Raw genomic sequence first — 124,487 nt, 5'->3', positions numbered from 1 at the left:
CACACACACACCACTTCACCTGATACACACGCACACAGGCCACTGTGGCCAGGTGTCTGTCTCTCTGAGTTTGGAGCTTTCTTGCACCTGTTTGGTCGACCGTTTCTGTGAACACTGCAGAGGTTTTTCTCCTTCTGCCATCCTGCTGTCAGCCAAGCTGCCATCAAAGGACACGTCCACCCCGGAGGAGGGGGAGCTCTCAAGAGGATGGGTTTTAGGAAGGATGAATATCGAGCACTCTGACCTAGAAAGTGATGTGAAGGACTTTGTGTCTGTGATGGTGAAACAGAGGCTTTTATTATCCCGTGAGGGACACAGCACTAAAGTCTCTCCTGGTGATCAGAGAGCATGGAGAGGGGGAAACCATCTCTTGGTCTCTTTCTCGTTCTCTCCTTCTCTCTGATTCTCTCTCTCTTCTCACTCATTCTTTGACTCTCTCTCTCCTTCTATCTCTCCTCTCTCTCTCTGTTTTCTCTCTCTCTTCTCACAGAGAAGGATTGCACGGTTAGAGACAGATAAACCTTCTCTATGGAAACAACTCTCATTCCACCTGGAGATTGACCATGGCTTACCGTACAATTCATTCCATTGCTTCTTAAGGCTCCAAACAAGACCATCACCAATCATCCAGTGGACAAAGACGTGATTAGTAAGAATACATAACAGGCATGAATATTTACATTTCCATGGCACTAAAAGAACAGCATATGTTAAGCAGGTATATGCTTAACAAATGTGTCTAGCTCACTGCTCCTCACTCGTCTCCCCCATGACAGATTTTTCAGCACTAGACAGCTCTGCAGTTGCCCTTGTAAGCATGAGGTAGACAGAGAGAGAAGAGGGCTATGTGTGTGTGTGTGTGTGTGTGTGTGGTTGTGTGTGACTGTGTGGGGTTTGTTGTTTATGTTGAATTAACAGATAGCAGGCATGTGTGTTTCTGTGTGGTAGGGTGGTCCATGCCAAGTGTTTCTCATTTTGTGCAGCCTCTCAAAAAACCCTCTACAAGATGGGGGCTTGCAAGGGGTAGATGTGGAGACCACTGTGTGTGTGTGTGTGAGGGGGGGTCTCTACCTAAAGTATAGGCGTTAGGACTCCTTTTGTTCTCTTGGCTGTCAGTGCAGGTTGCCTGTGGAGACACAGAAACATTGAAAATCTCATTACAAAGTGAGAAAAGAGAGAAAGTGGGGAGGGGGTGAAGTGAGGGGGGCGACAACGCTGGGGTTGTAGCATGTTAAATTCATACACACTGATGTGAGTCTTACTAATTCAGACATCCCATCGTAAAGTGTACACCAGGGCAGGAACACACGGATGTGCACTCATGAAAACACACACACACACTTCTTTTTATTCTTCATTGATTTCCTGTTGTTGCTTCTCCTCTTCCACTGATTTCATTAGGCACAGTGAGGACATGAAATCCCTAAATGAGAGAGATTTGAGATGAGGAGAGAAGTAGAGCAGGAAAGGAAGAGAAGGTAAAACGGTTGCGCAGACACTATGATTCACCACCGTCTTGATGGAGAGATCTGAGGGAAGGAGAGAAGGAGAGAGGGGATGAAACAGAGACACTATCACTGGCCGCCATCTTGTTCAGGGTCACATCTGAAGAGACCCACTGTAGAGTCATGAATCATGTTGTCATTACCCCAGTGAGAGCTAATAGACATATTGTGTGGTCACTATTGTGATTTAACTGTCTAATGGCAGGGTGGTTCAACGCTGACTGTGGTTAGAATGAGTGCGAGCAGTGGTTATCCCATGAATGGAGATGTGACGACCCTGTAATTTAACTGATTGCGAGATTATAGCTGCTTCTTCCCTGAGTGGTAATCACCTGACACACACACACACACACATCTCTCTCTGTGTCTCCTAGTTTCCAGTGAATCTTTGTTGTCTGGTTCCTAACAGACACATGCAAAGAAGATCTATTTAATTTGGTATGTAAAATTGTTGTTTAAGACCAGTTCCATTGAGATAAAAATGTAGTGGATACATTGGTTCATCTTTCATCTGCAACAGTCTTGCACTCATCTAAGTCTCAAGATCTGCTTGATCTCTGCTTCCTTTACTCACATCCTCAGCCGCCATCTTGCTTTTCGCTGCTTTGCAGCACAAAGTCTTTCTAATTACTGTTAGGCTATGTCGTGATGGATCATCAGGGGGACTGCGTCTTTAAGGGAGGATCGTGCAAGAGCAGACACCTTTGGATGAGTGGGAGGGGGAACTCACAGACAATAAACACCTACAGGAGCGCAAACACACAGGGCTCTGCCCTTGACATTTACTGCAGGCTGCAGGGAGAAGTGTGTGTGGCTCTGACTCTCTCCCACACAAAGACCTGAGCAGGATAGCTAGCTGTGACGTCCAGGAGACAGAGGCGCTCCATGCAGACGCTAGATAAGGTTATTGTCAGAGGACTGTCTGTCAAGGAGGGAGCAGAGTCACAATAAAGACACAATGAGAGGTGGATTGAAATGATGAGATAACATAACTACTGACACTTTCATTCTTTTATTGCATTCACTGCATATCTGGTTTATCTGCAATCTCTATTGCCGCACGACATCCACTCGGTCTCGGCCTCTCTCCCTCTTTGTCTCTTTATTCCTCTCACATGCTGTCTTTCTATCTCTCTCTCTCTTCCTCGCTCTGTTTCCCTCTCTCTTCCTCTCCATCTCTCTCTTCCTCTCCCTCTCTCTTCCTCTCCCTCTCTCTCTTCCTCTCTCTCTTCTTCTCTCTCACGCACTTCCTCGCTCTCCAAAGCTTTCTCTCTTTTTATTTGTCACTGCATGGTGACTCAGACATTGCAGATATCCTAGATCTAAAAGATAAATCAAGTGAGTCACACTGCAACCAGACATTATCTGTCTTTCTCCCTCTCCCTGTCAGAACACACATACAGACACACAAATACAAATACACACACAGACACACACACATAGACACACAGCCTAAGTGGGATACTCACTGCCTACCTTCTACTCCAACTGGATGCAGACAGGGAGCTGCCATTCGTACACATAGACATCTTTCCAAGGCTTGCTCCTTCACACCCAGACAGCTGAATAAACAAAGAAGCCAAACCAACAAACAGGTTTTAAAGCCGCTAGCTCTTTTCACAGCATCCTGACCATCCACGTGTGAGTGGTTGACTGTACGCACAGGATGAAGCTGTCAATCAACAGAGAGAGAGAGAGAGAGAACTAGTGAGAGACTAAATGTGTTCCTCTCTCTCCCTGTCCATCTCTCTCTGTCTTTCTCTCTCCACGCCCGCCCGCTCTCACAAATTGAAAGTCAGCCCTTCCGCCTGCCGTGTCAACAGTGAAGAAACACACTTTCTACTCCAAACTCTCGTTTCTCCTGAGCATCAGCCAGTCACTCAAGCAGAGGCCTTGAGACTGTGGATCAAGGTGCCCTGGTAGGCCTGACGCTGTAGTGGCACGCACCCTGCGGAGCGAAGGGAGCAGCCTGACAGGCAGCTTGGCGCTCCACGCTCCTCTCTAATTGCTTTGATTTGTTCGCCCAGTTCAGGGAGATAACGAGAGCACTGGGACAGGTGATGTGGTTTTAACAGCCACAAGTACACAAGCTGTGGGTCATGTCTGGCTTCTCCAATCCTTTCCTCTCTTCCTCTCAGGTCAGCTTCTCCTGACATGACCGGGAAGGAAGAGATTGGTGCTCTCTCCATCTTGATTGTACAGGGTGCTCTTTCAGAGCAGATTTCCATTCCCTGGAATTACGGGGAGGGAAGGAGGAGAAGGAGAGTAAAGGAGGGAAGAAAGAGGGAAAGGAGGGAAGAGGATGAGAGGAAAGGAGGGATGGGTTGATGTGGAGAAGCCTGGTTCGTCAGCGAGATCCAAGATACCGCCCTGCAGCTTTTTAGAATCAACATCGAGGGAGGGAGGGAGGGAGGGAGGGAGGGAGGGAGGGAGGGAGGGAGGGAGGGAGGGAGGGAGGGAGGGAGGGAGGGAGGGAGGGAGGGAGGGAGGGAGGGAGGGAGGGAGGGAGGGAGGGAGGGAGGGAGGGAGGGAGGGAGGGAGGGAGGGAGGGAGGGAGGAAACAGGTACAGGAAGTGGAGATGGACCGATGTGTGGTCGTGGAGAGAACACTCGGCCAGTCTGTGGGATTCCCAAGATCCTACCCTGCTGGGCGTGGCTCCACACCACCAAGTCACATGACCCCTGGAGTCTAGCCAGCCAATCAACGCTCTGGGAGCCAGGAGCACTGAGGGGAAGACACAGGAGGCCAGAGACAACAGATGGAGTGGTTGTGGTATGAGAGACAGAGAAAGAACACATTACTGAGATAGTGAGGGAGTGAGAAGGAGGGAAGGGTAAGAGACAGACAGGGAAGGTTGGAAAATAAAAAGAGGAGAAAACAGGCAATTCATAGATGACCAGTAATTCTGCAGGATTCACCAGAAGTATGTTACAGAGAGCCAATGGGCGTGGCACTGCATTAACGGAAAGACAATAGGCAGAGGAAAATTCTCTCTCTCATTGGCTACGCTGAAGAAGGCAGTGTGATGTCACAGACATACACCCATTTCTCTGTGACAGTGTGGGTACACATGTCTGTGTAAGCGCCTGTGTGTGTGTCTGTGTGCATGTGTGTGTTTGTGTGTCTGTTTGTGTGTGCATGTGTGGTGTCATACAGACTTGTGTGTTTGTCCTTGGCAATATTTCTCTTTTTCTAAACACCTTTTGTGGATCTTTCTAAAGGGGATATGGGTTTCCATGGAGACCGGGACACTTAGGAACAAGCGAGAACTCTGGTCGTGAGGAGATACTCTGGTACTGTGAGTCTGGGGTGAGGAACAAGGGAGAGAAAGGGAGAGGGGGAAAAGAGAGAGAAGGTGGGTGGGTGGGAGGGGGGAGAGAATGAGCAGAGATATCCTTGAGTCTTTCCGTACAGTGTACATGTATAGAAACACAGTATCTGCATGTCGTGGACAGCCCGTACTGGTCTGAGTCATTAGATGAGAGCAGCAGTCTAATCTCTCACCTGACGACAGGGTTAAGAGACTGCAGGCTGATAACACAGCCATCAGAAGCACTCCGTCACATGATAATGACATTATCCTGACACTCCATTACATCCACGCTTTCACTGTAATCTTGTTAAAGGCCCAGTGACAGAGAGAGCGACGCTCGCACACACACATACAAGCACACACTGACAATGCACGAGGACCCACACACACAGAAATGTCTGAATGAATGGAGATGGATAAAATGGATGAGGAGGAGGAGGAGGAAGACCAAAATGATACTTTTGTAAGGTAACCTTGCTGCTAGAGAGGAACTGGAAAACAGAAATAAAATGGAAAACAGTCATTGTTTCCAGCGACTGTTTCAGTCCTATGTAGCCTAGCTTGTCATGCACCTTCACTCCTCTTCTTTGCCCTCCCCTCTCCCCAATACCCCATGTGGTGAGCATGGAGCTGCTTTTTCTAAAGAAGTTAATAGTCATAGAGCCCCCTGGTGGATGTTTGAAACAACAACAGGGTTGCAATTTTGAACCTCATTTACATGTAGTCATTTAACAGACGCTATTGTCCAGAGCGACTTACAGTAAATACAGGGACATTCTCCCCGAGGCAAGTAGGGTGAAGTGCCTTGCCCAAGGACACAACGTAATTTCTCACGGCCGGGAATCGAACCAACAACCTTCTGATTATTAGCCTGACTCCCTAACCTCTAAGCCATCTGAACCAAGAGCAGCTGTATACCTCCAGTGTATATTAGAAAACATCAATGAATAATAACAATAACACAATGTATTATAACAATGACTTCATGCACAATAACTATATAAATATCAATCAGCAGAATACATTACAACACAGATGTGGGTACAATAATTTGGTTTCCTTATTTTGTCACACTGGAATGTTTTTAGAGTGATTCCCAGTACGGGGTTTTTCCAGTCTGGCTATACAGTATGGCTCAGTGCTGTATGACAAAGCAGACACCTAGTGTAATTACTGATGTTGGCTAGCCTACGGCACTGACCTGCTAGCCTGCCACACAGCTACTGCAGCTCAGCTTTCATTACTCTGCTGCCTCTGACACACACACCATTAGGCACCCTTATGAATGAGCCACAATCGCAAGCTAGGGTGCCTTGTTCTCCTTGCTTCCCTCACTCCCTCCCTCAATCCTTCCCGCCTCCCTCCCCCCTTCCACCTCTTCATCCCTCCCTCCCTCGCTGACTGCACTCCCTCCCCTCCTCGCTCCTTGCCTCCCTCTCTAACCAGGAAGTGTATTACAAACAGATTAAGTTCATATAAGACCATGGGCCACAAGGAGCATGAATATCATACTTACTACAATAGAAACTACTTGCTGACACAAGTCTCCCATGTGTCTAGTGTGTTTGGAGTATGAACCTCAAATGTCTACATAAATATAACTCTCTATTACTCTTCTAAAGAGGATTCAATTACACACTGAAGCCTGATGTGACTAGATAATGGAACACTGGTCTTCCCCTAATCAGAACCCATCTGACAGGTCACACGTCCTCATGGCCCAAGGGAACAATTTGGGTGTTGCATAGCACATGGTTCCTGCTTTTCTGTCACTCCCCTGCTCCCTCCCCATCTCCTCCCTTTCCCTCCCACCAGCACCTTATTTGGGGGGCGGTTGTCGCGGGGGACACACTAATGGTTTAGGTTGTCTAGGCAACGTGTGATGCCATCTGTCAGGGTCTGGCTCGCTGATCCTTGTCGTGTAGCAGAGACACATGGGTCCAGGAGTGTGCTTTAGAACTATACTCTCTGCTTCTCTAACAGCTTCTAGAAAAACACACACATGCACACACACACATGATGCACACAAACACAACACAAACAGTGGTCTGGATAAAGACAGCCAGGCTCCAGAAAATTTAAAACAATAAGAGCCGCCAGTCTCATCAGTCATACCGATTGCATGCATACCTCTTGTGAAATAATCAAGAGCATAAAAAACTGTACTAAAATGTGAACAAAATGATTCCCCTTACAGTGTCTAATCACAATTTACAGTAACGGTGCAGTTCTATACAGGATGTAAACAGTGAGCAATGCTTGTAAAAGGGATGCTGGTTTTGTTTAAAAATCTAAGCTGGGGTCCAGATGCCATGCAACGATTAATTAACTCTGTAGGTTTTTCTGAGTCACTGTTAAATTGGTTTAACATGCTGTAAGACAACAGCATGATGTTCACTACCCAAACAAACATTGATTCCTGAGGTCAAACGATGAAACCTCCAACCTGTCAATCATGTGCTTAATCACATAGAAACAGACTGGGATAAAGTTTATTTCGATTTTAATTCATTTTCCCACAAAGTAAAAACAATTTTACACAAAAATGTTTTGGATATGGGATATCAAAACACACAAACATGCATTAGCATGTATACACTGTATGGTGACATGATGGGATGAATGTTAACCAGTGCAAATTAGAAAAAGGGGCTTGGAGAAAGGGGGTGTGTTTGAGAAGGTGTAGAGGGAGACTGGGGGCGTGTCTGGAAGGCACTGTGGACATGGGGATCTAATCCCTGGGGAAGGAAAGAGGGGGAGGGGGGGTCAACTCCACCTGGGACTATAGCACCAGACATGCACACTGGCATGAGGATTAGAATGTCATCGCCTCAGCGACCACTAGATTGATAGCATCCCCCTTTAACTCCAACCCTTGCTCCCCTCTGAATCCCTTCCTCTCTGGGCCAAAAATGTGCAATTATACCTCCCCACCTCCCCCCCATTACTCCCCCGCACAAGCCTGAGCACCAATAAACAGGACATTAACGAGTGTTGAGCAGGGGCCGGGGCCTGGAGGGCTCCTTTACCAGGCGAGGTCATCAGGAAGGAAGCTGAGAGGAGGGTGACGCGGTAACGCTGCATGCTGGGCTGCAAAGATGATTCAGAGTGGTGGAACTGTTGCCATTAAAACTACGGCTGTGTCGCCGTATGAGAATGAGAATGGCCGTCTATTCTAGTCCGTCAGTTGAGGGTGCTCAGTCACTGGTCCGGTTGACCATGTGAAACAGCGCCATCTGTTGATACAGGTAAAAAATCACAACCCAGACTCATGTTTTCAAGCATTCAGATAGTGAAAGTCTTTAAGCACAAGCTCTATTTCAAATCGAGTTCTTATCAACATGAAAAATATTTGCTGCAGTAGTTTATGGGCTGTTTATGATGTTTTGCACCTGGTTTCCCCTACATCCTATAATGAGTAGTCTAATCGCTGCGGCTGGTCGTCCCATGTTGAGATTATAAAACATTTCCGCTTTGAAAACTCAACATCACAGTTTCCTCAGTCCCAGCAAGTTGCCCCCCGTAAATTCATAGGAAACTATCTCTAACATTGACTCACTTTCGAGATGATTTAGGTGAGCGGTTTTTAAAGTAGGCTAGGAAGGTTCCTGTAGTCTACTTTAAAGCAACTGTTCAGATACTGCCTTGCTTTAGAAAGCGTTTTTATATTTCCTCTACCGTTTTGTTCATTCTAGTTGTGACAGGCAACTAAGAAGGCGTGAAACACTTACACAATTTGACGACTTTGCTAAATAGCCAGTGGACAACCGAGAACCAATACTGGTCCAGCGGTATGCGGAGCATCATGTAAGATGACACCATAGGCTTTGAAAGGCGCAGGGATGTTCCTTTGACATGTGGAATTTACCTATAGTAGCCTATAGCTAGTCATTATTGTGCAGTCATCATTTCCCATAGTGGACCAAGGGGACGAGAGTAACGTCGCTGGGGATGGTCGATCTTGAGCCTTTTCATACAGGGTCTGTGTTGGGCAATTCTGGATGTACTTTCTAAAGTATTCAACTTCGCTTTTGACTTTAAAAACAATTGTGTAAGTATTGATTAATTATTGTTTTAATTAAGACATAATCATTTTGTAGATGATTAGGCTGTTATTACAATAAGTATTTACAAAACGACATTAGCCAATTTCTTTTCTGAGCGTTTGTCTTGAGTGTTTCAGTAGTATAAACTTTGTAATTTGTTCCGACTTAATCTCTACTCATTACTCATGTGGCCTCATCAGTTTAAATTGTTAGATTGTTAACTTTGCGAGATAGATTGTTGTTACCAATCATATGATAATTCAGAATCATAATTCTGAGTTCTGAATGATTTAAAAAAGCAAACTCTAATCCAAATTGCCATATGGTAACCTCTAGAAATTGAAGTGATTACAACTGGATGTGATTGAATCTGAAAAACAATGCAAAGATTGAAATGGGTGTTTAGGTCAAAGATGGATCTCTCTCCAAAACCTAGCTATGTTAGTTTGGGCCAACTACAAGTTTTCACATGGGAGCTCCAGAGGCCCAACATTAGGCCACAAGAACATCAGGTCTATGTGTTTTACTGCTTTGGGGTGCATGCCAAGACTCAAATCAATGAACAGATTGTGCTGTGGCCACTATTTATTATTTTAAAACGTCATCTTAAATCTGTTCAGGATAAGGTATAGAATTCTTTCACTAGGATTTCAGTTGCCAAGCATTTTTGATTTTCGTGTTACTGTTTCGAGCCAGTGCAGCTGTACAATGCAAGGCCTCCATGTTGGGGGTGTATAAACAGAGGGGAGCGATGGACCCTACCATCCTCTTGGCCTTTGGCTCGCTGTTTTATTTAGTCTGGAACCACAAGAGGGAACACCATGTGTAGTGGAGCTAAGACTGCTGCCCGCTGCTCACCAGGACCAAATACTAGACTTCCATCTCAGGGAATTCACTTTTAGGTCCAGCGGTTCTGGAGAAATTTGGGTTCTGTATAGAATGGTCTAAGGTTCAAAAGCCACCTGTTGCACATGCATGGGGTCAATGTCTAGCAAACCAAAAAAAACCCTCTCCTCCTTTCCCAACCACCTTCAATTCATGAAACCCTTTCTGTATTTAGTGTTCATGAAACCCCTTCTGTATATAGTGTTCATTAAATCCCTTCTGTATATAGTGTTGTATTACTTCAGATAAGCTGTTTCAACTTGGAAGGTGATACCAGTAAAGACTGATCTTGGTTTCACTGAAGGTTTAGATTGCTGCTGCTGTTGGGTGGGCTGTTGGCCATCAATATGACCTCACATAAGTCATTTTTTTGTGAATAGTTTATTCAGACAGTTTTGTAAACTAATAGTTAAGCCTGAAGCATGCAGGGAACAAGTGAAGATGCAGTATTGGATTACTCTGTGTCTGTATGAAAGAATCCAGCTGGTTTTCTGGTCTGGGATTGACTTACAAAGTCATCACAGCTTGATTTTCACTACAATACAGTTGTCAGGTAAACTTGTGACAGTCTTCTAGTTCAGTTACAAAGCACTATAGCCCACCCAGGCAACTCCAGGACAAGGAAACTTGAAAAGAGGGTCTGTGTTGTAGCGTACAGGAGAGAGAATTCTGTCAGCTAGTTGAGAAGTTGATTGTTTACTAGCTGTATGGGGCTGCAGATCGGTCCTCTGGAGAGCTCAGGGTCGGGCACAGTCAGGCCACGGGCAGCTAACCCATCAGTCATCCTGTCAGCTTCGGTAGTCCAGGTATTTGCATGAACGGTTTTTACCCTGCAGAAAGCTCATGTTTGCGCAATACCTAATGTCATTTCGCTCAACCGAAAGGGAGGTTCTCGTCTGAAGATGTTCCCTGTCATTAAGATACACACCAGGCAGCCCAAGGAGGGGACGATTAGAGGCTGCAGAATTTCGTCGAAGCATATCGAGGGGAACATTGTAGGTAGGGCAAAGTAAATGAGCTGGAATACCCAGCACAAGCAGGTATGGGCCTGTGTATGTGTGTGTACAGTAGGCAGTGTATGTATGTATGGTTGTGTTAGTACAGCAACACCTATTATTACCACATTTTTATAGTTTTACTCTGTGATAAGGATGCCTGATAAGAAAGTCGTGTCAGCAGCAAAATGAAACCAAAATGATGTCCTAAGAGTCAAAATAGTAACTACTAGGTCCAGGTGTAACACCTGGTTGGCCCTAATATGTGTGTGTCTGTGTGTGTAAGTGTGTCTGTTCATGCATGTGTATGTGTGTGTGTGTGTTAGTGTGCGCAAGAATAAAGGAGGCTTTTGTTGAAAAGGGAGGCCAACCAGTGACCTTTGTCTCCATTTCCCAGCAGAATCCGTCCTCTAGTGGAGGTGTGAATGTGGCACCTGTGTGTTTAGTTTGAGTCTCAGACTCCCATGGCCCTGCCGGTCAGCATCTCGACAGCCCCCACCCAAGACCCCTGTCTCCTGGCTGAGTCTGGTTAGTTCAGCAGCTGCAGTAGTTTAGCAGCTCCCCAGTCCATCCCCTCCTCTAGGCCGTCTGCACATCATTGCTGGAACTACACAGAAGCAGATCTAACTATACTCCCAGGGCCCACAGAATCTGAAAACGGTTTTATTGGATTGTTTTAATATGACAATACTACATTTCTGCCAAGTGCATCATGCCCTGGTTTCCTTCCATACATTATTTTATTGACCCTCATTTATTCAGGCAAACAACCCTATTATAAGAACACATTCTTAACATCATTTTAAATGATGGATACGTATCAAATATGTTGTATGTCACCAAGGCCTGCAGCATGGCCCGGAACAGTGTCTAGCATGGCCCAGAGCAGCGTCTAGCATGGCCCAGAGCAGCGTCTAGCATGGCCCAGAGCAGTGTCTAGCATGGCCCAGAATAGTGTCTAGCATGGCCCAGAGCAGTGTCTAGCATGGCCCAGAGCAGCGTCTAGCATGGCCCAGAGTAGTGTCTAGCATGGCCCAGAGCAGCGTCTAGCATGGCCCAGAGCAGTGTCTAGCATGGCCCAGAGCAGCGTCTAGCATGGCCCAGAGCAGCGTCTAGCATGGCCCAGAGTAGTGTCTAGCATGGCCCGGAGTAGTGTCTAGCATGGCCCAGAGCAGTGTCTAGCATGGCCCAGAGTAGTGTCTAGCATGGCCCAGAGCAGCGTCTAGCATGGCCCAGAGCAGCGTCTAGCATGGCCCAGAGCAGCGTCTAGCATGGCCCAGAGTAGTGTCTAGCATGGCCCGGAGTAGTGTCTAGCATGGCCCAGAGTAGTGTCTAGCATGGCCCAGAGTAGTGTCTAGCATGGCCCAGAGCAGCGTCTAGCATGGCCCAGAGTAGTGTCTAGCATGGCCCAGAGCAGCATCTAGCATGGCCCAGAGCAGCGTCTAGCATGGCCCAGAGCAGCGTCTAGCATGGCCCAGAGTAGTGTCTAGCATGGCCCAGAGCAGTGTCTAGCATGGCCCAGAGCAGCGTCTAGCATGGCCCAGAGCAGCGTCTAGCATGGCCCAGAGTAGTGTCTAGCATGGCCCAGAGCAGTGTCTAGCATGGCCCAGAGTAGTGTCTAGCATGGCCCAGAGCAGTGTCTAGCATGGCCCAGAGCAGCGTCTAGCATGGCCTTTCAAGCAGGACACAGTCAGGACAGGGGGACAAGACAGCTGTCGTCGGTCTGACCACCTGTCTGAGTCTTCCCTCGTACAAGTGTCATCCAGGTGTGGCCCTTAGCTCTACAGCCCTGCCTGGATGGGAGATGACATCATCACACTTCCTGTGTGAAGGAGCCATAGTTTCTCGACAGAAAGAGCAACTCCCAAAATGTTGATCTATCAACTGATATCTATCCTTTTGTTGTTCTGCATTCATATCTGGCATGTATTCTTATCTGATCTGTTCATCCAGTGCAGGTGTTGTTTTTTTGCAGAGGATCAGATTAACAGTGAAGCTGGTGTTGTCCTAGAACCGCAGAGTCCTGAGTCTGGAAGGGTTAGGCAGTCTGGGAGGCTTACTGGCAGGTAAAAACACAAGCCACATTGGTTTGTGGGTGTCAATCAGCAGATATACCAGGGAAATCAAAACACAAAGCTTAACAGAAACATCCCAGGATTTGAAAGTACCGAGGCTAACAGCATCGAGACTGACAAACAACCTGACTTCACAATACACATAACACATGCAACCCTTCCCATTCATGCTCTACCAACAGGTTCTGAGTGTCTAAACCATTGTGGAGGAGAGGAGGGAACAGTCAGTCATGATGAATCCAGAGTGCCCCCAGAGTGCCCCCCAGGCCCTCCCCAGCCCTGAGAGCCCCCGCCACCAAACAGGCCTGGGGATGCTCTGTCCCCTGAGCCCCAAACACCGCCCTGGGCCTGGTCTGGCAAGCCCTCAGGAGTACAGCCAATGGCTGCCCTGCCGCCACGAGTCCAGCCTACTGCCCATGAAAGAGGATCTGGCCATCTGGCTCAACTGCATTTTGGGTAATGTAGTATTTCAACAAAGAAGAAACTGTGCTTTAAACGACTCGTGTCTTGTACAATAGAGGAGCAGGGGTGCATATATAAAAACTTAATTCTGGCTATTTTTGCTGTTGATAATTTGTTCTCACACACCTGTGTTCAGATTTCACCCCGCAAATGCTCAAATGAGGTGTTTATTCGTTATGTATTTAATTTGACTCCTACATATTTTATTCGTTTCTAGATACAGGATGTTATTTATAAAACACCACTCACAGTCCTTCCTACTGCTTTGAGCAGGATATTGGATCATAAAGAAGGAGCTACAGCACTGTGAAAGATAAAGCCCTGACCCTAATCCCTGTCATGGCACTGCATGCCCTGTCACTGAGAGGAACCCTGTTCACATTCCAGCTGAAGGGCTGTTTCTTCACAACAGTCTGAAAGGAGGATGTAAAGAGACCAAACGTGTCACAGCGTGCCAGTGTATGACTAGACAGTTAAACACACAAACACACACACACAAAGACAGGCGTCTGCTGTGTCAACAATGTGAAGACACGCATAAGTAATTTGTAATTCTTAGAATCAAAAGCGTGCGTGATACCTTTGACGTTTGATTTATGTAGTAGATGTAACAGGACAAAGACATTAAATTAAGTGGCTTTGAAATACTTTTTCATTTTTATACTTCAAAAATCCCTTTCATATGTTTATGGAACTTTTGTTGAATAAGTAGCTCTGTCCGCTTCCAGAAAACCACCAGTGTAGTCCCGGACATTGGTTCATTTCTAGATGTTCGGACTTCCATGCAAATCTGAGGTTGGAATTTCACCTGTGACATGTAAGAGTTGGGGTAAGGGTCAGGGCTACGTTGGCGTAGGGGTCAGGGTTGTGGTTGTGGTTGTGGTCAGACTAGGGTCAGGGTTGTGGTTGTGGTTGTGGTCAGACTAGGGTCATGGTTGTGGTTGTGGTAACAGTCTCTCTCCTGTCTTCAGGTGAAGACCTGACTGCACACAGTCTGATGGACCGGCTGGACAACGGGGTTCTGCTCTGTGAGCTGGCCCAGGAACTGCAAGACAGGATGATATTAGCCAGCAATGAGAAGGTACCACACAGAGAGAGAGAAAGAGAGAGAGAGAGAGAGAGAGAGAGAGAGAGAGAGAGAGAGAGAGAGAGAGAGAGAGAGAGAGAGAGAGTGGATTGGCTCTGGTATAACCAGACAACAAAGGGTGAGATTCTCTGTTGCTGAAAAATGTACCTGGGTCTTCTTTTTACTCTGACCAACTGGGTCCATTTGAACTGAGTTTACAGACAACATGATTTTCCCACAACCACTTTCTAAAATTAAGTGTATGTGTGTATTTGTGTGTCTGTGTGTGTGTATCTGTGCGTGTATGTGTATGTGTTTTACCCAGCCCTTCATCCGCAGAGTTATCCACTGGCGTGCTGATGCTTCTTCCGGATCCTTCTTTGCCCGTGACAACACCGCTAACTTCCTGTATTGGTGTCGAAAGATTGGCGTGGACAAGGCTTATCTGTTTGAGTCTGAGGATTTGGGTGAGTGTTCTCTCTCTCTCTCTCTCTCTCTCTCTCTCTCTCTCTCTCTCTCTCTCTCTCTCTCTCTCTCTCTCTCTCTCTCACTCTCTCTCGCCGTCATACTGTAGGGGAGGGGCTGCTGAAGGTGAAATTAGAACAGCCTTCAAGGTAGATCAATCGCTCCCACGGTCCAGAGACTGGACTGTAGAGAGTCAGGATGAAAGCCTGAACTACAGCCTCCTCTAAAGAGAGCCTCTGGATCATGTTTCAGTCCTCTGCCGTTGGGTCCCTGCAGGATCCCAGGCGCAGGACACCAGAGACAGTCAGCACGCTGACCTGCTTCTGTCACACACTGGATGCTAGCCCTACCTGTACTGTCACAGACTGGATGCTAGCCCTACCTGTACAGTCACATGGGCGTGTGTGAGGGTGCTTGGCGTCGGTCACTACACATGCTTTTATGTGAACATTTACTGTTGTATGTATTAACAATTGTTTCCCTACTTTCTCTCTCTTTCCTCCTTGTGCTGCACCCTTCATGTAACGGACAGTGTGGGGAGGGAGACATAGAACATGCCAAAGACTAAAGGTCAAAGGTTGACTAACATTCTGCTCAGCAATTTTCTCTCTTGGGGATCAGTGGTTTAAGTATAAACAGAATCTCTCATTTATGCACTGAATTGGGATTGATTCCCTTTACTGAATCCTCTACTGAATCAGGATTGATTCACTTCTATGAATTATCTGCTGTATCTCCAAGAACTTCACAGAGGACAGGCAAGTGAAAACAAGGCACTCAAGGTTCTTGTCCTCCACTGATCCACTTCAAACACTGCGTGTTGTGTCTCCCAGCATGCTGTGTCTATCTCTTCTGTGTTTCCTCTCCGTCTACTATGGAATCAGTTGCATTTGATCTGGTGATACATTTGGATTTGCAACCCTCATCTGTGGTCACAATTCATGTTGTCATAAACAAACCCCAAACATATTTGAGTGTATTTTTCATAATCTCCATGAGAAAGATGCGTTTCTTTATAACAAGCCAATATTTAACTTGATCAACTCTAAGATCTAAGCCTTTGAAGGTTTGATTACAGACTGTGTGTTGTACCATGCTAAGTTGTGCGGCCTTGTGTTGTGCTGTGTTGTGTGGTCCTGTACTATGCTGTGCTGTTGTCCCTCTGACAGTCTGATCCACGGTTCTAGAATCATTCAAAGTTGTCCTTCCTGTCTCCAACGTGTTGTGGTTTATCTCTCAAGGCATCTGTCATCTCCTGTTACAAATGAATAACCCCTATTGTTATATTGTGTGTCTGTGTGTGTGTATGGCTGTGTGCATATGTTTGTGTGTGTGTTCAGTACTCCACAAACAACCTCGGGAGGTCTGCGTCTGCCTGATGGAGCTGGGGAGGATTGGGGTCAGGTGAGTTACAATGACCAGGTGAAAAGAGGGCAAAAACGCTCTTTCTGCCTCTTGTCTTTCTCTCTTACTGTTTCTTTCTCACCTTTCTCTTTCTCTCTTACTCTCCTTCTCTCTCTCTCTCTCTCTCTCTCTCTCTCTCTCTCTGTCTCTCTCTCTCTCTCTCTTTCTCTTTCTCTCTCTCTCTCTCTCTCTCTCTCTCTCTCTCTCTCTCTCTCTCTCTCTCTCTCTCTCTCTCTCTCTCTCTCTCTCTCTCTCTCTCTCTCTCTCTCTCTAAGGTATGGAGTAGAGCCCCCAGGGTTGGTGAAGCTGGAGAGAGAGATCGAGAGGGAGGAGGAGGCCAGGTCTCTAACCCCGTCATCCCCTCTCCCCTTCCCCTTCTTCCCTCCTCCACCTCTCCCTCTCTCCCCACCTCTCACCCCTGACCCCACCACCCCAGTCTCAGAGACCCCTCCCCGGCCTTCGTCCCCCACGGCGGTCACAGCTGCCTCTCCCCCCTCCACGCCTACGCCCCCCACCACCTCCTCGTCCACCCAGACCTCCCTCTCAGGCAGCCACACGAGCACCTCCTCCGTCTCCACCCAGACTCCCCTCTCCGCCTTCTCCAGCACCCACGTCCCCCCCTCCCCCTCCACAGCCACACTGCTGCCCCCCCCGAACCTCACTGCCACCTCTGCCTCCACCCCCCCTGACAAACCACTGCCTCCACCCTCACCGCCTCCCCCTGCCTCCCCTCCGTCACCCTTGCCACTGCCCTCGCCCTCTCATACTCACCCCAGCAAGTCCTCTGGCAAGAAGGTCTCCACAGGAACTGGAAACCTGCTCGATGACATTGTAAGTACCTAAACCATAGCCTTGAAGTCTTACTGACTTTGTCAGTCCTAATGCTGTCGACGGGCAGAGTACCATTGACTTTCTTAGTACGACTTACTGTAATAAGACTTAGTCAAGACAATAGTGAGGAAAGAGGCTACCTAAGAGGCTTTGGTGGTTCTAGGTGAGGAATATCATTGAGGACCCTCCTTGTAGCTGCGCTGCCAGATTCCCTGTGGAGAAGCAGCCTAAAGGACGCTACCGTCTGGGGGAGAAGGTCCTGTATGTACGGGTACGTCCACACACACGTTCACCCACTCTCCTCCACCATCTAACACCGTCTTCCATCCTTCTCCATCCTCCCAGGACTGACCTCCAATACAAAAGCATGTTGATCAGTTGATATTTCTGATGATACTCACAGACTGTGTTTGAATCATAAGTCGTTGACAACATCATTAGAGCGGTTAGGGCTTTTCACAAGTAAATATAAAACAACGTAAAACAACTAAATATTGAGAACCAGCTTCCCATGGAGAAGAATGATATGTTGGAGTGTTGATTGGCATGGAGCTGTGAGTGTGTGTCTGATGTATGACGCGGGGCTGTGTGGGAAATGTGAGTGTGTGTAAGTGTGTCTGTGTGTGTGAGTGTGTCTGTGTGTGAGTGTGTCTGTGTGTGTGTGTGAGTGTGTCTGTGTGTGTGAATGTGCGAGTTCTGGGTATGTTTGCTTTCGTTTGTATGCTTGTGTGTGTGTGTGTGCACCATATGAGGCTCTGTGTGGAAGGAGTGAGGATCTGTAGAAGGACGCCTCAACGCCTCATGGGAGCCAAGGTTGCTTGGCAACCGGTAGACTGAGTTCACACCTTCCAAAGGAAATGAAAAAAGGATCTCAGTCATACTGACGACACGCCCTGGTTTGTATTAGCTGATTTGGCATAATATGGCCTGAGTTGACACTGGTATGATCACAAAAACAATGTTGTATGTAACACACCTACACAATTGTCAGCACACATTTGGTGTGTGTATTCATGGTTGGTGTATGTGTGTGTATGACATGTTAGTGTCCTCGCTCCGCAGTGACCAGTAAGTCACACTAGGCACGGCTGTTTCTCTCGCTGGCTCATCGGTTGCCAACACAAAGCCATATAACGCTCAGTTAAGCCCATTGAAACCCAGCGACTCTCACTCTGCCAGCCCAGCAGTCTGAGTGACGAGCCTGATGGAGCTGTCTGTGGCAGTCTGCTGCTGGAGGTTCACTTACAACAGCATTCCTGCTCCTGCTCCCCGAGCAGCCTGCAGCAGGGTTTACTGCTGTTTGGACATAATGGCTGACTGGAGGGAACACCTGTTTCTGTGCTCCTCTCTCCTGTCTGGCGGCGGAGAACAAGCCCCGACGCCACATCAAAGGAAGAGGCCTCCATAAAGCAGAGCGGATGGGCTGTGCTGATGGTTCACAGCCAGACTGATTCAGGAGGGGAGTACACTACAGTATGCTGACTGAAAAACAGAGGGGGAAATGGCATGGCCCGGAGGGTTCTTTAATCTGATCATAAACAATCTTCTACTCTAAGTCCCTCAGCAACAGCATGTGTGTCTGTTCAGTGTGGGTTATATGCAGTGTGTATATGTTGTGTTTGGACCGTATGCAGTGTTCAGTGGTTTTACCCAAATCAATAATGTAATAGACGGCCAATAAGGTAATTATTTTGCATTATTGACGATAGCTGTTTTATGGTTTTGGTCATTATTACATTATTGGCTGCTACACACTCCTCGGTGATGTAAAAGATCCACTAAAGAACTACAGCCCCTATCGGTCCTGAATGCGTTGTGTGTGTTTCAAGAGGGAGGCTTGGTAAATAGCCATCAGAGATAAGCCTGTAAGATAACCTTTACAGCCATCCCTGCCACAGTAGGTTGTTTGTACGGCCAAGTGTGTGTAAGTATGTGTGTGTGTGTATAAGTGTGTGTGCTCGTCTTTTTAAAGAGCCACAGTCTATTGATCATAGAAGGCAAGTCATTAGTGGTGTGATTTAATCAGACTGCAGCTCGTTAAACAGTGCCCTGGTGCGACAGCCTCCCTCCCTCCCTGCCCTCCATCCATCCATCCATCCCCTTCTTCTCGTCCTCGCTCCACCCCCTCCCTCGCTTTCTCCCCTCTTCTCGTTTTGAGGTTTTTCAATCAGGGCCCCCACAGCCTCCTCTTCTATTGAAGGAGAAGGGCTTTCTGCTTTCTTCTCCAGGCATAATGAAGAGCTTGGCTGTATAGCAGGAATGATCTCTGCCTCAATAGAAGGCTGGCCATTACAGCCTCTGTGAGAATCAGCTCCCTGCCTCTGCTATCCATTACCATCAACTCACACTGGAATATATGATGAAAAGACAACATCTCACCATTTAGCATTCATTGTGGATGTGAGATAATAGATATTTTGTGTATATATGATCCTTTTTTTCAACCAAACCTTTGAAAAATACTAACATATGATTATTAGAACTGTTGCTACTATCTCATCCTAGGTTTTGTCTTGATTTTGTCTTTTGCTAATCCTTGCCGTTTTTAACAAGACATCGGGCAAAATATATTTTACGACAGCAATTTTTTCAGCTTTTCCTGTTCTGTTCATACAATGACACATTTGTCTGGATGAATGGAGTGTCATTTACCTCATCCATCAAACCTTGGTAAACAAACAAACCGGTCCACGTTCCGTCCCTCGGTGGAGATGGCTGAAGCCTGACTCCTACTGGCGGACAGGACAAATGCAGGTCCACATCATGTGTGTCCTCATGAATCTTTCATAGAGGCAGGAGGGGAGAGAATCAATGAAGCTGCCTGGAAGCTCCCGAGGGAGACTAGCAGTCAGCGTATGGGCCGTAGACAAGATGTGTGTGTGTGTGTGTGTGTGTGTAAGTGTGAAGGGAAGAGGGACGTCTGGGATGAGGAATCTAATTATAGCAAGAGGAGCTAGATTTTAAATGTCAAAGATGCACAGTGTGTGGAGAGCTGATGATATGGATCAAATAGAACAGAGAGCCATGGGCTTTTCCACTGCATTGCACTGTACTGCTGGGATTCATGTTTAGCATTTGGAATGTGCAGTTACCTCCCCTGTTTTGTAGTGACAGCTGTAAGGTTGCTGTGAGGAAACCTCAGCTCCTGTGTGTCTGTGTCCCCGCCCCTCCCTCTTTCCCCCTCACCTCTTGTGTTTGTTTGGCATGTCAGACTTGACCCCCCTGTCAGCCTGAACATTTTAATCTCCTAGCCGACAGCTGAGCCATATCCCTTTTGAGAGGGTCTTGGGTAATTGAGATAACCAACCATGGGGTGTGTGTGTGTGTGTTCCAATCTCCATTAGTACGCGTGGCGGGGGGATAGAGGGGCGGAGAGATGAGGTGTACAGGTGCTTGTAGGATCAGACTTGTAATGACTCAGTAATGAAGGTTTTATGGGCGATAAGGACAGGGGGGGCGTGGCAGTGTGACAGGAGGACGGATGGTCTGGCGCTGGTCTCTAGGGAGAGATGCTCCCTGGAGGGAACAGCCCGTCTTTCTCTCCTCTCACTCGGTTCCTTTTTTGCCGTCCTTTTTAATATCAGAGCCGTTGCCATAGCAGCCCAAGGTTTTCAGGCCAGGCGTCAGCAGAACACCTGCTATCTCTCACTGTCTCCTCCAAACACTCGACACATTGGAACACTTAACACGGATGTTGTTGTTTTCACAGCCTTCAGAATAAGTTCTGAATATCTGCAATCAATTTTTTAGTGTGTGTGTGTGTGTGTGTTAACCCTGGGTGTGAGCTCAGCTGGCAGTACAAGGCAGGGGTTTCTTGAGTCTTAATGAGATTTTGACAAAGCTGTCTCAGAGATCATTTGCCTTTCATGGCCTTGGTTATAAAGGCTGAGAGAGAGTGCGTAAATATTTGATTAGGAAGGGGGCGGGGGGTATGGAGGGGGGTCGTTTCCTTGCTTCAGGGAGGCAGGAGGTAGCAGCCATACAGTGTGCACGTGTGCACGTGTGTAGGTGTGTACAGTATGTGCATGTGTGTATGTGTGTGTTGGATGGTAGTCCTCTAATCAACACTCAGGTTGGGTCTGGTATCATCCCTATGAGGTCGAAGGTTGTGTGTTTGTGTCTGTAAGTCTCTCTGCACACCAGCATCTGCATCACCAGGTCCCAGGTGCTAAAGGGAGTTTCTCTGTCTGTGACCTCGTCTGTCAGATGCTGAACGAACGTCATGTGATGGTGCGTGTTGGAGGGGGCTGGGAGACCTTCAAGGGTTACCTGCAGAAGCACGACCCCTGCCGTGCCCACGGCCTCATACGAACCGAGGTCAAAGCTGGTCGAGCCAAGGCGAAAGTCAAAACCCCCAACATGAAGGACGACTCCCCTGACAGCTACATGGTGGTCGGAGCCCACCGGAGCAAAAAGGGATTCAAATGGTCATGATTCAAACATGGAGCTTCTTGGTGGGATTCAAACATCTACATGGAGATACTGAGTGAGATTCAAACATTTACACAGAGATACTGGGTGGGATTTGTTAAGTTTACCATTACGACAAGGTCCACAAACTTGGGGGATGAATCAGACTCACCCCAAAGATTACTAACACAGGTTCAATAGTGACATGGTGTCAAAGCTGGTTAACAGCACACATCCAGGCAACTGCAGGTCAGCTTGGATGGAAACCTTATTTGTAGATTAGGTTGAAAGATTATTTGGTCATAAGTATACCCCAGAATGGTGATGAATTAGTGTGTGTCAGGTGCGAAAAGGGCAATATGTATGCTGTTACTTATGACTGTGGTCAATGGTCTATCTTTTACGACTTTAAGATTTTGATAAGATATTAACTGTTTTTCCATAACATGGTAGAGTAAAAATACATGTATGAAGTGTATAGTCTAGAAGCAGGATGGTTGAAGGGATCTAGTTAAAGCATGTGTAGCCTGCCAGGCCTAACTTTATCCCCATTAGATCTATCTGTCTCTTTCCAAATATTAGATTTTACAAAAAGATATTTTTATATAATGTAGGACCTTGAGAATATACAGTTGTTCTTGGAATAAACAAGTTGAGTAATCCTAAATGTGTTCAAATATATTTGAATTGATTATCATGAAATAAATTATGATTCCTTCTCTTTTATTTTGAAATGCTTGTCTTTTCTTCTACCAGGGGTGAAGTGGGGGGGTACTATCAAACTGTCATCCTTCCACAGGATGGAAAAATCAAAATGGTCTACACTGGAAAACTAAACCCCACAGTACTGGTTTCTTCCTCTAGGTGGCATTGTGTGTCAAGCAATATAAAGCCATTGACAATGTCTCTGCAATCCTTCTGTTCATGACTGAGATACTGCAGGCTTAGCACCCAGTGTTCAGGTCAAGGCTAAGCACACACTGATTATGGGTAGGAGGTGGACATGGAGTGGACCACACATTCATACTGTGTCAGCAAATACCACACCAGGATTTGTTCTTCACAAGGCCAACATCCGTCATGAATTGTTAATCAAGCAAACTTGAATGATAATGAAGCATTGAGCTCCTACTATAACATTATTATGTTTGTTGTGGAGGTACAATGATAGAGACAGTGACACAGTAATAGTCAACATCCCAGTAGAATAGTAATTACATTTTATTTCATTAAAATAAATTAGATTTAAAAATGGACACGTCTTAATACATTGAAAGAAAAGAAACTGTTATGATCTCATGCGAGACTATAATGTCTTTTTAACGCTTTCCCTACTCTCTCCACTCTCCACAGATGTAATAACCAGTAGAAATGACTAGTAGAAAAACACAGCAGTGCTACTTGGAGAAGTGCCACTTGGAAACTGTGGCGTTGGTTGACAGCATGTCTCGTTGCCCAGGCAGCACTCTGTCCCTGGTTTGCCTCTGGAGATCTCCCATTTAGACTGTCTCTGTCGCTTGTGCATTGTTCTACATTGTGCTTCCCTCTTCACTCTCTCTCTCTCTACATGCCTTTTGATAGTTCAGCAGTGTTGCTATGCTACAGTTGACAGATAGTACACTATCACATGATCATGTTATCATCCAATTGAATGAGGGGAACAAAGCAGTAGTGCCAGTTCATTGGCCAGTGGTATTACTTTCCTAAGCAAACCTGGGATGAACGGGAGTGCTTCTGGTGCTCTCAAGCTAGTTTATTATTCCCATTCATCCTAGGCAGCCAGAACAGGTGCACCTGGGCTGTTTGAGAAATATTGTATTTCAAGATACTTTCTTCCCATGTTTGCTTTTTGGAGAGGACACAGTCAGAAGAAACACTGGTGAATTGTAGAAGTGTTTGACACACGCACAGTGCTTCTACAGTGTACAGTTGTGCTTTTGTCATGAATAATGTCTCAAACCCCCCTCACATGATGTCTTCAACCACATAGAATACTGCACTGATTCTAAATCAATGTCGGAAGTACACACAAACAACTCTTCAACCCCTCATCAATTCACCTTTAAACACTTTTGAGGAACTCGTGTAAATGACAACAGCACTGTACCAAGCAATGTACAATCCTCCTCTGTACAGAACACATGTGATCCATGGACCCACCCCTTCTCATACTCCTGTTTCTAACTCCCACTCTAACTGTTCATGAAGTACTGTAAAACTCCAGTGCGCCTAGACCCTGTCAGTTACTGGCCTGTCCCACTGCACTCCTTAGAGGTGTCAAGAGACCATAAAACCAATCCTCAGTCACAGAGGCCAGAGGACAATCAATGAAAAAATCATAAAACCGTCTCCTTAATTGTTTCCCTCACTTGGTAGATGGTGGTGGTCGATCCAATAGGACTGATCCAGACCAATGTGATTAAATTGGTCCCCTCTTACAGCTATGACCAGGGCTGAGTAGGAGGTGAGATCTACTTCAATCTCAACGGAGAGTGTTTGCATCAAGTCCCTATCATATCTCTGTTGACGGAAACATAATAATGAATCAGGACTCACCTTCTTCATCCCATCATCCTTTTATTTACTGTGCTGAATTGGATGGGTGGGACATTCTTCAACTCTTTTTATTTTTTACCGGAAGTTTAAATCTAGCATTCCTTTTCATTCAAATGAACCCTTGAACAAGCTGTGCTTCTTAATGACTTGAATGGCCAGGATGCACACGCATCCTCATTGACGCATGTGCTTTACTCAGCTGATACAAACCCCGCAACCACAGTATGTGGTCCCAAAACCTTCATGTTAGCCCCCAAAACAAATGGAAAACACATTCTTATTCAAGAGCTACTTTATACAAACAATGACCTGAATCTACGTCTAGATGCGTTTGTACATACAGAATCTGCAGATCCGCCGTGATAGAGAACAGAAGGGTTTGCTCACCAGAGCTTGGCCGGTCATTGGATTCTTCTGTGTGTTTTGTCGACTTCCACCACGTCCTCACCTGCTGTTTCTGTGTTGAGCTCTTAGTCCACAGGTGAAGAAGCAGGGTTCTGCTGGTCCTTCTTAAGGATGTTGTTCAGTGTCTCACTGTTGTGGTCTAAACAACGGACAGTTTATGCCAGCATAATGTTTCTGTTTTTTCATTTTTTTCATTGTGAACAATAACAAACACGTACACACCACCTGACTACACGAGACACGGTCACAGGAAGTTCCTGTCCTGTTGTCTGGTTTGTTTGTTTGTTCTGTCTTATTTGTTCTGTCTTGAGTATAATGCTCCTCTCTTGAAGCTTCTGGAATGTGTGTGTTTGTGTGTGTTTGTGTGTGTGTGTGAGTGGATGTTTGTGTGTGAATTTTTGTGTGTGTAAAAGAGAGCACCATATTAAGACAACTCCTCTTGAAAGAAAGCAGTCACCTTCAGGCCACCACACAGTCAGTAAATACAGTCCAAGGTTGTAAAAATATGTGGCCTGGATTGTGCTGTAAGAGCCTGTACCCCAGCCAGCCTCATGTGTCTGTGCTTTCAATGGTCCTCCAACTACCTCAGCAAAGGTACATGAAGATGGGATGGGATCTGTCTTGATTTCTTTTCTCCCGCCCCTGCTCACTGAGCTGGAGGGGACAAGAGGACGTCGTGGGACGGTGGTGGTGGTGATTGGGGGGAGGAATGGTGTTGGTAGTGATGTAACAAAGACAATGTTGGGGGGGGGGGGTGGTGGCCTCTTCTTCTTCTTGTGGGTTCCGTGGGCTGGGCCAGTTTCCCCGGTCTGATCAGACGGTCCCGTTCTCCTGCCGCGGCTTGTGCACGGTGGTGCGTGAGGGGGTGCTGAGGGAGGGGGCCAGGGTACAGAGGAAGCCGGCCAGCAGGGTGAGGCCCAGACCCCCCCAGGCGCAGAACATGGACCAGCCGTAGCCGTGGCTGATGTCCTCGGGGAGGCCGTACATGTAGCGCGGGTAACGCGACAGCTCGAAGTTGATGCCCGCCACGCACGTGCACAGAGAGATGATGCAGCACGTCCCTGTGAGGAGACAAGGAGACGGGTGGAGGAGCTGCTGCCACTACCCAATCAGTCCCCCCTACCCACTACACTCTCCTGGGAGTAAGGGGTGCTTTCTGTTTAGCTGCATACACGTCACTATGGGCCAGGACAGAAAAGAACCCCCGTTGCTTCCAAGAGGATGAATCAGGGTAGGGAGAGGCACCACTGGCTGCTCTGTGGGTAATGTTATTCCTCAGAGAGAGGATCTGGTTGGCTCGTCAGTCTGCCTGAGTTAGATGTCCTCAAGACTGCACAGTGTTCTTCCTGTAAACACTGCATTCCATTGTGCACCCTTAGCTCACCGCACGTCTTACAGTAAATCTGTGTGTGTAGGTGTGCGTGAGTCACAATGAAACCTGATAGGAACCTTGTTCTTCTTTTTTATCTTTTACACGCACATACACACACACACAAACACACACTGTGGCGTGCTCTTACCTCCCATGAGGAACAGTAGTCCAGCTACATACTGCATGAGGTCATGCTGCTGACAGCATCCCAGCACACCTATGATCCAACCAAAGAGGATGATGGACACAGCCATGCCCACGAAGCCTGCCGTCATCCTGCGTAGGTCTGCACACACGCACACACACACACACACACACACATAATGTTCATGTAACGTGTGTTGTATGTAGATGTGTGTGTGTGTGTGTGTGTGTGTGAGAGAGAGAGAGAGAGAGAGAGAGAGAGAGAGAGAGAGAGAGAGAGAGAGAGAGAGAGAGAGGGAGGGAGGTCCCAGTAGACTTACGGAGCGCGTGCCATTCATCCTGGCGTATGGTCTTGGTGATGTTGACGGGGAGATTACGAGGGAGGATGGACGAGGAGTAGTGGTACTTGACGGGGGTGCAGCGCTGTATCAACCCTGAGAGACAGAGAAAACATAACACAAACAATACATAAACACAGGGTTATCTATCTAAATCATGGTATCAAATCAAACTTTATTTGTCTATTTCTTCACAAGCAATGTCATAAAGATCAGCACCAGTAACCATATGAGCAACCCTGACCACACTGATGAAACAAGTAAAATCTCTGGAAGAAAGAGGAAGAAACCTTGAAATGTCTGTCCATGCAGGACTTAAAGAGACTGCTGTACAAGTTACATTTGCTGTGTGGACAGGAGCTATCTGCAATTATGCAAATCCCTTTGTGTGTACCAGATAAACACTTCACCGAAAAGATGATAACAGACCAGTCGAGCAATCAGCCACAAACTCACTATCAGACTGTGATTCATTCTTTAAAAAAGTCCATCCTTTGTCTCTGTGAATGACGTTGGTGTGTCATCTGTCTTGGCTAACTGCTGTATGTGTGAGACAGCCCCTCTCAGAGGACAAGCAGTCATAGTGATCAGTCTGTAATCACTGTTCTCTGTGGAGGGTGGCTATATGAACTCCAAATAGACCTCACCCAGATACAACACCACAGGGGGGGTCTCTGGATTCAGTGATAACATAATAACGTTGGTGGGGAGAGATCCTCCATACCTTCTCCTAGACACGGTTTGAACCCCAGAATTAAACCGCACAGATTTAAATCCAATCAGAATATGCTCCTGAGTTCAGGAAATTGAAGAGAAATCCAAAGAAAAGCAAGCCAATGCAGGTCACGGGACAGAGTTACATTCCAAAATAGGTGACAAACATATACACTGCCCGTATTTTGGCTGGATAGGACCACAAAACATCACAGTTTCCGTGAACATCCCATCTACCCCTCCTGCATGCCTGTATGGGACCTGACCCCAAATCTACCTCTACTGTCTGCCCCATATCTACCCCTCCTCTATGCCAGTGGCGACCCAGAGCTGTAACAGTACATTCAGGTGGAAGGTGCTTCGAGGAATGCCGATGGAAACATACTTGGAGCACACACTCCATATATCTCCTGTTATCCTGAACAGCAGGGCTGTGCGGGCCTAATGAAACGCCATGGTGTATGACACACCATCAGGGACTGTGATGCCTATTCATGCCACACTCACCCCCACCTCCGAGCGCCAGCTGCAATCTGCTCCAATAGATAACAACCTTACAGAACGCTCAACTCAGCGGGTTTGTTTACATTGTGATGGACGCAGTAGCAGTGGACTGACGAAGGGTAGACAGATTACCATCTTTTAGTAAATGCAGTAAGTGTGCACCTGCGCATTGTTTTATTTTGTTGGGTTGAGAGCTCGTAAGAAAGCTATGGTTGAACACCCATAACATGACAGACTGACGATACGTTGGTCTGAGTTGTGAGGTTATCTGGTGACCAAAACAAACAGGGAAACCAAAGCTTGACTGTGGTTGACTGTTATTTGTTCATTCACAGCTGAGTGATTCGAAGAAGATTGTTTGTGTACAGTCATCGGGAATTGCTGTAAACCCCTTTGTTAGAATTGCATAGTAAACAAATCTGCTATGCTTTCTAATATGCTGTAGCAAGATTGTTTGTTCATGGTCTGAAATGATATGAATAATACTGCTTTGCTGTGTCTCAAGTCTGGGGAGGATACCGCACACAGTGGTCCATCCATGTTCCGTGATCTCCCCCGCAGCTCAAAATTCCCACGAACCCGGATGTGTATTAATAATTTAGCTACTCTTTGCTCTTCTCTCGGTCTCTCCGGAGGCACTATAGTGCTATTAACCACGAAATTTCTGTATCATATCATTATGCAAAACACCTACACTTTTCAAAACCAACAGAACCAAATAGATCCTTAGATAATATGTTACCGTAACGTCCCATCAAACAAGAGCACCATCCTCTCTAATTGTTAAATCTGAATCTTTAGGACGGACGCCCCATAATTCAGCACCACGGACAGCGATACACGCAAGATGCCAGAGGCGTAAAAAGCGTCCACATCCCAATAACTTGTGCCTGTTCAGTGGAGGCCTTATTTACATTACAGCAAATATCCATGAGTAAATAACAGTCTTTGAGTTTTTAGTTATTAGCCTATAGATAGTTCGAAGGAGCCAAAGCCTCTTGCATCGGTTCTTGTCTTATGACTTGCAAATGTAGAACTCTGGTAACATTTTAGGTTATTATTTCCGAACGTTGGGTAATGATAGGGAAACAACAAAGGCTGGTTGTGTATCTTACCTGAGTTCACCAGTTAGCGTCATCACGGCCTGCTATGGGCTTGTGAGCCAGACACATTCTTCCCCTACCTTTATAAATGAGGTCCTCTGTCTCCAGGTCGAATCCCTCACGATGACACTTTCTCCAAAGCCCAGAGATGGTGGAGTTGAACTGGCGGCTGCAGTGGGACTCCATCGCGGAGGCAGCGGCCAGAAAGTGCCGTTTTTCCCTGACGAGAGGAAGCGCTTCAGCACTAGGGCCGTTACCTTTCCATTCTATGCCATTTGGAGGCATTTGCAGGGGGAGGTTGTGATTGGAGATGTAGATGTAACCGGGATCGTTTCGCTTGTTTGCGTAGTTTTTACACCTTTCCCGATGTCTCCGTGCGTCTGTCTCGTACCAGTAGTCGGTGCATATCGCCATGGCAAGCAAACCCAAAGCACAGAACGCTAAGAACAGCCCCGTGCTGGTTAAAATTTTCATGGCGGCCATCTTTCCCGTTCGATGGAGAGCCCAGACAGTCGCGAGAAGGTTCCTCGGCCGCCGTGGTGGTACCCCGTGTCTAAAATCACTACAGCGCTCACAGCCTCGCGGATCCGCGGGAAACAGTGGACATGACGGACGCCCCGTTTCTCTCGGGCTAGATGCTGTCTATTGTTGTGGTGCACCCCCGCAGTAGTGTTGTTTTCCCCACCATCTGTTATGGTACTGGAGAGGGGAGAGGAGAGGGGATGGATGGCGACCGACGCTTGCAAAGAGTGGGGAGGGATGCAGTTGCTCTCTCTCTCCTCTCGGGTATCAGCGGGATGGTGAGCGCCAGCGTCCAACAGCTCGCTCAATTACAATGAATATCTGAGGCTATTCAGCAACAAATACCTATTTATTTTAATAAATAGAATTTATTAAATTGAATAGTATAGATACAACAGTACATTATATTGCCTACAAAAGCATAAATTACCACAGTAGGTTACATTGAAACAATAATCACAAAATCAAAACCCTTTTGAAAATTAAACCTTCCTTAGACAAACATTAAATACATATTTATTCAACAAGCACATACACAAAGACAAGGACATAGATAGGTTGGCAATGACAATTAAACAGTATCCAAAAATAACAAACAGAATCCAGTAAATAAACAAACTAAAGAATAGCACAACTCCAACCACTTCATATCTAGCCCAAAATATATTCAATGTGCAATGTTAAAAAAAAAAAATGCTTGAAGCATTCCTCAGACATCCTTCAGTAGAGAACTCTGTAGCCTTGAACATCTTATTCAGCACATACGCAAACACCTCAACTAAAACATGAACAGAAACAGCACAGACAAATCCAACACAATGAATCAAACATGAAGTTGTAATGCTATCCTACTGTCACATTTCAGTGAGCTTGATGAGGTCCAATAGGGACGTGTACACAGTAAAGGTCATAGGTCAGCTGATTTGGGCGGATAAAGTCCTCAAACAGCAGGCAGACCACGAAGGAACAGAACCCACAGGGGAGTCGTTATGGCAACTGCATGTGCCAAACAGACTGTGTATAAACTAGGCGAGTGTGAACACACAATCGATGAGCACCCCTACGCCACCCCAGATCCTTTCTCTCACATGACATTTAGGGCTCACACTGTTCCTGCAAATGTGCTTAGAGTCAAGCAATGAAAGCAGGGAACTGAAGGAGCAGGAAATTCACAATGACACTACTGACAAATAATTGAGGATGTACAATGGTAAAATGAACTAAATTACCATAGTACTCCTACAGCATGGTATGGATAGCAGATTCTTTTTAGATGTGATTAATAAATGACACCTTACATTTAAAACGTTTAGAAAAAAAACACTAAAGACCAACTTTGCTTTTAAGAAATGTTTTATTAAATTATTTTCAAAATCACATCCTTTTATAATTTACAAACCAAGCCGATCACAATGTAACATTTATGAGAGTCACGACATGGGAAATAGACATAAGAGGGATGTGTAAGGTAGTGTTCAAAAAGTGTTTGACTACAAACACTCGTGTAACAAATAATCCCTCAAACAAAATCTATGTGTTTGGCATCAATTAATAATTTACAAACCAAGCCGATCACACTGTAACCTTTATGAGAGTCACAACATGGGCAATAGACATAAGAGGAATGTGTAAGGTAGTATACAAAAAGTGTTTGCCCACAAATAATCGTGTAACAATTCCTCAAACAAATCAATGTTTTTGGCATCGATTAAAGAGCCAGTCTGAGTAACAGACATGTAACATTTTCTGATATGGTTCAATAAATAGAATAGCAACATAAGCAGACAGAGGCTCACTGGAGACAGTGAAACGGTCCATAGTACAAAGCAAGAATGAACACAAAATACCCAACACACAGGCTGCTCATTTGACATTGTTTGTGTTTGACTAAATACCTTTATGTGATCATGTGTATACTGCATGTTTGTGCAAAGCAAAACATCAATGATTGTCTGACTGCAAGATTGCCATAAGCTTACAATAAATGTATCATCCCATGTGAAGACTCTCCCCATCCCTCTTCCTTGCTGTTCCACTCTGAATCATGTTTTAAGTGTCCACATAAAAGGGAGTGGATGACTGACATGGTACTGTCAGCCTTTCGTCCGTCTGTCCGTTCATATCTGAGGTCCAGACTGAAGCAGGAACTCCTGATCAAAGGCATTGCTCAAAGTGCATTTCTGATTGATCTCCTTTGTTCCTCTGACAACGCTGATAATGCTAGTGGTAGAGATGGTGATACAGGTGGAATATCTTTGTGGTCTGGTTTACCTCCATGGGGGCGAGGCAGGGGTTCTCAGGGGTTGGGTTCTGGGTTAGGAGGAGGAGAGGGAGAGAACAGCAGCTAGTCTGGAGTGTTAGCTTGTAGACATCAACTCAGTTCCTGGATACAGTCATCCTAGTTCTATGATAAACACATCAGTGACATCATCATCCGCAGAACCCTCTCTGTCTCTCTCTGGGGAGCGGGCCTGGCAGTGGGCGGGGCACGAGGCTCCTCCCCCAGGGTCAGTCCACGATGGCGGACATCAAGGCCATGACAGCGATGCCACAGCACAGGAGCAGGATTTGCACAACAGATTGTCTAGGAAAACAGAGACACACAGATTTTAAACGGCCCTGTGGGTCAAAAAGCAGTAGAGTGATATGAGCAGTGATGTCAGCAGTGTTGTGACATGGGCTGGCTGGCTGCTTACCGTAAGTTGTTCTCCTGAAGCAGGTCGGGCACAACGTTCACCAGGGCAATGTACAGGAAGCCCCCCGAGGTGAAGGGCAGGATCCACGATGTGGTGTTCTCTACACAGTAGGAGAAAACCCCCATTATACCAGAACCATTAAACCTTTAAACGTTGACCAGAATGCGTAGGTCCAAACTCACAATCTGATGCTGCTGTGATATACTTCTCCTAACGCATTTATTATGGTTCATATACGTCATATATTTGTATATGGGGGAGTAAGGTCATTTCTGTTGAAGACAGACTCTGAATTAAATCACGTATTAAAATGTTATTATTTATTGAAGCAAACATGTAATGTTTTGTTTGCCCTCTTGTGATGAACAGTATTGCTGTATTATACATAAGGGCTCTATCAGAATCTGACTTAAATAATACACTATTGTCACTATCCAATGTTTTCCTTGGGTGGGATATCACACCATTTCTACCCTTATAGGATCTAGAGTACTAGATTTAGGGTTACATTCTGGGTTCCACCCAGAACAATGCTGTTTGACTGTGCAGATGAGCTGTGGTACCTGTGCCCCTGGGGGACTGGGCACAGAGGGCGAAACAGGCCCCCAGCACCCCTCCCAGGGCGGTGGAAAGCTGCATGCGGGCAGCGCTCCAGCGGTCGAAGCCCGCACGCAGCAGGATGGCAAAGTCCCCCACCTACAGACAGGACGACAGGTTAGAGCAACACGACACTTCCGATGGACCAGGTGGGACTCGAACCACTGACGCTAGCCTTGCTTCACGCCTGGACTGACACTAAACGCATGCCTGTAATAAATTGGTAAAACTAGCAAATATATTTATGACATAAATCAATGCCAGCTGGTTTCAATCAACCAGAATTAGTCACTAGCATTTCTGCCAGTAACGCGTATCGGTGTCAACATGTGTCACATCAACATGTTATATAAAGGATGTATCATGTTGCAATGAAAGATTTCTGCAAACGAGTCTAATGCCGAGTGCTGAGTCAGTGAAGGTACCTCGTGGGGAATCTCGTGGAGCAGGATGGCAAAGGTGGTGAGGAAGCCAACCTGGTGGAAGACAGACCAGGTTACAGAAGTGGTACGTCCAGAAGGCAGAGCTAGCAGGTGTGTGACTTACAAGCACACGTACAGTAACTACACACAGTGCAACATTGTTTGTTCCAATCCTAGCTGGAAGGATTGAGTGCATCTTTCATTTCCTGCAGTGGAGTGGCAAGAAACCATGTCTTTAGACATCTTTGCAGATGGGGGGACTATTGCAGCTAGATAGAATTATACTTGTCAATAGAAGAGAATGGGAGGCCTCTGTGTGTGCGTGTGTGTTTCTTCGATATATCAGACTTCCTCTCTGGCATGCTGCTACTTGTCTCGTGCTGCTAGCCTTATGCCTCTCCAGCTGGATATCCTCTCTCCCAGCACCACAGTGCTGTGGTCATGCTGCAGCTACACGACCACTGCTATGCTAACTCTCCACCTCCCACAAGCTATACCCCTATCTCCTGATGCCCAATTGTAAAAGCACCATGATAATAAGACCATTAACTGCACATCTGAAGGCAGGGTTGAGTGTGAGAGCAGAGCCAGTGTGCATGGCATGGTGAGCCAAGCAGAGAATCGTGTTCGTTTGGTGGCTAAAGGAGGTGCTAAGGTAGCTAGTCTGCCAAGGGATTGGAACTTCTGCCAAACATAATAGTCACAGGATGGGCACACTCCTAGCCAAATCCTAAACAGCACCAGCTACCAATATTTCTAGTCCGTTCTAAATCCAGCAAATGCAAATAAGGTAGCGCATTTAATTAGAACTGTTAATTAACAACAACAACAAATTATTGCTATTGAGCTTTCTTTTTAATACCTTTATCTTTATTGTGTGGAAATACAGTTACCATAAGCATTTAGTATCACATCCACTGCTTTTGTCTACATAAGGTTTAATCCATGTGTTATCTTTGGGTCATTGTGACCCTTCAGTCATTGTGACCCCCCTCACGCGTTGTGCAAACTTGACCTCATACAAAAATAAAGTGATCGTTAATCGTCGGGCTGCCTCACCCCCCCCCCCCCCCCACCCGCCCCCACCCCCAGGGAGGAGCTTCTGAGGGAGGGCTAACTCACCTTCCTGCTGACCAGAAAGCTTCCTGCCACAGCCAGACCGTGGGTGAAGTTGTCTATACAGTTGGCCAGGAGGTTTAAGTATCCACTTGTCTGTAAAAACCCACACATACACACGTGTGCAAACACAAAAACCCACAGCACAGTCAGCACAGACACAAACAAGCTTTTCAGTGTGCTGTCTACATTAGTGTAACTACAATGCCATCAAGATGACATGTTAACAGGATCCATGCCAGGCTGTCTACAGTAAACAGGACCATTATCAGCTTAAACAAAAGGTTTAACCACGTTAAAACGTTTCGCTAACAAGGTTGTGAACTGTAAGCTTGCTGGCCTGAAGAACAGGCACTCATGGCTGCTGACCTTGATGTTGTCAGGTCTGTCCTGCTGGCTGGTCTTGGGCCTGGAGGAAGAGGGCCACGTGTCGGAGCAGTGGCCGTTCTTGAGTGACTGCCCGGCTTCTCCGCTGGTCTCCACGCTGTGGGAGGACTGGTCCAGGGGACAACGGGTTACTACTGACCACAACGCCTGTCCAACATGCTAGGGGAGCTTTTGAAGGTTTGAAAATCACCCTTTATGTACCACTAAGTATGTTATAAAAATGTATATCTTTATAGATCTAGATGTTTTTGCAGAAAAGCCATCCCACTTTAAGAAAAAATCTGAATGGAGACAAACAAATGTGTTTTTGTGTATTTAATACCATTCTTAGCTTACTTCTGATGTTCGTTGTTGAGACTCACTGTCATCACAAAGGTCCTATGCCCAACTCTTTCTCCCATGCTAAGTGGTTTCTCTAACCACTTAGCATGGGTCAGAGAACATTTGCATATTTTGACTACAAAAACTAAATATTCCCTAAAGGGCTATTTTGTTTTTACGAGAAGAGACAACTTCCCTTTCCCTCACTGCAAAAGCCTAATAGTCAAATGAAGAAAAGAGGAAAGCATGCTGCTTTAGTCTGGAAATCTGGCCTCTATTTCTGGTGACAGCTGACTAAGGAAGTCATAAAATCTGATGTTTGTCAGGAATTTAAATACCAATCTCCTATAGATAGACAGGCAGTTGAGTGGGAACACATGGCCAGGTGAATTTGTTAATCAGATTTACAAGTTCAAGTGAGGCACCGACATTTAAACATGGATATAAGCAGCGACTTTCTGAATGCTGAAGCCATCTATCCACCCCTGTGTCTGTACACACATTCCTCTGGCTCTTCACTGTGTGTGTGTGTGTGTGTGTGTGTGTGTGTGCGTATGTGCGTGTGTGTGTGTGTGTGTGTGTGTACACAGTCCTGTGGTCTGCCTGAAGAGGCTGCACCAGCTGCTTCCTCCCCTGTCCTAAAAATAGCTCATGTGAATCAGCCTAGATGTGGACCCCAGTCTTCCCCAGCAGGAGGAGGAGGAGAGGATACTGGGAGCAGAGGACACTTCATCACCTCCATCAGGTGCACAAACACACACACACACACACACCCAAAGGTGGGCACAAACAGAAATTTGCAGACAGGTGCAGGGGTGTGTGCCAAACACACCACGGCTTGAACAACCTAGTCTTTCAGGGCCTCCACTGCCTACCACTGAGGGAACGGCACACTGTCATAGGAGACATTTACCCAACGCAACAAGCCCCTCCACACAACTACAGAGTGGAGAGCTTCTGAAACATGAAGCAGCCTCTCCTGATACTCAGCCCTAATACCCTCCATCAAACCCCTCTCTGGCGCTAGGCTACACAGCAGGAAAGACTGAGGGAGACAGCAGTGCCACAATTCCCTCCACAGGGCTGTGTGTGTGTGTGACATTAGTCTGACTCACCATCTGAAAATAAAAATCCCCAAAAGTCCAGGAGATTTCCATATGAGCAATCCACCCACACAAGACATTGACCCATCTTTAGACTGATCTTGTGATGGAGCCAATGACATGGTTGGTCATTTGTTCAAATGCTACATTGGAGTATTTCAGGCCCGTTTGTAGACGTTCTATTCTGACGGACACAGCAACAGCTGGGAGACGGACCGGAAGATATTCGGATAGGGTCAGTATGCCGATCAATACCATTGCATGCGACGTCACTGGGCTGTGAATGAAAGTGTACAACAGAAACAGCCTGAGGGCCTCTTCAGTCATAACACCACCATTCAAGACCCTCCACTGTGTGTTGGCTCTGTCTGAATCAGGTCACATAGTACAAAAAAGACCAGCCTCAAAGAAGATGTAATCTCCCAGACTAACAGGCTAACGGCTACTGTAGGTTGCACTTCAGCACCATACAGGGAGAGTCTACTGCTACTGCTGGAGTGAGACTATAGGGATATTGCAGAGCTACCACATGCATTACTAAGTCTACTGCCCCAGAGCTACAGTGTACAGTAGACCGCTGCTCCTGCTGTAGCCCCACCTCGTGGGCGAGCCGAGTCACTACTGAAATCTGACACAGACACAAACCCACAAAACACATTCACCAAACTGGGCCTAGAACTGCACATCACAAAAAAGGGGAAAAAGAGCTTGAGAGAGAGCTTGAGAGAGAGCGAGTGCGAGAGAGAGAACTGCAGGCAAACTGCACTACGGCCAGAAGGGGAGGACTGAGGACACATGTAGTTTTATATCCTGCCTGTTGTGCCTGCAGTGTTCCTCTGTCCACAACCATCAACAACAGTCACATTTCACACTTGTTTTACACACCAGCACGTGGATTTCATGGGTCGGATGCTATGTCGAGTCATTTATTGAAAATTCCAGAGACTAAAGATCAGAAGATTAGAGATGAAGAGGGGCAGAGTATTTAAATTATGTATGTGTCGGCTTTAGTTAGCCCTTAGTCAGCTTTGCCTTTTTTTCTACGATAAATCCAAGTTCTTTTACCTGTTCCTCCTGGCTGCCCTGGTCTGGGAACATCTTCTCCAGGAGCAGGAAAGAGAGAAGCCCCAGGATCACCCACAGGCCCTGGCTTTGGTAGTGATGGCGCCTCCCTCCTGGACAAGGAAGAGGAGAGACTTGAGAAGAGAACATGAGGGGGGGGGGGGGGGGGGGGTGTTGGTAGGGGTGTGTGTGTGTGAAAGGGGAATCCTTATTGCATTCCTAGTCCCGCCTCCCGAGTTCAGACGCTAAATCGGCGGAGGATCCACATGTACTGAGAAGGAGGCACGGCAAGGACAAGGCAGTGTGAAAGCCTCTGCCACAGAGAGGGGGGCCTCGTACAAAGAGAACAATACCATAGACCTAATTGGAACTCTATCTCTGGCACATCAACCCCCTGCTTCTGACCCTGTCAGCAGAGTTGGCATTGTGGTAAACAACACTGAGACAAAATGTCACCCTGGGGGAATAACTGCACCAAGGGATAATAAAGAGAGAGAGAGATACAAAGAGAGATAAAGAGAAAAATTAAGGAGTGTAAGAGACAAGGAGGGAGAAAGAGACAAAAAGAGAGAGACTAAAAGAGAGAGACTGAGGAGAGATACAGAGGATGGCTGTCCCACCTGAGCTGCAGGAGTGGGCCCAGGCCTCAGGAAGCAGGTGGAGGAATACGTCTCCAAGGAGTCCACCGATGGCAAAGCTCAGGAGCTGTTTTAGCTTCCGACAGCCAGCTGGAGACACAAAACAGAGGCAGTAGAACTCAGGAGGCAGTAGAACTCAGGAGGCAGTAGAACTCAGGAGGCAGTAGAACTCAGGAGGCAGTAGAACTCAGGAGGCAGTAGAACTCAGGAGGCAGTAGAACTCAGGAGGCAGTAGAACTCAGGAGGCAGTAGAACTCCGGAGGAAGTAGAACTCCGGAGGCAGTAGAACTCCGGAGGCAGTAGAACTCCGGAGGCAGTAGAACTCCGGAGGCAGTAGAACACAGGAGGCAATAGAACACAGGAGGCAATAGAACACAGGAGGCAGTAGAACACAGGAGGCAGTAGAACACAGGAGGCAGTAGAACACAGTAGAAACTGACAGCTTTAAACGCTAAACATTTTATTTTCTTCTTTTACTTATTTATTGTTGTTGAACAGTGACTGATCTACTCTGTAACCTTGTTATTTGTAATGTATCTTCCTGCTAAAACCCGATTTGGCTGCCAATGACCCGTCTCCTCTTTCAGTCTGCAATATTGAAATATGGGAGTGAGGACACACCCTGATCTATACAAGTGACCTTTTCAAAGTCCTTATTATTACAGAATTCTGCCACTGAAACTCCACCAGTAGAAGGTCTACACACCACTAATGGCTGCAAACCCCCAGCTCTGGTCACGCCTGCTCTGGAAAACACACACTGGTATGCTGTTCACCAGGATGGGGTGTCAGCCACTATGGAGTTTCCAACAAGAATCTTTAAGTTCTAAAATAAAATCCTTAAAGTTAAATTAAAAATGATTTGAAAGTGTAGATTAAAACAGAAGTGTTCCATGTTAACTGTTTATCTGTTATGGCCCAGTATGCTCTCAAATGCATTTCTACTAACCCCAAAATAGGAGAGATTAAAATACATTAGGTAAACTGGATGTAGACTACACAGCACAAGCATACAATGTGTAAATTAAGTAAATATAAAAGTTGCACTGCAGACTGTTTTTGTCGACATGTCAACAAAGAAATCAGTGGTGACATCTCAGCACACTCAGGCCTATATCTTGCCCTTCTAAATACCTGCCCTTTAAAAAACAGTGAGATTTATTTTGGCTTGCTTAATGCAAAAATAAAGCAGAAATCAGATATGGCACCTTAACAAATGGCAAAGGAGCTCAAAAGCAAGTTGGTTAGGCTATAGCATAATTTGCATATAATGCTCAGTGTTTGCTTGTGTCCCCAAGCTAAAGTTTGAATGTCAAACTTTGAACCTTTCCTCACCTTCTGTCTTGAGGGCAGCTCCGGCCTCAAGGGGGATGACGAGCAGGGGGAAGATCCCACTGAGGCCCACGGCCACAGACCCCACCAGGGAGCAGAACCACACGTCGGCCCTCTCACTGGAGAACAGCTCTGCTAGGGCATGGAAGCCGAGCAGGTCTTCTGCCAGCCAAGGACCAGATCCGGCCGCAGTGGCGGTGGCCTGAGCCATGGTGGTCTGGGACATCTTCTGGCTGCTGGACGTTCTTCTGGAGGCCACTACCACCAGCAGGGTGGCCCCTGTGAGCAGTGCAGCTAATGCCCAACCGGGCCCTCTACCTTCTGCATTCATCCGTCCCACGGCCCAAAGACCACTTGCAAACAGCGAGGAAGATGCTGTAGAGATGAAAATACACTTATGATAATAATAATTACAGCCCCGAGTTAAAGAGTCTATACTTTTGCCCTAAGATGAAAGCTTCAGCTTGGATGGCATGTGCGGCTGAAAGCTCATGAGTTGATATCTCTTTCGTGAGTTTGAGTTTTACAATGTATTGAATACGTTTTAATTAAGGTGAGCGTATATGGGATATTCATGGGTGAGGTGATTTTGTATCAGATCCATGGTGGCCAAATAGTTGGATAGCTAGCGAGCCAACAGCTATGCACAAACTATGCAATGCAAAAACGGATACCTAATCATTAGTTACCTAGCTGTACAGTAGCATAACTAGATTATGAATTTCCAGATTCACAGACCACTGCAAAGACAAGGGGCTAAAGTTAGCCTAGCTAACCTATGCTCGTCTGGGCGTTACGCCTAGAAAGATGTGGTCGTGGCGAATCAGACAGTTCACCCAGCCAGGACTGCTGACCTGTAAACAAAAGTTAGCGATCTGCTAAATAACGCTAAAGAACAGTTAAACGCATGCAGGATCAACAAACTTTTCCTTAACAAACTCAAAAATTAAGTAATGCGACAAAAAACGAAGACAATAGTGTACTTTGATTGTAACTACCTTGCTGCAAACTTGGCTGATTTCGCACCAGTCTGTCCCTGCCATCCAGCTAGTGAGGCAGGCTAGAGCTGTAGATACACGCAGCTGATGCGGCAGCTGCAGGGATCTGCTTTGAGTACGTTCACTTTTTTTTACAAGCTACGGTGGCTTAACAGTTCTAGCTGCCACGGATTTTACCGAGCAGCCACGTCTCATAATCCGGAAGTATATCTATTTTTCTCCGTTTGTTTATGACATCATGTCCCAAGGAAGGAATCCTGAATGGAAACGATTTATTAAAGCCCGCCATAACGTTTAGCCCAAAAAAGGAGTTTACCAATACAGTCGAACTTTTTGTTCAACATAACAGTTTATCACAATTTCACACACCAAAACAGTGATGTTGTCCTCAGAGCCCCCCGAAATCAAAGCATAATTTGTTAAAATAAAATAGTTTGCTCATTCCCATCGGTTCAAGGGAATAGAGGACGAAGGAACCAAGACTGGGTTTGGAAAGCTGAGACCAGAGACCAGTCTGCTCCAGGCTCAGCTACTGTGCCTCTATTTGGCCCTGCCTCTGAAGTTACTCAAGTTGAGTGAGTGTTGACCACCAGGTGGTGTATGTGATAGTGGAATGTGACCATGTAGGTTAAACAATGAGTAGGTTAAGGTCCTTTAACCAGTGTTTCTCAACTGGTGGGTCGCGAACCAAAAGTGGGTCGCCAGCTGGTGTGGAGCATTGTTGAAATTACCGAACTTCCGACGGTGCTGTTTTATGTTAAACGGTGCTCAAGTTTCACTGTGAGACACCGAGTAGACACGGAGGACGTCGTGTATGCCACCTACCAGCCAAACAGACCTCCCCCCACAAGGTCGTGACTTATTGACCAGTTGAGAAACACTCTAAACTGTGGGTTGCTGGCTATTGTTTTACAAAGTCCTCAATGTGGACACAATTATCACTGCATGTTTAACACAGATGCTACTAAAAAGCTTGGTCCTGGGTGATGACCTGTCTATAAGTCAGGCTACTGTTAGTCCAACTGTAAAATCTGTTGGTTGAAGTTCTCCCATGAGTGCAGCAATCACGGAAGACTTTCTCTTGGTCAGTCATTCCTTGACTCTCAACCACCTCAGCTGTCGCCCACCTCTGACAACTCAATTAATATAAACAAGATCTATTACCTGCCAACTATATCCTATCCTATTAACTTATAATTGAAATGGTGCAATAGACGCGAGGGACATATAAACTTGTGGAGTAAACATAGACACACGTCTACACAGTGACATGAGTCATTCTTGTCTTGACTTGAGCAACACATATAGAAAGAGGAACTTGAGTTGGTGGGACGAAAGCTTTTCAAAGAAGAAAACGTGTGTGTGTGTGTGTGTGTGTGCGTGTGGGTGTGTGTGAGTGTGTGTGTGTGTGTGTGTGTGTGTGTGCATGTGTTTTGGTGTGCGTGTGAAGGCAGAGACTGTCCTGCTGAAATACACCTCTGTTGTAAACTACCACAACAAATTATTTTGGTGACGCTAAATAACTGACTTCCTTCACAACTTGATATCTGTGGTTGTTTTTGTGCGATGTGATAAACATAACACACATACACATATATATATATTTTTATATATATATATATGTGTGTGTACACAGTATTTATGCATGAATATTTGTGTTTGTATGTGTGTGGGGGAGTGGGTATTTAATTAATTTGCCATGTGAGTCAACCTTGTCTATTAATATCCACCATGAGCCTGGCTTGATGGCTGTGCTACTGGAGTCCAGTAATGTTGAGAGGAAAATGAGGAATGAGGAATAAGAAGTGAGAGACTGGATGTCCCCTCTCACACGCCAGCTAGGGGCCAATCCATTTAATTGCGAAAGAGAAGGATGGCCACTGAAACCTCTTCCGAGAGCCAGAGAGGAAACTAAGGTTGATTATTTTCACTCGGGCTGTGTTCTAAAACAAAGTTTACCAACAGCCATATGTTTTAATAGACATTAAATCATTTGGGAATTCTAAGATCTTGAATCTGTGACACGAGTTCTCTGGTTAATGAGGGGATGGTGCCTTATTAACACTACAATCCACCAAAACCTCTCTTGCCTGCATTCTAGTTTGGATTGTCATTGAAAGGTCATATTTCAGGGGTGATACAGGCTCACTGTGATTGTGCTAATACTGCTAACTTTTAATGGATATCAAATACAATTTTTAAACTTCTTTGTGAAACACTTTTAATTTTATGTATTACCTATCTCAGGTAAACTACTAGAACAATCACATTGTTCTAGATCATTTACTTCCATGTCTGACCGAGGTCAAATTAAAACTGCAACCCTTTTTTGGCTTTGCTATTTGATGCAGAGTCACTTTCTTGTTTTAATAGGGAAGAAAGAGAAGGAGAAGGAGAAAAAAATGTTGAGTACTAGCTTAAATTTGTAAAATTAAGGAAGTTTTTAGTTCCCCTGTTAATTCAGAGTCACAGAAAGCCCTGATTTTAGTAGTTGGCAACTTGCTTCCACTACACAGAGTCAATGAGGTTGTCTGGATTCAGAAGAAAGCAGGCTCCTTAACTGCCAGATGCCAACTGCCAGATACCTGTACTGTAGTGATGGACACCACGGTAAGGACCAGGGCAATGTTGTAGAGTCGGTTGTGAGAAGGGCTGGAGGCATTTCCTGTTCTAACTGATCATTGTTGGGTGTGAAGTTAGTTGTTAGGTAACACTTTAAGATGCATACTTGTATTTTTTGAACATTCTTCATGTAAGCATGTTAGTTGTTAGGTTGCATCTGTACCCTAAGTAATTAGTTTTAGTTTCACAGTTTTTATCTGTGAATATGTTTCTAATTCCATTGTTTCTGACTAAACTGTAAATTGAACTGAACTCTACACTGAAGAAAACAGAATACATATTTATATGTAATACAGTTATACATGTATATATATATATATATATATATATATATATATATATATATATATATATATATATATATATATATATATATATATATATATATATATATATATATATACATTTACTGTGTATGTATCATTTAACTTAACTATGTATACATATGTATTTTTTCTTCTTCTAGAGTCTTTACAAACAGCATATCATATTAATTTTTATGTTTTATTATTATATAATCATTATTGACCATGGGCTAAGGAAATGCTAATTCATTTCGACTTTCCACAGATGAAGGACCGTAATAAAAGGTCATTGATTGTATCGATAAGCCCTACAGTATCCTACTGGATGGATAGCACCACTACATATTTAAGTATAAAAATGTCATTGTGTTGTCACAAGTTGCCTGAATGGGATAGGTCTGTGTGTATAATCAGATCAACTAAGCATGTGTTTTAGGCTGGGAAATGTTTTGGGCTTGTTTGTGTTTTAGGCTGTAAAATGTTTCAAAACTTTAAACCTTGATAGGATGCAATTTCTCAAGTTTGCTTTGTCAGAGCAGGCATATGTGGACAGAGGACTGTAGTAATTCTGGTCAAACAGATAGCTGTGCTGCTGGGGAAGAGTGCAACATTTCCTGTTGCAACGCCCTGTATCCTGTTTTCCACCAGTGCCCATGCATGTCCTTTGCTTGTGAGAGGTTTTGTGCTTCCTCGTGACAGCCTTGTTGTGAGAGGTATATAAGCCCTGCTTTGAGAGGTACATAATCCTGCTTTGAGAGGTACATAACCCTGCTGTGACAGGTCTCGGAACCCTGCAGTGAGAGGTCTCTAAACCCTGCAGTGAGAGGTCTCTAAACCCTGCAGTGAGAGGTCTCTAAACCCTGCAGTGAGAGGTCTCTAAACCCTGCAGTGAGAGGTCTCTAAACCCTGCAGTGAGAGGTCTATAAACCCTGCAGTGAGAGGTCTATAAACCTTGAAGTGAGAGGTCTATAAACCCTGCAGTGAGAGGTCTATAAACCCTGCAGTGAGAGGTCTATAAACCCTGCAGTGAGAGGTCTATAAACCCTGCAGTGAGAGGTCTATAAACCCTGCAGTGAGAGGTCTCTAAACCCTGCAGTGAGAGGTCTATAAACCCTGCAGTGAGAGGTCTATAAACCCTGCAGTGAGAGGTCTATAAACCCTGCAGTGAGAGGTCTATAATCCCTGCAGTGAGAGGTCTATAATCCCTGCAGTGAGAGGTCTATAAACCCTGCAGTGAGAGGTCTATAAACCCTGCAGTGAGAGGTTTATAAACCCTGCAGTGAGATGTCTCTAAACCCTGCAGTGAGAGGTCTACAAACCTTGCAGTGAGAGGTCTATAAACCCTGCAGTGAGAGGTCTCTAAACCCTGCAGTGAGAGGTCTACAAACCCTGCATTGAGAGTTCTGTAAACCCTGCAGTGAGAGGTCTATAATCCCTGCAGTGAGAAGTCTATAAGCTCTTGTGAATATGTCTGCAATCAGGCACACAAAGCTGTGAAGGACTCAATCAACCCTTCCATGCAGCAACTCAGTGACCTACACATTTTAAAAGCATTTTGCCATACAAAAATAAGTACAATGTAGGTCAGCGGTATTAGTCTAAGCAAACTTCATGCAGATTTGAGTCCATAGGTCCAGAACCATTGAACACTCTTATACAAGCCAGTAACCTTTAGAAGCATTCTATTGAGCACTGTGTTTCTTTTTTGTGACACTTACAGAAAGAACATTGGTCAAAACCAGACACATGAATCTGTGTCAGGCATATGAAATATCATATTCAACACATGACAGGATCTGGTGGGATGTTTTGTCCGGTATAATGTTTCTAAATGGTCACTTGGATCCAAGCTCAACATCACATGACAACTTGAGGCCTGTAGTTGAAATCGTTCAGAGGCACCCTATAAGGAACTGAATCTAAAAGAGAATTTCCCAGTTCCTCTTTAACAAAGCATGTCATTGTACGTGTGTGTGAGTCTATGTGTGAGTGTGTGTAGTGTGAGTGTGTGCAGGAGTGTGTATGATTGCTTGCTCGTTTTTTGTTAAGGTTGATGATTAAAGACTGTCAGATAGAAATATCAAATTTCCTTTTCGACTCTTTCATGAAGAATTGTAATTTTGTGTTAAATTGATGAGCAGAATAAAAATAAAATAATTGCTAACGGAAAATATGACTCAACTTATGTTGAACTGAACACAAACAGTATAATTGACATCAAAATAAGATCTTCTTCTGACCTCATCCATGAGGTCTTCTTCTGACCTCATCCATGTTTATATTGTATGTCAACCTACCCCAGGTTTTTTTCCATTGTGTAAAATAGCCCCTTTTATGTATTGAGCCATTCATATAAACCCAGAAGTGAAAGTATTTTTTCATGTATTTGTCAGTGGGGAGCAGCACAATGCTGACACTATGGGCTTCATCTTCATGTTCTAGGAACCAAGATCCAAACATGTGACCCGCTTTAAAGAGGTGGGTTGTGGTACGTATGATAAGACAGCTCTGTAGCTCTGCATGCACACTACATGTCAGCTCATGGTACATTTGATTCATTATGTGATTCAATACCAGTAATGTACAAATCCACAGATACTGAAGAACAAAAGCAACCAAAAGAAGTGTGCACAATGGATACAAATGAAATAGTCATGGTAATGTGCTGGGACTGATGTGACATGCACAGTGTAATAAGACACTCGGAAAATATTATAAAACACATGAGTTTTGCTCAGATATCTGTGAGAATATCTGAGGCTGAGGCCGGGGCCTGGGCCTCGGGCTGAGGCCAGGGCTGGGGCTGTGTGGTTTCAGAAGACAGAAGCACCCAGACCAAGCAGAGGACTCAGCATGTATAGCCTCAGCACAGCATGCTATGCGAGAAACTGAAAGGATGTTCCAAAAAATCTGTTAAACTGTACTAATAAAAACTTTAAATCCAATTTAGAATACCAGTAGCATGCAGATATAAAACCACGACCAATAAGAAATGACACTTTAAAATGGTTGTAGTTCTGTGCTCTTTGCTTTTAAAACCCCCAAAAAACTGTCAAATTGCATTTCATTTTTGACAGTTGAAATGTGTTAAAGCAATAATCAAGCAATGGATCTGGGGGTCTTTACTGAATAAAAGGGCAGGTTTTACCTACTTTAGCCTATATCAATATGTAAGGCTATATTAAGGTTGGCCTAACTTTTAGGACAACAATTTCCACAGGGGTTTGGGGGTCTCCTTAGTAAATACATGTATTTCTAAAATGTCTTTATGTCTTTAACTATATTTAATAATCGGAAATGTTGCCAGAAAAAAATCTCATGATCTTACAATGAGTGGGTTTCTAGGGTTCAGTTTAACGGTGTGACATCTTTGTACAAATCTGGAAAAGCATCATCGTTCAGTTAACCTCAACATGGTTTTAGTTTTGCTGCGAATAGTATCCACAGCACAGTCTTTATCTGCCTGGTGCACGCTCTTCCTCTGCCAAAAACACACCTTCCTCAGAGATCAGACTAGACTACCACTACTTCCCAATATTTTCTGTTGTCTGAAGGAAGCTATTGAAAGCATCATGATTTGTCTTTGTATTTGTCTGTCTGGTGTTATAGCAGGCAACAAAGATTAAGAGGAACGATTATGAGTAACACCAACCCTCCTGTCAAACCTTTGTCTTCTTGATTCTCCTACCTCAGAACCAAGGGTTAGGGGGTCTGTGTCTACACCAGGCCTAGGGTTTCTCCTCTTCCTGACAGTGGCAATCTCCATTATCTGTAGGGTTACACAAGACAAGTGAAGAGATCTAACCCCCAACCTAATCTAATCTCCCTGGCCTTCATTTCACAACAAAAGCACACACACTAACATACATCACACAAACATGGTCAGATGCATATGTATAAGCTTATATCTACAAGCAATGTGTAAAGGAAATTAATGGAAATGTTTGCAGTTCTGTTTGTTTTGCTGTTGAAATTGATAAAGAAATAAGCAAAATGTTGACACATAGCACAAAGTTGGTTACAATGGGATTCCAAACTTTAAAGTGAAAACTGACAAAGACGATGGAACAAACCTGATTGGCTGTCATGGATGTTGTCACAAATTGAAACTAGATAAATGTCAGAGACTGAAATTTTCTCATGACAAATCACCAATGCCCAGGAACACGGACAAAACCATCTCTGATCCACCCCCACACAAAGATTTACAGAAGTCAAAATAAGTTCCTTTTTTCTGTTTTATAGACACACAGTGGGGCTTACTTGATACATTCAGTTAAGTTTAATTGTATTTTAGGGCCTGAAGAAAGGGGGCTCTCAAGGGAAGCAAAAACTGGGTAGACGGAGACATCTTGGTGAGAAGAAATTTAGAAACATTGTAAAATGGCGAGGGACGAGTTTTAAAAGTTTGGGGAACAGAACTACTGCTAGCAAAGTGCCAGTGAGTCAGTTGGTTTGGACAAGAAGTCTCCATGTTGCATTACAGAATGGAGGGATACCTCATCAGTACTGTAAGTACATCTCCACCTTGTTGCTGTTCAGCTACATATTTTTATCTGTTTTTATCTTAAATTGATATACTTCAATTTGTCCAATATATTGTGTGCCTTACTTTTTTTGAATTTGAATTTTGAATATAAAGTTAAACGCTATCAGTAGGTTGATGGAAACTGTATGTAAAAGGTCTTCAGAACCTATTTAAATAGCATCAAATGATTACATTTCAGTTATTTTTTTTATCTTGGGTCAGCAAATAACAGACATTAGTTTTTGTCTATTGTTTTCACTATTAAATGTTCTTTTGAAACTTTTTCTGCCATAATCAGAAATATATTAGAAGAGACAAGAGAGCAACCATAATATATCATAAGTCTAGCTAAAATAATCATATAATTATAACAAAAATGGGGACTATGGTGTCTTACAAATTCATTTAATTTTGATCACAGAGGAAATGAATGTTATTCACAAGGGCTTTGTTGCATGTTTGTCTGAAAAGATTGTTCTGTATTTTAATCAACTTGTGATGTTTTTATAATGGATACAGAGTCGTACATGCATTTGTATTTTTGTTGAATTCCTTTGTGCTCTTCTTCAAGCCATCGGAGGAGATGTACGACCCAGAGATCTACAGGCAGCAGCTCTCAGAGTACACATACAACCCTTACATCAATGGAGAAAACCAAACAGGTGAATTCACAGTCTCTTTAAAACACAACATATTTAACCTTGATGATCGTTAAACTCAGTGTTGGAGTAGTAACAGTGTATTGAAACCATTAAGGTATTATAGGGACCAAGCAGTGTGTTATTTGGCAGATCGAAAGAATTCAGAACAAAAGAAATTCAGTTGTTTGTGAGGTTGAGTTTTGTTATAATGGTACAGAACATGACATTCAGTTGCAATTGATTGCAAGAGTCTCCAAGTTTACCAAACCTAAGGGGAAAAGTTGTTCTATGTCTGTCGTCTGAGCGGTGGACAGAAAAGGCATCTGTTTCCTGTGCTTCATTGGGCAGACATGGTTAGAGATCCAGCTGCACTATCTCTTTATATATCTGTATGCACCCTCAGCTTTTTATATATCTGTAGATCAGGGCATTACAACAGACATTTACCAAAAGCTGGTCAGGGCCAACCAGCTGGACCCCCCCCCCCCCTCCCCCTTTGTATGAGAGAACTCAGCGATCCTGCCAGTAACATATACCCATTTATGTTGAAACAGCATGTAAAACAAAGCTTAATCTTGATCTGAAAAATCAATCCCTCCACTGAAATGTCTGGTATTTTGGTGAAAATGATTGGCTTATGTACACAATGACTTATCAATATGGTTTATACAAATAATATATTTACATTTCAGTAAATTGTATGTAGTTAAGCAAAAAGAAACCAAACACAAATGTGAATCCCTTCAGACAAAAACAACATCAACTATGTAAACAAAGTGTACAAACAGGAAGCTTCGGCCTTGAGAATTTTGCAAGACAAGCTGTTTAAACTGCAGATGTGAAATAAAAAACCTAACCCCCCCCCAAAAACATATATTTACATGACAGTAGCACAATATGGCTGGTTGGTGTTTGAAAGAATTTAACCATCTCCGCTATCCTTACATTTCATATAACCTTTTAGTACAATTACCATCCAAGATGCACCCCCTCATGGGTTTTCAGATCACTATAACTACAACTAATGACTTCAAATGGTAGTGCTTTCAGACACAGTGCACATTCTCAGATACCTGTTTTGTTGAAATCCCATTGAGCCCCCCTCTGCTCTCCCCTGGTTTCAGATCAATGGGACTACGCTTCCCACGTCCACTCTGTTGAATATGAGAACCTCCAGGACAGCCACTTCACAGAGCTCCAGAATGCCCAGGCCTTGCACCCCCCCGCCATGCATCGCTATGATGTGGAGACCCTTCTGGACCCTGGATTGGGGCCGCACCATCATGTCTTACAACCACCTGTAAGCACTACCTCCCTCCTAATGCTTGTCCATTTAGCTATGCTTACCCATCCATGTATCTGTTATTGGTTATCAATGATTAGCCCATTTCTATGAATCTGCTGTGGAAAATGATGGAATGCTTCCGATTACGAGAAACAATTATTACAGTGGTAGAAATAAACATATAAGAACATGAATACACTCTAATCAGAGCTTCTTTGAGTACTCAAAGAAGCTCTGATTAGAGTGTATTCATGTTCTTATATGTTTATTTCTACCACTGTAATAATTGTCATATATATTATATATATATATATATATGCGCTGGGTCTGAGATGTGCCATTGACACAGAAAGAGCCTGGAAAACTGTATAGTACAGTTTTTTGCTTTTGCATAAGATGTGGGCTCTTTTTCAAGCAAGATGTTTTGCTTGAAGGATGTTGGGTGCACCCACGCGCACACACACACACACACATGGTTGAACTTTGCAGCCTTTTTCCGGAGTGAGGACTGGTGTTGCTACCATAGAGGGGATCTCACAACCAAATGAAAGATAGAGATCTCAATATTTCTTATTAATATATGAAACATGCATCAATACTAATACATCTGTTAACAACTTCACTCAACCCTTCTGTTTCTGCACCTCCTGCTATCTTGAGATTATTAAAATGAACACCTCTTAGTGGGACCGGGGTATAACACACTGGCATCCTTAAGAATAACCCATGCTCTCAAAATCTATGTACTTCATTCTGTTAAGGTGTGATAGCTATCCTAAAATAACAATGTTCAGCTATGAGGTGTTAGTCAAGTGTTTTATAAAGGTTTACATATGTTTACTCAAGAAGTTTATGAATGATCATTTAAATAGAAAATGAATGTGTCTTAAGTTATTGTAAAGGACTGTGTTGATGTTTGGCAGAGTAGAATGGCCAAAATAAAGGGAAAATTCAGTTACCGAACCTGATGTATTTTTGGGGGTATTTGATGACAAGACATGCTTGATATTGTCTGTCGTGTCCAAGGTCCAGTACTACCCCCGGCCATGCTATCCCCACCTGTCCCCAGTGCAGCGGAGCTCAGACGAGGATGAGCACGGGGTCCGCAGCCCGCCCCTGGAAGTGTCTGATGAGGAGTCTCTGAGAGAACACCACTCCTCCACCTCCGTCGGGGAGATGGGTAAGGAGAGGAGTTGGCATGAATGTACGCATACATACCTTTCATTTGTTGTTATTTTCCATTCATACTGTAATGCAGTTGAACATTTTTCATGATCTGGTTTCCCAGTGACGGATTATTCTTTAGGAAACTGGCATTCAATATCAGTAGGCTTTCTTCCTCAACACAATGACTCACATCCCCTGTCCTTTGTGTCCAGGTAACAAGAAGAAGATCCGTCTTTACCAGTTTCTACTGGACCTGCTGAGGAACGGAGACATGAAGGACAGTATCTGGTGGGTGGACCGAGACAAGGGCAGCTTCCAGTTCTCCTCCAAACACAAGGAGGCTCTGGCCAATCGCTGGGGCATCCAGAAGGGCAATCGCAAGAAGATGACATATCAGAAGATGGCGCGGGCTCTGCGCAACTATGGCAAGACAGGGGAGGTCAAAAAGATCAAGAAGAAGCTGACCTACCAGTTCAGTGGTGAAGTACTGGGGAAGACTCACTCGGAGAGAAAAACATACATGTAGAAATTACATGAAGAGCTAGGTGGTTAAAGATCGGATGAGGGGGAAAGGTTGCAATTAGATAGAGGTGCTCATGTAATATATTTACGTATATAAAACAGCAGTTATTGAACTGCTGATTTCTGTCAATTGCATTGTCAAAAACTACTGTAAGTCATACCTGTATGGGTCAATACTACAGTAATAGTATGTTTTTATAACTGTTAAAGCCTGCATTAAGAGAGTTGTTAAGACTGGCTGAACTATTTAACTTAAATTTCTTTCTTTTTTAAATGTGCTGTCAAATTTGAAGAATTCAAAGGAGAAGAATGTTCCAGAAGAGCAGTATAAACTTTTGGCCACTAGGGGCCATCAGTGACCTCCCTGCTTGGTTGTAAGACCTCTCTTGCATAAACTGTCTGGTGCTCAGTAGAGTTTGTTCAGGCTATGGCATAAGGAAATATAAAAGGAAGACATGACTGCAATCAATCAGTCGTCCGAAACCTGAACATTACCAGCATGTAAACCCCCAGAGCAGTTTCAGTGGCTTTGCAGCTCAGACGTGGTCTACTTGACCCTTGCATTCAAGATGGTTGTGATCTCCGGGGGCTGAACCTGAACACTTTTTGGATGAACTCCTCCATCTTTTCCTCTCAAGCCTGGTGACCTCTGTGTCACCGGCAGACGGGAGAGGTGAAGAAGTCTGTCACCCTGCTCTTATCCACTACCCGCGTGTCCGATGGACCACATATTCACCAGAGGAGGGAGGGGAAAAGAGATAGAGAAAGAGAGAGAAGGTTTTCCATTCCCCAACGTTGGAAAACACAATCCATTCGGACGATGCTCTCCTTCATAGTGTCACAGTCTTTCACAGTGCCACTTCACTTTAAACCATACTCTGTCAAATGTTGTTTGTTGTTATGTTGTTATAATAATTATCAATGTAAAATAGATGTAATAAAGGTGTTAGCTTGACTCCGTTACACCCAATAATTGCTTGAATCCTTTCAGCTTTTAGGCACATCATCACAGTCCTCTCAGGCATGGCACACAGGCTTTAGCAAATCCTCCAGGAATCACTGGCTTGTACTGAGAAACCCAGCGGCAGACCCAGGCAATATATAGACACTGGACCAGTCATGAGGAGGTTACTGGTATCACTGGCAACTCACGAGGCCACCTGCCTGACCCCTGGCATTGTGGACACATTGACAAAAAACATGCAATCATGCACGCAGGCACTGGCAAACACACAGCCGCATACACGTGCACACAGACCCAAGCACACACACTTTACATGCACACACGTATGCACACACACAGACATATGCACGGTATGTGGCACCCTCTTTCAGTGGGCATTGAGGCAGTGTAAATAAGTAGGCGACGACACCTCCCCCGCCCGAGGTGAGAGGGCAGACGCAGAGGTAGGGGACATGCCTGAGGTGTTGGTACCTCTGGACATAGCATCATCAGGAACTGAAAGTCCACTCCACCCATCCATGCACAATGCTGAAGCAGACATACTTCCACAGTGATATCATCACAGTGTATCAAATGTTAGGTCAAAGCCATTCATTGATGTGTGCTCTCAGTGCCACGGCAGCTGTAAACACCCCATCATCATTTTTACTGGTAAGCTAGGGAGACGTATCAGACTACAAAAAGTCCTTCAAAATACAATGCCCAGTTCACTAAGATGGTGAAATACATGTTGCCAAAGACGTGCTGGTGTAATCTACTTTTTATTATTAGACAAAGAGATAGACCGGCATGTTCTCTGTGTAGTTTAAGTGTTTCAACAGGATGGTTTCATTGTGGTATATGGTAGTATCTAGTAACTCGGACTGAGAATATATGGAGACCTGCCACCATAGGCACACATGAAAGGATTCCTGGAAGTCCGAGCTCACCCAGGGAAAAGCTCCAAAGGAATACTTGTGCCTCCTGTCTCCTCCCTCCCACCTCAGTTTCCTTGCCTCTTGCCTCCAGCCACCCACCTCCTCACCCTGTCTCTTTCTTCCTACCTCCTGCCCCCGTCCAGGCTCCAGCCTCCTTTTGAAGTGGCCTGGATCCTGTTCTTTGTACAGGGCTGGGCCTGGATTCTGTTCTTTGTCCAGGGCTGGGCAGCGGCACAGCTCTGTAGAGAATAAGTGTGTGTTTAAGAGAGAGAGATAGAGACAGATAGAGAGACCTAGCTGAGCTTGGCTAAATTTAACCCCTGCCTCCAGTCCCTCCCTCACTCTCTCCTCTCTGCTGGCTTGTCAGACAGCGGAGGCGTTGGAAGAAGGGATGGTTGAAATATGGTCTGCCAGAGGTCAGAAGGTTCTGGAGGGGATGTGGATGAGGAGGGGCGGAGGGAGTTTGGGGGAGTGTGTAGTTGAGGGTCATTTATCTCCTTTTCAAGCAGACATGGGATTGGGTCCAGAAAATATGACGTGTGGGTGGGGAGCGGGAGTGGGGGTGGTTGCCGTGGACCCCCAGTATTAAAGCCTAGAGGGGAGACTGTTGACTTTAGAACTAGTGAGCTATCTGGAGAGGAGACACACTCATCCAGGATGCCCGAGCCAGTCAAAAAAGCAGGTAGGAATGATTGTAACTCAGGGTTGTTTGTACATTGGTGACCTCATTATATGTTGTGGTCATTGTCTTCCCATCGAAGAGAAGGGCAGCTGGCATGTGTATTGTGTCATTACTGATACATTCGATTTTTGACTGCTCTATAGTATTGGGAATGGCAGCCAGTGTTGATGTGTTTCTGCTTTGGCTGTGCGTGGGCTGTCCGCTGTAGCACACCATGTACTGATTAGAAATATTATTGTCAGAGAGAGGACAACTGGGAACTTAATTGTTATGAAACATAATTACCTTTGAGACAAACTTACTACCCCCTACCATCCACCATCCTGTGCCACTCCCCAACCATATTTAAGTTTGACTGGCCATTGGCACAGTGCCAAGGAGATTTGTCTCCTAACAACCAAGACAAAACAGCAATACAACCACCATATCATTTTGCACTGTACAATTTAATGTACATGACCTGTATGTGGTTCTCTCTATTTTTTTGAATGTGTTACAACATGAATTGACAAAGCTATTTTCCCTCACAGATTTATTGTGTTTTCAGACATGCAGAGAATTTCAACATTCTCATTTGTTGACATTGAATGAGGATGGACACAGCTATACTGGCTATTGGTTGAAATCTACTGTACAGTAGCTGCCATTTATTGGGAAAAATATATGATGTTGATATGAATATATATGATGTTGTGATTCTTCCAAAAAGAAGCCTCCGGTTCCAAGAGGCTCCATGCAAAGCTAAATCCAGGGTGAAACATTTTGAGCTCTCCTGAACTCCCAGAGTAAACATCCCTCAGGGTGTGCTCCTGGTCTGAACATGCATGCCAGGATGCCAGCAGGACAAATTACTTTCCACACTCATTTATTTTTTTCTCGCTCAGTAGCAAAGCGGCCTTGTCATAAGCAACTCAGTGGATCAAATTACACAACGCAGCACATCATGCTAGCTAAAAAGATGATTAATTTTATCATCAACAAGGCCCTGAGTTCATCTCTTACAGATATTTTTTTTTATTATTGTTCAATTGGAATCATGTTCTGGAATATCAAATTATCTTAGTAGTTGTTTCATAGTTGTTGTATGTTTTGTTGTAAATTATACAACTATAAATCAATAAAATAATAGTAGCCCTGCTGAATACATCTACTGGAAGTACCAACAAATGTTGACGTAGAGTTACAAATGACAAAAAGTCAAATGCTCAATCAGAGCATTTGAATTTGATCAGATTAGAAACAGGGAGAAGTGACCTGGTATGTTGTTGGACCTGAGAAGAGAGCAGTCATCACTTGGCTGATAACAGAGACAGCCACTGGTGTACCATTCCTCTGGTGCTAGCAGCGACACCAAAATAGAGCCGAGATAATCCCTTTGCTGTGCTACCTGTGGCCTGGTCACTGTAGAGCTCTGTTCTCTCTGTTGCGTTTGTTAGAGGGACCAGTATACATTCTATATTTACACTCATTGGGTCATCTTACATCTACTTGGGAAGGTCATTTGTGTTGTGCTGATTGATTGGGTTAAAGAGAAAGTAGGCTGGTAGGTATTGTAAGCATACATTGGGTTGGATTGTACAGTGACTAACCCTATACCACCCATATATAGTATGTAATAGTTTACCCTGTACACAACATTCACTGCAGTGCACAACTGTTTACCTATCTTGAATAAACATTTATGTTCACATGGAGTCAGCAAGCTGCTTGAATGCAACAGGCTTTTGAGATTAATATCAAGGAAAGTTGCTATAGGTCAGTATATTGATACAGTGTCTGTAGATTGTCTATGATGGCCACTAAAAAGAAAACGTTGACAAGAATTTCCCCCCAGATGGTGAACCTACACTCTGGCTAACAAAACAGTGTGAAAAGTCAGAAGAGCATCTATAGTCTGTCTATAGTTGCTTCCCAGAATAAAGTGATGCCATGCCTCCCTCTTCAGTCTCAGCGTTTGCCAAGAAGCCCAAACCTCAGGTGGCCGAGGAGGGCTCCTCTGTAGTGTTTGAGGTTGAGACTGAGAAGGCCGATGCCAAGGTGAGATGGCAGTGCAACGCCAAGGACATCACTTCCGGGGGCAAGTACGTGGTGACGGCAGAGGGCAACAAGCACTCCCTCACCATCCCAGCGGTCACTATGGCAGACGGTGTTGGCTACGCTGTGATCGCAGGAGGGTCAAAGGTCAAATTTGAGCTGAAGGTGAAAGCCAAAGAAGGTGGGAGGATGTCTGATGACCTGAGACTTCACTTCCTTACTAGCACACTGTGGCTGGGAGTGAGAACCTGCTGAGCCTGCAGCATTGGAGTCACTGTCTTTAACACTCACCTCACCTATGAGAACTGGACTCAGGAACACTCCCTGACAGGACACAGGAACATATGCGATCCCGGACTGAGGCTGAGCTAACTCTTACCTTTGATTTGCGATACTTAACTCTGCTCACATCACGTTCACAGCTTTTACAAAATCTGCCAAGATATTCACTTATTATCACTGAGCAACTTGATATAACACTTGTTCATTGAAAACCGAGCACCTCAGAGCACCCAGTATTTTTTTTTCTTCATGAATGTAGACTGTATCAGGCTTACAGGGCAACACTCTCTTGCCCTTTCAACCTGTCAGTGTGCCCTGGTGTGGCTGTCTGACTGATAAGTTGGAGGCCTGGTTGGGAGGTGAGGGAAGGGGAGGAGGGGGAGGGCTGGACAGAGGTCAGGGAGAGATGTGTTGTCAGAGGAACTGTGCATGGGCAGAGAGCGCTTGTTTAAAGCGACAGAGGCTCAAGGCTCCAGAATTCAGGGAAATATCACTTCACAATGTCAAGAAAACCCCAGTGATCTTCCAGGAGGCACTAACAGATGGTTTCCTGGTGACTAACCCTCCCTCCACGCTGCCATGCAGGAACTCAGCCTTGCTGCCTGACAGGCATCTGACAGGCAGATAACACTGCCTGCATGGAAACTTGGTTGCCCATTGAAAGAAGATAAAAGAGAACTGTTTAGGCGATCAAAGCATGCCAAGTGGGTATGCATGCCAAGAATAACATCACTGAAATTGAGCTTGGAGAAAATTGCCACCTGTACAGGAACTCAGTGGATATATTTGGCAGGTATTTAGCAGGTTGGAGCAGGTTTTGTTAGCTATTAAAGGGTGAGAGTGAGAGGGGATAAAGAGGTTGAATGAAGGGTATTACCTCAGTTACCTCCGTGAACGAAACCCTCCAAAAATACAGGTCTCTGATCTGCATCTGCTCCAGGGACATAAATAGTGTCCATCCTTAGGATAAACTTGCACAGTGTGCATGAGGCCTCTAATGTTGTCCTGGTGTGTCTTCAGAACCTCCCCAGGACTGCGCTACTGAGCCAGCAGTCCCAGACACAGCCACTGCAACCCCAGCTGATGTCCCAGCTGATGTCCCAGCTGCTGCCTCTGTCGAGGCCCCGGTCGAGGCTCCTGCCTCAGTAAACGGTGGAGGGGAACCTTCAGCAGGGTCATCAGAGGCTCCTACTGCCCTGGGTGAAACCCCGTCAGAGGGGGTGGCAGAGGCCCCAGCACCTGCGGCCAACCAGCAGCCCCAGGATGCCCCCCCTGTGGAGGGTAGGTCCACAGTGAGACCCCAGTACCTACAGATATCAGCAGGCTGGGGAGGCTGTTTCTGGCTCTCTCCTTCTCTCTCACTCCTTCTCCACGTCCTCCAACCTCTCTGTGCCGTCTCCCTCTGCTCACACATCCTTGATTCTATCCCTCTCCTTCTCTCCCTTTCCTCTCCTCTCCTCTCCTCCTCTCCCTCTCCTTCTCTCCCTCTCCTCCTCTCCCTCTCCTTCTCTCCCTCTCCCCCGCTTCCTCTCCTCCTCTCCCTCTCCTTCTCCTTCTCCTCCAACCTCTGCCTGTCTCTCTGTAGACGGTCATCTGCCAGACACCAGACAGGACCTGACCGGCCTTTTCACAGAGAAGCCGCAGACTGGTGAGGTAACTGTGGGTGAGTGACAGCTGCTGAAGGATCCATCCTCTTTGTCATGTGTTTCACTGTGCACGATGTGACTCACATTTATCTGCAATGGATTTCCTCCACTCTTTTTCATTCTTATCCTCCTCCTTCTTGTTCTTAACACTATTACAAATCCATTGTACACAACAATTGATATTGCTGTGTATAGTTATGTATCTGTTTCTTTCTGCTCAGGTGAGAACATCACCTTTGTGGCCAAGGTGAATGCTACCTCCCTGCTGAAGAAGCCCACCATCAAGTGGTTTAAGGGCAAGTGGATGGACCTGGCCAGCAAATCTGGCAAACACCTTCAACTGAAAGAGCTGTACGACCGCAACACCAAGGTCTCCAGCCTTTCAAGTTCATTAGAGCAGACAGACTCAAGCTGAATAGAGCCAAGTGGAATAAAAGAGAAGATAACAGCAAAGAGATTGACAGTCTTCTCTGACTCATGGACATTTTGGTCTTGTGGTTTCAGATATATACTTTTGAGATGCACATTATAGCAGCCAAGGCTAATTTCGCTGGAGGCTACAGGTGTGAGGTCTCTTCCAGGGATAAGTTTGACAGCTGTAACTTTGAACTTACTGTTCATGGTGAGTGTCTCCACATCGCCTCTACATCTCTCTTCTACACTTCATCTACACAATTCTTCCTTTCCTCCATACTTCCTAGAGTCCCTACAGTTAAAATGTTGTAACTTTACTATTAATATGGACACATTTTCAGAGGCCCGGACAGTTGAGGGGTTCGACATCAGGGCTGCTTTCAGACGCACGTAAGCTTGAAGAAAAAACTAGTTTTCTTTGTCTTTCTTTCTTTCTTTCTTTCATATTCCAATCCCTTTCTACCTGATTTTGTATGTTGTAATCAACACCTTGCAAACCAGTGTCTTAAAGTACCTTCAGTCTGGAGGTTGATTGTGATGAGTAACATGGACAATACCAATTTATCAGGAGTGCAGCTGCTCAGAAGAGAAGTGGACCATCAGTAAGGTAGTGGGGGGTTTGCTGCAACACTGGAGGCTCATATACAAATTCTGGATGCTGGTTCCCAAAAAGAATTCAGGAGAGACTGTCCTTTCCTTAGAATAGTTTCTGCTCTCCTTTTGGATCAAACAGAACCAGAACTTTACAATATGCATCCTCCTTCTGCTGGGTTTTGAGAGAACGACCACGTGGAGGAAAGAGACAGAGAGAGGATTTGACCAAACAAATCCTTTAAGAGAAGTTAAACCCAACATACACAGGGGTCATCCTCGATGGATGTGACCGCTCTGAGGACTGATGTTGCGTCAACATTGACTGAAGGTGCTGTGGTACAATGAATGAGGTTAACAAGCCAAGCTTAGCAGTGCAGTACTTTCTAATGTCCTTCAAAGCCTCTCTCTGATCTACCTCTAGGTCTCTCTATCTAAACAGCGCAGGCAGCTGCACAAACAGACACCCGGCTGAGTGAGGTTTTTCACTGTGTCCCTGGTTTGAGTGTATTGAGAAACGCAGGATGTGTTAAGACATCCAGGCTGAGCCTTATGGGACGTGACAGAGGAAGAACTCATGGTGGAACGTTGTAACTCGACCACATAAACCACAACACCCCTGTCTAATCCCCCGCTGGCCCCCGACATCACAGACAGGAGATAAACACGCGCTGTGCCTCTTATTGTACGAGAACCCGCGACTCTGTCCTTGCCTTGATGTCCCCACTCCTAATGTGATTGTTGTGGTGAGAAGGTTCCGGAGGGGTGATTGTGGTACAATGCCGTTGTTCACCTTGGGTGCTTGGTTGTTGCTGTTTTTTTCATTTGCGCGCCTCCTGACCCAAACACAGGGCGAGCATTACCTTTCCACACAGTCATCTGCTTCTATATGTCTGTTCATTTGTCAGTTTATCTATACTGCACTAATGCATTCATTCATTCACTCATTTGTTCATTCGTTCATTCGTTCAACCATCTACTGACTTTCCATCCAGCTAATTTTGTCTTTGAATCGAGATCAGATTTTCCTGACTCAAAGGCTGTATCATAAATGTCACCGCCAAGAAAAGACATGAGTCATAACATGGCTTTAGAAGGAAGAAGTGTGAGTTGTGGGGGTTGACATTGTGTTGTGTGCTGATGTTTCTACAGTAGCATAGATGGAGGTGATGACACAGGCGAGCTAGACTTCAGTGCCCTGCTCAAGAAGAGGTGAGTTAAAAAAGAAATAAAATATTAGTATCAGTTTGTTTGTAATTATATGGAATCACTGAATTCTTCTTGGACGATTTAAAGCTTGAAAAATGTATTTTCTTCATCTCACATAGCCTAACTATTTTTTTCTCTCCCTTTCCTGCCCCCATTGCTCTCTATCTCTCTCTCTCACTTCCTCTTTCTCTCTCTCTCTCTTTGCAGAGAGTAAGTGCAGACATCAGCATGATAAAAGTTTTTCTGCTCCTCCACCACTAACCAGATCTGAGTTTACACTGCACCCTGACCCTGGTGAATAACTAACACCACACTGCATGCTGAACAAGGACCAATTTTAGGATGCATCAACCCCTACCCCCACTCCCTTTATGCCCTAGCCAGATTCCTCCCTCCACTCCTGTAGGGTGCGCTGTCACTCCACCTGCTAACTACCACCATAGAACAAGATCCCATCTAACTAAACAGGAAATTGATATTGATAGCCAGCACCTGAATCTGCACCTTTATTATCACAATCTAGGCTGAATCCATGGTTGGTCATATAGGTAATGTAACTCAGTCTTTGTTCTGTCCAGTCCCTGTCCAGTCAGTTACACAGTCATGTTCCTGCCCAATCACCCATAGACACTGTTACACATCCCTCAGTGGTGACTGTATGGGATGCCATCTCAAATATTTGCTTGGTTGTCACATGTTGACGTATAGTTCTCTGCTGGGGCACATTCTCTCTTGAGGCTCCTCACCCCTACCCTAGGCCCTTTCTGGAAAATTGTTTGCCACATTTGTTTGCTCATATTTTTAGCTTGATTATTTTTAGCACAAATTTTTATATGCCAATTATTTAGACAAATCTTGTATGCTGACAGAGGTGTAACTGCTTCTAAAAAAGTATCTAGCAATACAACAATTTTTCAAAATTAAAATTATAAAAAATAATGATTCCAGATTTTTTTTTACAGTTATCTGTATCAAGTGGTGCTCAGTTACATCAACAACTATGACTATGGAACATTGCATCAATTATACTTTACATTGCATTGTTTGTACGTGTATTTGACTCATTTTATTCTTGGTTTCTTTACGTGGTGTGGTGTGCGAGTGCTTGTGAACCGTATGGATCTGTTGGTGTGTTTCATAATGAAATGCTTTGTAAAGGACTGTTGCTGTGTTCACTAACCTGTCTGGTCTGCTCCATGCTGTGCCTGTCTCTGGGGTGCTGTGTCTGAATGAGTGCAGCAGTTTCTTAAAAGCCTCGACCCGGTAAGAAACTCCCAGATCTCAACTTCCTGTGCTTAACACTGCAATCACCTGCTGTGTGATTATTAGAAGATTATCAGGTGAAATGTGAGCGGAATATCAGAATACTGGAGACAGCTTTGCAAACACTGGAGTGTAAGACTGATTATTTTTGAATAAATGCCACCGGTTTGGTTTACTGTCCAATTTGTTTGTTTACATAGATAACATACGTTGTTGTTTATGTTTTTTTTTTACTTAGTTGAGTTGTTGACGCAGTTGTTTATCTTGTTATTGCCAGGGCCATCCACGTGAATGCAGATCCTGATGTGGACGTGTGGGACATCCTGCAGAAAGCCCCGGCCTCTGAGTACGAGAAGATCGCCTTCCAGCATGGCATCACTGACCTGAGGGGCATGCTGAAGAGGCTGAAGAAGATGAAGAAGAAGGAGGAGAAGAAGAGTGAAGGTCTGACACTTTAGTTCACAGTGTGTTTGGCCCTGTGTGCATGTGTGGAGACTGGAACTAAATAGTCATGTGTTAACTTACCTTTTGTTAAGTAATGCTGTAACTCAAATGGCTTCTTGAGTGCATCTTGTGCCAAGAGATGAGTACTCTGTTATTCCACTGATCTGTATTGCAGTTTCGCGGCATGTGATGTTCACTAAGTGATTGTTTCTTTGTTTGGTTGCAACTCAGCTTTCCTGAGGAAGCTGGATCCTGCCTACCAAGTAGAGAAGGGTCATAAGATTAAACTGGAAATCGAGGTAGCCAATCCTGATGTAGAGGTGAAATGGCTCAAGAACGGACAGGAGATTCAGCCAACCGGGAGGTAAACTATGGAGAAGGGGGAAGGATCTATGATTGTGCTTATCTAAGTGAACTGACTGTTTATTAAAAGTTTCCAAACAATACAGTATACTAATCTTGTCCTGGAAATGTAAATTTTTGTGGCAAGTTAATATAAAATGTCACTTGTCACTGTATGTTCCATACAAACCAGCCTCTTAAAATAAGATACAATAATACAAAAAGTAAAAACACAAAAATAAAACTAATGTAATGCTTACATCAACTTTCCTCCTCTCTTTCTGTGCTGAACAAATGGATGGTCTGACCACGCCTGACCTCCAGCAAGTAGGTCTTTCTCCACTCGTTAAGAATACTGACACTGTAGGTTTCCACTTGCTATCTCAGGCAGGTCATACTGAAACTATGACCTGTAGGATGACCTGTAGTCTCACTGAGCCTGTGTGGCTTCATTTGAACAGTTAAACCAGTGACTCGAGTGACATCTTAAACCGGTGACTTCACTTGTCAGTGAACAGAATGTGTCATTCTTGCCCAGATACATCTTCGAGAGCATTGGTAACAAGCGCTACCTCACGATCAACCACTGCTCCCTGGCTGACGACGCGGCCTACACCTGTGTGGTGGGAGAGGAGAAGTGCACCACGGAGCTCTTTGTTAAAGGTGCATCGCCTCAGGGCCGTCACACCTTCTCCCTTCTCTTCACCCTCTCTTTTCTTTGTTATATTCCGACATGAATTTCCGGCGCAGTGATCGTTAGTTTGCGTTCTAAGAATATAGCTACATGTTATCCAACAACCGTTTTTATGTAACTTTTTGTTGTTGTGTTTTTGTTTTGTTTACATTCTTGACCTTTGCTGTCTGTCTGTGGCCCACAGAGCCCCCGGTCCTGATCCTGAAGAACCTGGAGGACCAGATGGTGATGAAGGGGGAGCGTGTGGAGCTGGAGTGTGAGGTGTCGGAGGAGGGGGCCCTCGTGAAATGGTTAGTCCTCCACTCTTCCCCTCTTCCTCGCCTCCTCTAGTCCCACAAACCAGAACTTTTTAGCTTCATCGTCAAAAGTCCTGTGTGTATGTATAGAGGAGGTCAGCAAGGTGGCCATGCCAGACAGGACCTTACAGAGCAGTCGGCTGTGGCATTGACCCTAAAGGTTACATGTGGTCAAAAAACTGCAGTTTAGCGAGAAGCAACACGTGGCAGCAGCACTTCAGTGTATTTATAAACTGGGTTATGTATGTTGACTTAGATTAATGTATATCAACATTTAAGACTGAGTTAGATTAGAGTAAAGTAGATTATAGTGAGACTAAGTTTATTTTCCCATCTGTGCTGCATAGTGTACATTCCACTCATGTCCGGTAGATGGCATTTAAGCCTTTTGTAGGGCTGGCTTCCTGCCTGCTCTGCTCCTGGTTCTCCCCTGGCAGATCGACACATGGGCAGGCAGGCAGACAAGGAAGGAGGCAGGCAGGCAGGCAGGCAGGCAGGCAGGCAGGCAGGCAGGCAGGCAGGCAGGCAGGCAGGCAGGCAGGCAGGCAGGCAGGCAGGCAGGCAGGCAGGCAGGCAGGCAGGCAGGCAGGCAGGCAGGCAGGCAGGCAGGCAGGCAGGCAGGCAGGCAGGCAGGCAGGCAGGCAGGCAGGCAGGCAGGCAGGCAGGCAGGCAGGCAGGCAGGCAGGCAGGCAGGCAGGCAGGCAGGCAGGCAGGCAGGCAGGCAGGCAGGCAGGCAGGCAGGCAGGCAGGCAGGCAGGCAGGCAGGCAGGCAGGCAGGCAGGCAGGCAGGCAGGCAGGCAGGCAGGCAGGCAGGCAGGCAGGCAGGCAGGCAGGCAGGCAGGCAGGCAGGCAGGCAGGCAGGCAGGCAGGCAGGCAGGCAGGCAGGCAGGCAGGCAGGCAGGCAGGCAGGCAGGCAGGCAGGCAGGCAGGCAGGCAGGCAGGCAGGCAGGCAGGCAGGCAGGCAGGCAGGCAGGCAGGCAGGCAGGCAGGCAGGCAGGCAGGCAGGCAGGCAGGCAGGCAGGCAGGCAGGCAGGCAGGCAGGCAGGCAGGCAGGCAGGCAGGCAGGCAGGCAGGCAGGCAGGCAGGCAGGCAGGCAGGCAGGCAGGCAGGCAGGCAGGCAGGCAGGCAGGCAGGCAGGCAGGCAGGCAGGCAGGCAGGCAGGCAGGCAGGCAGGCAGGCAGGCAGGCAGGCAGGCAGGCAGGCAGGCAGGCAGGCAGGCAGGCAGGCAGGCAGGCAGGCAGGCAGGCAGGCAGGCAGGCAGGCAGGCAGGCAGGCAGGCAGGCAGGCAGGCAGGCAGGCAGGCAGGCAGGCAGGCAGGCAGGCAGGCAGGCAGGCAGGCAGGCAGGCAGGCAGGCAGGCAGGCAGGCAGGCAGGCAGGCAGGCAGGCAGGCAGACAGTCACTGACCTTTGAGACTGTCTCTTACACAGACAGCAGTGTCTGGTGATCACAATGACAGGCAGTAAATTATCAGCAACATGAAAAGTAGCCTGTCAACACCTATGTGTCCTTCATCTGAATCAGAGAGTCATGATGAATTATTGGGGACACACAACCAAAATAATGTTCCCAGAAGAGTGACAAAGGATGTTTTCAGACACACAAGTATATGTCAGTTGGTTGCTGTATCCATGGATCTGGCAGTGCTTCTCAACCTTTTTCTGTCAGCCCTCCTTTGAAAATACAAAATAATTTGACATCCCCCTGCCCCCTTATATAAATTAAACCTCTTTCAATAGCCACCCCACAACCCTTCACCAGTAAGACAAGCACTGTCTTCAGAGATGGCATTTTAAATAGTTTATAAACCTCTCATTGACTGAAGGGCTATGTGGGCGTCCTAACCAATTTGTGTGTCCAGGGAGAAGGACGGCGTGGAGCTCACCAGGGATGAGTCTTTCAAGTACCGCTTCAAGAAAGATGGGCGCAAACACGTCCTCATCATTAATGACGCCACGAAGGAGGACTGTGGCATCTACAGGGTTAAAACTAATGGAGGAGAGTCTGTGGCTGAACTCTTGGTGCAGGGTAAGTGCAAAATCCAGCCCGACACTTTAAGTCAGACTCCCTATCATGTTCCGCGAGCCTCCACCTGCAGTGGCTCGCCACCTCCTCTAGGGGTCGTCTTCTGGGGGGTCACACCCCAGACTTTGAATGCCTCCGCATCAACTCTCCTCTGAACAACAGGAGAGCATTCACAAGTCTGGCAGCAACATATTCACACATGCTGTACATATATAAAGCCCAGTGTTTACTCCCAAGGACAAACACAGTTGCATAGACCCCCAGTAAACCACTGGGCCAAACACACATTATGGTGGAGAATGCAGCAAAACATTCTCAATCCACATCCTTGCCCACCACCAGTGCCCTCTCTCTCCTGGCCCTGTCACTCCTAGCTGGCTAACCTTGAAACATGCCATCGTTACACGCCACCCTGCCAAGGTTACTGAGCAGACACAAGTCCAAATGCCAGCTAAAGTTAGAAGACATGGCCCATATATTTTATCTGAAAGGTACAGGCCTGCACACGTGACCCTCATTGTCTGTCTCTCTCTCTCTCTCTCTCTCTCTCTCTCGCTCTCTCTCTCTCTCTCTCTCTCTCTCTCTCTCTCTCTCTCTCTCTCTCTCTCTCTCTCTCTCTCTCTCTCTCTCTCTCTCTCTCTCTCTCTCTCTCTCTCTCTCTCTCTCTCTCTCTCTCTCTCTCTCTCTCTCTCTCTCTCTCTCTCTCTCTCTCTCTCTCTCTCTCTCTCCTGTGTACTGTTGCGTTAATGCTTGTTCTATGTTGTACATGGATGTTTAACTGTGTAGGAGAACTGTCTTGAAGAAAACGACAGGTAAAATAATAAGATGTATGTTTCCCAACAGTCCATGTATATGGACGATAATCATCACATGGCAAAGCTCATGAAAATATTAATTTCCACCCACAGGCAACGAAATAGGAATGTTGGAAGACGTCCTTTCAAAAGCAGTTAATGAACGTAGGAAAACAACCATGAAATTACAACGTCTATGAGGCTGTTAATTTCAACAATTATGTGACTGAAATCACAACCATCAATGGTCCTAAAGCATCACTGCTGAGATCTCAGCGATCATACCATATTGACATCTAAACAGGCCCATTCTCATCCATCTTATAACAGTAATATATTTTGAGTTTATCATCAGAGAGTGCAGTTTAAAAAGTAGAAATTCAACATTGTTGTATGAATATCTATACCTTTGTACATATATATATATATATTAATGGACGTGTGTGTGTTTGTGTCTGTCTCTGTGTGTGTGTGAATGCTGTGTTCTGTTGTATGTAGATGAGTTTAGTATGCCTGTTCTCAGCCAAGCTGAGTTTATCTGGTCCTATAATGAAACTGCAAATGTGCCAAGAATTAGCATCTGCCAATCTTTCTATGGGATCAACACCTCACCGAGCCAAGCTCCCTCTGTCCCCCTAGACCCTGGCCCTTACCCCCCTTACCCCCGGCCCTTACCCCCTTTACCCCCCCACCTGTCAGCTAATCCCCTGACCCGTAACCTTCACTATGGGGGTATTGGTCTCTGTGGTCTGTAGTCAGATCATTATGCATTGCACTGTGTGATCTCTCTCAGCTGCTGTGACTTCCTGTTGTCTGGGAAATACCTTTCACTAAGATACATATCATTTGGTTTGATAGACAGATATTAGCCTGGATAACCAACATTTTGCTGTGCTGTCTAGATTAGATGATTTAACATTCCCATCTGAAGCTCCAGTAATGCCAGTGCATCTAAGACCCATGTGAAACACACAACCCTAGCTGTCTAATGAACTTACTTCATACTCTCACTTTCTGCATACACAGGACATCAACATCTAATATTACGATATGAGACACTGGCATGTTTGTAGATCCTGACCTTTGTCCTCTGACCTCTGCAGAGAAGGAACTAGAGGTGTACCAGAGCATAGCTGACCTCACGGTGAAGGCTAAGGATGAGGCCGTCTTCAAGTGTGAGGTCTCAGATGAGAATGTGAAGGGGATCTGGTACAAGAACGGTGTGGAGGTGAAGGCTGATGCTCGGACACACATCACACACATTGGCAGGTGAGGATGGTTCTGGTAACATCCAGTTCTGTGTCTTTGAAACTGCATAATTCTAGACTAAGGATTTTGTTGGAGATTATCTATGAATGGGCAATCTAGAAAGTAACCTATATAATTATTATCATTCGAAAGAAAAACTTTTTTGGGGGGGGGGAATTTGCTGTGACTAAGATAGAGAGGAAGATATATGTGAGCTCCTGTTTGCATGGTGCCCACCCCTGCTAGCCTTGCTGCCAGCCCTGGTGAGAATGCTTCTGTCTCCTCAGGATCCACAAGCTGACCATCGACGACGTGAAACCTGAAGATGAGGGAGATTACACGTTCGTCCCGGAGGGCTATGCTTTCAACCTTTCAGCCAAACTCAACTTCCTAGGTAACACTTGCATGCTTTTAGACATGGACATTTATAGTTTGACAGGCTTGTATTGAAAGTAGATAACACAATCCAATATTCTCTTCTCTCACAGAGGTCAAAATTGACTTTGTGCCTCGTCAGGGTAAGTCTTTTCTCAAGCCAGCCTCTTTTTGCAGAAAATCAGTAAATTGCAAGTCAAAGACTCAGGAGTAACACTTTACAATGGGGGTACATCAATTAACGTTAGATCATGCATAATGACCAGTAAATCAAAATGTGTATATTCCTTAACAACGTATTGACTTAATCTGTGTTAATGTCCAGTCATACATGGAGTAAGTAATAAGTAGTAGTAGAGTTGTGATATGAATGTTTCTGAACCTTTCTGTGTCATGCTTGTGTTTGTAATGCTGGCGTGTCTCTGAAGACCCTCCCAAGATCCACCTGGACTGTATGGGTCGCACGGCCGAGTCCACCATCGTGGTGGTGGCAGGGAACAAGCTGAGGCTGGATGTCCCCATCACAGGAGACCCAGCCCCCACCGTCATCTGGACAAAAGCAGATAAGGTAAAACACACACGTGCACGCACACACACTCACTCGCACGCACGCACAAGTAAGGACTTCCACATAAGCTGGCAGCCACACTTTCTTCTGGCTGTCCACATACCTTCCGTACATCTCCATTGGAAAAGTGTTGCTGGTAACTAAGCACTGTAACAGTATGAGTAACACAGTGGGCTGTGTACTAATGCCCTAACTGAGGTTTCTCAGTGTTGGTTGTGGTAACCCAGCGGTAACCCAGCGTTAAGCAATAAGGTTCTGGGCCTGTCTGGACACACCTGACGAGGTAGGACGTTTACTTGTGAAGATCTGTTGACCTCCGACTGGGGGTGACCTGGACCCCCTCGGTAGCCTCCTTTTCTGTTGTTCAGTGTTTTTCAAACTGTGGATGGGGGGGGAGGTGGGTGTTAAACTTTTGAAGAGGGTACAGAGGAGAAGGAACAAAGTATCTTACCATGGAAACGGGACCAGATCATAACTGGCGAGGAATAATCAGAGGAGAGGCTGAATATGTTCCCCTGTTCGAAAGGAGGCCTGACTGCCACGTTTGAGAAGCCCCGTCTCTGTTGCCTTCACTGCTTTGCTCTGCTCACGTACTGTAGGGAGGAGAGACAGGAGCACCTGAGCACACGTGGAGTCTGAAGGATGGGGAAGTAAGTGAGGTCGCTGAGGGTGGCCACACCCACAACCCTCTGAAACACTGCCTCCCCGCCCCCACGCCTTGTGCATGATGTCTCCATGGGCGTCTCCAGCCTAGGGGTCCTGTTCCCACCTCTGCATCCACATCTCCATTGTGTATGTGTGTTGGATGCGTTCGTTTTCATCTCCATGTCATCCCCACCTCCTCCCCGCCGGACCATCGCTCGCTGCTCGCCATTAAACACATCTTGTCTCCGTGTTTCTCCTTCACCGCGTCTGTCCTCCTCAGCAGCATGTCGCAACTCTGTCGACTTCAGCGTCACTTTACAGTTCTTAATCCCACTAGAAGGGGGGCATTCTGATTGGGGTGGGGTTGTTGTGGGGTGGTGGGGTGGTGTTTTAGGGTAGCAGGTGTTCTGGGTTGACAGCATGCTGGGTCTGGGACTCTAGATGTTTCTGTTTCATGTTCATCTTTAGACCTATTGAAGTGTAGTTTAAGTGAACAACTTAAACATTAGATGCAACTTACTGTGAAGGTGGCATGTAGTGATCCCTGTGCCTCCCTGTCCATCAGGTAAGAGCATGTTCTGAACCCTCTGTTTCAAAGTGTCATGGCAGAAACATGTCCAGGGCTGTACTGTAAGTATCTATTGATGCCTCTACATGACTTCCTCGCCCTGGTCCAGGAAATGTCATTCTTTAATGACATTGACTTTCCCTTTCCCCCACCGTCATTTAAACACACAACACACAAACACACACACAGGGTAAACAAAATGGAGCCTCTGATTTTGGTCCCTCTCTGGTCCAGGTGATCTCAGACGGACAGGGCCGTGTCCACGTGGAGAGCACCAAGGGCCACTGTGTGTTCACCCTGGAGGGAGCGGAGAGGCAGGACGAGGGTATCTACTCCGTCATCGTACGCAACCCTGCAGGAGAGGACACTGCTGACATCAACGTCAAAGTTGTTGGTGAGATTTTGCCCCATCGATTGTTTGTAGTTTACGTGAGGTAAAAGGCTTATGAAAAGTGGGGAAAAGCTTGCTGTTCCATGATGCAGGTTATGTTCTGTAAAATTTCCCAGACTACATAGGCCTCTACATGTGTTAACTTTGCTGGAGAGCTTGTCTGTACTTTGCTATTAATGTCTGATGTTGTTTCCATCCAGATGTACCTGATCCCCCCCCTGCTCCTAGAATCCTCAGTGTTGGAGAAGACTCCTGTGTCGTCCAATGGGACCCCCCTCTTTTTGATGGTGGCCAGCCAATCATTGGTGAGCATATACAATACAGTAGCATCAAATGGATCAATTGCATGTCTAGTTGACAGCTCCATGATATTCCCACAGTCTGTCATATAGTGGTACACAACAGCGTAAAGTCTTAGAGTGAAGGCCTGATCTATCAGATCATCCTTGAGTCCTCTTTCCTCGTGCCAGGCTACGTTCTGGAGAGGAAGAAGAAGAAGAGCTACAGGTGGATGAGGCTGAACTTTGACCCCTATGCCGACACCACCTTTGAGGCCAAGAAGATGATCGAGGGCGTGGCCTATGAGATGCGCGTCTACGCTGTCAACGCCATCGGCATGTCCCGTCACAGCCCTGCCTCCCAGCCCTTCATACCAGTGGGTGAGTGTCACCCTATGTAGAATATTCTAGTTGAGATGATGCTATTGTTGCACTTTGTCTTGTTAAATGAAGACATTTCCTGGACCAGGATGAGGAAGTCATGTAGAGGCATCAATAGATACTTACAGTACAGCTCTGGGCATGACACTTTGAAACAGAGGGTTCAGAACATGTTCTTTAAATACAGACTGTTCCTTGGCACTAACTCATGAAATACTATCAGAACTGTGCATTTCTGGTCCTGGATTATCTGCTGTGCTTCCTATTTGGACGTTGCTTTGGATGAAAGCCTTTTCTAGATGAAGAATGTGTACAAATGTAAGTGTAAATGTGGCTGTCACTGTGCCATGTGCTCCTCTCAGTCTCTGTCTGTCATCTCTCTGAGATAGACGGGACTGATACGCTGTCCCTGCATGTGTACGCAAACAGGTGCTCTGGTGTCACAAGTGGGCGGAGAATTTGAGGATTGAATATCCACAGAGATAAATCAAGGCTCCCAGCTTTTATAAAGAAAATATGAAATATTGTATGTTTTATGTATTGTAATATGAATGTGAATGTTATTCACTGAACTGTGGTGACCACATTTTGGATACACAAGCTCAGCATGGCGGTGTGTGTTATAGAATGTTAAGTGTTAACACCTGGGTTCTGCATCTTGAGACTATGGAATCTTGTAGCTTAAGAGCAGGGTTTAGATTCTACCTGTTCCAGGTGAGGAACAAGAGATGTCTAGTGTTCGGTACTCTCTGGAGGTCTGTATATTGAAGAGTTGGTTCAGCTGTGATTAGTGTTTATGTTGTTTGTTAAACAGAGGACCTGTGAAGGCAGGTCTTTCTCCTCCACTGCTGCACATTGCTGTAGTGTAGAGACAGTGATGGATGAGGTTATCCTCTTGGAATGCCCTCCGGGGGGGGGCAGGGAACCTGGGGGCATTCTGGTTTGACCTCTCAGCCTGCCAGGGGACTGCCCTCACATCATCAGGGGACGTCATGTCATCGTGTTGTCTGATGTCTGGTTTGGATCGCTCCAGGGGACTGGGAGTCATGTGATCATGTTTGGCCTTTGGTCGAGCCGAAGCGTGGTCGTGTTTGTTGTGATCCTTCGTGAGTTCAAACACACACATGCGCACACACACACCAAGACACACACACACATTGATCTACTGTTCGACAGACTATATGGTGAAGTCCAGTGCATAGCACTGATCACTATTACCAGTTACCAGAAGTGATACACACATTTTGGTGATCATAAAACCCACATACTGAAATAAGTCATGTGATTCTTTTAATTTGTAAAAAAAATAAATTGTAAGACTGTGAACACATACAATAGCTCTGATTAATTCGGAACTGATAACTTATGGTGCAATGCATTTCAATATTGAAGTGTTTAATCTAAAATGTGAAATGTATATTTACTATGCACAGATTGCGGTGTGATCTAGTTCATGAATGTATGTGCAGTGTGGTACAGTATGAATCTGTAGAAACCTGTAAGACCTCAGCAGTGCATGGCTAGTCTGACATTTGGTAATCATACACGATGGATGTGCTTAGGGATGAGCGAGAGAGATCAAGATATATAGAGGGAAATATAGAGAGAGAGGGTAGGAGGGAGAGACGAGGAGAGAAAGAAAAGGGGGAAAGAGGGAGAGAGAGAGAGATATTTGGGTTCCTAAAATAAGACCTGAGATGTCTTCACTGCAGAAATTTGAGTCTGAAGGAATCAAGAGGTTCAGTTGGGCTCTGTCTCTAGTCCTTTCAGGGGTCTACCCAGGCCCACAGATGTCTGAGCTGAGCCATCTCCTGGAAGAAGGCTGATTAGGAAACTATCCATGGCATCCTTCCTGCTATAAATACTGGCATGTTAACACACGGCCAGCCAGGGACCAGCTGCTTAACACAGAGAGGCTAGGTGCTTCTGTGGGCCCACTGCTCAGACACTGCTGTTGTTGAACGTGGTGAGCCCAGACTGACGCAGGACAGACAGAGGCGGGAGACAGAGAGAGGGACAGAGAGAGAGAGGCAGAGAGAGAGGCAGAAAGAGAAAGCAACAGAGAAAGAGACAGAAACGGAGAGAGGCGAGAGAGAGAGAGAGCACAGGGTAGAGCGAGGCGTGTGGTAGACAGAGTCCAGGGGAGTGCAGTGACATCCCAGCTTCTGTCAGGACTGCCTGAGCCCGCAGTGAGCAGACAGGATGACCAAGCCCATGCTACCAAAGACGGCTGAAAAGAAGCCAGCTGCCGAGGAGTCTCCAGCAGACGCCCCAGCAGAGGGGGAGGCAGCGGAGGCCAAGGAGCCCGAGGCAGCAGCCTCCCCTCCACCCCCAGCCGAGGAACCAGCACCTGAACCAGTAGCGGAACCAGCACCAGAACCAGCACCAGAACCAGCACCAGAACCAGCACCAGAACCTGTAGTTGAACCAGAAGCTGCTCCAGCCGAGCCAGCCCCAGCTGAAGAGGGCGCCCCCGTTCCCCCACCCGAGGACGGAGCTCCACCGGCGGAAGCCTCTCCGGCAGAGGGGGCCCCCCCCACCGAAGATGGAGCTGCTCCAGCAGCAGAGCCGGCTCCTGCTCCCCCACCTGAGCCCGCACCTGAGCCCGAACCTGTTGGCAGTAGGCTTCTGTTGAATTGAATATTTACTCCTTAGGCTAACTTCTCGGATATTGGGAATGTTCTCTGAGATATGCTATTACTGTAGGCTGTGCATGGATAGGGGAATAGTTGATAAGGGGAACTGCACGCATCATTTTAAGATACCAGAGATGGAAAGTCTTGGCTTTCAGATCATGTTGTTTAAGTCGAGGTATGATTTAGTTTCATAGATACTATTGTGTACAGTGTGACACTGAGAGGTCACAAGGCCACTGAAGCTTTATGTCTCTGCAGTTAACCTCTAACCTCCCAGAGCAACCAGACCAGTAAATGTTGTTCAAGGTTTATTGATTATTCCAAGCAAATTCTGCTATGTTGTTACAGTTGTCAGGCAGAATAGTTTTACGAGGAAGTAGTGTGCTGTGGAAATTCTGAGCTTCCCATTGGTCATCTCCTCCTATCCTGGGCTGTAATTGGTTATTCCCACCTAGAGCCTGGAGTCTCCCTCTTTGCCCCTGACCCTATAAAGTCTGCTTCTTGCATGGTTGACCTATGACAGGGAACCATGGATTTACAGGGGCAAGGCCACATTGGTAACTCTTAACCTACTGTCTTTCAACTTTATAGTGGCTCATTCCAAATATGTGTTTGTTGGACTTTAGCCCTTTGTGACATGAGAGACTGAGGGAACTCATTAATTGAGCCATTACTTTATAACATTATAAAGAAGACACCACAAAATCACAAGTCAATTTCCAGTCTAAGATAGGAGAATGTAAACATAAACAGAATGTAAACATAAACAGTCCCCCGTGAGGCACTGCACCAGAGGTTGTTAAGAACTCTAATCACATGATGTCGAGTCTACATCCAAAGCCCTCAGCCCAAATGTTATCCACCCACCTTAAATTACATCCCCTCAGTGTTCCAGTACACACACAGGCAGGGCAGATTATCGCTGCCACTGCGAGGGGAACATAGCAACACTGATGGATCCCAGATAGCCGTCCCAGTCCCTCAAGGTCAGTGCTGACCTATCTGGACAGCTCCTGTCTCGTCTTGCATGGAAGACGAACACACAGGGCTGAGGTTGTGTATTGCAGCTGGTAGCTCGTGTTCTCCATGACGTCGACCTGTAGGAACAGCGTCTGGATCTCAGGCCTTTGCTGCCAGCACCTCGGTGACAGCGAGCAGTAAATCCTCCAGAAATGGAGTGTAAAAATACTCTGTGTTGTATGTCGTACGGGGCGCCAGTATTGTCCCGAAAAAAAAAACAGATTTACAGTCCGAGTGGCAGATGGCTGGTATGGCTCTGTTGTGTCACCTTCTCCAGACAGACTGTAAACGCCTGAGCAGGGCTGACTTATTGATGCGCCGTCTTTGAGGATGGCAGTTTGTCGCTCTGACTTGGGGTTAAGGGCTGCAGTAGGTTTTACTGTGGTGCAGGGACAAGGTCAACTTGATGTCCTCAATGAAGCTTTACTGGCAACATTTTCCTTCATGAAAGAAAACACATGTAGAATGTATAATGCACACAAATACATACAGAATATACACAAAGTACACAGGATGTTTGTGGGCACTATGTAAATTCTTTGTTTTGTTGTGCTGCCTCTCCCCAACCCCCCCCCCCCCCCCATCCATCTTTCTCTTACCATCTCTCTCTCTATATTTCTCCATTTCTACATTCTCCTGCCTAGCTCCCACCAGCGAGCCGATTGGCCTGTGTGTGGATGACATCAGTGACACCTCCATCTCGCTGAAGTGGAGAACTCCAGACCGTGTGGGCTCGGCTGAGCTGGATGGCTATGGGGTCGAGTACTGCAAGGAGGGCTGTGAGTGCAGGGGGGCTCAGCTCCCGGAGGCCTGTGGTGGCTGGAGGGGGGGTGGATGGGAGCTGCTTTAGTACTGAGGCCCAGTACAGTCTATTTATGCTAAGCTTAATGTGGTCATAGCTTTGCTCAAAACATAGATTTGGTTTTAGAGCCATACGAGCATACTACATATACTGGGAGTGTATGTAAATCAAATAAAAAATGATGCTTAGACCCTGGAACAAAACACAGATAGGCTATGCATGTTTTAAAATACTTCCAGACCCTGCCTCCTCGCCCCCCCACACACATGCTAACACACACACACACACACAGTTATTATTATTACTAAGTGTTATCATGGTGTGCTGCCGGTCCATTATGTGCAGTACCAAGGCCTAGACTGAGTGTCAGAGAAACAGGACAGAGGGGTCCCTGGTGTCTGCAGAGCTCTGAACCACGATCCGTCAGCACAGTGACGATAACAGCAGGCTCCCCAGGGCTGGGCTGGGCGCGGGGATCATTAGCTTTCTTATGGCACTGTACAGCTTGTCTATCACCAGGTTTAATGTAAGAGATACACACCCACATACCAACTAAATAATGTCCATATAGACATCCATTTGTGCAAATGTAGGCAAAAATGAAGAATTGACTGTATGACCCCTGACCCTGGTCCCTTGCCACAGCGGATGAGTGGATCCCAGCGTTTGATGGCCTGACAGAGCGGACGTCCGTCATCATCAGGGACCTGCCTACCGGGGAGAAGATGCAGTTCCGTGTGAGAGCCTACAACATGGCGGGGCCCAGCGCCCCAGCCTCACTGGCCCAGGCCGTCACCATCAGAGAGATCATGCGTGAGCAGACACACTGTTCTATGGCTGACTTTCTTTCTCTGTCTTTTCAGGCACTTTTCAGACCCTATTTCTTTGACCCCTATACATCCCAGTGTGTTCCCCGGGAACTTTACCAACACTTTAGTCTGAAATCCCAAACCATGATCGCCTGTACACTGATACCATGTAGGGAGCGAACAAGGGGCTTCGTTACAGATCATGTTTGAACACACACACAAACATGCTCACGTATACATTCACAAGGTCATCAGTTGTCTCCGTCAGCATGTCACAGATTAGCAGGGGAGTGTATTTCGAGGCCTCAGATGAACACTCAACCCCCAGCATTTCCTCTCGCTGACAGGACGAGAGCATGTTAAGAGTCGGATTGGCAGCAGTCTTTACGAACACTTGATCCTGTCAGCTCACAGTCCTCAGCAACGACATCCCCACAGAGTCTGTTCGGTTGGTCAATGTACAGGAACGCTAACCCTATAACATGAGTCAGTAGGCTACACTAAGTGAAGGGCCCATCATGAAATTAGCATTGAAAGTAGTTATTGACCAACACAGGTCCTGGTGAGTGATCTCATTCTTGAATCACAAGATTAATCCTACTCTCATCTCCAATGTGGAATTGATTCAATTCATTCATTGAATCATTCAATTCAAATACATGTAATTTTGCTGTGTGTTTGTTGTTTGAACTCTCAGAACGCCCCAAAATCTGGATCCCCCGTAATCTCAGACAGACCCTGATCAAGAGAGTTGGAGAGACCATCAACTTAGTCATCCCCTTTCAGGTGAGGGACTATCTTCAAATGTTGAGAGGTGTATTCTGTATTTACACTATAGATTCATTGTTCTATTGTACTGGGTTAGCCATATGACGCTAAATAGTTTTTGAACCCAAGTGAATTAGACTACAGGCAGTCCACTGGTGAAAAGAGGTTTAGTCACAGCCATTAAGACTGTAATTGCATTTCCTCTTAGTGTATAATGAGCCTATACGGAGTGATAAATTGGTGGCAACTAACAAACCATTCATTTCCTCCGACTTTGGCAGGCCCATATTTATCTAACCTTTACTCTCCACACCTTAATCACACCACGCATCTTCATTCTGTGTTGAAACTGGAGCTGTGCTCCGATCTGTTGACAGAAGTTAGCATGATCTCCGGTTCTCCCCAGAGACTAATAATACACACAGATCCAGTCAGGATTGGTCATGGTCTCCTGGCAACACATGGAATTGACAGGCTGAGGACTGACATGATCCTGACCACATGGCTCGATTAGCTAGCCTGCTGAAAACCAGCCACCCAAAACCACACGCCAGCTAGTCTGGTGCTGGGCCAAACTGGCTACTGTTCTACACATTAGGCACACAGACCTGTTTTCACATGCTCCATTAGCAGGACATACACCCGGATCCTGTGTCACATGTTTTAGTTTAGGGACGTATGGCTGTCAACACAGTCCCTGGTCATGTGATGATAAAGTGTTGAAACAATAATACTGGGGCAAACCTAGGAGGGCAGCACATCTTGAGCTGCATGTCTGTCACATTCCAGCCTTAGTAATCACACTACATTGAGATGATATACACCAAAAAACAAGTATTACAACACTCATTGAGGGATTAGATTCACATTTTTTTTGAGTTTGTCATTTGACTTGCCTGACTCTGGGAAGGCTCAAGACACGGAAATCCATCTCTTTCTGGTATGTAAGTGTGTTAAACCACATACTTCTGGTTCCCTCTACCTGCCTGTTCCCTTGTATCTAGGGGAAGCCCAAGCCCAAGGTGACCTGGTTCAAGGAGGGGGAGCCCCTGGACCCCAAACAGGTGAGCGTAAGAAACAGCGAGACTGACACCATCCTCTTCATACGCAAGTCCGATCGCAAGGATTCTGGGAAGTACAGCCTGCAGGTGCAGATTGAAAATGTCGAGGACACGGCCAGCGTCAACATCCAGATTGTTGGTGAGCATCATTTATGTTCGTATGTACACAATAATTGGTATGTGTGCAATATGTGTGTCTGTGTGTATGTTAACATGTGTGGGCAGTGTAGAGAGTTCAACTAGCATCATTTCACAAATAACTTGGGGGGCTAATTTAGTCACACAATGTAGAGGGCAACCAACATAGAAACATTGATTTTCTTAAGGTTTGTTGTTTTACATTCTACATTTTCCTCCACAGATGTTCCAGGGCCACCAGAGGCTCTGAAGATCATGGATGTTTGGGGCTTTAACGTTGCTCTGGAGTGGAAACCGCCCAAAGACAATGGCAACTGTGAAATCATTGGCTACACCATTCAGAAGGCTGACAAGAAGACTATGGTGAGAGAGTGGGAGAGTGAGTGAGTGAGAGAAACTAGCTTGCAAACAATGTTAAGATCTGTTTTTGTCCTTGGTGAGCTCTTTGTAGGTGAGTTATGCTAGGATCTCCATGGTACCATATTATGGCCTCTGCCAAGGCAAGTTAGATAAGCTCTCTGATACACTGCCATAATTGAGAAATGCATGTCCACTATCTGAGAACAGGACAGGACGGCATGGTCACCAGATTATATTTTAGTCTCACTTGTGACACTGTGAACCACAGCCAGCTAGATATACTCTATTAGGAGAGATGCATTCTGGGTCAAACATAGGTAAGAAAGACAAGGCTCTATAGATGTTGAAACAATTTGGCCTGTTACTGCTTCCTTTCAGCCATGTGACCCCCCCAGTCTCTCCAGAGAAGGCCACAATGTCTGTCCTAATCTTAGCCCCCTAGCCTTGGCCTCAAAATGGCTGCCTGAGGGGGTGACGCAGGTCCATTGTACTCCAGTGCTGCAAGGTTAGCGGCTAAATAAAAGTCTGCTGTGCCTGTTCAGGTTTCACTGGAGTGGTCCTAAGACCTAATTAATTTCCCCTCATCTCACAATGGAAAGTCTGGAGATACAAGGATATCAGGTGACCAGGAACAATGCGTCTCAACTGAATATCAGACATGCCCTGCTAGCTAAATATAACAGTGATGGGGGTTATTGTGTTCAGTTCACATTTATAGATATGCAGTGTAGGTGAGTGTGTGTGTGTGTGTGTGTATGTGTGTGTATGCACTTATGTGTGGGGATATATGTTTGTGTGTCAAACCACATTCCCAATAAACACTTTCTCTCTGGTATTATGATATGACAGTATTACCTGACTGGGTTGTAGTTGTGGTGTTTAGTCTGCTCAGTGTTTTCACCTGTGGTTTCCTCAACCCTGTGGCTGGTTCCCAGGAGTGGTACACAGTGTATGAGCAGTACCGCAGGACCAACTGTGTGGTGTCGGACCTCATCATGGGGAACGATTTTGTGTTCCGAGCGTATGCCATCAACATGGTGGGTCTGAGCCCGGACCCCTGCGTCTCCAAGGACAGCGCCTACATCCAAAAGACTGGTGAGACTGTCTTCAACACGCCTCACCTGAGCCTCACACATGCCCGCCCGCCCGCCCTCCCCCTCTCTCGTTACACCGAGGTCATTGAGCTGACTGAAGGGGAACGTGTCTGTTAACCAGGTATCGTGTACAAGCCCCCGTCCTATAAGGAGCACGACTTCTCCGAGGCTCCCAAGTTCACCCACCCTCTGGTGAGCCGCTCCGTCATCGCAGGGTACAACGCCACCCTCAGCTGCTCCGTCAGGGGAATCCCAAAGGTGAGCCCAGAGCTGTTGTCTCACATGCAGACAAGACCTCCGGCTGTGTGTGGCTGTGTGTGTGTGTAGCGTGGGCTTCCATTTCCATCTGAGTTATTCAGCAGACACGTTAAGCAGAACACACGTGGGATGACGATGTCTGTCTTGAGATAATGGCCCTTTTTTTTGTCCAGAAATACAGTCAGACATAAAACACAGTGAGGGACCGACATAAAAAAGGATGTGCTTCATTAACCTCCCTTCAGCCCAAAGTCACCTGGTACAAAAACAAGATGGACATCTCTAATGAGGCCAAGTACCGCATGTTCAGCAAACAGGGAGTGCTGACGCTGGAGATACGCAAGCCCTGCACCTTCGACGGAGGGGTCTACATCTGCAAGGCAGTCAACGACAGTGGAGAGGACGTTGTGGAGTGTAAACTGGAGGTTCGCTGTAAGTATAACACAAGCATACACACACACACACACGCAGTCAAACACACCTGTATGCCCACATGAAGACACGGATATCTTCCTTTCAACGTGTAAGTAGCACTTACTGCATATGTGTCTATCAAATATGAAGTCATATATGAATGTCTGGAAATATCATTTATATATGAACACTCCCCACTCATATTTGTAACACTTATGTTTATTGGGTGTGTTTCCTTCTGATTCCTGATGAAAAAGACATGATGATTTAGACATCAGACCTGAAATGGAAGGAACTGATTTTGTGGTGTGGACTTGCCCTTTAATATCAGACATCATGGGTAGAGGAATCCATCAAAATCACCGCCTCTCATTTTGAGATGTGTTCTCATCAGACATTCATGTGCAGGTGCCTATCACATTATCTAACCACCTATTGGACCTTGAGATGTATTCCAGTGTACATTCCAATGGTCCTGGATGGATCCTGGTGCCAAGATCCATCCTTCCAGAAGTGTGTCTCCTTATTTCCTTCCCTCCTCACTTCCTACTTTTCTTCCTTCCTACCTTATTTCCAAACTTCCTTTCTTTCTTCCTTCCTTCCTTTCATCCTTCCTTCCCCACTACCACACTGTCTTGTCAAACCTCTCCCCTTGTCCTCCTCAGCGCCTCCTCCCGAGGTTCACTCAGTGGCCCAAGGTAAGCCTCTCAAACATAAGAATAAACATAGGTAACACTGTCTTCAGAAGGGACCCTGTGGTTGATAGGCAGAAGCAGAAACCATCCCCACACAGCATCCTCAGATGCAACAGTGTTCATGATAGATTTTTTCATTAGAGTGATTGATTGATTGATTGCATCTGCTGACCATCCACAGGGGACACCTTCAAAAGGTGTTTTACAGACATTGCCTGGAGGACATATTTCATGCTATAATGCTCTGATGAACGATCACCAGAATGTGTTGAAGTCACCCTTCTCTAGCAGAAACAGTGCCCGGCCCACTAACAACCTTGCAGCACTCTCTGCTGCTCTAAACGACACCACAGCAGGCTATTCTGCCTGCTCATTTACTCAGCATCTGATGGGATATTACCAAAGGGAATAAAGCGCATGTCATATTTAGAACAGCATTTGAAACTCTTTAGAAAAACTACAATTTGTATACTTTTTTAGTAAAAAGCTTGTGCACTTAAAATAAAATAATTAGATTTTCACAGTGTAAGTATTCATAACCTTTTCATACAGAATGAAAAAGTATATCATGATTTACTTTACAGTAAAACTTGAGACTAGATCACCATAGTCTCACAGTAAAGGGAACACATGACTTGTCTCACTGTCCTCCCTGGCACGACTCTCACTGTCTACCTACCTTACAGCTCAAATCGTCAAAGAGGAACCTAAGAAGTGAGAGGCTTGGAGAGGAGCTGATTGAAGACACCATACACGTCCTCTCTCTTTACAGGGCTGACTCTGGGAGGTCAACCCTAGGAAACCCAAGTGTTTAGATGTGTTTGTTTAACTGTAATGTAATAACTCAACCATCTCTTGAGCCCCGTTAGCTTCCCTTTCACCTCCATACAGTCACCCTAGCTCCATCAGTCATCTCTATTTATTACATGAACCCCTTCAGGAGGAATGTGAAGCAGGGTTTCACACTCAGACTGACAGACTCCTCAGGAGAGGTGGAGGAGATCCCAATGTCCATGTCTGACTATGCTCTCTGTCTAGACAATGTGGAGGTTTTGTCTTATTTATGAAATCAATAAATACATATCTTAATTGTCAACATATGAATTGTAATCCCTTCATTTTCCAATCGTAGAATAAAAAATGGTTCCAAGTTAATACATTAATATGTATCTTTTTCTACCCAATTGGAAGTGTACTTAAATATAGATTGTTTTATATTCACGTACTTACTCACACCTTTAATATAAGCATGTTTGTACGTAAACTTTGTAAGTATACTATTTTTTCCGTGTGGATACATGTGCCACAGACTGAATGTGAACTGGGTGAGATGAATTCACAGGTGAAGCAGCACTTCCCTCTCTGCCCACAGGATCGCTCCGAGGTCAACAACGCACAGCATGCCAACAAACGCACCCAGCACGCCAACAAAACCACACACACACCATGCCAACAAAGAGCCCAGCATGCCTGTGGAGCTCCAGTGCTAGGGGGAATAGCAGAGAGGCTGTCAGCAGGCTGGTATTAATGTAACAAAGCCCAGCTAAGGCCAGGAAGGATGCAGGTATGTGTTTAATGTGCGCAGAGCAGAGAGAGGGGTGGTCATGCTTGGAATAGCCTGAATGTCCCATTAGCCACAATGTGCGTCTGGGAGGGGAATTGATCTGTGTAAGAGAGGGTTCCTGGGTGAATTATTGCCTGTCCCTAAGGACGGCAAACGAGCAACTGGCCGTCATCTGCTAACCTTACATACTCAGTGGCACGTGCTGCCACACTGAGGGTGTCAGGCCAGCATGTATTCTTAATACAATAAATAGAAACATGAATGTGCCCATCTGCACCATTGCGTGCCATTTCTCAAATATAATGTGCTGCCTGTTTTTGAAACTGAAACCAGCACCTATATACACAGTGAAGAACCTCAGATGTCCCGACTGTCCTTACCTCCAGTCAGGGGGCTATTTTCCACCTGGGCCCAGTCAGAGCTCTCCTCACCTCAGCCTGGGGAGTCAGCAGACATGGCAAGCTGGACCCTGGGCTGGGGGTCATTTATAGACCTGAGGGTATTCAAGAGGACGATGGAGCAGAAGATGATCCTTGAGACAGAACATTATACCACACACACACACACACACACACACACACACACACTAACAGTCCAGACAAGGCCTCTATCAGGGCAAAAGGTGGGTTTCTCCTGATTCTCTGCTGCCTGTCGGTTCTGTGCACAGTGAAAGTGTGTGTGTGGAGGTGTCACTCCAATTAAAATAAAAGTGTCATGAACAGAACTGATTTGAAAGCAACTTTTTAGTTTATATATTTTGGTTTAGAAAACAAATCACAGTATACAGTACATACATTCCTCCCACAATTTGCATTGAACTAAAAGCGTGACATAAATTCAGTGACAATGTACAATCAGAAATATTTAAAGCCTACCTCAAACAGGACAAGGACTGACGGTCAAAAGCACTGCCTGTAGCCATTACAGAGGAGGAGGTAGCTTTCGTGATTACACAACGCATCCCATTTGTGATTATTGGTTTTCTACAGCATCAAAAAAATAATTTACAAACTCAAACACAAAACACAGAGATTTGGAATTTTCACAAACAAAAAACGGACAAAATGAGAAATAAAAATTACATTTGGTTGGTGTTATAACTAGACACCCAGTCATGCCGGTCACAACTCCATACCATTTCATGAATGAAACTCACAGGCATGAATCTACTGGATCATTTTACAAGTCAATTTGATGTATTATAAGGACATGTGAGCAAATAGTTGACGGGGAGTCAAGGTTTCCCTACATTCCTGAGTGAGCATGAACATGAAGTACACTTGTGAATACAGGCCCTCTCAGCACCCACACCTCCCTCAGAAACCCCTCTGCTGTACCACATCATCCTTAAACTACTGACGACTGAATAGGACAAATATTACCTTTAAAACCGTATTCATGGTCACGAGAACACACATTAGTATAATGTAGATTAACTTTGGCAAAATAGTTTTGCTTTCAGAAAAGCACCCACATGGTTCATGTCTACCGTAAAACCCTTTTTATTTTATCTACCATTACTACAATACAATCTGTCTAACGACTCTCCTGTGTGTAGGATTTAACATTCACCACTAGGGGCGCTACAGTCTGTGGGTGCCTGGGATAAGCATTGCTTTCTACTTTCAGGGCCAACTTTCCGGCATTAAATCACCATTACCCACATTTATCATTTGTCTCAACAAACAACAATAAACTATACCAATGGCAGCTAGATAAACTACTGCAGCTATAACTCTTTATCTGCTCTTCCCATATGGCTTCCAAGTCTGATCACTTTCAGCAAGGAAACATTTCTGATTCTCTTATTTTGCATTTATGTCAGTATCTGCCAACCATAAGGAAAATGCATGCGTAGTATGTGTGTAGTTTAAGAGTGTAGATCTAATCAGGGTCACATTCAAGGTCAACGGGGTAGGTTGAAATGAAGACATTCTATTCCATGCAGTATTCCCGTGAAGTATGTGGTACATTCACACTGAAAACAATCAACACTAGAATGAGGACGATTACATTTGCTACATGTACATACAAAACTATATTAACAGAGGTTATGGCTAGGCTTTAAAAATCGACCGATCATGAAAAAAAAGTAAAGAAAAAAAGCTTATCTTTATATATCGATCTATTGCATCCTTGTAAAAGCTACAAGGAGAGACAGGATGCGCCCAGACAGACAATTTTGACCTTGGGTGACGTTTATATCTGACCCAGGAATAGGCACTGATGGCATGAGTTCCTCTTTAGATAATAGGGTGACTGTCTGTCTGTCTTTTGTCAGAAACACACGCACACACACACACACACACACTCACACACACACACACACACACACACACACACACAAGGTTCACAGGAACTGGTTCATGCTCCTTTAGCGCAGACTAGGTCCTGGCCCAACGTCTTCCGTCTCCATGCACTCTGAGTCATGGTAACGTTCCCTTTTTGTGATTGGTTGAGTCTCTGTTTACACACCAATGTGATTGGTTGAGTCTCCGCACACACAGCGATGTCAAAGAAGTGCTTCCTGAATGATCCGAGTGCAGGGCAGTGCGTATGCCATGTTTTACTGTGTCACAAAGTGTTTCTACTCGCTAAGGCGTCGAACAAAATCATGAGATTGGTAGAAACGCATGCACAGGTGCACACGCACACTTTCACACTCACACATACACTCCGCCATCAGTCTTTCACGCGAGGTATGTTGTATGAGTAGTGGACGAGGGGCAGGCCTCTGCTCTGACAGAAGCAGGCTCGTCCACAGGCCTGCACCTGGTCCGAGCTGTCCGACACAAACGAGTCCCCCTCGTCTGCGTACTCGGACTGGGCCGAGGGCGTGCCGCTGTCCGCCCAGTAGCCCTCCGCCCGCTGGCACGTCCCCGCCCCGGCCGGAAGGGCGGGGCAGCTGTGGGACTTCACCAAGTGTCTGCAGACTGAGGAAGAGGAGGATGAGGAAGAGGCCCGGGCGTGGAGCGCGGCAGCCTCGCACTGCTCACACACCCTCGCCTCCCCGCACAGCTGGGAGTACGCCCCACAGTCATAGCCAGCAGAGTCCCCGCCCCCCACGCCCTGACCACACCCACCACCCTGCCCTGGCCCCGCCTTCACACCCCTGGCCACTCCCACCCGGCCCCGCAGCCTCTGCCAGTCCTCCCTGAAGGCGGGGCTAAAGAACACGTACAAGACCGGGTTCAGGCAGGCGGGCAGGGGGAAGAAGATCAGCGTGACAGACTTAGCGATCTCCGGACCTCCTGCGCTACCGGAGGCGGCTAGCAGGGGGGCGAAGGAGAATGCGGCGACAGGACAGAAGAAGATGCAGTTGGTGAAGATGAGCCATGCGACATGGCGCAGTGCCCCGCTCTGCTCGGGGTCGGCCAGCTCTGTGCGCCCCAGGCGGCAGTACAGCCGCGTGTACACGCCCGCTGTCAACAGGTAGGCCAGCGCGTTGAGCAGCACCAGGGCCACCGTGACCCCCAGAGCCGGGCCCTCGCCCCCGGAGAAGGGCAGGCAGAGAGGGGAGGCCGAGGGCTGGCTGGAGCTGATCAGAGGAAGGCAGGCCGCAGCTGCAGCCAGGACCCCCAGTAGGCCCGCGGCCAGGCTGATGCGCCTCTCTGCCCCCCTGCTCCTGCGCGGTGAGGCTGACACCGCCGCCGTCTTCCCCAGCAGAGGCCAGACCGCCACGCTGCGCTCCACCGCCGCCAGAGGCAGCAGCAGGACGGCCCACTCCGAGGAGAAGACCGCCAGGACTCCCGTGACCCGACAGCCCACGCCCGTCTCCCACCACACCCCAAACTGGGAGAAGGAGCCCCAGGTGGCTACGTCCAGCACGCTCAGCACCCCCACATAGATGCCGGTCAGGAGGTTGGCCAGGGCCAGCAGGCCCATCAGCAGCCTGGCTGGGGGCAGGGAGGCTGGGGACGAGGAGCCCGAAGGCAGGGCCCGCTGGCTGGAGAAGGTAGCAGCCAGAACCAGGCTGTTGCAAACCAGGGAAACCAAGCAGATGAACCAGACTGTCAGGCGGATCATCCAGCTACCCAGGAGATGTTCACACGGCTTGAAGGCTCCTGGAGGGAGGGAGGGAGGGAGGGAGGGAGGGAGGGAGGGAGGGAGGGAGGGAGGGAGGGAGGGAGGGAGGGAGGGAGGGAGGGAGGGAGGGAGGGAGGGAGGGAGGGAGGGAGGGAGGGAGGGAGGGAGGGAGGGAGGGAGGGAGGGAGGGAGGGAGGGAGGGAGGGAGGGAGGGAGGGAGGGAGGGAGGGAGGGAGGGAGGGAGGGAGGGAGGGAGGGAGGGAGGGAGGGAGGGAGGGAGGGAGGGAGGGAGGGAAATTGGGGAGAATTTGTTTTACAAACAAATAGCTACTAATAATAACAATAGCAACATTATATTAGCTGTGTAAAGGATGCAGACCGAAAACAAACATGGTGACAGAGCTACCTGGTGAGGGAGAGCAGTGCATAACCATGTTGATTCTCTCCACCACTTCTCCACCTGAAAAACACGAGGAAACAATGCTCACTTCCTGTTTACCCTCAAAATCACCTTGTCAATGAAAAAAACGATAATATATAGTACATATAATATTTCTTCTTTTTTTTGCCAGTGATCGTGAGATTGTGAGTTCCCTCACCTGCAGCCGCCTCTGGCGAAGGACTCACGATGGAGTCACAGCCCACAAAGGCGCAGCACTGGTAGGCGTAGGGCACAGAGATGGACCTGGGGGTCACAGAGCAAACAAAGATGAACAAGTCTGGCTGGAGATGAGTCTGACCCACATCTCCAAGCAGCTTCACCTTTACCAGACATCAGACTTTATTGTATCAGACAGTACTGGGCTGTGTCCCAATGTCAATGAAAGACCAGCAGTGTTAATAAGATCCTGCAGCAAGGTTAGAACTTGTGAACCAAGACATCTCTTCATTCCATTCCAAACTATGTGTCTAGGCCTTAGGCCTTAGCCACTGGGAGTCGGGCAAGAGAAAGGGTGGTTGGGAGGTGGTGCGTGTGTGTGTTGTTTCTGGATAATTTCCGAGGTGGTGTGCGTGTGTGTGTGTGTGTGTGTGTGTGTGTGTGTGTGTGTGAGCATCAGGGTGTGTCCTCCCGGGATACTGACCTGAGTCTGGGCAGGCTTTTTGCCGTCAGAATGCTCTTCATCTCCAGGTTGCCTGTCAGTTTGAGCTGGTTCACGCCAGTCAGGCCAGCAGTGGGCAGGCTGGTCAGAGAGTTCAAACTCAGGTCCCTGCCACACAGCACACAGCACACAGTCTCCCATCACCCGTCTGCACACCAGCCCCAGTGTCTCACACGCATGTCCACCACTAGGTGGCGATGTGAGGGACATGGCGTGAAGTGGAGGTAAGAGCGTCTACTCACAGGTTGGTCAGAGAGGCGAGGGAGAGGAAGGCATGCCTGTGGATGCTTCGGATCTCATTCCTGCTCAGGTCTCTGTCGGAGACGAGATTGAGCCACAAGATTAGTGTGTGCATATGTATGCACGTAGAGTATGTGTAGGTTTTGTTTTCTGTGTGGCAGTGAAGGGAGGTTAACTCACAACAAGCGCAGGGCAGAGAGACCCTGGAATGTGTGTCTGTCTATCTGCAGGATATGGTTGTGCTGCAGGCTTCTGGAGACGGCACACGCACACAGAAGGAGAGAACAGACAATGTGGGTGATGAGGGAGCATACACACACTGGAGATCAGGCCAATGGGTGAACGGCTTGGATTCCTTTTGAGTATTAAATGTGGACATGCAGTACGTGAGTGTGTGTGTGAGTGTGTGTGTGTGTGTGTGTGAGAGATGTGTCGACTCACATCTCCTGCAGCTGGACGCAGCCCTGGAGGGATGGAAGCTCCTCGATCTGGTTGTAGGACAGGTCTCTGCAGGAGGAGAGGAGGAAGCAGAGGGAGGAGGCAGAGGGAGGAGGCAGAGGGAGGAGGCAGAGGGAGGAAGCAGAGGGAGGAGGCAGAGGGAGGAGGCAGAGGGAGGAGGCAGAAGGAGGAGGCCGAGGGAGGAGGCAGAGGGAGGAGGCAGAGGGAGGAGGCAGAGGGAGGAGGCAGAGGGAGGAGGCAGAAGGAGGAGGCAGAGGGAGGAGGCAGAGGGAGGAGGCAGAAGGAGGAGGCCGAGGGAGGAGGCAGAGGGGTGGAGTCAGTTAAGTCTCACAGTGCCAGGAGTGGTGCATTATGGACAGAGGTGTCTCATGGCCACTCACAGAGTTCTGAGGAGCTTCAGGTCGTCGCACAGGTCAGCAGGAACCGTAGCGATGTTTGTACCAGTCAGGGTGCTGGAAAGGACATGCCAGATATAAAGACTATTACCAGGGTTACGACTCTCCCAGCGTGACAGACACACAGAACACTACCACAGACGGATGTTTCCGGTCCTCTGGGGGGGGGGGGGGGGGTTTACTCACAGGCTCTCCAGGTTGTTGGTTCCAGTGAGGACTGGGAACTCCTGCACCTGACTGGCTCCTCTGAGCATCCTGCAACACAGCAGGTCCAACAACACACTCACGTCAGCCACATCAGAGCCAAGCCGGTAGGTCAGTAGGTTTAAGAGATCTACATCTTCTCAAGATGTGTTCATGTCCTAGAAGCTGACCAGGTCAGGGCTGGGGGGGGGGGAACTTACAGGGAGTGCAGGTCTGAGAGGTTCTGGAAGGCCGAGGCCCCCACGGAGGAGAGAGGGTTGTCGTACAGGTGGCTGGAGTAGGGGACAGGGCAGAAGAGAGAGGAGGAGGGGGAGAGGAGAGGGCAGTGTGTCAGGACTCATCCACTATGCAATAATGGCACCATCTTCTGGACATGTATACCCAAAGGCACACTGATATACAGTACAGTTCCAACTTGCAATGCCATCATTACGTGTGCGAGAGAGTAAAATAGGGAGAAAGAAAAACAGAAAGGCTGCAAATGTGTCGTCCATTTATGTTCAACTTTGTTCTAAATGTGGGTTGGAGGTATAAAGGGTCATCGTGTCGGTACAGGCATTTGACCTTACATGGTTCTGAGAAGAGGGTTGTTATGGAAGGCTCCTTCAGGTATGGCAGCTATATTGTTGCTGTGGAAACCGCTGGAGAGAGGGAACAGACCCAGGACATGGTTAGTACTCCTCACCCCTCTGCAGCAGGCCTCAGAGTGAGGGTAGGTGGTTTAGCATCAGGCTTGCCATTTGAAAAGATGACAAGCTGGTCCCAGTCCTGTGCTTGTGGTCGCTAGTAAGGGGGAGAATGACTCGGCTACTGCCACAGCCCTCCTGTAGAGGACATCTGTTTATTTGCTAAGAGAGCTTGTCGACGGTCAATTTTCGGGCAAACTATTATGTTTGACGTTCTATGCCTATGCCACAGTGGTATTCACCTCCCTAAAGAAAGAAACAGGCTATCAAGAGTCGACAGGATCATCAGAAAGGTCACATACATCAAGCCACATCGCACAGCAGCATAACTGCCATTCTAGTAAACAAATCCTGATGTTCTGTGAGGATTTTTTGGACTTGGATTTTAACATGACTACTACATGGATGTGACCTCAGTTCAAAGGCCGTGTGAAGAGTGTATCGTGAGTGGCTCTAGCACTCCCAGTCAGCACTTTGACTAAGTAGAGACAGCGAGATGAGAAACCTGACTTGTTTTTCATCTAACAAAGGGTTTGGAGCTGTCAGGGTGCCCTCCTGAGTGAACCCTGAGCGTCTCCTCGCCTCGTCGCTGACAGACGAGAGGGGAGGGGAACAAAAGAGGACTAGAAAGGAAAACAGATAGAGTGGTCTGTGCTCTCTGATGCTCCATCCATCTAGACACCCTCATCAATCCCTCAGCTACCTCTCACACACACACACACACACACACACACAGGCCTTATAATTAAAGTGGCATTAGGAAAGTATAACAAATGGAAGGGAATAGTATGATGATGAAAGCAGTCATTAAGGAGTGTACTTCTCTTTAATTTGCTTAGTGTGTGTGCATGTGTGTGTGTGTATACTGGGGGGGAGGGGCCACCATACTCACAGTTCTTTTAGCTTGGGCAGGGCCTGGATGGCTTTGGGGAATAGCTTGATGTTGTTGAAGTTTAGATCCCTGGAGAATGACAGGGAAAGAGGAGATCATTGGCTGTAGATGTATATTACACACCTCACTACCACGCCACACCCATGCAAACACACAACATTACAATATCACCATCTGTTTGTTCAAACCTTATGAAGCTCTCAGAGTACATCACTACATATATCATTGTCATAACAGACAGATAACATTGCTCACAGCATTGATATTAACAGTTGTTTTTATTCTGCTATTACCCCTGGGCCAGTGGGCAGCTCCTAAAGAAAGACAAGGCTGGCTCTAAGGCCTGGTGTCACAGTGCTGCCTGTAATGCCTGCTGTGTCACACTGCTGCCTCTAATGCCTGGTGTGTCACAGTGTTGCCTCTAATGCCTGCTGTGTCACAGTGTTGCCTCTAATGCCTGCTGTGTCACAGTGTTGCCTCTAAGTCCTGGTGTGTCACAGTGCTGCCTGGAGACAGTGGCCAGCAGGAAGTGAACACCGGGAGGGCAGAGCTGATAGTCATCATGGACTCCGCTCCATTTATCCTGGAGCAATTACAACAGGAAGTGGACACACTGACGTCCAGGGAGGGAGGTGGGGGGTGGGGGGGCTCACAGATGTACGCACGCATCCACTCTCACATGCAATGGGAGAGAAAACGAGAGAGAGAGAGAGAGAGAGAGAGAGAGAGATAGAGAGAGGGAGAGATAGAGAGAGGGAGAGATAGAGAGAGGGAGTGTGAGTGTGAGGATAGGGGGAGCAGTACAGAGCTGCGTGCCACACTGTGAACTTACAGGGTCTCCAGGTTCTCCAGCCCAGTGAAGCAGTTCTCTCCAATCTCAACAATCCTGTTGTTGTGAAGATGTCTGGAAAACAACAACAAGGCATCCTTCATCCTCTCTACCTTCACAAAGCTGTTATGTATGAGACAAAACATCTGACGCTTGAGATGTTTCCGGGCAGAAGTATAGCGCACACACACACACACACACTATAAAACCAACTTTTCCATACACCGCATGGCGTCCGATACACTGTGGATGAACAACACAGCACTTCCACATCCCCCAGGCTCCCTGCCTGACAGTAAAACTCCTTCAATCTCTTCCCAAGGTAAGGCCAGGGTCCTGTGGAGCCATCAGGGAGAGCACAGAGCTGTGATCACTAAATCAGCTGTCAGCGTGAGCTCAGCTCTCGTCTACTCAGGTCTGTCTACGCCTGATGGATTCACAGTCTCTTCTTCCTGTTTATTCTCACTGCCCCCCGGGGACACAGGTTTGTCCGATCTTCCTGCAAATGAGGCCCGCGGGCACTGCCATTCGCCCGTGTGTGTGCGTGTGCACGTGCGAGTGTGTCCCAGAGTAAGTGACGTATGTTGATCTATTTAGCTGATAACTCATCTGGTTAGAGATAGAGAGGAGCAGGATGGGTTGTCTGGGTCAGATACTAGCATAGCTGCAGTCGGCTTTTTGTTTGTTTATTTGAACACGTGATTCAGAGCCACTGAAAGGAGACAGTGGGAGGGGAGCCTGTACTCACAGCACCACCAGGCTACTGAGGTTGGCGAAGGCGTGGTCGGGGATGACAGGGATGCGGTTGAGGGCCAGGGTCAGAGCCTGGAGGTTGGCCTGGTGCCTCAGAGAGTCGACGGGGACCTCCGTGAGGTTGTTGTCGTCCAACCAGAGGTGGCGCAGCTGCTGCAGGCCCTCGAAGCTGTCCTCGGGAACCACGGTGATGTGGTTGGCGTCCAGACGTCTGCGGACGGAGGGAGGGAAGAGTGAAAGATGAAGTTGAGGAATGAGATAAGGGACTTTTCCATGATCAATACTGTATCAGCAATTTATGACACGCAACAGTTGTATTCCACAATGTGTTGACGGTGATGCAATCGTAGATCGATACGATTCCTGAGTCGTGGCAGAAAAGCATACTGCTCCTGGTGCTGGAGCACCTCTAACATTGCACCTGTGTCTTAAAGCATAAACCACCAAGATCCAACTCTAACTCAATCCTGACTGCTAGTCTACTGTGTTTTCTGATCCTCCTCTTCATTCCACAAACTCGAACCAAGTTTCCCCTTGTTGTGCTCTCACTCCACCTCTATCTCTATTTCTCTCTCTCCCTCGACATTCCCTAGGAGTCTGTGTTGGAAGCAGCAAGGACTGTTGATTGACATCTTGTTCTCAGAGGTTTCAGACAAACCCTGCTCTGCCAAAATGCATTACTTCAGCTTCAGACCTTAACCCCCTAGGAGGGAAAAAAAAGACATCTGTAGAAAAAGGGAGAGAGAGAGAGAGGTTTAGGCAGAGAAAGAAAGAGAGGGAGAGAAAGAGAGAGTGAGAGAGAGAGAGAGAGAGAGGTGTAGGCAGAGAAAGAAAGAGAGGGAGAGAAAGAGAGAGTGAGAGTGAGAGTGAGAGTGAGAGAGAGAGAGAGAGAGAGAGAGAGAGGGGTGTAGGCAGAGAAAGAAAGAGAGGGAGAGAAAGAGAGGGATGGGGGGCCAGGTCCTACTGTAGACCCAGGCAGTCAGAGAAAGACACTAAGAGACAGAAGAGGAGATGTGGGGGTTGATACTCACAGAGACTGGAGGGCGTGGAGGTTCTTCAGAGATGAACTGGGAACGGTCCTCAGCTGGTTGTTCTGTAACATGCTGAGAAATGGAAAACACATGAGGAACCTGATCGTAGTACGTTCACATCTACTGGTGCATTATCTCTGGTCTCCATGGTGTTACTGGTCTCCATGGTGTTACAGGAGGACAGGCAGACTTCCAAGTGTGTACAGTAATGGAACAGTGATCTACAGGCTGCAGTATGAGGTGGAGATGAGCCTCTGAATATGCAAGGTATTAGAAAAATGCAGCTTGACAACAGTTAATGTTGGGTAACAATGTTGGGGGAACTATAGGAATAGGAGCAGTGTGTGTGTGTGTGTGTGTGTGTGTATGCCCAGTGACAATGTCAAATATCATGTGTGAATCCTACAGTCTGCACTCAAGTACAAATAGCGGCGATAGTTGATCTCCCTTCCTCTATCAGCTCTCTCTGTCGTCACTACTGGGCCCTGGACCCTTTAGCTTCCTGACTGCTACGCCACCACTTCCTGTGTGCTACACCACCACTTCCTGTGTGCTACACCACCACTTCCTGTGTGCTGCGAGCACCACTTCTTGTGTGCTACGAGCACCACTTCTTGTGTGCTACAAGCACCACTTCCTGTGTGCTACACCACCACTTCCTGTGTGCTACACCACCACTTCCTGTGTGCTACACCACCACTTCCTGTGTGCTACAAGCACCACACACAACATGAATGCTCACACTCTCAGGAAAGAGCTGGTCTGTCTCACCTGCTCTCCTGAGTCTCTGTCACTGATTTACTACACTCTGATTTACGACAGTGAAGAAATACTGTATCTGAACTGTTAAACAATTATAGTTTTACAGTGACAGTTGAAGAACCGTGTGTATGAAGTGTACAGTAGGAAGTGTGTGTGTGTGTGTGTTCATGAATGTGTGTTTGTGTGTGTGTTAGACTGGGTTGTGGCCCAGGTAGGCCAACAGGACTTTGGACTCTTGGCTCAATGCAAAGGCAGAAAGGGCATGGCCTTATATGCATGTGTGTGTGTGTGTGTGTGTGTGTACGTGTGTGTGTCATGCAATGAAAACTTAACTTACAGGACTTTAAGCTGGTGGAGACCAGACAGAGCTTCAGGGTGGATGAAGGAGAGATCATTTCCTGCCAGCCGTCTGAGATAGAAAGAGAAAAAAAGAGAGAGCGCAAGGGAGAAATTATGATCCCATTGAGAAATGTAAAAAAAATGGTCAATCATGATTGGCTGATAGATGTTGAGTGTGGTTCATCCTTGGGTCAAATAGTCTAAATATCAGTGAGCATTAGAAGAGCAACCCTTAACTGGAGGAGGCCAGTGGTATCAGGCCCAGCGTGACACCCAGGGACGTGTAAGTGAGATGGCTTGTTGTCACTTCATATGACACCCCGGACATGTTACGACTGGCTCCACCCCCCCCCCCTCTCAAACAACCCATACTCCCCTCCCCCCCCCGGGGCCCATCCTCTCCACCTCCCTCCCAGGAAAGCTGCTGGCACAAGCAGTGTGAAGGCTACTTCCACCAGCGCTATTTTTGAAGAGAGTTCGGCAGTATGCGGTGACTGCGATAGGAAGTTGTAGCATCTACTTAGTTTGAATGCACAAGTCAGCCTACCTGCAAGTTCGACCTGTATGTACATTTAAAACAACTATGAGGGAATGTGAATGAGGGCAAAGAGAGAGAGAGAGAGAGAGAGAGAGAGAGAGAGAGAGAGAGAGAGAGAGAGAGAGAGAGAGAGAGAGAGAGAGAGAGAGAGAGAGAGAGAGAGAGAGAGAGAGAGAGAGAGAGAGAGAGAGAGAGAGAGAGAGAGAGAGAGAGAGAGAGAGAGAGAGAGAGAGAGAGAGAGAGAGAGAGAGAGAGAGAGAGAGAGAGAGAGAGAGAGAGAGAGAGAGAGAGAGAGAGAGAGAGAGAGAGAGAGAGAGAGAGAGAGAGAGAGAGAGAGAGAGAGAGAGAGAGAGAGAGAGAGAGAGAGAGAGAGAGAGAGAGAGAGAGAGAGAGAGAGAGAGAGAGAGAGAGAGAGAGAGAGAGAGAGAGGGGTGGTGGCTGGGCTGGAGACATAGCTGGACTCCATATCAGTTCTAGAGAGATTAGCAGGTGATTTATCACCATGTAACTGGACTCCAGAAGCCAAGCTGTCACAGTCAGCCCAGGCCCAGCCACCCCCCACCCCACCTCAGAACCCAGAGCTGCAGGGTGTCAGCCTGAAAGCCAGGAGGTGTTTGACGAACGATCCATGCTACCTCGGACTGGTACAACCACCCCCAAACCCCCCCACCTCATCCTAGTCTACAACCAAGCTCATGCAGAGACCCCTCTGCTTCACACCTGACCATAACCCCTAACCTGGTTTAGTCCTGCTGAGGTCCAGGATCTCCTCAAGAGGTAAAATCCTTCCAGAACATTCTAACCTAAATACAGGCACTGTTAAGACCACGCAAAGTATAGATGTGGGGGGTGAGGTCAGCTTAAACTCTTCCAATAAGTATAAATAATCCTGTTTCCAGTGCTGGAGAAGGCTGTACTCAACTGAACACAGCCAGAAGTTACTTGTGTTACAGAAGAAAAGTGTTGAAGGGCTGAAACAGAATCCTACAACATGCTGCAAGCTAAAGCCCAACCATAGACAAGACTGTGATCAAACACTGTTTACATGATACATAGCTGTTGTGGTTTACCATAATTGTTAAATTAGGATTTGAAACCCTATATGGCTGTCAGAGAGAGAAACACTCTCACTCTTTCCTTATCTCGCCCTCCCTTGGCTTGACTTGGCCCCCAGTCAAACCAACAGTGATTGCGTCCCAGCAGTAGTTTCATCCTACAAGGACAGTATGTTTTTCCAGCCAACCCTCCAAATCCACCACACATTCAGTCACCTCTGGTTATGCTGTGGTTGACAATTTGTCTGTATAGAATAATGATATAATTAATGCAAATCGACAAACTAGCTTTGAATATTGCCAGTATTTTTACTTAAACCGGCTAAAAGTCCTGGAACCTCAAAGTAAAGGGCCCAGTCTATGACCTCACCGTACCACACACAAACCCGGCAACTAATTGTCTAGGACATCCTTCATGTGGGTGAAGTCCCAGTCCGCCCACTCCCTTTCTCTCAACACGCGCAGAACCCCCCCTACCCCCCAAGGCTAGGCTGAGAGGAAGAATGTGCTTAGCCTTGTTGAGGAAAGACTCAATCCTTCTCCTCTCTACAAACACCCCCTAAGACATGCTACTACACCCTCTGGCTGAGTCACCGGAGGCCCTCACCTTCAGGGAACAGGAAGGAGGCTGTTTATTTGTTTATTGCCGGTACACATTCATACACACACATATACATACATACATACACATTAACTAAATATAGTTAATATAGTGTATACAAATTACAGATGTGTATAGAACACAAGGAGGTTGAGAGAAACTATCCACATGTAGGAGTGTCAATTCCATTGACTGACAGCCGCAGTGGCATATCCTCAATCTAACATGAACATGCACTGACAGCTGTAGCATGTGCACCGACGTTTCCACAGGTGTCATTGAAGCAGGAGAAAGAGACCTACAGGCATGGGGATACCTTGAACACCAAAACATAATTAGTAAGAAAAGTGGAGAGGTTACGTGACAAAACTCTCTTCCTCCCTCTCCAAATCTCCCCCTCTCTCTCCCCCTGGGCAGCAGTGTAGTGACACTGGGAGAGTCCTAGCAGGCTTGCAGACACAAAGCAGCCTTCTGAACATCCATCAGCCTGATCCACCTGAGGCCCTGTTCCACTCAGAGGTTAAACAAACACATCAGTGAACCCAGGGCACCTGTCAATCACAGGTGTTCCGGAACGCCGTAACAGACCATGAATATTCTGTTGGTTTTAGAACATTCAGAGAACAGCTTCACAGCAGGGTCTGGGCAAACACAAATTGAAAATACTATCAAATACCGTATTACTTAACGTTCACACAGTGGAATAAAAACCATGGAACTCTAAGGTACATTTAACACCACTCACATACTTCCTGTTCTTGCTCCAGGTGTGCTTCCTAGTCTACCCTACACATGACAGGTCTGTCTAGGAGGGCCCCTGTGTCAGGGGAAAGGTAACAACGAGCAGTAAGAGTGTAGCTAGACTGCGTTTTTTAGCCCCAGTTGTCATGGAAACCATTGTTTTGCCTCCTTCCTTCCTGCCTTGCGCATTCCTCTGCACAATGCGATGAAAAGTAAATTGCCCTTCGACAAAGCAGACCGAGTAGTGTTTGTAAAGGACTATGGAAAGCTAAGACTGGTCTGGATGAAAGATGCATGCACTGCTTCAAAAAAAAAAACACAAACCGCCACAAAGAGCTTTCAACCCTGAGAGCCCGACATGTTCACTGCTGGTCATTCTGAATTCTCAGGGTATGTTACCTGATATCAGCTAGACAGATCTTATCTACCAGCTGAGCCAGACAGAGGGGATATTTAAAGAGTAAAGAAATGACAAACACACAGGCAGATTAGATAGGAACGCTGAATGGAGCCTTCAGGGATGTGATATTGCCACCCGGCTTAATTCCTAAAAAAACATTTCCAACAGGGAACGTATCGTGAACACGTGGAAAACACGCAGCGTGTCAAACATGACCGCTTCGTTGATAAGTGTTCTTTATGCGGCTGTCAGCAGCTCACTGCTGTGAGAGAAGTGGAGCTGAGAAAGCCACTCGACTGGTAAACGCAGCAGTGTACAGTAGACCTACTGTAGCGCAGGGCAACACGGTAAAGCGCTCTCTTATGACGGCATGGGGAAACAGATGGATGTACTCACAGCTCCTCCAGGTAGGGCAGGCTTTTGAAGACAAAGGCAGGGAGCTCTGTGATGTTGTTCATGCTGATGTCTCTGCAGAAGAGGAAACACAGGATGAGATGAAGGATGACACTCTGAACCTCAGTCGTTAGGAAACACTTGAGATGGTTCAATAATATCGAATCCAACCATGCTGATATTGTTTGTGTGCTGTAACCTCATAACCGCAGTAAGCACAAACTCATTCATGGTGATTTGATTACATACAACACGGTTTTGAATTCCAGGTGAGAGACTATAGGTTAAAGATTAAGTATTAAATAATACCAACAAGTATTTTAGCAGCAACTATGGCATTTAACATAGGGATCTTTTATGGCAGAAGGGAGATATTGTCAGGGTTAGTGTCAACTTTTTTGGATTAGCCTTTCCGACATTAGTCCATACTATCATGAAGTGAGAGAAGAACACCATCCTAGGTAAGCAATCCAATAATGTGATTCTTAAGAAATAAGAAGCATACCCCTTTATTAGGACTGAAGCAGTAATACCTAAACCTTTGTCTGAAGAAAAGTTTCAGAAACAGCATGATTCTCGACAGATTCTCCCATGGAGACAACCAAAGACCTCTTTATGGGTATTTTTTCTTCTTCTTCTTCTTCTTCTTCTTTGTAGGAGCTAGGCCCAGGGGATTCTGGCACTCGCTCTCTCTGAGCCCCAGGAAACACAGACATGTAGCAGCATGACAGGTATGCAAACATAGGAGACCAGCGTAATAATATGGGACTCCAGATATGAAGTACAGAGAGAGATTAACAAGGTGCTAATAAGAAATGTTCCAGCACAACAGCACCAACAATATCACATGGCTTTACATCCAAATGCCCTTTTTAGTGAACTAAAACAATGTATCACATGTTAAGACACACATTTGCAACAAAGGAATACTGGAATACAATGAAAGCAATAAAAGGAATATTGTAGATAATATTATTGTATAACTGAGCTGGTTTGCCTTCATTAAAAAGGACAGGGATAAAACAACATCAGCAGAAAAGGCTCTGACACCAGTTAAATCCATCCACTGTCAGCTCCTCAGAGAGGAGCTACAACTCAACAGAGACAAGCTTTTAACTCTGGCCGGCCATCTTGATTAAGAATCCATTCACAAGCTTCAAAGTGGAGCCCGTAGACACCAGATGTGGAGATGGAGCACAACAGGGCTGAAAAAACATCCTAGGTCCCTTAATGAGGCGAAACTCCCTCCTAAACAGAGAAGTCATCTGTATTTCACTCCCAGACCTCTCCAGAGCAGTGTGCGCGCGTGTGTGTGTGTGTGTGCGCATGTGGCTCTTAAGACCCTCAGAGGATCATTTTGCTTTGCTGCTGCTTAGTCACTACACATAGCAGACACGCACTTATACACACCCCCCCCCCACACACACACACACACACACACGCACACGGAACATATACGGATCATACACGCAGGGAACACATCCATCCATCCACAACGGTAGGTCCCCAATATAACCCGTCTGCTATCTCCCTTTACCATCTGGCTTATTCAATTACCTTATAGCTCTCTTTACAATGGTGCAGGACTCCTTGATCCAGCCTCCCCCCCCCCCCCCCCCCCCTCTTTCTTTATCTCTCTGCCAGCTCCCCTGGTGAGGCTTAGCAGACTGCCGGTGTGGGGATGTCACTGTTGGTGGTCCCATGGATACATTGAGACGTGTTGACAGTACCCTCACATGTCCACCCGCACCATGGAGCATCTTTCACAGGCTGTCGGCTGTAGGCTGAGAGCGAGGGCTAGGGGAAGGGTTAGGGGGATGGCTGGGGGCGCTCAGGAGACACGATGTGGAGAGACAGAGGAGACCAGGGAGAGAGACCAGGGAGAGACTTGTGTGGACAGAGAGGGGAAGATCAAGGGAGGACCAGTTGGACACCAAAAGGAGACCAGGGGGAAAAGGATGTGTCTGTTCAGCAGTTTAACTCATCAGGACCAATCCTGCCTGTCAACCACTGTTCTGAGGGACCCTTTCAAACGCAGCTATGGTAAACTGTTCAACTATTACTGCAGAATCCCTTTTCTGCGTCCTCATTTGACCAAATAAAACACTATTGATTCCTCTGACCCTAAAAGAAACCTTTTCTGAAACCATTTCCCAACTATGTATGGAAAATGTATCAAAATGGCATTAGTTTACTGCTAAACACTATTCACTGGAGGGAGAGAAAACAAGCGCCAGGGAGAGACTTCCATCAAGTCTCGACAGAGCCCTTCTTCAGACTCTTCTGGAGTAGAGTCTGCCAGTCCTGTGCTGATCTCAATCCTTGTTCTGCTACAACAGGCTGGCTGAAACCGCAAGGCACCAACACAACTGAAATGAAACATGAGCAGTTTCCCACCACAAAACACTTCCCATAGCTCATTTATTTTAGAACAATGAGTACCCGTGTGTCCTCTGCAACATGATCAACTATGTATCAATTGTAATTAAATGCCTCTCCTCAGGCAACAAACTTGGAGAGTAAGACAACCCAGTCTAAGTGTGTGGTATGACAGGGAGCCATGCTATCTGTAAAGTGGCTCTCTGGAGGGCCTTGGTTGGTTAGGGTTAGGAACCTGGTTAGAATCTCAGCCAGGGTTAACGTTCCCTCCCAATTATACAAGCTGCTGCCGTTAGTCCACAGACCAGATGAGGTCCTGACCAAAGCCACAGCACAGCCACAGGGGCATACATTAGGTAGCTGGATGAGTGCTGGCTGGATGGCTGACTGGCTGGCTGGCTGGCTGAGAAGCTGGGTGTGTTCTCACAGGCTGGGTGTGTACTGGCTGGGTGGCTGGGTGTGTGCTGGCTGGGTGGCTGGGTGTGTGCTGGCTGACTGGCTGACTGGCTGGCTGACTGGCTTGTTGTTGTGTGTGGGTGCTCTGCTCTGTGAGTACACAGGGGGTGAAGTATTTACCACTTGGGTAATAGGGCCATCTGACCCACATAGCTGGAACGCAAACAACCGTCCTGGTCAGCTAGCACGTCTGTATCAAAATAGTAGAAGAGTGAGAGGACGCTAATATGACAGGGTGAAAGTGAACAACTCTGTTGTTGTTCAGTGAGGACTTTGTACTTATGTTTACTGTTAGTTTCATTCGTTGCAAAGCCTGTCTGTGTTTATAACATAGAAAGCCAAATACAGGGAGAAAGACAGAAGAGAGGGAGAAATAAAGACAGAGAAAGAGAGATAGATAGAGAGAGAACAGTGTGTGAGAGAGAAAGAGAGGGAAAGAGGGAGAAAGAGGTAGGCTAAACATTCTCCCATCCAGCAGTCATCCTGTTTGTGAGCGGGAACTGACTGGCTCCTTTCACCTCTACTGACCACGAACAAAAGTGTCATTCAGCATAAGATGGATAGAGGGCACCAATGGTAAGTATGCTAGCTAGACCACTGGAGTGAAAGACCATTACCCCCCCCCCCCCTCCCTTTTCTGTGCCCCCTCCCTCCGCCTGTGGCTACCCTTCCAAGTCCCAACTTGTGCTTGTTCACGCTATGAAAGGACTTCAATTGAGATGTGGGCCACACTCTCACACCCCCTCCTGTGCACGCATACGCGAGGGCGTGCACATGCCACCAGTGTGCACACTCCTGGCCCTGGGGAGGCTTTGTCTTTTGTCACTCATCATATCCTGAGTGCAGATACCAGGCAGAGCCCTAGCTACATTAAAGGACTGGGGCGGGGGACAGGGCAGGACAGGGCGGGGGGGGGGGGGGGCAGTGGGGGTCTAGTGTGCTGCTGCGTCGAGGGGCCCCCTTTTCCTCTTCATGGCCCCCAGCTTCTCTGTCCTCACCTGTTTCCCTCAGGCACGCCTGCTTCCATTTCAGCTGCCAGGAATGACTTCATGGACACACACCAACAGGCAGCCCCCGCAATCACAGAAACCCAACATCCCTCCACAGTCCCCCCACCGCCACAATAGTCTCCCCCCATTTTGCCCCGGGACCAATGCATGGGGCTAACACAGCACATCAGGCACTGTCAAAACAAAGAGGACAAGCCTTCTCCATTTCCTATGTGCAGCATTGCAGCATATCTTGAGCAAAACAAAATCCCATGCTGGACGTTGGGTTGCTACTTTAGAAAATCCACAACTACCAATCAACTACAATCCTACTTCTCATTGCTCTCCATCCATCCATCCAAGATTCCCCCCCGTCCCTCTCTCCACCCCTGTTCTTGTGTTTGTGCGGTCATGGCAAGCAGCTAGTGGTGGAGGGAGAGGAGAGTGGTTGGAGTAGGTACCCAAACAAAGCCAACCTTCTGGGGAATCATTTCCTGGCCTGTGGAGACAGAGGAGCCTGCAGTGTTCCTGTAAGGCAGCTGTCTGGAACGGAGCTGCTTCTGGCATTATCCGCAAGCGTGTGTCTGTGTGTGTCCATCTCCATGTTCCTCTCCATCAGTCCAGTCCTTAACACTAACCTCATAGGTATGTCAGACCGCTCTTTCAGGAAACATTCCATAGAGGTTGGTGTGTGAATATCTATCATGTTCGTCTCCCTTGTTTTTGCAATTAGCTTCCATCTCAGCACCCCCCCCCCCCCTCCATACCATATCCCCTCTCCTTCTGAAGCAGCCTGACAGGAGAGAGGCTCCACAGCTGCTGTGTGTCTCGTTAATCCAGGGTGATCCCTAACCCGGCCGATGATCTCCATACAAAGGACCCGGGGAGAGGAGGGGGACAGCAAGAGTTCAGGAGACAGAGGGAAGAAAAGAACCTCCACAGTAACAGAAAGAATATGAGAGAGAGACAAAGAGAGAAAATGAGGGAAAGAGAGAGAGAGAGAAAGTGAGGGAAAGTGAGTGTGAGAGAGAGAGAGAGAGAGAGAGAGAGAGAGAGAGAGAGAGAGAGAGAGAGAGAGAGAGAGAGAGAGAGAGAGAGAGAGAGAGAGAGAGAGAGAGAGAGAGAGAGGCTGGCTCTCTAAGAGCGTGAACTGGATTTGTCACATAGTTATGAGCTGAAAAGCATTCATTAAGTAGTATTGATGGCCTTGCACAGAGAGAAAGACAGAAGGCTTCACACATTCTATTGTAAAAACATGGCACAATGTGTTGACTAACGCCACTGCTTGATACATGGTGCACTACTACCAACTTTAAGAAAACAGCCTTTAGAACAACTGAAGGACAATGGTGTGGTTGAAACACAATATTTAAATAATATAACCTATATTATTAATTAACTGACAGATGTATCGGTACTGGTTAGGACAGAAAATTACTGAGGACATGTTTTTACTTGTACATGTTTGAAAGAATTGGAAATTATTTAGTGAATTCTCAAATTTAATAAAGCAAAACATCCTTTGAGTACCAAAACAATGATCTAGAACGGAAGGTTTTAGCATGTGTTTTATTTGTTGTTCTAACAAAAAGATCCATAACACCACTGTGGAGTTCTGTCTGTTTTCTCCAGAGTCCCAGTCCCATCATGCTCGCATAATCCGCTCCTGGTTATCAGAGTATTCTAGACTACAAAGAAAATTCTAGAATACTGCCATGTTCTGGAACTGAAATACTGACAGATCAAAACAAAACCAATCCCAACCATTCTGAGGGTGTATTTGTAATCAAATAAAGGGGTGTGAAAAATACTTGTGTATTTTCATTCTTTAATATAGATACAAAGTAGATGTCAGATTGATCCTTGTCAAGGTCACGTTTGCTTCCTGTTTAGCACATTGGCTCCGTCAAACAAGCAGTGCACAACACACAAGCCCTCTTACACAGTAGGAGGGACTACCTAGCTGATGATTGACTAGCACATTGTGAAACAGTTAAGGCCACATAACGAGGGATGGATTAGTTTCACTTCACTGTAGGCCCATGGAGTAATAATCAACTAGTGTGCTCACCCTCCTCCTCTCTCACAAACATGGCGGGCTTTACATACCATGTTACAAAGACCTGAAGAGACTTTCAACCGAGTATGCACTTGTTTATTTTTGTGCTTACAAACACTTCTTACTTCAGTTCCACGTGTGGGCTTAAATTGGAAACATCCTTTAGGATTTGGGAATTTTCCCATAGTTATTATTTAGACCTGCTGCCTGGGAGTGCCACAAGGGTCCTACCGGCGACGTATATAGAGATTTATCCTTTGTGCATGACTGCTGGTGGAAGTTTTGCTCAGAGTCATTCACTTTCATTGTCTAATGATGCTCACAGCTACATGGTGGATTTAATCCACCAACATTTGCATGAAAAGCCAAACAATAGCCACTAATCTTGGTGGATAGGGATGATATTTGATATTTTCCAAGTTGCGTGTAGTGCTACTCATCCCACTATAATTGTTGCAAACAACCTCTGTTAGATAAACTAAGAATTGAATAAAGACAGGTCCTTGGCCTCCCTTGGGGACATGTTGGAGCACAGCTCTGCATGCTGTGGGAGCGCGTGCGGTTGTGTTTGTGGTTGAGCCCAGACCTGCTTTTCCAAGGCAGGGAAAGTTAAGGGTTAGGGTGCCTGAGGTCTCACCAGGCATCTTCCCAAACAAGGATGATGCAAGAATGAGAGGGATGATGTCCAAAATCAAACCATATGCATCATGTGAATGATAGTAACAAATGACACAATGATCAGATACAGGCAGACCTTTAGAATCATTGAAGTTATTGTATCAACAATGGGATACTAGAAGACAAGCATGGTAACCAACAGAAGACTACATGTTTCTGTGTTTGTTTAGCTGCATCGGCAAGATAAAGTATTGGCCTACTAAGAGTTATTTAAAAGTGACACTCAACACAATGGATACTGTTAGGCTAAAATGTTTCCATTCATTATTAGTAGGCTATTCGTGCAAAATACACAAGAGTAGCCAACCTAGTCTGTATTTCTGACAAGAATATGAGTTTGTTCATGGACCTAACTATTTTAAACGAAAAGGCCAAGAGACAACATTTTTCCACGTGAATGTTAGTGACATTTTACTTACAGGTAGTATGTGAAGGCGCTGAGACCAGCAGGGACTGTGGTCAGACCCTTCCCAGAGCAATCTGCACCTCCGTCCTCGTCGCAGCTGCATGAGGGCGAACAAACTGCCGGAGTAGACTGCCCTTGACCAGCGGCACCATCATGTTGTAAACACAGCCACAAGAATATCCAAACGGCAAAAGGACGCATTTTCAAGTTCGCTTCAGACTGGGCAACAAAGGCCTTTCTGGTAATCTATTCCTGTTCGTCGACTTTTCATGTGCACAGTGTAGCAGTCTGTTTTTCGTATAGGTAGCCTCCTACTAACACAAGGAACACAAGTGTTAATGCTTTGGATCAGGCACACCTAAAAATGTCCGTTCCGTTCACCTCTTTGTCAAACGTGGGACATATTTGAGCGGTTTACCTTTGCGGGTTAATATTCCTACTTGTGTGGCGTGATCACTACCCTACTGCTGGTCCCATGAAAATAAAGTCGGCAACCCTCGCACCCCATATGAGAAATCGTCACCTACGCTTTTTCCGTTTTCGTTGTCCCATTAAATAAACAGAACAGGCGTAGGCTATTTCGTGCTTCCTTTAGAATTACCACTCAATAGATTGTTGAATTTGAAATAAAAAACATAACATGTCGCATTTTTATATTGTTTTCCCTCTCCTGATTTGTTTCCTGTAGAAAAACACAGTCAGCTTTCAGCCATTCCTCACGTTTCCTTCCTTTGCTCCCCCGCCACCACCAGCCCGCTTTACTTGCTCGCTGTATAAGCACCCTACCGGACAACCTGCCGTATGATGCGATTCATAGGGTAGGCCTGCTACAACCATACATATTAACTTGACAACGTCACTTTTACAATTAGCCTACCCTAAGCGCAGCAACTGTAAAAAAATAAATAAAAAAAAACTTGAAATGGGCATACAGTTAGGCCTACTTTATTGCTCTTTAAATGCTCTTGCAGTTTTTATTCATGTAGGCCTAGTAGCCAGCATTTTATACACAGTAGTGTAGTTACCAGTTAGCCTTACACAGGGGTGCAGATGGCGGGGGGATGTGTGCCCCTCAGTTCGTGACCCCGATCCCTCCCCATGCACACACACACACAAACATACTTTTGAGAAGAAAAATCTAACTGATGAGCTGTAGCTCCTACCCAACACCAAACATCCATTTCCTGCTGTCTCCCATTCACCCCATGTGCTATACATTTAGTACTTTTGAGTGTATGTACTGCTATTCGTTTTATATCACAATGCCCGAATGATTAAATTAAGGATAAATAACTCATACACTGATTTTAGTTTGTAAAACATTTCATTTGACACATATTTATTATATTATTATATCTGCCTGGGTTACCTTTGTGCACATGTCCCTTCTGACTGTTGCTGTTTCAGAGGTCCTAAAACCAGCTGGCTTGGAGCCGCTAAGATGTAATCACAAACAATACCCTTATGATTGCATGGTCAGGTGATATTAAAAAAACTATATTATAGTAGCTTAGCAGACCACCAACACAAATGGCTAAATTAAGCCAACAAAATACAATCACAATTTTTCACAAAGCAAACAAAATACTTAAATTCACATACCCAGCCAATGTTCAATGCAATTGTCAAAACATTCCCCCCATATTTTTGACATCTTGTTTTATTGTTTGAATGGGGAAATAATCTCAAATAGGCTAAATAAGTAAGTTGTTTCTTCTGTTGAAATGATAAAAGCAAAATAAGAACAGGACTTGCTGGACTGGAGGTGAGATGAAGCCTGGTCTTTCAGTCAAAATTCACAAGACTTTTACATTAGTAGACATTTGTTGTTACTAGCAGAAATGTTACATTTCCCAGGCTAAAGGCAACTTATCATGACCTGACGTTTTCAGACAATTTCTGGTGACAATGAGACAGGCCAAATCCTATCTTAACAATTGTTGGTTCATTTGTGGCTTCCTTAAAAGGCAGAATCCCATTGTTACTTTTAGTGTTAAACCATTAGCTGAGAGTATGTGAAATGCCTCATGAAGCATAGTTGTATAAACTTTAAGGACAACACATCCACAAACACTTCACATACACACACACACACTAACAACACAACCACCTACACACAAACACACACACTGCAGTCAGTGATCCATACTATAATATAAATATTTTTATGACTCAGGCAAAACTATGTGCATGCATAGGCCTATCCCTGTTGCAAAGATGTGTCCAAATCAAGATCAGAGTTTTTTTTAATATAGACATGCTTGAGGACAACTCAAAAAGAGATTTAGGAGTTTAGTTTTCCTTTTAAAAAATCCAATGGGGGGATGATGTTTACTAATGTATTTGCACTTTGTCCTTATTTAATTGTTCTAAAGGTGCATCATGGGGGGGGGGGATCTTGAGCTATTTGAGCTATAGACATGGGTAACTAAAACTCAAAACTTCTGTTTGAGTTAAACCCCTATGATTGACACTTAGGCACGGCTAAACGCATCAATGCAGGTCATGATTCCAACGAATCTTTGCAAAAGTGAGTGGTATTATTATTTGCTGGCTCTGACTTCAACACTGACTCTTTTGCCTCTAGATGTTCTTTTTCATGGTCACACAGACATTTGTGACATTTGAGTGCCTTTTTGAGGGAACACATATACTGATGTAGGGTATCACAAGGACGGATGTAGGCCGATTCATCCTCCCCTGAGATGTGCTAGTAGCTGGTAACATCCCTAGGTTAACCTATACAGGTCTATACATGTGTGGGAGTATGTGCAGAGTGAGGGAACTTTAGGGTAGCAGTTAGTATGGGTCAGTTAGTTTTCTGAGTCCTTTTTTTGTGCCAAACATTAAATGTTTCTTTTCACTTACATTTGAATCTTAGATTACTAAATTACATTTATTGACAATTGTTAATTGCACATGCAGTTCTGTGCTGCAACTGCAATTCCGGACTCCATAATTTCCCACAGAACAACTCAACAATGGTTACATTAAATCAAAATCATTTTGCCGCCAAAATGGAGGGCATGTATCTATGCATGTCACACTCCCTGCAGGAATGCTTTAGCAACCCAAGAGAGGTTGTATTAGGATTTGCAAAATGTTTGTAGCTGAAAGAAATTGCCAGCATCGTATGACTTTTCAGTTGCAAACGACATATTAAAGTACAAAGACTCACTGTCGATCTCCATTGTTTCTATTTTGAACCAGCTAGCTAGAATAATTAACATAGGCCTAATTGGGCATGTCAGAGTGTCTACCCCATAAATTAATATGCATGAGAAAGTCCCCATCAACAACTTTTCACCAGAATTACTTTTTAGAAAATATGACGGGGCAGGCTAAGGTGGGAATTGGGGTGTTTAGTAACACTTGAAGATTGCATAACCTTGAAAGAAAGCTAACTTGAGCTAGCTGAATCAGTCATAGAGTTAGGGTTAGGGTTATTCTGTGTCATAATAAGTCAAATGTATTAATATGTTGTAAAGGATGTATGCTGTAATATTATTAATGTTCTCATTTGTCAGGATCTTTGCAGGTTTTGATCTGAAAACTTAAGTTTTTCTGCTAGACGCACCACTCGCTGTCACACTGTATTAACATTGCTTTACTTGATTTTTTTTAACTGTTCTTTTGGGGGGGTCCATCAGTAAACAACACGTCTGATGTTAGTTTTCAGGTTTTATAGTAAGTTTTTACAATCTAAATGCTAAATCCTTGTTATTAATAGTTAAATTCCATCTCCCACTATAGTGAAAACATGCTTACGTCAGTCATTTTATAGCTGGGTTGGATGGAGAGCAGGAAGAGAGATCCAGCAAGTGAGTTTTCATGTAAATCACATTTGCATAATTTGGCAAGTGAAAGGTGCAAATGCCGTTGTTTTGATAGGTTGTTTTAAGAGGAAATTGTCCATGCAGAAGACCATTTACATTGCAAATAGAAAATCAGGACACGAATACACGTCATATCAAAACAAGATTATCCAATCAGCAGTGGTCTGAGTAGGGAAAAAGATTAACTGGCCCCTCGATTGGTGATTTAAACTTGTTTGGCATATATGTTGAAATAATTGATCTTAAACTAAGATAACTTCAATTAAGTTTTGTGTGGCATCTCTGACTAAAACAGTACTGATGAAGGTGGTCATGTGTTTTTGTAAATTAAAGGATCTAAATTCAACCTGGAGATGGGCAAGTTAAGATGGAAGCAATATTGACGAGTGACCTCTGAAATCTCAATGTAATATGTGTTAGTTACTTGCATCTTAAAAGACAGCCTGTTTTTACACAAGATTACAGTGAAATAACTATGCACAAATTGTGTACAAACACAATTTAGTTTACATAACATTTTCCATAGTCCCAGATCACATTAAAAAGTGAGTCAGCAACATCCAACAGCCACATCATTTGCTGTATATGCTCCCTCCTGAATGAACCCCAGATGTGTGTGCCAAAAAAGAGAAAGAATTTTAAGTCTTAGGAAGAGAAATACTACCACTCAGTGGCAAGACTTAAAAATGTTCCAGCATTTCTTACCACCTTTGTAGCACTGTAGTCCAGAACAGAGTGATGGAAGCTGTACCAAGCTTCCGAAGGGAACACACTGTGTATAGCAGACATTACAATCTTATTGACAGAAAATTGTTAGTTGGCGTGACAAAAAAAAATTGTCAAAATGTTTTTACTGTGAAGTTTTAGTGTGTCACTTTATACAAAAACCCATGGTTAAAAAAGTGTCGTTATGGCCAGCCTACAAAAACAACTGGTACATAGACCCTGGACCAGATGACCCTGCTCAAATGACCCTGGACCAGATGACCCTGGTCATATGACCCTGGACCAGATGACTCTGGTCATATGACCCTGCTCAAATGACCCTGGACCAGATGACCCTGGACCAGATGACCCTGGACCAGATGCTGGAACTGCACCCTGTCGGTAATCAGACCGGTTCTCTAACCCTAAGATTCTGGTAATCTACTGTAATTAGCAACCAGGGACCTGTTAATGTCTCAGTGACAGTATGTTCACTGAGCTGATGCTACTGTTTGTTTTTGTGTCTGCATGTCCAGTATCTCAAGAACTATAGCTCATAAACAAGTTCTCCCAAGAAAAGTTATATTGGTTTTTAGCATGTATTGTTTAATGTTTAATTGTGTCGTATTGTATTGTCTATTATTGTATTGTAATGTACTGTGTTTCCCCCCCTTATTATTATCTGATAATGTTGATTAGAATGGAAAACAGCAAAAAGCTGAAAAGAATATTCAAACCTCAAGACGACAAGTTACGTTGACATTTCTCAAATGTTGTCTCTATACATAGGCAATATAAAACCACTTATACTTAATCAAAATAAAGATATGATAGAGATCATGTTACCATGTTAGATCAATCACAGGCCACCCAATGATCCACCAGCATACACTATATGTCCTGCCAACTCCACAATAAATCTACAAGGTCGCTGTGCCAATTAAAATAGACCTTGCTTTGTCGTTCTCTACTGAGCTGAGAGCATCATATGAGTAGCAGAGTTACAATGTTCACTGTGGACAAAGTCCCCTCAGGCTCACTGGGGGTGTTAAAACCTTAGCAGGGATGGATAGAGTGTCTTAACGCCAGATGACGCTGTCTGTCTAACTGTACCGACTCTAAGATGTGTCTGTGACAGAAGAGTTTGGACAGGTCAGTTAGAGAGCAGTTGTTGTCTGAGGAGCACAGCTCACATGGATATAACTACAGAACACACACTCACTCACATTCACACATACAGTCTATACACACACACACACACTTGTTCACACACAGGACAACAGACCAAAACAGAGAGAATATAGAAATGACCTCATGAAATTAAAACTATTATTCGCTGTCTCGAGGACATAAGTTGCATTGAGTTAAAAAATACTTGTGGGATTTCTCAGGCAACCCTGAGTAGGCCTACTGTACATAACCTTGGGGCATTGTCAGGGTGTTTTGAGGCAGATAATGGAAGCCATTGAGGACATGGGCCATTGCTGTTGGAGTATGCTCTGTCCCACACCATGTGTCTGTGTGTCTGCTGAATCGTATCATCCAAACATCCCTGCTAGGGGCCGCGTTGACTAAGAACCTGTTGTCATGGAACACACCAGATTCAAGAAGAGTAAATGGAACAGAATGGGGGATTGTATGTGTGGACAGCGATGGTGGTGAAACTGGCAAGTCTTGCGAGGAAGTGTCTGTCATTGTCTCATTAGGACTTCAAAGATGTGATGTGAACTACCCGTGTGGTCCTGCCACTCAGACAAGCATGTCTGGTAGGACTGGTCTGCTACCACTGTTAGGACTACCCTCCAGTCATGTTCCCATCAGTCATACACACACATGCAAATACACACATACACACACAGATAATACAAGAAACCCTGCTGTTTCACATGATTTGATGACATCAGCCCTGTATATGAGGAAACTACAGAGGCTCTTTATCCGTATTATAGTTTTTCTCAGCTGTGTGAAATATCCTTGTCGATGCATACTGCCATTGTCCTTTCATACTCCATCACTTAAATTTGTCCTGTTCTGCTTTTCAAATGGGATTTCATTAAAAGCACTCCCCCTGTCATAAATGTTTGAAATAAAAATTTCTGCACTTCATTTCCTGAATGCCAAATAAGACGGTCCTAACCTTAACTCCTTTGAAAGAAATCTACTTTGACAAAGACACTCCAACCACAGCTCCTAGGATATGAACCAAAAGACAGAAACACTACATTTTTTCCGTTCTGCTCTTACAAATGCAAATGTGACTCTTAGCCGCTATGCACCACAGAGAACAAGAGCACAAACTCACCCTGATAGTCACCCCACGCCCCCCCCCCCCCTTCACATACACACACCAAAATATAATTCAAGGAATAATAATCAAAAAACAGCAGAAGCATAGAAATCCAGAAGCTTATATGAAAGGCAGCATGGCCTGTAGCTGCAGGCTGTGTTGTGAAAGCACGCTGTCAGACACATTTCCAACCTCTCAATCTGGGAGCCCTGCTGATGGGTAGACTTGGCTAATCCTGCCGGCTCATTGTCAAGCAACATTAGGAGGGGACAGGAGCACCAGAAAACCATGCTGGTCCCCTTTTGTGCACCCATAAAGTGCCCTGCCGGTATACAATGAGGTGAAACACTGGAGTAATTTGAACACAGGAATATGCTTGAACAGCGACAAGGGTGCAAGTTCACAAAAAACATTGGCCTTAAAAATAAAAGCCTGGCACAGAAATGTCTCTTTTGTGTTTCTTCTCTGTTCTCAAATATACATTTAAGTGGCCTTAATATGACCTAGCTTGTCAAGATTTGGCATGGTGTCAGGAATGAAGTCCGATGTTAGCCACAGTGATTTTCTGATTTAACTAAATGTTTTAAGGTACATGGTGAGGGTGGTTGAGTAACAATGTTGTCTCAGGCATAAAGAGTAAAACATTTTGTCATATTTGCACCAACAACTCTGGGTGAGTTGTAAAGCTTTTGAGGACCACAGATCAGGTGAGTCATATGCTTTGTAACATTATTTTCATGGTCAAAGACCTCACTGAAATGAAAAAAAGGAGCCCACATCTCTAAGGCTGAATAAAACCATCTATGGGGCTATTGAGTTTGTGGCATGACTCACACTGCATTCGGAAACCATAGGGAGGAAAGAACAGTAGGGCTATATTACAATACCTCCAAAAATAAGAAGCAGAGAGTGATAGACAAACACATATTTCTCTCTTGCTTTCTCCATTTCTGTCTGCCAGGCCCTCCATTTCTCTCACTCCCTCTTTCTTTCTTTATCTTTCTCCTTGCCTTATTATCTTATTCTCTTTCTGAGAAGCTGTTACTGAGGGAATAGAGGCAGGCACCATTGCTTCCATCCATGTTAAGGTCATGGATTTCTCCATGGCGTTCGAGCATTGATGTTTGACACCTTTTGAGTCAGCACTATAAGGCAGGGCAAGAAACCACAGGTGCTCGGATGTCACAGGCTAGCAGCTTATCCTCTGTGAATCCCTGTAAGCAGCTACCCACTTGAATCCAAAACAAGTACCAATTTCAGGTATTTTAAGTGCAGTAGATTCACGATTACAGGTAGGATCTCTCTGTATCCAACCCATCACTACTGGTGCAGGACTCACTCTGGCTCCACTAGATTCCAGTCAGCCACCAACACCAGCCAACTCTTAACCCACCCTCCAAGACCTATCCTACACCCCCTGCCAAATAACCCTATTTCCTTTTCTCCTTCCAGAGAACCCGCTCCCTGCTGAGAGACAACAGAACGATTTCCTATCGGTTCCCAAGATCCAAACTGTTAGTGAGAGTGACTCATTGCCTTATACAACTCATGCCCTTATGGTTCTTTAAGTTTTCTCCTTTCTCTCTCTCTCTCTCTCTCTCTCTCTCTCTCTCTCTCTCTCTCTCTCTCTCTCTCTCTCTCTCTCTCTCTCTCTCTCTCTCTCTCTCTGTCTCTCTCTCTCTCTCTCTCTTAATCGCTCTCTTTCTCCCTCTTTCTTTCCCTTTTCACTCTCCTCTCCCCATCTTGCACTATGCGTCTCAATACACTCTCCTCTCTTATTCTCTATGGTCTCTCTTTCTTTCTCTCCATCTCTCCATCCTTCCCAATGGTGCTGAGTCTCAAGGGTAGACTGAATGTCCTCTTCCATTCGGCTGCTATTTTGGTCTCCAAGTCAACAAGATGTGAGTCACCATGCAACACAAAAAAATGTATTTCATGGACACTCTCTGGAATCTGCCACTGTACAAAACCCAAGTGGAATAGTTTGATTTTCTCTCATTATTTTGCAGTTCCAATATGCATGATGCTCACTGTAATCGTGCTGCAATTTTTCAAGGCTGCATTTTCTCTGGGCTTAGTTGGAAAAGGGTGTGCATGCTCGATCACTGGGAATAGTGGTTTCGATTTCAGGCTGGGTCCCTTGTCTCCAGAGAATAACGAAAATCTCACCCCAGAGCCTGTTTTCTTAGCGTACACCTACAACAACTCATACATGACAAAATTCTCTCAGAAAAGATAGGGATTCTTGTCATGAAAAACTTAAAACAAGAACATGACTTGAGGTGTATGAATCAGAATCAGATGCATTCGCCAGCTTTCGTCTAAAGGACGTTTTCATCCCACTGCCATAGTGTTTGTTGTTGTGTGAGGTGTAGTCTTGTCAGTGAGTCATGTACCCACAGAGAGCTCAGACGGAAGAGCATGAGAGAACAGGTTAACCTTATATTCTCTCTCTGCCAGGCGACGACCAGGGAGGAAGCAGGAACGACAACAGAAAGAGGTTTGTTTCCCTGTTTTACATTTGTACATCCTGGTTTGAAACTCGACAAGGCGCCCATATTATATTCATGAACATTCTTGTAGTGTAAAAACTTTTCTCCTTGCACTTTTAAGAGTAGGGTGAATGAATTGACCTCAGAATAGGAAATGTGTGTCACCGCTTGCACACACGTTAATGCTGATAAAGGTGTCTCCCGATCGACTGTCATGTCCATAACTCCTCGTCTATGTCTGTCCCTCTGGATGTGGAGAGCGAGCCTTGGGCAGCACGTTTCAACCATTCAAGGTATGCTTATATAGTATGAATGCCTATGGTACACTGTTGGACTATACTTGCAGTAGGACAGTCTGTTTGTTTGTAACCAAGTTGAATTGGTTAAGCACAATCCTCAGTATGCATGCCGCCAGCCCGTGTCTTTGAAAATCTAGTGTTTTGGTGACGTGGCTGGCTAAAGCGATATTGGTTGTTCCATGCGTGAGTTAGGAGTTCAAACCCTGGTGTGGGCAATAGAAGGAGGAAACAATTTTGACAAGTGACAAGTTGACACCTGTTACAGTGGGGCCTCAATTCTTTTTTTTTTTACAGATTATAAAAATGAACAGATAGACCATTTATGAAGCAAATCTCTTTAATTCATGAGTACCCATACACATTTTGCTTTACTGCAATATTCCCTGTTTTTTTACTAAACATTTGCTGTTTATTTTACAGCTCCTTAATGTATAAAAAGGTGTGGTGACGAAGTATTGCATCATTAAAAGACATGTGCACCTGTTCATTAGACAGAGACCTTTCTGCTTTCCCCTCATAATCAACAGAAACATGTCCAATGTTCTCTCTTCAAGGATATTTTTCAACCTCTGAACGTCATCTTTGATGCACTAAATGTGTGTATGAAATATCTGCATGCAAATATAGACATGATCATTATCAGCAGCCGCAGAAGCATCATAGACAGAATTGTTGCATTCTGCCCTCTCTGCCATGGAGTGGAACCATGGTGTTCTCTCTGAACCGCTCAGCTCACTGTAGCCCAGAGCCCTGACGATATTTCCAGCCTCCCCTTCTTGTCTCAAACTAATGAATAATTTCTCAACCAATGTGCTCAGCCAGAGTACATCAGAGGACCAGATCACGTCATTGGATCTCTCTTACGCACATATCCCTGCCAATGCAGCTAGGCAAACCTTTTCCCAAAGGCCTCTGGGAGTTGTTGTTTTTGTTGAAGGGTAATGGCTGGTGTTCTCAGCAAGCCAGAAAGTGGAGACATACAAAGGGAGGGACTTAAACGGATAAATATAAATCTCTTCTGGAAAATGAGCTTGTGATAGGAAAACATATTTTGGGCTTTTACTGAAACCATAATCTAGATCATTCCAAGACCTGTTTGCTCTTTAACTGACGCACAGTCTCTCTCTCGATCCCTCTTTCGCTCTGTCATTTTCTCGCTGTCTTTCTCACACACTCACACACACAAACACATACACACAAAAAGAGGGAACTTGAGCGGCTCAATGCTGTCTGTATCCAGCATGGCGTCCGCGGCAGCAGCAGCAGCAGCAGCAGAGGAGGTGGGTGGAGCTGCCTGTGTTCTCTCCCAGACTCAGAGCCCCCGCATGGAGTCATTAAGAAGCTCTCCCAGCTGAGAAGCAGTGTCTCCCTATTCACACACGCGTCACAAACACACACACACACATGCACGTCACACGCACACATGCACACACACGTTTCCCCCACGTACACACGTCACAGACGCAGGCACACACACACGACTCCCGCGCAGATACACACACTATGAAGCAGACTCATGCTCACCCATACATACGTATGCACACACATGACCACATACTGAGACATAGTGTGGCACACAGTGTCCTCACCAATATTGTCTTTCTATAAAAACATAATACTTCTCACTCTCGTCCTCTCACCCCCCCAGTCCCCTCACTTTTCCTTCTCCACCCCCCCCCCCCCTTTCCTCCCTACACTCCCGCCGTATCACAACTTCACATAAACAAAAACACAATTCAATACAATTACATCTTCTGTGACATGACTTTGGTAAAGCCTGATTAAAAATACAACTGTTTAAACTATGCTCTAGTCTCTACATCATATTGTAAAATCCTGAACCAAAAAAATCCTTAAAAATAATCATTGAAATACCAGCGATATCATTTCCCATAATTTCATCATTATAATTCCAGTCATGACATTGTTTTATTTTACGTGAAATTATGTTTGTATAGCTGCATCTGTAAATATTACACTAATACCATAAGTGAGCATCTCACTTTTAGTTCTCTGTTCTCTATGTGTTCCACAGTATTTTTCTAATTTCTCTGTCTCTCTTTGTCTCTCTATCCTTTCAATTCACTCTCTTTCCATATATCTCTCACACACCGTCTCTCCACCCTCCTCTTCCTTTCTCCATCTTATTTCGGGGTCTCTCTTTTCTCACCTCTCCCAATCATTTCTCGATGTCTCTGTCTCTCACTCACCAACACCTATGCTCATGCGTCATCTGCCTGGCTCTCTTCTGAAGGGCAGCTCACTTAAAGCTCCCATTGGCTCAGTCAGTCCATGTCGTGATGACATCTCACACCCTGAGCTTAATTAAATACTGAAGCGTCTAGGATTCACACATTTTCACGCTCCAATCCTTCCTATGTTTGTCAGTGGCATTTTATCAATGAAGATTTTTTCTTGTGCTTTGACGTGGACTCAATTAGAACAAAATAAACCAACACAGCCTCTGGTAGATGTTCATGGTCGGTTTGGACAGTGTGTCCTCTATGTTCTTGTATTTGTGTTTGGGATTGTTTGTGTGCTTGTGTATGTGTATGTGTGTATGTGGGCGTGTGTTCATTAAGCCATCGTACTTCACATTCAAAGTATATAAATGAATGTTCAGTTTCCAAAAAATGTAAATCTTTTCAATTCCTTCTTAAATTGCATGATTTTGCACTGACCAACGTAACAGTCAGAAAGTACAAACATAAAATGTGGATGCTCAATTCAAACTCATTCCCTGAAATGTACAAATGTTGCTGGCTTAAACAGGACTGTAGAGTTCTCTGGCTCATTGTTGGTAGAAGCCCAGTCTGATAGCCCCTCCCCTCTCCTGACAGCCTGTGTGTGTCAAGGCGGGGGGTCCCTCCGGGATCAATGCCAGTTGCATGATTAAACACTCTATTGAATGGCTTTGCCCTGGCCCTTGGACCTGAAACTCTCTAAGCCACCAGCCCAGGTTGTCAATGGCAATGAGCAACAATTAAGCGTCTCTGCTCCACATCCAGAACACCATAGAACAAGACAGGAAGTCTGACTGTGGGAGGAGAAGGAGGCGGAGGAGGAGGAGAGGATGAGAAGGTGGAGAAAGAGGAGACAAATGAGTTGTGGTCGTCCTATGAAGGAAGTGTTCAAATCAGACAGACAAACTGACAGTGAGCTCATTTCATTTTGATACACTTTAAAAGATATGCTACATTAACATTGTTTGTAACTTTGATACAATTACATAATGAAATATAAAATGGAAAATGAATAATACATGTATTCAATTATGACATGGCAAAGGGACAAAAATTGTGGTAAACAGACATAAAGGTACGGACATATGTGTGTTGGAGAATAGGTGGGATGGTAGTATAGCTTATGCGGTGTGTAAAATGTTTGTGATATCTGAACAGGACCTTGGAGAACCTCCAGCACTTCTCCTCCCCTGCTCTGCTGCATGTCCACGCTTGATCCCTGTCCCCACGGAGCCTTCAATGTCCAGAGCCCCGGACCTGACAAGGCATTGCTACAGCCCGCCCCACCGCCCCCCACCAACCGCCCCCCACCAACCGCCCCCCGCCCCCCGCCAGCCGCAGACCCAGACCCAGACTAACCTCAGAACCCATCCCTCTAGCTGGAAAGAAACAATCATAATGAAGCCGGCCAAGAGATACTGAATGTATGAATCTTTGCACTTTAGTCCATGAGCCTATAGGTACAGTTGAATATACAGCTGGTTGACCAGAAACATAAACTGAGCCCTCTTCACAAAACCTCCACAAGATATAGATTCCACATATCTTACGTACCGGTAACTCTGATTAACAGCTGACACTTACGCATATTTAGAAGGCTGTTTGGCTATCGAATACTTTCAGTGATTCCAGCAATAAACATGAAAGCGTGTGTATTTTTAGAGGGCGGATGGTAGGGTAGTTCTGATGAATCATCCAAACCAAAACACGGGGGATGCTTTGACCCGGCATGGGGAGGGGGGGGCAGCCTATGTCTTCATGGCCTAGCAATGCTCCCAAATACCTCCTGTAATCATAATGTCAAAGCACAAAACAGACATATAAATCACTTCACATTGGCCAAAACAAACGGGGCTATTAACCAGACACAGGCATGTAAAACTGTGTCATGCCTCACAATTTTGGGGGGCATATTCTGAATACCTCAGCTGACAGCTCAAACCTACCACCTCATTCATCAGGTGTACATCTGCACGTCTTATATGGTCAATGTATTGAGGCCTGCTTACAGCGTATACAGATACATAGTGATGCTGTATGTTTTTGGGGGTTATGATCATAGACTGTGACAGGCTAATGGAACTTGAGTCTGTTTCTGTTTTAAGAGCATTCTAAGTATGGAACACTGTCATCCATTCCGAGGGCTACCGGTCATCCAACGCTAATATTTACAACACTGATCGCAGTCGGTGTTGAGGTGAATTAGAGGAGGACTGAGGCTTGCCACCAGCACATCTGGGTTTTCTCACTCGTCAAAAGACATTTCTTTCTTCTTTCTCTGTAACTAAATCCAGTCATATTTGCCATCAATATCTGAACCCCACATCTCTTCTTCTTCATCTTAATTGTACTGTGTGTCCCCCTCCTCTCCTTGTAGTTCTCCGTCCCTTGTCTTCTCCCCTCCTCCCCACCTTTTGTCCTGTCTGTGTCCTTCTCATATCCAGCACCAGGGGCTCACTCAAAATTGTCCTTCTCAACTTTTTGACAGAGATCAGAGCTGTATGTATTTTTTATTTGTCTACAGGGTTTTTGTCTAAAGCAGGCTATATATTTCTCATTGCTCTGGCTATTTAAGGCTGTAGCTGACGGGTGGATTGGGGTGAGGGGGAGTCGGTGGGTGGGTGAATACGTAGGTGGATGCTTGTGAGTGTGTTAGAGCCACGAGATCGAGTTGTTTTAGATTCTGACATCTCTCCCTCCTGTCTCTACCGCGCCCACCCCCCCACCCCCCCTCTCCTTCCTGTCTCTACCCCGCCCGCCCGCCCCCCTCTCTCTCCCGTCTCCTCCCTCATCAGACGTCGGAGTGACGTGGCCCCGGAGTCACAGCAGCACAACTTTCGTCGGCGGAGTTAACAAGGTCCGTGGAAGTTAGCAACCGCATCTGCGTTGCCTGATCAGTTACCATGGAGATGACGACTTGGTAGATCTGGATCATACGTCTTTTGATCACATGTTTTAGTCTCATCAAACATTGTTTTTTAAGGTGCTTGTAAAATCTACCTGTGACTGTAATTAAGCAGTACAAATATTTCCATTCTTTCCAAATGTTTTCCAAATTAGATAACATGTCAGGGAGTATGGATCTGTGTGGCTGTGGTCTGTCTCACCAGTTCACCGATGGGATTATTGATTGCATTCTTATGGTTTCAAATGGTTCCCATTGACACACTTAACATTCACTGTAATTCCCTGTTCTACAACAACTGTGTGCATCCAACACGACCCAATGCTGCCCCGGGCACTGAGCATCTTGTCTCTATCTGATGAGCTCTGCTCCTGTCACTCACTGATACTCTGCACCAGTTTGTCATATATGTTATCTGTGCTTTGATTTGAATGATTAACGCTCCGCCCCACAGGAGAGGAAAAACAAAGACACCAAAATAACATTTCTCTGTGAAGCTGTCTGGAATTTATAGCATACTGAGTCCCCCACCTCCAACCCCCACATCCCTCTCTGTGCTACGGCTCATGGACCAGCAAACACGTTTCTCTGTGTAGTGCAATTTAAAGGCTTTAATCTACCTCTTCATATCTGAAACTCATTATAATAACCATGTTTGAAGCCTTTCCAAAGCAATTTGCTATTGATTGGGTTCCCCCCACTCTCATCAGAATCCCTGTCTGTCTCCCTCCCCTTCTACTGCTTCACTCGGAAACATGTGCAATAAAACTATTAGTATGCTGTGGTCCAGCTGAACCGACAGAGCTGTAATAAGTCTGTAATGAGGCCGGGGGTGTTGGAGAAGTGTGTATGTGTGTTTGTGTGTTTGTGTGTGTTGGGAAATACAATGTGTGCAGGGGATGTTGGGTAGAAAGGGGGGTTGTATGGGGGGTTGTATGGGGAATGTAGAAGATGCAATAGGTGCAAGGTGATGGAGATGTTGTGTAAAGCAGAGGCATGGATGTGCGTGTGTGTGGGGTGGGGTGTGTGAAGGGGAATAGGGTGGCAGAGCGATGTGTGGGGGGGGTGGAGGTGGGGGGCTGCAGGAGTGGTGATGCGGGAGGACTGTAGAGGATGAGTCATCCACAGGAGTAAGGCAGGGAAATAAGCAATGTGAAGACTATGGTCTCTCTCTCAACAACAAAAAACTCCCACTTCTGAGCGTCACACACTCCTGAATGACAAAAGCAGTCAAATCACTGCTGCGACATGTGCACAGAGGTTATAAGGCTTCATGGTACAAAGAGTGAGGCTGGTGGGCAGATGGGGAGGGGGAACTGGGGGTATTTTATATGATATATTATATCATCATCCACAGAACAGGCTTTTGCAATGTTTGACTCTTGGTTTGTACACTGATACTCCTTTGAGACTATGTTTCAGCTTTCGTCTTCATACATGTAGAACTGTCCCTGTGTAGACTTGCTGAGATATTCAGGCACAATGTTTGTTTCAGATTGTTTCGATGGGCTACAGGGACGTTCTTCAATAAGTCCAGGACTTTGCTTCTATTAAGTCCCTTCTCAGGTCTTGTTAACACCCAGGCACAGCCCCCCTCTGCTGCTCGCCTCCTACCTGCGGTGTGGCTGCTTTGATATGTAGCAACATAGCGTGGGAGGGGGGGGGGTGGGCTAGAGTCCGTGGTTTGAGCCAGGCGAGTCGAGTGCTATTATCTGGTGAGTTCTATATCCTAGCAGGCCTAGGAATTGCTCCCTGCTCATCCTTATCAACGTGAGCGGCTGTCATGTCTGCATTAACTAGCTCCTTCAGGTTCAAGCAGAAGGAATGTGTTAGTGCGGAGGAACAAGGAGACCCAGTGTTCATGTCCTGATTGTCTCCGCTACATAAAACCCCAGAAAATGGGCAGAACTGTGTTGAGAATCATTTTCAAATACTGTCTGATATGTGGGGAGTACACCCTTACTCTCCCCTCCCCTCATCTCCCCACAATCTACAGTGCAGTCAGTCTGCCTTTATCTCTTTCACAAAATAACAGTCCTGACATGGAAATTAGTTTAAACAGAAAGAAAATTAAAAAAAGATCTATGTCCTCACTATAAGTATTTATCCCATCACATTACGGAAGTGTCACTTCTTGGTGTATTGCAGGCAGCACTGAAACAACACATGTTTTACTTGATTTGTATGATTTTGACGATCTTATAGGACACTTTATTTGAAAATATGGCAATGCAGAATTGAAATGGGATCAAAATCTGGTTTGTTTGATCATTGTTTGTTTGTCATCTGCAGAAAGGTGCTGTGATCCGTTGGACAGTTGAAGATATGTTTTCTGTAAAAACACAGGGCCTGTAATGCGGGATGGGCAGGGCTGCCTGGACCTGGCCAGGATCTCCCATCTGATGGTAGCCATGTTGATGGGGGGGCTGGGACTGCTTTGGTGGCTCATCGGGTAGTGCGTGAATGAAATAGACTAAGGTCTTAGTGCAGCGGTCCGGGTTTAAATATATATTGGGCCATTTATGTCTGTTTTCCCGCTTTCTCTCACCTACATTTTATGTATACTCTGTCTTTGTCCAATAAAGCCACACAAGCTATATTTACAAATATCTTAAATGTATTTTTTGTTTTTTAAAGAATGGATTCCTGTATGGAGTTGGCTGGACTGAAATTTTACATGTGCAATAGATCATTGGTTTTGGGGTTCTTGCATCCAGGGTTAAACAATTGGAAATGTGTGAAAAAGAGGAACAATTTAGGCGTTTTACTGATGGATCTACTGTAGAATATTGGGATTGGTGCAAACCAGGAAAGGGTATGCTGCTCCTCAAAGGTCAGTAGGTCACTGCCAGGAGTTCTTGGTTGCCAATGTCTTAGTTGCACTCCGCTGGTGACACCTTTGAAGCGCAGAAGATGCCGGGGTACAGCTTGGCTGGCTGACATGCAACTGAGACAAGACTCACCCACTCAGAACTCTGAAGCGTCCACCTCCGCAGTAACCGCGGTAACATCAGATCTGGATGATTCAACACCAGAGCAGTGGTGAACAGTGTCTTTGGACAATGTAGAAAATGACAAACTGAATGAGATATTTTCCGAACACACACACTCACGGTGGCGAAGCCATCATGCACGGCAGGTCTGTCCATCAGGAGCAACTTTGGGTTCAGTGTCTTACTCAAGGATAAGTTTACACGTGGCCAGAAGGAGTCGGGGATCGAACCACCAACCTTGCAATTACTGGATGACCCTCTCTACCCCTTGATCCACGGCCAGTCCACCCTCTTTCTTCCTGACAAAGAGGAAACTGGAAGCAGCTGGAGGAGTAGAGGGTTGAATGATTGAACAGCCCCAAGGTCAATGTGGTGGCAGGCTAGAGGCTTTGCTCTTACAGAACACAGAACACAGGGCCTTCCAAGGGCATTGAGGTGGGTTCTGTTGTTGGTGAGATCTCTACTTGAGTTGCTGTAAAGGGAAGTGAAAGACAGTCGATGAAACTGTGATCACTGCAGGACAACCGATTGTCACTCTTGCTGGAAATGGCTGCATTGTGGTGTGACAGCCAGGGGAGTCCTAGGATGAAGTCAGTTCAGCAGGAATCATTGAAAAGGAAGGGAAACTCAGAGTGAAGCTGACAGACATGGAGCATGGCAGGAACTCTGCAGTGGCATACCCTATTCCAGCTGATGGCAGAGTGGTTGATGGCTTTTATTTGTTACGTGGAGGTAAACGAGATCAGGGGCATGTTGTAGTGTCCCACAGAGGTGTTGTTTATAAAGTTCTCTGCAGAGTCCAAGTCTCGTAGGGCAGGTGGGGACGTGGTCTTGTTGGCGCTCATCAGTACCACACCAAGGCACAAAGAGGATGGTGACAGAAGGCGGCATTGGTCCTCACTCACCAAGAGCCTTCTGAGCGGTCCCTTGGTGGCAGGGAAGACTCTTCTTCTTTGTCATCCTCTACGGGTGTGAGCCAGTTGCATGGGCCCAGGTTCAGAGCCTTGTAGATGGATCCACTGATCTATGTAGGAGGTATACCAACTGGTGGTGGGTCCTCTGCAGGTACAATGTAGGACTTGACATGGAGTTGATTAAATTGTTGTAGATCCAGGCCATCCTCCTTGCAAGCAAGCTCTGATTGTAGTTCCATGTTTAAACCACTGCAAAAGCAATAGATGAGGGCTGGTTGATTTCACTTTTTAGCAGCCACCAGTGTACGGATCTTCAGAGAATCTCCAACAGTCCCCTCTGTCGCAATGCCACAAGCTACTCATCCACATCCTTTCCCTGGGCAGGTTGAATGAACATGGCTCGGAACCGGGCTAGGAATGGGTCCACAGATGAAGCAAACAGTTGCTGTGACCACACATCCGATGCCCGTTGCAGTGACTTTCCTTCAAACAGTTATATTCGAAATGACAAAGGAGTCATCCAAAATCTTGGTAAAAAACCTGGCAAAAGTCTGTTTAGGAACAACAGGTATAGAGGGGCAAATCTGAAAGAGTGTGGTCAGGGGCAGGCAATGGGTCAGTGCTTTAGTGACGGGTATGTAACAAACGTGGTCTCTGCAAGCTCCGTCAGAGGTATCTGGCCGCTCCGACCAGGAGTCAAACTCACCACCTCTAACTTCCAAAGCGCAACCACTACCAGCTACGCCAAAGAAAAGCTAGCTTTTCGTTGATGTGGGTGGCCCATTACATACCTGAGGAGTGAGTTTCACCGATTCACACCGGCTACACTTAGGCGGACTGATACAATCATTTTGGCTGGGAATGTGACTTTATCCAAAGCAACTAAGAATGTGCGCATGAAACATTTTACTACCATGAAGAGTCAACTTGACGAGCCATAATAATCATAAAATGGTTGCATTATTGTAATATGGAAGGAATGGAATAATTAAAAATGATTATTGTGGGTCAAATTGTATTTTCACAGACGACCAAAACAATTCTTCAGATAGCCAGTCCACACCCGTGTCAAAGATTGGAGCAGAAGGTTCATCCAAGAAACTGTGTCGGCATACACAGTAACAGGGTCAGGAAGTGTGTTGGGATACACAGTAACAGGGTTAGGAAGTGTCTTGGGATACACAGTAACAGGGTCAGGAAGTGTGTTGGGAAACACAGTAACAGGGTCAGGAAGTGTGTTGGGATACACAGTAACAGGGTCAGGACGTGTGTTGGGATACACAGTAACAGGGTCAGGACGTGTGTTGGGATACACAGCAACAGGGTCAGGAAGTGTGTTGGGATACACAGTAACAGGGTCAGGACGTGTGTTGGGATACACAGTAACAGGGTCAGGACGTGTCTTGGGATACACAGTAACAGGGTCAGGACGTGTGTTGGGATACACAGCAACAGGGTCAGGAAATGGAACAAAGGCAAAAGTGAAAAGAACAAAAGGCAGAGTATTCAGTTCATGGGTAGCAAAACAAGCCATTGCAAAGTTATTGTGGTAAGAGTGGATTTATGCACAGGTGGTGATTGAAGTGGTTTACTAAACGAGGGGTGTGGCAAGAATTTGGGAGATGATGACCTCTGGTGGTACACAGAGGAAGGGACAACACACTGTTCAGGTATTACAGGCTCATAAAATATCGTATTTTCTCCTTACCTCTCCCCTTCTCTCCTCTTCTTTCTCCTCCTCTCCTCTCTAGTTGCTGTGATTGTTCAATGAATGAAATAGGCATTCATTGGGTACAAAGTCACATGCTGAAACTTCCTGTTAGGTGAACGTGGTGATTAAGCCAGACACTCGTTCTAGACGCATAACTTATCACTT

General features: G+C 45.9%; 6 protein-coding genes and 2 long non-coding RNA genes across 11 annotated transcripts; 4 read left to right on the top strand and 4 right to left on the bottom strand.

Annotated features, from left to right (window-relative positions):
- The first annotated feature begins 13,053 nt into the window (after positions 1–13,053).
- gas2b (growth arrest-specific 2b) lies at positions 13,054–22,109 on the top strand. Its single transcript, XM_084682627.1, has 7 exons — positions 13,054–13,276; positions 14,254–14,363; positions 14,674–14,815; positions 16,154–16,217; positions 16,493–17,048; positions 17,212–17,319; positions 21,255–22,109. The coding sequence occupies exons 1-7, from the start codon at positions 13,054–13,056 to the stop codon at positions 21,480–21,482; spliced, it is 1,431 nt and encodes a 476-aa protein (XP_084538753.1). The 3' UTR covers positions 21,483–22,109.
- A 3,123-nt stretch (positions 22,110–25,232) lies between these two features.
- tmem276b (transmembrane protein 276b) lies at positions 25,233–29,319 on the bottom strand. The gene is made up of 5 exons (XM_084682571.1): positions 29,200–29,319; positions 28,675–29,164; positions 26,256–26,369; positions 25,940–26,077; positions 25,233–25,480 (listed from the first exon to the last, which is right to left on the bottom strand). The coding sequence occupies exons 2-5, from the start codon at positions 29,075–29,077 to the stop codon at positions 25,233–25,235; spliced, it is 903 nt and encodes a 300-aa protein (XP_084538697.1). The 5' UTR covers positions 29,078–29,164; positions 29,200–29,319.
- A 1,132-nt stretch (positions 29,320–30,451) lies between these two features.
- Positions 30,452–40,252, bottom strand: slc39a13 (solute carrier family 39 member 13). Of its 2 annotated transcripts, XM_084682734.1 has the most exons (11): positions 39,789–40,252; positions 39,567–39,644; positions 38,794–39,165; positions 37,441–37,548; positions 36,824–36,933; positions 34,317–34,442; positions 33,954–34,043; positions 32,835–32,885; positions 32,376–32,508; positions 31,813–31,912; positions 30,452–31,700 (listed from the first exon to the last, which is right to left on the bottom strand). In XM_084682734.1, the coding sequence occupies exons 3-11, from the start codon at positions 39,119–39,121 to the stop codon at positions 31,625–31,627; spliced, it is 1,122 nt and encodes a 373-aa protein (XP_084538860.1). In that variant the 5' UTR covers positions 39,122–39,165; positions 39,567–39,644; positions 39,789–40,252; the 3' UTR covers positions 30,452–31,624. The 2 variants fall into 2 exon arrangements, with proteins under 2 accessions (XP_084538860.1, XP_084538858.1); XM_084682732.1 differs by lacking the exon at positions 39,567–39,644 and having other exon boundaries at positions 39,789–40,251.
- A 2,049-nt stretch (positions 40,253–42,301) lies between these two features.
- LOC146247142 (uncharacterized) lies at positions 42,302–45,751 on the top strand. Its single transcript, XR_014732321.1, has 4 exons — positions 42,302–42,398; positions 42,981–43,065; positions 45,109–45,203; positions 45,311–45,751. It is a non-coding gene; the product is annotated as an uncharacterized LOC146247142 (long non-coding RNA).
- A 908-nt stretch (positions 45,752–46,659) lies between these two features.
- spi1b (Spi-1 proto-oncogene b) lies at positions 46,660–51,821 on the top strand. Of its 2 annotated transcripts, none has more exons than XM_084682064.1 (5): positions 46,660–47,226; positions 47,815–47,905; positions 49,009–49,184; positions 50,196–50,373; positions 50,549–51,821. In XM_084682064.1, exons 1-5 carry the CDS (start codon positions 47,188–47,190, stop codon positions 50,860–50,862), a joined length of 798 nt encoding a protein of 265 aa, XP_084538190.1. In that variant the 5' UTR covers positions 46,660–47,187; the 3' UTR covers positions 50,863–51,821. The 2 variants fall into 2 exon arrangements, with proteins under 2 accessions (XP_084538190.1, XP_084538191.1); XM_084682065.1 differs by having other exon boundaries at positions 46,664–47,226; positions 50,196–50,349.
- Positions 51,822–53,396: 1,575 nt separating this feature from the next.
- mybpc3 (myosin binding protein C3) lies at positions 53,397–81,058 on the top strand. Its single transcript, XM_084682872.1, has 35 exons — positions 53,397–53,421; positions 55,367–55,636; positions 56,078–56,088; positions 56,955–57,017; positions 57,229–57,400; positions 57,605–57,753; positions 57,888–58,005; positions 58,139–58,187; positions 59,541–59,600; positions 59,805–59,807; positions 60,837–60,860; positions 61,138–61,304; positions 61,536–61,668; positions 61,971–61,973; positions 62,185–62,309; positions 62,525–62,630; positions 64,496–64,662; positions 66,557–66,722; positions 66,989–67,095; positions 67,190–67,219; positions 67,505–67,644; positions 68,244–68,294; positions 69,092–69,251; positions 69,449–69,553; positions 69,719–69,907; positions 74,208–74,342; positions 75,011–75,178; positions 75,872–75,960; positions 76,947–77,142; positions 77,365–77,504; positions 78,437–78,596; positions 78,717–78,853; positions 79,099–79,285; positions 79,933–79,965; positions 80,649–81,058. The coding sequence occupies exons 1-35, from the start codon at positions 53,397–53,399 to the stop codon at positions 80,678–80,680; spliced, it is 3,870 nt and encodes a 1,289-aa protein (XP_084538998.1). The 3' UTR covers positions 80,681–81,058.
- LOC146247139 (uncharacterized) lies at positions 72,839–82,014 on the bottom strand. Its single transcript, XR_014732310.1, has 3 exons — positions 81,907–82,014; positions 74,163–74,382; positions 72,839–74,003 (listed from the first exon to the last, which is right to left on the bottom strand). It is a non-coding gene; the product is annotated as an uncharacterized LOC146247139 (long non-coding RNA).
- A 237-nt stretch (positions 82,015–82,251) lies between these two features.
- Positions 82,252–104,694, bottom strand: lgr4 (leucine-rich repeat containing G protein-coupled receptor 4). Of its 2 annotated transcripts, none has more exons than XM_084682869.1 (19): positions 104,356–104,694; positions 103,951–104,251; positions 96,974–97,045; positions 93,241–93,312; positions 92,142–92,213; positions 91,106–91,321; positions 90,361–90,432; positions 89,529–89,597; positions 88,520–88,591; positions 88,151–88,222; positions 87,933–88,001; positions 87,732–87,803; positions 87,334–87,399; positions 87,073–87,144; positions 86,895–86,966; positions 86,635–86,760; positions 86,152–86,237; positions 85,959–86,012; positions 82,252–85,590 (listed from the first exon to the last, which is right to left on the bottom strand). In XM_084682869.1, the coding sequence occupies exons 2-19, from the start codon at positions 104,136–104,138 to the stop codon at positions 84,209–84,211; spliced, it is 2,904 nt and encodes a 967-aa protein (XP_084538995.1). In that variant the 5' UTR covers positions 104,139–104,251; positions 104,356–104,694; the 3' UTR covers positions 82,252–84,208. The 2 variants fall into 2 exon arrangements, with proteins under 2 accessions (XP_084538995.1, XP_084538996.1); XM_084682870.1 differs by having other exon boundaries at positions 103,951–104,248.
- Between the last annotated feature and the right edge of the window lie 19,793 nt (positions 104,695–124,487).

This window comes from Hypomesus nipponensis, chromosome 19 (genome assembly GCF_054491055.1).
Source record: "Hypomesus nipponensis isolate SF chromosome 19, ASM5449105v1, whole genome shotgun sequence".
In the NCBI taxonomy this organism is placed as follows: Eukaryota; Metazoa; Chordata; class Actinopteri; order Osmeriformes; family Osmeridae; genus Hypomesus; species Hypomesus nipponensis.
The sequence above is the reverse complement of the archived record's forward strand: the minus strand, read 5'-3'. Positions and strand labels throughout refer to the sequence as shown.

Excerpts from the sequence above, each read along its gene's own strand:
- gas2b (XM_084682627.1), top strand. The coding sequence starts at position 13,054 with ATGAATCCAGAGTGCCCCCAGAGTGCCCCCCAGGCCCTCCCCAGCCCT. Across the intron at positions 13,277-14,253 it reads CTGGCTCAACTGCATTTTGG|GTGAAGACCTGACTGCACAC; the intron begins GTAATGTAGTAT and ends TCCTGTCTTCAG. Across the intron at positions 17,049-17,211 it reads GAAACCTGCTCGATGACATT|GTGAGGAATATCATTGAGGA; the intron begins GTAAGTACCTAA and ends TGGTGGTTCTAG.
- tmem276b (XM_084682571.1), bottom strand. The coding sequence starts at position 29,077 with ATGGCCGCCATGAAAATTTTAACCAGCACGGGGCTGTTCTTAGCGTTC. Across the intron at positions 26,370-28,674 it reads AGAGGACCTCATTTATAAAG|GGTTGATACAGCGCTGCACC; the intron begins GTAGGGGAAGAA and ends TCTGTCTCTCAG. Across the intron at positions 26,078-26,255 it reads GGATGAATGGCACGCGCTCC|ACCTACGCAGGATGACGGCA; the intron begins GTAAGTCTACTG and ends GCGTGTGTGCAG.
- mybpc3 (XM_084682872.1), top strand. The coding sequence starts at position 53,397 with ATGCCCGAGCCAGTCAAAAAAGCAG. Across the intron at positions 64,663-66,556 it reads GGCTGAACTCTTGGTGCAGG|AGAAGGAACTAGAGGTGTAC; the intron begins GTAAGTGCAAAA and ends TGACCTCTGCAG. Across the intron at positions 78,854-79,098 it reads CCGTCAGGGGAATCCCAAAG|CCCAAAGTCACCTGGTACAA; the intron begins GTGAGCCCAGAG and ends ACCTCCCTTCAG.
- lgr4 (XM_084682869.1), bottom strand. The coding sequence starts at position 104,138 with ATGCGTCCTTTTGCCGTTTGGATATTCTTGTGGCTGTGTTTACAACAT. Across the intron at positions 92,214-93,240 it reads CTCCACCAGCTTAAAGTCCT|CATGTTACAGAACAACCAGC; the intron begins GTAAGTTAAGTT and ends TCCATTTCTCAG. Across the intron at positions 85,591-85,958 it reads GCACTGCTCTCCCTCACCAG|GAGCCTTCAAGCCGTGTGAA; the intron begins GTAGCTCTGTCA and ends CCCTCCCTCCAG.
- spi1b (XM_084682064.1), top strand. The coding sequence starts at position 47,188 with ATGTTGCATTACAGAATGGAGGGATACCTCATCAGTACT. Across the intron at positions 47,906-49,008 it reads CAATGGAGAAAACCAAACAG|ATCAATGGGACTACGCTTCC; the intron begins GTGAATTCACAG and ends CCCTGGTTTCAG. Across the intron at positions 50,374-50,548 it reads GGAGAGGAGTTGGCATGAAT|GTAACAAGAAGAAGATCCGT; the intron begins GTACGCATACAT and ends CTTTGTGTCCAG.
- slc39a13 (XM_084682734.1), bottom strand. The coding sequence starts at position 39,121 with ATGAATGCAGAAGGTAGAGGGCCCGGTTGGGCATTAGCTGCACTGCTC. Across the intron at positions 34,443-36,823 it reads AGGGCAGCCAGGAGGAACAG|TCCTCCCACAGCGTGGAGAC; the intron begins GTAAAAGAACTT and ends CCCCTGGACCAG. Across the intron at positions 32,509-32,834 it reads TCCACGAGATTCCCCACGAG|GTGGGGGACTTTGCCATCCT; the intron begins GTACCTTCACTG and ends TCCTGTCTGTAG.